General features: G+C 35.0%; 16 protein-coding genes and 3 pseudogenes across 23 annotated transcripts; 10 read left to right on the top strand and 9 right to left on the bottom strand.

The window, feature by feature from the left end:
- The first annotated feature begins 18,997 nt into the window (after positions 1 to 18,997).
- Positions 18,998 to 21,302, top strand: LOC106356617 (annotated as a pseudogene).
- LOC106352579 (ruBisCO large subunit-binding protein subunit alpha, chloroplastic-like) lies at positions 21,203 to 23,603 on the bottom strand. The gene is given in 9 exon segments (NM_001316161.1): positions 21,203 to 21,649; positions 21,714 to 22,151; positions 22,154 to 22,164; positions 22,166 to 22,525; positions 22,528 to 22,532; positions 22,534 to 22,826; positions 22,901 to 23,022; positions 23,108 to 23,288; positions 23,497 to 23,603. Coding segments are annotated over 9 exon segments (1,752 nt in total). The 5' UTR covers positions 23,551 to 23,603; the 3' UTR covers positions 21,203 to 21,361.
- Positions 23,604 to 28,115: 4,512 nt separating this feature from the next.
- On the top strand, positions 28,116 to 36,377 carry LOC106352580 (NPC intracellular cholesterol transporter 1-like). Its single transcript, XM_048736865.1, has 38 exons — positions 28,116 to 28,506; positions 28,746 to 28,862; positions 28,989 to 29,096; positions 29,540 to 29,656; positions 29,762 to 29,912; positions 30,022 to 30,269; positions 30,375 to 30,542; positions 30,621 to 30,694; positions 30,779 to 30,896; positions 30,978 to 31,061; positions 31,145 to 31,231; positions 31,331 to 31,432; positions 31,525 to 31,593; positions 31,692 to 31,787; positions 31,885 to 31,992; positions 32,069 to 32,182; positions 32,264 to 32,347; positions 32,430 to 32,558; positions 32,649 to 32,847; positions 32,927 to 33,070; positions 33,151 to 33,194; positions 33,280 to 33,363; positions 33,461 to 33,529; positions 33,611 to 33,687; positions 33,773 to 33,842; positions 34,002 to 34,151; positions 34,287 to 34,349; positions 34,472 to 34,616; positions 34,698 to 34,762; positions 34,843 to 34,908; positions 35,001 to 35,094; positions 35,213 to 35,249; positions 35,349 to 35,406; positions 35,501 to 35,611; positions 35,698 to 35,765; positions 35,888 to 35,954; positions 36,044 to 36,112; positions 36,197 to 36,377. The coding sequence occupies exons 1-38, from the start codon at positions 28,471 to 28,473 to the stop codon at positions 36,272 to 36,274; spliced, it is 3,768 nt and encodes a 1,255-aa protein (XP_048592822.1). The 5' UTR covers positions 28,116 to 28,470; the 3' UTR covers positions 36,275 to 36,377.
- A 3,992-nt stretch (positions 36,378 to 40,369) lies between these two features.
- On the top strand, positions 40,370 to 41,713 carry BNAA07G13480D (MD-2-related lipid-recognition protein 3). Its single transcript, XM_048736866.1, has 4 exons — positions 40,370 to 40,538; positions 40,717 to 40,815; positions 40,917 to 41,080; positions 41,440 to 41,713. Exons 1-4 carry the CDS (start codon positions 40,442 to 40,444, stop codon positions 41,575 to 41,577), a joined length of 498 nt encoding a protein of 165 aa, XP_048592823.1. The 5' UTR covers positions 40,370 to 40,441; the 3' UTR covers positions 41,578 to 41,713.
- Positions 41,714 to 45,455: 3,742 nt separating this feature from the next.
- LOC106352584 lies at positions 45,456 to 51,395 on the top strand. Of its 4 annotated transcripts, none has more exons than XM_022688893.2 (19): positions 45,456 to 46,574; positions 46,663 to 46,749; positions 46,819 to 47,020; positions 47,107 to 47,221; positions 47,559 to 47,609; positions 47,767 to 47,850; positions 47,981 to 48,062; positions 48,144 to 48,203; positions 48,287 to 48,339; positions 48,729 to 48,895; positions 49,004 to 49,217; positions 49,490 to 49,547; positions 49,638 to 49,694; positions 49,790 to 50,047; positions 50,143 to 50,207; positions 50,285 to 50,341; positions 50,439 to 50,532; positions 50,738 to 50,878; positions 50,959 to 51,395. In XM_022688893.2, the coding sequence occupies exons 1-19, from the start codon at positions 45,645 to 45,647 to the stop codon at positions 51,082 to 51,084; spliced, it is 2,901 nt and encodes a 966-aa protein (XP_022544614.2). In that variant the 5' UTR covers positions 45,456 to 45,644; the 3' UTR covers positions 51,085 to 51,395. The 4 variants fall into 4 exon arrangements, with proteins under 4 accessions (XP_022544614.2, XP_013647659.2, XP_048592821.1 ...); XM_013792205.3 differs by having other exon boundaries at positions 47,517 to 47,609; XM_048736864.1 differs by having other exon boundaries at positions 47,981 to 48,203.
- A 4,952-nt stretch (positions 51,396 to 56,347) lies between these two features.
- LOC106352556 lies at positions 56,348 to 60,498 on the top strand. Of its 2 annotated transcripts, none has more exons than XM_048736861.1 (8): positions 56,348 to 56,508; positions 56,872 to 57,804; positions 57,968 to 58,086; positions 58,396 to 59,232; positions 59,315 to 59,636; positions 59,710 to 59,875; positions 59,967 to 60,072; positions 60,173 to 60,498. In XM_048736861.1, the coding sequence occupies exons 2-8, from the start codon at positions 57,079 to 57,081 to the stop codon at positions 60,288 to 60,290; spliced, it is 2,394 nt and encodes a 797-aa protein (XP_048592818.1). In that variant the 5' UTR covers positions 56,348 to 56,508; positions 56,872 to 57,078; the 3' UTR covers positions 60,291 to 60,498. The 2 variants fall into 2 exon arrangements, with proteins under 2 accessions (XP_048592818.1, XP_048592819.1); XM_048736862.1 differs by having other exon boundaries at positions 56,350 to 56,518.
- A 52-nt stretch (positions 60,499 to 60,550) lies between these two features.
- Positions 60,551 to 61,537, bottom strand: LOC106352586 (annotated as a pseudogene).
- Positions 61,538 to 64,020: 2,483 nt separating this feature from the next.
- LOC106356605 (protein RGF1 INDUCIBLE TRANSCRIPTION FACTOR 1-like) lies at positions 64,021 to 67,164 on the bottom strand. Its single transcript, XM_013796338.3, has 4 exons — positions 65,440 to 67,164; positions 65,140 to 65,323; positions 64,813 to 65,055; positions 64,021 to 64,436 (listed from the first exon to the last, which is right to left on the bottom strand). Exons 2-4 carry the CDS (start codon positions 65,311 to 65,313, stop codon positions 64,284 to 64,286), a joined length of 570 nt encoding a protein of 189 aa, XP_013651792.2. The 5' UTR covers positions 65,314 to 65,323; positions 65,440 to 67,164; the 3' UTR covers positions 64,021 to 64,283.
- A 2,800-nt stretch (positions 67,165 to 69,964) lies between these two features.
- Positions 69,965 to 75,048, bottom strand: LOC106352557 (protein argonaute 5-like). Its single transcript, XM_013792173.3, has 20 exons — positions 74,537 to 75,048; positions 74,157 to 74,362; positions 73,921 to 74,070; positions 73,700 to 73,833; positions 73,494 to 73,603; positions 73,298 to 73,401; positions 73,064 to 73,199; positions 72,839 to 72,955; positions 72,633 to 72,743; positions 72,463 to 72,534; positions 72,235 to 72,357; positions 72,025 to 72,163; positions 71,803 to 71,924; positions 71,579 to 71,716; positions 71,349 to 71,491; positions 71,196 to 71,258; positions 70,926 to 71,125; positions 70,763 to 70,836; positions 70,581 to 70,675; positions 69,965 to 70,501 (listed from the first exon to the last, which is right to left on the bottom strand). Exons 1-20 carry the CDS (start codon positions 74,963 to 74,965, stop codon positions 70,294 to 70,296), a joined length of 2,874 nt encoding a protein of 957 aa, XP_013647627.2. The 5' UTR covers positions 74,966 to 75,048; the 3' UTR covers positions 69,965 to 70,293.
- Positions 75,049 to 78,638: 3,590 nt separating this feature from the next.
- On the bottom strand, positions 78,639 to 79,763 carry LOC106352559 (uncharacterized protein At4g22758). Its single transcript, XM_013792174.3, has 2 exons — positions 79,161 to 79,763; positions 78,639 to 79,083 (listed from the first exon to the last, which is right to left on the bottom strand). Exons 1-2 carry the CDS (start codon positions 79,570 to 79,572, stop codon positions 78,911 to 78,913), a joined length of 585 nt encoding a protein of 194 aa, XP_013647628.2. The 5' UTR covers positions 79,573 to 79,763; the 3' UTR covers positions 78,639 to 78,910.
- Positions 79,764 to 86,931: 7,168 nt separating this feature from the next.
- On the bottom strand, positions 86,932 to 90,464 carry LOC106352560 (nucleobase-ascorbate transporter 12). Of its 2 annotated transcripts, XM_013792175.3 has the most exons (10): positions 89,788 to 90,463; positions 89,538 to 89,635; positions 89,293 to 89,466; positions 88,903 to 89,003; positions 88,654 to 88,789; positions 88,483 to 88,533; positions 88,127 to 88,414; positions 87,821 to 88,055; positions 87,441 to 87,727; positions 86,932 to 87,363 (listed from the first exon to the last, which is right to left on the bottom strand). In XM_013792175.3, the coding sequence occupies exons 1-10, from the start codon at positions 90,299 to 90,301 to the stop codon at positions 87,142 to 87,144; spliced, it is 2,106 nt and encodes a 701-aa protein (XP_013647629.2). In that variant the 5' UTR covers positions 90,302 to 90,463; the 3' UTR covers positions 86,932 to 87,141. The 2 variants fall into 2 exon arrangements, with proteins under 2 accessions (XP_013647629.2, XP_048592817.1); XM_048736860.1 differs by lacking the exon at positions 88,483 to 88,533 and having other exon boundaries at positions 89,788 to 90,464.
- Positions 90,465 to 90,830: 366 nt separating this feature from the next.
- LOC125576545 lies at positions 90,831 to 93,727 on the top strand (annotated as a pseudogene).
- A 157-nt stretch (positions 93,728 to 93,884) lies between these two features.
- On the bottom strand, positions 93,885 to 95,353 carry LOC106352561 (pentatricopeptide repeat-containing protein At2g27800, mitochondrial). 2 transcript variants are annotated; one of them, XM_013792176.3, is made up of 2 exons: positions 95,141 to 95,353; positions 93,885 to 95,052 (listed from the first exon to the last, which is right to left on the bottom strand). In XM_013792176.3, exons 1-2 carry the CDS (start codon positions 95,281 to 95,283, stop codon positions 93,951 to 93,953), a joined length of 1,245 nt encoding a protein of 414 aa, XP_013647630.2. In that variant the 5' UTR covers positions 95,284 to 95,353; the 3' UTR covers positions 93,885 to 93,950. The 2 variants fall into 2 exon arrangements, with proteins under 2 accessions (XP_013647630.2, XP_013647631.2); XM_013792177.3 differs by having other exon boundaries at positions 93,885 to 95,049; positions 95,141 to 95,334.
- A 759-nt stretch (positions 95,354 to 96,112) lies between these two features.
- On the top strand, positions 96,113 to 97,835 carry LOC106356606 (RNA-binding protein 48). Its single transcript, XM_048736859.1, has 7 exons — positions 96,113 to 96,390; positions 96,469 to 96,552; positions 96,636 to 96,716; positions 96,863 to 97,002; positions 97,150 to 97,265; positions 97,424 to 97,486; positions 97,585 to 97,835. Exons 1-7 carry the CDS (start codon positions 96,329 to 96,331, stop codon positions 97,687 to 97,689), a joined length of 651 nt encoding a protein of 216 aa, XP_048592816.1. The 5' UTR covers positions 96,113 to 96,328; the 3' UTR covers positions 97,690 to 97,835.
- Positions 97,836 to 98,408: 573 nt separating this feature from the next.
- LOC106356607 (pentatricopeptide repeat-containing protein At2g27800, mitochondrial) lies at positions 98,409 to 99,250 on the top strand. The gene is made up of 3 exons (XM_013796340.3): positions 98,409 to 98,662; positions 98,748 to 98,848; positions 98,974 to 99,250. Exons 1-3 carry the CDS (start codon positions 98,442 to 98,444, stop codon positions 99,003 to 99,005), a joined length of 354 nt encoding a protein of 117 aa, XP_013651794.2. The 5' UTR covers positions 98,409 to 98,441; the 3' UTR covers positions 99,006 to 99,250.
- Positions 99,251 to 100,067: 817 nt separating this feature from the next.
- LOC106356608 lies at positions 100,068 to 101,150 on the bottom strand. The gene is made up of 4 exons (XM_013796341.3): positions 100,824 to 101,150; positions 100,636 to 100,746; positions 100,475 to 100,555; positions 100,068 to 100,376 (listed from the first exon to the last, which is right to left on the bottom strand). Exons 1-4 carry the CDS (start codon positions 101,061 to 101,063, stop codon positions 100,299 to 100,301), a joined length of 510 nt encoding a protein of 169 aa, XP_013651795.1. The 5' UTR covers positions 101,064 to 101,150; the 3' UTR covers positions 100,068 to 100,298.
- Positions 101,151 to 103,525: 2,375 nt separating this feature from the next.
- On the top strand, positions 103,526 to 104,943 carry LOC106352562 (uncharacterized protein At2g27730, mitochondrial). 2 transcript variants are annotated; one of them, XM_013792178.3, is made up of 4 exons: positions 103,526 to 103,675; positions 103,932 to 104,050; positions 104,446 to 104,484; positions 104,553 to 104,943. In XM_013792178.3, exons 2-4 carry the CDS (start codon positions 103,952 to 103,954, stop codon positions 104,757 to 104,759), a joined length of 345 nt encoding a protein of 114 aa, XP_013647632.1. In that variant the 5' UTR covers positions 103,526 to 103,675; positions 103,932 to 103,951; the 3' UTR covers positions 104,760 to 104,943. The 2 variants fall into 2 exon arrangements, with proteins under 2 accessions (XP_013647632.1, XP_013647633.1); XM_013792179.3 differs by having other exon boundaries at positions 103,607 to 103,733.
- A 368-nt stretch (positions 104,944 to 105,311) lies between these two features.
- LOC106352564 (60S acidic ribosomal protein P2-2-like) lies at positions 105,312 to 106,332 on the bottom strand. Its single transcript, XM_013792181.3, has 4 exons — positions 106,204 to 106,332; positions 106,028 to 106,118; positions 105,590 to 105,816; positions 105,312 to 105,493 (listed from the first exon to the last, which is right to left on the bottom strand). The coding sequence occupies exons 2-4, from the start codon at positions 106,113 to 106,115 to the stop codon at positions 105,467 to 105,469; spliced, it is 342 nt and encodes a 113-aa protein (XP_013647635.1). The 5' UTR covers positions 106,116 to 106,118; positions 106,204 to 106,332; the 3' UTR covers positions 105,312 to 105,466.
- A 4,152-nt stretch (positions 106,333 to 110,484) lies between these two features.
- On the top strand, positions 110,485 to 112,929 carry LOC106352566 (flagellar radial spoke protein 5). The gene is made up of 9 exons (XM_013792182.3): positions 110,485 to 110,942; positions 111,023 to 111,107; positions 111,198 to 111,314; positions 111,659 to 111,723; positions 111,800 to 111,888; positions 111,970 to 112,049; positions 112,134 to 112,245; positions 112,361 to 112,480; positions 112,576 to 112,929. Exons 1-9 carry the CDS (start codon positions 110,648 to 110,650, stop codon positions 112,759 to 112,761), a joined length of 1,149 nt encoding a protein of 382 aa, XP_013647636.2. The 5' UTR covers positions 110,485 to 110,647; the 3' UTR covers positions 112,762 to 112,929.
- The last annotated feature ends 4,898 nt before the right edge of the window (positions 112,930 to 117,827 follow it).

The raw sequence follows: 117,827 nt of genomic DNA, 5'->3' as shown, positions 1-117,827 counted from the left end.
AACTCTAGAGATTTGATTGAACCTAATACCATCAATACTATTAAAATAGAGACACAACTTTAGATATAGTCTTTAGTCATGTGTACTATTTTTTTACTTAATCCACCCAAATTAAATATCGGGATTTTTGCAAAATTGACCTACAACTTAAAGTCAAACACAAAACTAACCTCCCTTTTTTTTGAAAATTGGTTTTGCCCTATTCACCCCACAAGTTCATATAATTTACGAAAATGCCATCAATTGTTTTTTTCTTTTTTTTTTCGAAAATGACATTTTTACTCTCTCACCCTCATCATCTTCAAGTAATTACAAGATTGCCATTGTCATCAATACCACAACCACCATGAACAACCAATTTGAAGCTCTTAATGCTCCCAAAATCGATTTACCCTTCTTCTTTTTCCATTCTTGTGAACTAAACACAACATATCTCTCAATTTCTCTCCACAATGAGCTAAAAAAACCCAAGATTTTGATTCTAAATTTTTTATGGTTCATAGAGTCATAGAAGCTAACAATTATGGGTGGGTGACTTTCGTTTGTGATTCTGTGTGCTTGGAGAAGCCTTATGTATGCTAAGGAACTTATCTCACCAATTTAAGGTATGACATCGAGTTTTTTTCCAGATCTGTTCGTCAGACGACTTACTTGGGAAGTCGTCTGGCTGTAGACGACTTACCTTTCAGTCGTCTGGCTGTAGACGACTTACCTGGAAGTCGTCTGGTCAACGCAGAGGTTATTTTTACAATTGACTTTGAAATCTGTAACCTGAGACGACTGAAAGTTAAGTCGTCTACTATTGTTTGGATTCAAAAAAAATTCCAAAGAACCTAGACGACTTACATTTCTGTCGTCATAGGTTAGTTTTGCATTTGACTGGATAATTTCAGAAGTTTGACTTCCCCAGACGACTTACATTTCAGTTGTCTGGCGAAAATTAAAATAATAATATTTTTTTAAAAGTAGACGACTTAAAGTTAAGTCGTCATAGGTTAGTTTTGCAATTGAAAAAAAAAACTTCAAGATTTAATTATACACAGACGACTTATAATTCAGTCGTCCACCAGACGACTTAATTGTAAGTCGTCCAGGACTTTTTTCCGAGATTCTGGTCAAACCTCGTAAATCCTAGACGACTTACATTTCAGTCGTCTCGTGGACGACTGAATTATAAGTCGTCTGTATATAATTAAATCTTGAAGTTTTTTTTTTTCAATTGCAAAACTAACCTACGACGACTTAACTTTAAGTCGTCTACTTTTAAAAAATATTATTATTTTAATTTTCACTAGACGACTGAAATGTAAGTCGTCCAAAAAGTCAAACTTCTGAAATAATCCAGTCAAATGCAAAACTAACCTCTGACGACTGAAATGTAAGTCGTCTAGCTTTTTTGGAGTTTTTTTTTAACCAAACAATAGTAGACGACTTAACTTTCAGTCGTCCGAAATAACAGATTTCAAAGTCAATTGCAAAAATAACCTCTGCGTTGACCAGACGACATATAGTTTAGTCGTCTAGACAACTTAGATTGAAGTCGTCCGCGTCTTCTCCACTAGTTTTTAAGTCTTCTACGTTAGTTTTTGAATAACTTGTATTTTTAAGAATGATAAGTAACTTCAAGATATGTAAAACTCATATTTACAAAATATGTTCTCTCCCTTAGTTTTACTAAATTTGACTAAGTTTTTCAATGCAAACTTATAAAAAATATGATATGCTTTGACTAGTTACTATTGTTTGTTTCCATCTCTTACCAACATTCTTGTTTATTATGATGAGAAAAAGGCCATTGGAGTTTATTATTGCATATGAGAGATCCAAAGATAAGAAAAAGGCTACTGAAGTCTATTATTTCATTGATTTGTAAATGTGTAAACACATTGTTAGCACATTTAATACATCTTGGAAAATATTATTACTGATTTTACAAAAAATTCACAACTAAAAGAGTATACATGCAATTCACAACTTGAGTAGATGAGTAGACAAGACCAGACAACTTGAGTAGATGAGTAGACAAGACCAGACAACTTTTAAGAAGTCCAGATGACTTCTAAGAAGTCCAGACGACTTCCAGGAAGTTCAGACGACTTTTAGGAAGTCCAGACGACTTCCAGACGACTTTACAGGAAGTCCAGACGACTTTACAGGAAGTCCAGACGACTTTACAGGAAGTCCAGACGACTTCCAGACGACTTTACAGGAAGTCCAGACGACTTTACAGGAAGTCCAGACGACTTCCAGACGACTTCCAGATGACTTTACAGGAAGTCCAGACGACTTTTAGGAAGTCCAGACGACTTCCAGACGACTTCCAGACGACTAACAAGTAAGTCGTCCCAAAAGTCTTCCAGATCTGAAAAACCTGCATATTAAATCCAGATCTGAAAAACCTGCATATTCAAAAACGTTCAAATGGCTTAAAAACAGAAAAAATGAATGGAAGATTAGATAAATCTACCTTTATAGAACACACAAAAATACATATCTAAAAATAATAGATCTACCTTTAAATTAGTGGAAGATGAGTACCATCTAATTAAAAACCTGCAAAAAAAAATAGATTAGTAACAAAGACATGAGACAAAATTGAAAAATTCATATAAAGTTTGGTGTTTTCAAGTCAAAGAGATTAAAGTGGGTTTGGAGAGTTTTAGTTTGGGAAAAAAGTAAGAACTTTATACAACAAGAAGTTACCAAATGAAGAAAAATCAGACATAAGAACTTACCAAAACGCTCAGAAAAATCCAGACGACTTCCTAGAAGTCCAGACGACTTCCTGGAAGTCTAGACGACTTCCTGGAAGTCCAGACGACTTCCTGGAAGTCCAGACGACTTCCTGGAAGTCCAGACGACTTCCAAGAAGTCCAGACGACTTCCAGACGACTTCCAGACGACTTCCAGACGACTAACACGTAAGTCGTCCCAGAAGTCTTCCAGATCTGAAAAACCTGCACATCAAATCCAGATCTCAAAAACCTGCATATCCAAAAACGTTCAAATGACTTAAAAATAGAAAAAATGAGTGGAAGATTAGATAAATCTACATTTATAGAACACACAAAAATACATATCTAAAATTAATAGATCTACCTCTAAATTAGTGGAAGATGAGTACCACTTGATTAAAAACCTGTAAAAGAGATAGATTAGTAAGAAATACATGAGACAAAACTGAAAAATTCATATAAAGTTTGGTGTTTTCAAGTCAAAGAGATTAGAGAGAGGTTGGAGAGTTTTAGAATGATGAACATTACATTTTTGTTGCAGCCATTTGAGAGGAGGAGAGAGAATGTGTAAATTTTTCTTTATATAGGGAGGCAAAAAATCTAATTAGGTTAAATATTTTTGACTCAGACGACTTCCTGGACGACTTACATTTCAGTCGTCTGGTGAAGAAATTAAAACAGACGACTTACATGTAAGTCGTCCAGAAGAGTTTAATATTTTTAGCGGGAAATTAAATATTTTTAGTGGGAAACTAAAATAGAAGACTTTCCAGACGACTTACAAGTAAATCGTCTGGACGACTTACAAGTAAGTCGTCTGGACGACTGAAATATACGTCGTCCGGGTAAATTATTCAACAGACGACTGAAATATAAGTCGTCCACACCCTAAACATAACCCCTAAACTTAATTATCTAATTAAACACTTCATAAAACCAAATCAAACTTGAAAAGTGTTTACTATACACAGAAATAAACACATATAAGTGAAAACTAATTTCTGAAAAAAACATTTTAGTTTTCCAAAATCTAACCCTAACAATCCATACAATACTACAACATATGTTTGCCAAACTCCTAAACCAAAGTATTTCATGATTCACTACTTCCACTCATCTATCTTCAAAACAAATCAATTTTATCATATCTTAATTTATATCACTTAAAACTGTTTATAATTACTTGATTTTTATTTTTCACGCATCAAAATATTTTTTACAAGATTTATAAATTATTTTTAAAATAAGCTGGTACCAGACGACTGAAACTTCAGTCGTCTAGACGACTTCCAACAATTCAGACGACTCAGACGATTTACTGGGGCTATATTCGTAAAAATGGCTTCTGTTTTTTTGTTTGGTCACAAGGGGCTGAGCTGTAATTTCACTAGGCTTTTAGGTTAGTTTTGCATTTGATTCAAGTTTGGGTATAGGTTTGGGATTAAAATCAAGTTGTGGGTTAGTTTTGGCAAAAACCCCTTAAATATCTACCATATTTTTGTTCATGTGTTGTATTTTAAAGAAATCCACAATCTGATTCGCTTTGTCGTTAACAACACTTTTATTATTTGATTCGTTTCATCACTATATCAGATATCTACTGTCCATATATTTAAAAAATATATATTTTATATTTTGATTTGATTCGTAAAAAAATTTCAAATAAAAAAATTTAAAATTTAAAATTAAATTATTGTGTAAACAATAATTTCAATATTAAAATAAAAATATTGTAAAAATTGTAGAGGTAAAATGAGTATAATATATATATATATATATATATATATATATATATATATATATATATATATATATATCAGATTAGAGCGGATACTTGTCTTTTGCAATCTTAGTATTTACAATTTTCGTTATTTTGATTGATATTAGATATTAGCACTTGTTTTGTTTGTGGAATTGCTGATATTCTAATTTTTTGTATCAATCGAATAACAGTAATCAAAAATTACGGATATGTTCCTACCCCTATTTATGAGTGTGATGTATACATTTTAACCATAAAATGCTTTTCACCTACCAGTCAAAATTTAGATACTAATAACAGTTTGCTATTATTCTAGGGGTGGGCGTTCGGGTACCCGTTCGGGTTCGGATCGGGTATTTCGGATTTTCGGGTATTTCGGTATAGAGGTCTAGAACCCGTTCGGGTATTTCTATACTTCGGGTCGGGTTCGGGTATTTTTAGTTCGGATTCGGTTATTTCGGATCGGGTTCGGATATTTAGATTTTGAAAAAAAAATTAAAATTTTCATTTCTCAAGTTTGTTGTATTTAAAAATATAACTTTCAGTTAACTAATTTTTTTATTTTTAATAGATTGAATGGTTAATAGATTTGGACATAACATTTTAAAACTAAAAATGCATTAATTTAGTTATTTTTTTTTTAATTTTGGATGTAATGTTTTGCTAATTTTTGAAATAAAAAACTTGACATACATTTTAAGTGAGTAGCAAATCATTTTTTTCCGTAATTGTATGTATATCATATGAACTTAAAGTATATGTAGTATCAATATAAATATTTTATATAAAATGAGAGATATAAACTAGAAATATAAGGTTAATTATACATATGTTCGGTTATCTTCGGATATCCATTCGGGTTCGGGTATTATCCGTTCGGGTTCGGGTATCCAATCTCTCCTTATTCAATACCCGTTCGGGTATTTTGCTACTTCGGTTCGGATTTCGGTTCGGATTTTTCGGATCGGGTTCGGGTGCCACTTCGGATATCGGTTAAAGTGCCCACCCCTATATTATTCAATTGCAGTTTTCTTTACTGTTACTTATTTACTACTCCCTCTGTTCCTAAATGATCCATGTTTTGGAAAAAACATTTGTTTCAAAAAGATGTATATTCTATGTTTTCTATGAAAAAATTGCAAACTTTAAGAAAATTAATTGGTTTTATTAGATTACTATTGGTTAAAAGTTGTTGAAAATTGAAAATTACAGAAAACGATAAATTTATTATAGCGATTTAATGCGTTTTCTTAATATGTGTGAAAACTCTAAAAAATCTATCTTTTAGGAACAGAGGGAGTATCTATGTACTCAAAACTCATAAATAGTAAAATATATTTATACTGAACTTGCAAAAACTTTTAGCTACATCTAATAATAGTTGTGCAGGAAAATAAGAAGTTGGACATGTGAAGTGGGGAACTGAGATATTCCATCACGATGTGGACTCCAAGACGGCAGCGCCGAACTCCATTGGCCCAACTCTGTTTAACCACAGCTCACCTCCTGCCAATCAACCCATACAACAATTTATTCATTATCAATGTATGCTAAGAACCATTAAACCAATCACAATATATAATTCACATTTAATTACAAATATAAAGGATACACACATACTCACATGTCACATCTCATACTTCGCACGTATATATGCACACATAAACACACAAACATGTATCCTTTGTTCTCTTTCCCCTCTCTCTCTCTTCTCTCTCTATCTCTCTGCTTTAGATCTCAGTCTCATCAGGTCTTATCTGCTTAGTAACTGGCTTCCACGATCTGGTTACATGTATATATGTCATTCCCTTTTTGCAAATCAAAATTTTGTATGGTTTAATCTTATTTTGCTGTTTTGGCTGTATATATCAGAGGGTGTTTTTTACATCCCCCTCTCTCATCTCTATCGCTTAGGGTTTCGCTTCTTCTGTGTTTTAGTTTTGTTTTGTTCCAATTAAGTAGAAGAGAGTAAAATTCCGTAATTTTTTTACTTCTCATCTAATCATACCAAGCCATTTCGAATAGTTCGTCAAGTTTCTCCTCTCATATGTATATATATATATGTATTGTATATGCATAACTATGTATTTTATACAAGTCTCTAGGCCTCTAGGGTATAAACGAGGAGGCTAAGTATTTACTAGTGTAAGTAGTTAGTCACAAAAATTGAGTTTGAGTTTTGAGTTTGTGAGACAAATCAACATTACTATAAGAAGATTGTTAAACAAAACGGAAGACCAGTCTCCGGAGCCACGGTCGTTGTTTGCTGCTGTGGCATCATCAAGATTCACATCGCCAGATGGACGGTGGTGATTCACCCTCCCCAAAGTTCTCTGATGAAAATGAGAATCTTGATGATGCTGCATCGGAAATCAACGGCTATTCTTTCCCTCTCTCCTATATATATATGTTTAATATATACTTCATTCGAACCAGATCTTCTTCAGGTAGGTTTGTTTCTGCTTTAAGTTCCTTTCTTTTTGTTTCACGTTTATGGTAACCGATTCTCCCCATTTTTAATTTCTTAATAATTACAATGATTTCACCAAGAACTCTTGTGGGTATTTTGTTTCATCTGATGTGGTAACCTTGAATTTGATTTAGGATCTAAAGTTTTTTGGCAGTCATTTTCATGTTGGTAACACGAGGGGATTCACAAGATTCTCTATCAATAGGTTGACAAGGATCACAACATCATTAATGGATCTAATTAAGGTAATTAATATATGTGATTTCTTTTGTTACCATTCTAATCTTGCATTTCCATATCAAGAAATATTCTTTCTCAAGAAAGTAAATAATTATATTGAAGTTGAGATAATAAAAAGGGTCTATATGGAACTATTGATGTCTAGCAAAGAAGAGGTTTCCAGGACACACTGTCAGTTCTTTTTTTTGTTGGTTGATGTTGGCTATTACATTCAAATTGAGAATCAATCAGGAACTTGTTGGTGGACCTTACACATTGTAGGCTAGGCTTATTCAGTCCCACCTGTTTGTGTCCCCTCTATTTACATATTTAGATGTTTTTCTGACTGCAATACTACTGATGAGAAGTACTAATCTCTTTTTGTCCTTATTTTCTAATAGGGTATTACCAATTAATTTTTAGTCTATATTTGTTGCATGATGAATCAAATCATTTGAACAAAACCAATTCATTGTAATTATGAGTTTCATGTTTTGATCATGAGCAAAAACCAGCCGTGGCCAGTAATAATCAAAGCGGTGCACCCCCTTTCTGCTTCGGTAAAAAGAGTTACTAGTCAAACCAAACATGACAGATTGTTTCCAAATAAAACTCTGAATAATTCTTTTTGTTTTTATAAGCTTACGGCATAATGTATTAATTTTGTCATGGAGATTTTTGTGTCTCCGTACATACATATATTTATTTGAAGAAATGAATTATATGCTGTATCGTAGCTATCATTATGCCTTTGAACAATGCATTGGAGGACCTAAACTTCATCCAGTGACAACGGTACATATATAGGTTGAAGCGAAATCATTCTATTTCGTTCCTGTAATGCACAATGAAAGACTATTTTTTCAGATCATGATGATCTCTAATAGGTCCGACAATCACATATTTTTTACATCTCTTTTCTAGTATTGGCAAATGAATTATGAAAAGTAATCCTAGAGTTTTTGCCTCTTTAATATCTCACTAGATTTTGACCCGCGCAGGCGCGCGGATGTACATTTTGAAAAATATGTTGATATTTATTTTTCGTGTAATTATTAAGGTTTTACAAAATGAATCCAAAGAACAGAACCGATACCGATCCGAAAATATAATACCAAACCCGAACATAAATTGATTAAATATTCGAATTATTCAAAATTTTGTTATTTAGAGAACCAAATCTGATCCGAACCAAAGTATTTGGGTACCCGAATTTATCTAAAAATAGATTTATATACTTATATATATATTAATTATTTTTAGATTTAACGTATATAAAACATTAAGAATGATACTTTTAAATTGGTTTAAATACTTGAAAATATATATATAGATAGTCAAAAGTAAATATCTGCAATAGTTAAAGTATACTCAAATCACCAAAAATACTTAAAATAATTATTGATTCCGTATCCAAAATTTTAAATCAAACCAATTGATATGTTAAGTTTAGGTATTCTGACATATGTTATTCAAATTTATAGGTAATATATTATTTTATTTATAGATTTTGAGAAATTTAAAATAGATAATGATTTAAAACTTTAAAAATAATTTAAATGGGTTATCCAAACGCGAACCAAACCCGCAAAGATCCGAATCAAACTCAAACCAAAATTTAGAAACATCCTAACAGGACTTAAATCTTTGACTCCGAAAACCCGAAACACAAACCGATCAGAACCAAACCCGTATGGGTGCCCGAAATCTCATCCCTATTCATTATTATATATCGTATACTGTCATCATATAATTAATTGTATTTTATACGTACCATCATATAAGTAATCATATAATTAATAGTATTTTATACGTACCATCATATAAATAATTACATATATTATATTTATAAAACTTAATAGGAAATATAAAAACGATAATTTGAGTTGGTATTTCAAATTGGGCTTTGTATTGTATTTTTATTATATATATTGACAACATTTTTGTATAATGGTTATTAAAAAATAGTTTAGTAAAAATCTATTTTTGAATATATGTATTAGTGTTTAATCAACTTTAAATTATTATTTTGATTTGAAATATGTGTATAAAGTTTAAATTTTGTTTTATGGTTAGTTTAGAAAAGAAAAAGTTTTAGGCGATTAGATTGACCCGTTTTCGTATATTTTAAATCTCGCCCAGATAGATAGTTTTTTATAATATGATGGACTTTTAATTTTTCTTAAAAACATAAGCCCATTACTTTTTTTTTCTTAATACTACTATCCTTGTTTCCAAACAAAATTAATTTTTTTTTAAAAGACTACAATTTATGTTTCCAAACACTCCAAATGTTTTTAATAGTCATATTCAAGTCTCCAAACACTCCAATTTTGTACTTGAGTTTTAATAAGATAGATGTCTGTGCTCGAACTTGTACCTAAATGAAGGTCTATAAGCTATAGAGACATGGATGAGTTTAAAATGTTTTTAATTGGAGAGTTTCGTGCGTGGGTGAATAGTATATATATGGGTTCTGATTGTCTTCGCATTGATATAATTGCTGTTATGCATTCATCTTCTTTAAAACAAATTATGCACTAGTCCTATATACATATAAATGCAAAGAATACAAACGTATTAAATCTCTAAAGATTTACATATCTAGATCCGACAAAAATGAGAAGGTAAATAATGGCTTTAGGGGATGAATGTGTGTGTGGTCCATTCACATTGAAACTAAACGCAACGCTCGGTTTGTGAGGACCATTTCTCTATAGTTGTACATATTATTCGCAAATTTCTAAAACTTTAGGCACTTAATGTGTTTGTATCACCCGACTGGCCTTTTGTTTACTATTTATAACTTTTGATTAAATTTTCTTTCAAGTATTTTGAACGGCTAGTAATTTTCGGAAGTCATGTCTACGATTTATCAAATTCAAACAGTTTGTTCAACAAATAGCCATTCCCCTATCAATCAATAAATTTGATTTGGCAGTTTAGAAAAATATATTTATCTGACTACACAAGATTTGACAGTGTCATAGAGATATCTACTTATGCTGTCAAAGTCATCCAAATTTTCTAAATATAATTTGTGTGATTGTTTATCTTTCTATTTCTAGCTCTCACGATTTTTAAGTGCATATATATATTTGGACTAAGATTCGCATGGAGGAAACGATTAGAGGTACATAATACCAAATAATAAATGTTGGAACAATTTTCTTAGTAGACGTCAATTCGAGTCATAGGAAAAACATATTGTTGTTGGGAAAGATAGCGGATAATATTTTCTTCGAGAGGTTAAGATGGAATGTAGACGGTTTTTGTTTGAGATAACTTTCGTATTTTAGGAAAGGGATTTTTAGTAAGGCTTGTGTTTGGAGATTTCTTAAAGATTTTTTAGAACTCTTGCTGAGATGTTTTCTTTCTATTACTTTGCTTGATTCTTGGATGATTACAAATGGTGCTAAGCACCCCTATTTATACAAGTGAAGGAGTACACTCTAACATGTTCTAGATTTCTCTAAATTATTATTTTATCTAACTCCATAACTTTCTCTCTTCTCCTCCATAATTCTAGATAGTTCTTCTTCTTGGGCTCTTGGATCATAACTTGATTAGTTATTATTCTTGGGCTAATGAGGGAAAACCCAACAAATCTCCCCCTTCCCGATTTAGCCCGAAACCGTTGCCATCCCCGTGCCTTTGCAGCAATTTTCAAACTTCTTAAGCGGTAATACCTTGGTCATAAAATCTGACCAGTTTTCATCTGTGTGTACCTTGTTGAGATGTATGAGCTTCTCTTCAAGAACTTCTCGGATCCAATGATGCCGAATGTCGATGTGCTTCGAGCGGGAGTGAAACGTTGGGTTCTTTGCTAGGTGAATAGCACTTTGGTTGTCACATAACAAGTTGTACTTGTCTTGCTTCACTCCTAATTCATGTAAGAAGTTCTTCATCCATAGCATCTCTTTGCACGCTTCCGTTGCTGCGATATACTCTGCTTCCGTGGTAGATAAGGCAACACACTTTTGTAGCTTCGACTGCCATGAAACAGCTCCCCCTGCAAAGGTAGTTACAAATCCTGATGTCGATTTTCTTGAATCTTTATCACCAGCCCAATCTGCATCGGTGTAACCGTTCAACTCTAATTTTCCATTGCCAAAACATAAACACTTCTTCGTTGTGCCTCGTAGATAGCGTAGGATCCACTTAACTGCTTTCCAATGCTCCTTTCCTGGATTCGCTAGAAAGCGACTCACAACTCCTACAGCATAGGCAATGTCGGGTCTGGTGCACACCATAGCATACATGAGACTGCCCACGGCTGATGCATATGGGGTAGTCTTCATTTCCTCTTTCTCCTTCTCACTTGTTGGACTTTGTTTTGAACTTAGCTTGAAATGTCCACCAAGTGGAGTGCTCACCGGCTTTGCTTTGTGCATGTTAAATCTCTCCAACACCCTTTCAACATATCGTTCTTGGGACAGCCATAAAAGCTTCTTTGATCTATCCCGAGTGATCTTCATTCCAAGAATCTGTCTCGCTTGCCCCAGATCTTTCATCGCAAAACACCTTCCCAAATCTTTCTTCAATGCGGCTATCTTGTTGCGATCTTGGCCAACAATTAACATATCGTCAACATAAAGCAATAATATGAGAAAGTCGCCGCTTTCATACTTCTTTATGAAAACGCAATGATCATTCTTGATTTTCTTGAAGTTGTGGTCCACCATGAAGGAGTCAAACTTCTTGTACCATTGTCTTGGGGCTTGCTTGAGGCCGTAAAGACTCTTCTTTAATCGGCACACCAAGTCTTCTTTTCCTGGAACCTTGAATCCTTCAGGTTGCTCCATATAGATCTCCTCCTCGAGTTCACCGTGTAGAAAGGCCGTCTTGACATCGAGTTGTTCAATCTCCAAGTCTAGAACTGCTGCTAGACCAAGAACCACTCGGATAGAGGACATCTTCACTACTGGAGAGAATATTTCTTCAAAATCTATGCCTTTCTTCTGGTTGAATCCTTTCACAACCAATCGGGCCTTGTATCTTGGATTTGAGCTTCTCTCCTCATACTTCAACCTGTACACCCACTTGTTCTTCAAGGCTCTCTTTCCTTTTGGTAGCTTCACCAGCTCGTAAGTGTGATTATCATGCAAGGATTGCATTTCATCTTGCATGGCTTCAACCCACTCATCTTTATGAGTGTCTCCTATGGCCTCTTCATAGCGTTGAGGCTCCCCCTCATCTGTAAGATTGACGTACTCATCTCGATAGTATTTTACAGATGGTCTTGTCTCTCTTCCAGACCTTCTTGGCTCATGTTCTTCCTCTGGCTCCACTTGATCTTCTTCTTCACCTTCATCACCATTCGGATCCATGATGGGATCCCCTTCGCCGTCATCTCCAATCACTTGTTCATGATCTTGGGGCTTATAAGAATCTTCATTCCTTACAACCCTTAGCTTTGGTTTCTTTAATTTGTTGATGTCTTCGATTGTTTGATCTTCGAAGAAAACAACATCTCTGCTCCGGATAACTTTTCTGTTAACCGGATCCCAAAGCCGATAGCCGAAATCATCTCTAGGTGACCCAAGATAGATGCACTCTTTAGTCTTGGAGTCTAGCTTGGCTCGTTCATCCTTAGGTATATGGACGAACGCTCTGCAACCGAACACCTTTAAATGGTTGTAAGAAACCTTCTTACCCGACCAAACTTCCTCCGGGACATCGCCTTCCAAAGGAACTGATGGTGTGAGATTTATGACGTCCACTGCAGTCTTTATGGCTTCTCCCCAAAATTGCTTGGGTAGTTTAGCGTGAGAGAGCATGCACCGAACTCTTTCTGTGATCGTTCGATTCATTCTTTCAGCTAGCCCATTCAGTTGCGGCGTCTTTGGTGGTGTCTTCTCCATTCTGATTCCATGAGCTTTGCAAAACGCTTCAAAGGGACCTCGATACTCTCCACCATTGTCAGATCGAACACACTTGAGTTTTTGACCCGTACTTCGTTCTGCTTGGGCTACAAACTCCTTGAAAGCATCGAGAACTTGATCTTTTGTTTTCAAAAGATGTATCCACACCTTTCTTGAATGGTCATCAATAAAGGTGACGAAATATGATGCACCTCCATTGGATTTCTCGGACATGGAACATACGTCAGTATGCACAAGATCAAGAATATGCTTTCTTCTCATAGGCGTAGACGATCTTCGGAAAGCGACTCTATGTTGTTTTCCGGCTAAGCAATCATGACATGGTGAGAGAGAGAGACCTTTCATATCGGGAAGAAGTTTCTTGCGAGAAAGTATGTTTAAACCTTTCTCACTTATATGCCCGAGTCTTCGGTGCCATATATCCATGTCATCACTTGCGACATTTACTTCTTCCTTGCAAAGCTTGGCTTGAGTCACATATAATGAGCCTTCTTTACTTCCTCGAGCCATGATCAAACTTCCTTTGGTTAGCTTCCATTTGCCACTACCAAAGTGGCTATCGAAACCGGCATCATCGAGCTTCCCGGTTGATATGAGATTGAGCCGAATGTCGGGGACATGCCTCACATCTTTGAGAACTATCTTACATCCCGTGTTTGATGTAAGATTAACATCCCCCTTTCCAACGATCTTGCTTCTTCCTTGATTTCCCATTTGAACATTACCAAAGTCACCACTTTGGTAGGTTGTGAAGAAGCTTCCATGAGGGGTGACGTGAAAAGAAGCACCAGAATCAACGATCCATGAACTATCATCAGAGCTAAGATTACATTCTCCAATGAGATATAATTCTTCGCTCTGGTCTTCCACAATGGTGGTAGTCTTGTCTTCATGCTTCTTTGTAGGATTGAACCGGTCTGGTTTGATGTTACCGGTTTGTTTGTCTTTCTTGAAAAACCGACATTCCGACTTCATGTGACCCGGCTTGCCGCAATAATAGCAGGTAACTCTTGGACGTGACTTGGATCTTCCTCGAGATTGGTCTCGTCCTCTGCTTCTGTTGTGACCACGAGTCTCTTCTCTACCCCGTCTATCAACAATGTTAGCTTCTGAATAAGAGCTCGAACCTCGCTCCTTCCTGCGAACTTCTTCATTTAGAAGGCTATCAGTGACGGTGTCCATGGTAAGCTTTCCCTCCGGTGCTGAATTGCTTAGAGTGACGACTAGTGTGTCCCAACTCTCCGGCAGTGAACTAAGGAGTAAAAGGGCTTGCATTTCGTCTTCAACCTTCATATCAACTTTGTTAAGTTGATTTACGATCCCCTTGAAATTGTTCAAGTGCTCCATCATGCTCTGGCCATCCTTGTACTCCAACTTTACCAACCGTCGAACAAGAAGAGCTTTGTTTCGAGGTGTTTTCTTTTGAATCATGGATTCAAGTTTTGTCCATAATTCAAAAGCATTTGTGTAGGTAGAGACATGTTCAAAGAGAGATCGGTCGACATACTTGCGTATTACGGCAACCGCTTTTCTATTAAGAATCTCCCATGCTTTATCATCCTTTCCTTCCGGCTTATCCTTCATGATGATGGGCTCATGCAAATCTTTGCAATAAAGATGATCTTCCATCATCGGTTTCCAATAAGAGAAGTTGTCCGTCGTGAGCTTGAACATATCACCTTCAAAGGTAACGGTGGCCTCCATCTTCACTTCTTCAAAGATAACCGGTAACTCGGCTCTGATACCAGTTGTTGGGAAAGATAGCGGATAATATTTTCTTCGAGAGGTTAAGATGGAATGTAGACGGTTTTTGTTTGAGATAACCTTCGTATTTTAGGAAAGGGATTTTTAGTAAGGCTTGTGTTTGGAGATTTCTTAAAGATTTTTTAGAACTCTTGCTGAGATGTTTTCTTTCTATTACTTTGCTTGATTCTTGGATGATTACAAATGGTGCTAAGCACCCCTATTTATACAAGTGAAGGAGTACACTCTAACATGTTCTAGATTTCTCTAAATTATTATTTTATCTAACTCCATAACTTTCTCTCTTCTCCTCCATAATTCTAGATAGTTCTTCTTCTTGGGCTCTTGGATCATAACTTGATTAGTTATTATTCTTGGGCTAATGAGGGAAAACCCAACACATATATGGGGGAGCTAGAAACCAAATTCAGAAGTAGAATTACAACAGTTTGATGTCCAATGTATTACATTTTTACTTTATGTTTTATTAAGCATATCTCTATAATATATTTGAAAACTCAAAATATTTTCATATGTATTATTTTATATTAATTTATTAAAATCCTTAATAAACTAAAAATATTATACAAGTGCTATGACTAAAATGTAATATTTTGATTTCTTTCTGCTTGATAAATTTCGAATCAGTTTCTTTTCATTTTAATTTATTTTTAATTTTTACAATTTTTAGCAAACAACATAATATATATTAAAAATATTTTTACTATAAATCTGTTTTGATCAAGTGATTAGAAACGGAAATAAAAAAAAAAGTAAATATCATAAGGTAATCATATGATTTATGATTTTTTGAAAATGTTTTTCTATGTTACGACATGAAGCCAAATAATTAAATCAAACAATATGTGCAAAATTAAAGTATGACTATCACATGATCCAACACTACAACAGAACATACGATTTAAGGAGGAACATTACAATAGAAATTTATCATTGCGTATTAGCTATAGTTTTTAAGGAATTGTGACCTTCTGAGCAGCACTCACAATTTTTTTAACAAATTTGCGAAGCTAAATTTTCCTCAAGAAATTATGAGGCAATTTGAAAGGGAATTCCGATTCTTCCTACTCGTCGTACTTTCCTCGCAAGTACTGAAAGTTGAAATACATTTTCATTGTGAGTACCTAAATTTTTGTGAGGAAAGCATAAGAAAATTCCTCGAAAACTAACTATCTGTCATAATTCCTTCGCAAAGATCTCTAAAAAAAATTAGTTAAAAAAAAGATCTTTAAAAATTCTATAAATAGGTGAACGCGATTAAAGATCATTTCTCAGCAAATGAGAACTGCAAAAAGAAAAAGAAAAAGAAAAAGAAAAGAGACAAGAAATTAGGAGTAGGAGAAATGTCTTGAAAACATGAAATATATTCATTACGGGTGGGATGTAAAATCACAGAGATTTAGAAACTGGGAAAGTGACGTAAGAGTACCGTGCCAGATTACGAATTGTTACACCATGTAACTAACCAGCCATTCACGAGCAGTGGGAGACCTATGGAACAATTTAACGGGGGACAAACCAGTAATAAAAAGAAAAAAAAATATATATATATATGCAGGTCAATATGAGAACTGAACACTTCTTTTCGGGGGCCAAGAGACATTTTGAACCAATAATGGTGTTGAATCTTTAAAGATTTTTCTTACACTTAAAGTTTTTAGACCCAAGTTTTTATCATATTTAAGGGCTTCATTTGCCTTAGTGCGTCCGTCTTTGTGCTCAAGGAAACATAGTAAATGTTCTATCTATATAAAAAATGTTAAAACAAGTTATATATTGTGAAGAGCATATATATAATAGATGATTTAGACCAAACTACTATATATGGTTCTCGCATGGGGGAAGATGCATTATCAGTACGGATTTGAGCATAATACTAGTTATGATGAGATCATGGACAATATATATTTGAAAATGCGAGTGATGGGTATGAGTAGGAAAAATAGGTTTCATGATATGATTACAAGTTCATTTCATGAAGATGCAAATGCAATTCTTGATAATAAAGAAGAACTAATGTTATTGCGAAACAATTTTATGATATGCTAAAAACTATCTACGATAGACGTAGATAATACTTTCTAGATTATCACTAGCATCTATGATGATGAAAACTAAAAGTGTTTATATATCTAAATAAAAATTAAACGTGATCATAATCTATAATAGACAATACACTTTTATGAAATATTTTAGTCTAAGACACCAATATAGCATAAATGACGTTTTAGGGTGCAGATGAAGACACCAATTAATGGTAACGTCTTCGATCGCCAAAACGCCTCCTTTGTGGTTAGCAAGTAAGGACGAACGCTTTTGGGATACAAGCAGACAAACAACCTTTGCATGTTAAAAGCTGGAAGTGGCTCCTGCTTTTATTTATTTATTTAACGCTAGGTGTATTATATCAAAATAAAGAGATCATATCAGAGTTTGCAGGTTATCCTCCAGAGACAGAGGAAACTTGCGATGGAGCATAAGTAAAAAATGGGATAAAACCCAAAAGGAAACAGAGTATGCAGGGCAAATTAATCTCAACAGAGACCATGTGCACCAAAACATACGACAGGATTCAGGAAACACCCCATAGGTTAGAGACCAGCAGCTTCCTCTTCCAAGATACGTCTAAACCACCCAGGATCACACGAGCAATGTGCGATTGATATCTTCTATCACGTGTAACACTCATCACAAGTGCAGAGGCTACCCTGTTTCGTTCCACACCTATGTGTTCTAATCTCCAGAGAACAAATGAAGGCAAGAGATGGAGAATATTACCCAATCAGCTCGTGGAACAATAGGAACTGACGAGGATATATTAAAGCTTCCCGTCCTAGAACTAAAAAATAGTAAAGAATAAAAATAAAATAAACTTAAAATTATTAGGTTATGTCATTTTAGTTATTTCATTTAGTTACAATCAATTTTTTTATTATTTAACTATCAAAATTATATAAATAATAATATGAATTAAAATTTGTAGGGTTTTAAATTTTATTAAACAAAACCATTATAGTGAAAAAAATTATATGGGTGTTGAATTAATAGGTAAAATAAACGAATTACTTTGAGCGGCTATAGAGAGAGGGAGAACAAGAGAGAAAAGTTAGAGAGAGAAAGCAGATCGGGTTGTGGTTTCCGACGTCCGGCCGGCGCGTGAGCGCGCGTGCCGGTGCGGGAGCCCTTTGATCTTTCACCAAGTGCTTTTCTTCGGCTTCTCATACTTGTCCTCCCCCTATCGCCTTGTCGGAGCTCTGGTCCGGGCCTTGTCCGTTGTCGTCACCTCCGGGGGCGACCCGGTGGAGGCGCTGTGTCTGGAGCAACGACGCGAGTGGGTGGAGGATGGGGGTGGTGAAGCCGGTAGTTTCGAGTAGTATTAGTTTTCCGGGAGGTGGAGGCTTATAGAGCTCCATCGACGCCGACTTTGTCACCGGGAGGCGGAGGCTTCCTTTGCTCCGCTGTCGCCGGCTCTTGTCTCCGGGGCGTGAAGGTTGCTCTGTGCCTTGCGCCGCCGGCTAAGTGGTCTTTTTATCTCCGTTTTTTAGGTTTATCTTTTAGTCTCTAGCGATGTCGGGTTGGTTTGGCCGGTGGAGCTCTCGTCGGAGGATGATAGACGCTCCCCGGTGGTAACTGGGTGATGGTTTGCGCTACGCTTTCTAGTCGGTGGTGGTGTTTTAATTGTGACGGATTAGCTCTCCTCTGCGATTGATGCTATCCGAGTTTAGAATCGCTGTCTTGAGGGTGTTAGCGGTGAAGATGGTGGAGCTATTGAGCTTGTGGGTGTACCGGTGGTTAGATCATGGGAGATGGCACCGGGGTCTCGATTGTTGCGGTTTCCGGCGTGGTTCGAAGCGGTTGAGCGTGAGTGATGCGCCTCCGTTTTGGGAGTTAGGGTTTCCGTTTTCTTTTGGGCTTTTGGGCCTTTGTTTGTGTGGAGTTGGGTTGCCCCTTGTGGTTTGGGCTTTGTAATGGTTGGGCTTGGCCCTTATTTTAAATAAAATTTCTGATGGAAAAAAAAAAAAAAAAAAGAGATGATGATGTGGATTGTAAAAATGTGTAAAGTTGGGTATTGAATTCATATACCAGTGTACATAAGAAAGTAATAAGGTATAAAAAAAATATATATATATTTTTTCAAGACATGAAGGTTATCACAAACCGTGCCGTTCTTATATTAGAAAATCGAACATCGTGCTACTTTTGAACGTGCCGGGCCAAAACTCCAACTCCGACGAACGGAGAAGAAAGAGAGATCCAAAAAAGCCGACGAAGCGACGATGACTCTACAAAGCTTCCTTAAAACCCTAAAGACAACCAAACGAACATACCCAAGCTCCATCCACAACCTCCTCATCTGCTCACCGGAAAAACCAATCTCCGATCTCACCCTCTCCGCCGCATCGTATCCGACCCAGACATCAAATCCTCGAAACGCGTCTCCTTCTTCCGATTCATCCTCGAAAACCCATCTCTTTTCTCTTTCCGACCCGATCTCAGAACACACCTGTCCCTCTCTCTCCGCGTCCTGTCGGAGAGGAAGTTCTCCGTCGCGCGGGAACTGCTGAACCCCGACGTTCTCAGGTACCCTTTTCGCGATATCGCCTCTGGAGCCCTCGACGACTGCGGCGGGTTCGAGAAGAAAGTCGTCGCGAGGCTCTTTAATTCGATGATCACGGTTTATTCAGACAGCGGGAGGTACGATGAAGTTGTCGAGGTTTTCGAGTGTATGAGGTCGAGATCGATGAAAAGGCTTTGACTTTGCATTTGCTGAACCTCAGAAGAAGCGATGAGGTTGAGTTAGCCAACGACTTCTTTCGTCTGATGGTTGCTTCGGAGTTGGGTGTTGTGTCTGTTTACTCTTTAACGGTTGTCGTCTCTGCTTTGTGTTGCAACGGAGAGATCAAGAGGGGAAGAGAGTTGGTGGAGGAGGTTGAGACTATTAAGCCTAATATCGTTACGTTTAAGTCTTTGATAGACTGTTGTGTTAAGAGATGGAACTTCGAAGAGTTGGGTTTGGTTCTTGAGTTGATGGAGGAGAAAAGCGTGAGTCTTGATCTCGATGCTTACAAGATTTTGATCGACGGGTTCGCTAGTTACGGTAAGGTTGAAGAAGCAGAGAGGTTGGTTTCGACGATGCATGATAAGCAGCTTAAGGTGGAGACTTATCTGTATAATTTGATCATTAACGGGTACGCTAGAGTCGGATTAGTGGAGAAAGCGTTTGAGATACATAGCGTGATGAGTACTCGAGGTGTTGTTTCGAACAAGGATACGTATTGGGGGTTGATGAATGGGCTCTGCAAAGCGGGGAAAGTGTGCGAAGGGTTGAGATTGTTGGAGGAGCTGCGAGTGAACGAGTTTGAGGTTGATGAAGCGATGTATACGACGTTGATTGAAGGGTGTTATAGAGCAGGAAGGGTAGATAATGCTTTGGAGGTGGTGGCTGAGATGGTTAGGGAAGGATACGTTAATGATGGTAAAGTATTTGAAAGATTAGCTGATGCGTTGTCTGAAGTAAACCGGGAAGAAGAGGCAGCGATGATGATTACATTCGTTGTTAAGAGCGGCGTCAAACCAAGTTCTTTGTGGCCTGAGATGAAGATGTTGTAAAGGGAGAGGAGAACTTATTAACAGACTGAGATTACAGGTCTTTGGATATGGTAACCTTGCTCAAGTAATTGGATATGGTAACCTTGCTCAAGTAATTGGATATGGATTTAGGTATTAGACAGCAGAGAGTCCTTAGATTTGATTATATCTGAAAGATGTACATTCTTGAGAAGGTTAATGGCTTGGAGTATAGGGAAAACCATAATGAAAGTAGTGTGTATTATTTGGGACTCATATCCAATAGTTTACTCTATTATTTTTTTTGAATAGAGCAATTCTATAATAAAATTCAATTATATTTCAATGATATTATATTTTAAAGAACAAAATAGAGTGATAAAAAAATAAAGAAGTTAATCTATTTATAAAGTAAATTTATTTTTCACTCTATTATAAATGAAAAAGAGAGTATATTGGAGTATTTTTACTAAACTATAGTAGTACTATTGAAGATGCTCTTAGACTTGTAACATTAGTTAGTCTACGACGATGACAATGACCCTTTGTTCATATGGTGTATTAGAGTTGGATCTTGAAAATTCATCCAGAAGTTGATTCTGTGTTTCAGGGGAATAATGATGAAAATGGTGGGAGTGATTATAAACAGAAAAACATGCTGAAGAAAATTTAGTAGCAGTTGATAAAGATGATGAACATCAGTTTGATTAGGCCCTTACCGTTTGATTGTTTCCATCTATATTTGCTTACTTTTCACTTTTCTTCTTAACTTCACTTGCCAAATAACATTGGACACACATTTTGAATACAAAAACATTTTATTTTGCAATCAGAACAATCCTTACTCGGAATATAAAAATATTATTTCTCGTTAAACAAAGCTACTCATTTCCCCATAGGAAAAAAAAACATTGCAAGATAGTTGGGGACAACAAATATGATAGATGTGCAAACTTCATTACACCATGAGGCCCTCAGGTGCAGCAGCAGCAGGAGCCTTGGGTTTAGGTTTGTCAACAACAATGGCCTGAGTGGTCAGCACCATCCCTGCAACCGAAGCAGCGTTCTGCAGCGCACATCTCGTCACTTTAGCTGGATCAATCACTCCCGCTTCCAACAGATTCTCATAGGTATCAGTCATGGCGTTGTACCCTAGCTCCCATTCACTGAACATAATCTTCTCCACCACAACTTCCCCTTCGATTCCAGCGTTCTGCGCAATAAGCGCAGCTGGTGCCACCAATGCCTGTTTGTATTCAAACACATAAGATCGATTTTTTTACTGATTATTTATAGCTTTTAAAACTTACCTTCTGTACTATATCAGCTCCCAAACGTTCATCAGCGTCCTCAAACGTCTCCTTAATGGCGGGAATCACAGTGGAGAGATGCACCAACGTGGCGCCACCACCGGGAACTATTCCTTCCTCGATAGCAGCGAACGTTGCGTTCTTTGCATCCTCAATACGAAGCTTACGGTCCTCGAGCTCGGTCTCAGTCGCTGCTCCGACTTTAATGACGGCAACACCACCAGAGAGCTTAGCAATCCTCTCAGCGAGCTTCTCCGAGTCATACACAGAGTCAGTCTCGAAGAGCTCCTTCTTCAGCTGGGAGATACGAGCTTGAAGCTCGTCCTTGGAAGCTGCGTCGGCTATAAGCGTGGTCGAGTCTTTGCTGATAGTCACTTTTCTAGCAATCCCCAACTGATCTATGGTCGTGTTTTCCACCAGCAGGCCCATGTCAAGGGCCTGGTACTCGGCTCCCGTCAAGATTGCTATATCCTGAAGCATAGCTTTTCTCCTTTCTCCGAACCCTGGAGCTTTAACAGCAACAACGTTGAGAACACCGCGGAGTTTGTTCACAACCAGAGTTGCTAAGGCCTCCCCTGTGACATCCTCAGCGATGATCAGCAACGGAGCTCGAAGCTGAGTGGTTTTCTCCAAGATGGGGATGATGTCCTTGATGGCGGTGATCTTCTGATCAGTGATCAACACCCTCGCGTTCTCGAACTCGACGAGCAGCTTCTCGGGGTTGGTAACGAACTGAGGGGAGATGTAGCCTCTGTCAATCTCCATCCCTTCTTCGACTTCGACGGTGGTCTCAAAGGAGGATGAGGACTCAATGGAGAGAACACCATCAGGTCCCACTTTGTCAATGGCGTCAGCGATCATCGCTCCAATAAGCTCATCGTTTCCAGCTGAGATTGTAGCCACGGCTTTGATGTCGCTACCGCCTTTGACAGGTCTAGATCTCTTCTCAAGCTCTTCTATCAAAGCTTGAACGGTCTTGTCGATTCCTCTCTTGAGGGAGACAGGATTGGCGCCGGAAGTGACGCTCAACAGACCGTGTTTGATGATTTCCCGAGCCAGGACGGAAGCAGTTGTTGTCCCGTCGCCAGCTGAGTCATTAGTCTTACTCGCAACCTTTTTATCACACAACAAACAAATCAATTACCATTTTCAGAAGTAACAATGAAAGATAAAGCTGTCACACTAACCTCGCGGATGAGTGCTGCACCAGCGTTCTCCATGGCGTCAGGTAACTCAATGGCCCTAGCGATGGTGACTCCATCGTTCACAACCTTGGGGCTACCAAACTCATCCAACACAACATTCCTCCCTTTGAAAAACATCACAAGATAATAAGAGATATAGTTTTGTGGTACAACAAACACAGTGAACAGAAGACACTAATAATAGTATACCTCTAGGGCCAAGAGTGAGACCAACAGCATCAGCAAGCTTGTCGATACCAGCTTGAAGAGCAGCTCTTGAGCTCTGGTCGAAAGCAATCTCCTTTACATTTGCTCTAACGCTGAAGCGTCTGTTTGCTTTCCTGTAGCTTACTCTTTGACCTTTCTGCTGACTTCCACCACTCAGCTTTCCCTGCAAACCCACAAGATATGATTATTCGTTAATCTCAATCGATTTATTATAGTTCCACATACAAAGTGACAATTTTTACACCAACCCAGAAACCAAAAAAGCATTTCAAGAAGCTGAACTGAGAAAAGTAACCAACTTTCACCAACCCAGAAGCCAAACTAATTGAAACAGAATGAAGTGATGGTTAAATCTCAGACAAGTACTTTACCTGTCGTGAAGAGCAGAGGACAGAGGGAGAGGAGAGAGCATTTGCAGTCGCCATTTTTCAGACCGGGAGCAAACGAGAGGGTTCTGGGCTTTGTGGATAAGGAGATGGTTTACTCTGGAATGAAAGTGAGGGAGTGGGTTAGGGTTTAGATAGATAGATAGAGCTGGTGAGAGAAGAGAGAGAGAGAGAGAGAGAGAGAGGATCCAGAAGATTCTTTGCATTTCGTAACGAGAACCGTTGATTTCACAAAAAGGCTTTTTGACTTAAAAGGCCTGTTTATGGCCCAAAACGCATTGCAGTCCATTCGAATTGCTGCATACATCCTCGTCTTTTCTTTAACATGTCGAGTGAGAAGTTTGATTGGTTTAGCCACATTCTGTCGGCAAAGACATGTCGAGCTATAGTACATCACATAAGACACTGGTTTACGATAGAAGTGTGTTTGTAATGGAGAATGCAAAATGAGAGCTTTCTAATAAGCTTGTCTAGAGTTTGTTGATGTTGTGATAGGGGAGGATGTAATAGCAGTGTGTCCAAGACTCCAATTAACTAATTTTCTTGAAAGAGGTACCATGGCTTATTTTATGAAGTATATGCTTCTTGAAAGTGTTTTTCCTTTTTGCATCTCAAATATATGTTTTTAATTATTATTTTAAATTAAATAATTTAAAACAATAATTTTAAATTACATAATTTTCTATGGACCAAGGTGGTCGGGAATTTCCGACGGGTTTTTTCCATTGTCATTACCATTGGTATATGTCATCGGGAAAACGTTGACAACTTGCTCTTGGCGGATAATTCTTCAGGAATTAATCACAAATATTCATTATTGGCAAATTTTTGATGATTTTGCCGTGAATATTTATTCCTGACATATTTCGGACGATTTTTTGTTTCGGGGTTTCTCACTTTTTTTTGTAGTGCCATCTCTAATTTGTTATGATTATCCGACTTCTATGCAAATTCTAACAATTTCTGGCCAAATCAAGGGAGAAATTAGAAGTACTACCACAAATCTTTTGTTACTTCTGCCTTTAAATTAGACTAGATTTGGACCCGCACAACCGTGCGGGTACTAATTTTCATGTTTATATATATATTGTACATAACTAGAATATATTTATAAAGTTACTTATATATATAAATGTTTATATATAATAATTTTAATATATAACAATGTGATAGTTTTCATGCTGTAAGTTAATTGATTATTTTAAATCATCACATATATTTGGTATTTTTTATTATATATTTTTAAAAATTATTTTTATTCAATTATTATGATCCTGATCCGTAATTCAAAGCGCTAGATTTCCTTTATCAATATTTTTTTTTTATGTTTATTCATTTAAGATAATAACTATATATATAAAAGTTTAAGATAAGTTAATTTTATAAATGAATTATTTAATTTACTAATGTTAACCCGTTCTACCAACATATTATATTTCTAGCATAAATTTTTAATGTTTGTGAAAATAAAATATACTAATTTATCAGTTTAAAATATTTATCATATCATATTTAGTTAAATACAATGTTTTATTTTAAAATGATAGATATAACTATATAATAGTAAAATTTGATATAATGTTTTTCATTTTATAAAATATAACTGAGTATATATATATATATATATATTAATGTATAATAACATTAATTTCATTACTAATTATAAAATTAGTGAAAATATTTATATACAATACAATTTTTGATAATTAAGATATTGTTATAATGTTTTTCCAACACATTTGTTAAGAAAATTAAATATATATATTATTTAAATTAATAGATATCAAATTATATTATGATTTAAGTAGTTAAAAGATTATATATTAGCATTATAGAGATACATTTAATACAAATTTTAAATGATGATCCATATAAAAATATCACACATGAATCAAGGTGAGATTGTTAACCCATCCGGATTTTGAGGAGTGGATGTTATATTAGGAATGATTCATTATTAATCCATATTATTAATAATTAATGAATGATAACTAATTTCTAGTGAGAATCTATTTTTAAAAAAATTACACATGAATCAAAGTTGTGACTTCTGTTTTAATATATAAGATACTAAAGAAATATAAATATGTATATATATAGTTAAATGGATAAAGAAATTATCCCTAGATATCGGGGATTTCATATACTTTTATGTAATTGGAAATGAAGTCACATATATTGTAAACTTATCAGATCGGCTACTTAATATTGTCTTATGGTGGTTGTATTATATAATTTGTGGATATTATAAGATAGTCAAATCGTGGATGATGTATGATAGCGACGATGGAAGATAGCACAGAGGTTCACATGACACATATGCAAACCCACTCAGGCACTCACACTATCTTATTTCCCACAATCGATGGGTTGGTGTCTTAGGCGGGTTTCGATTTCCAAAAGTTAAGTTATACAATGCATACTCTCTATAATTTTTGTTTGATACCTAAACCAAACTTTTTAATTTTAATTTTATTTTTCTCGTATACCTGAAGCTCACTAAATACTAACTATAAAATTACATTTTTTCTTTGAGCAAACTATAAAAGTATACAAAGAAATAATAAAAGCTAGGTAGGTATGGCCGTAGTCACACACTCGCAGGTGGCATTCTTGCACATAGACTATGTGACATAGAGATAGATAATAAAAGGATTAGCGCTTCTTTTTTTTTGTCATCAAATTTTTCTTTAATATTCCGCTTTCTGGAGAACTATAATGTCGGTGATATATCAAATTCTTGAATTTCAAGGTTTTTATAATTTTTACTTAAATTAAGCATTGATTTAAATATTGGATATCATTTGAACTGATGATCAAATTAATTTTGGAAATGCACCGATCAATTCAGAACCCATAACCAAATATTAACCAGAACCAAAACCAAAAATTTCAGTATTTTTGAATAAGTAGTTTGGACACAAAATTATAGATTTTTGAATAAATATATAGTACAAATTTTCTAATTAATATTATTTAAGCTATATTATTTTATGAATTTATAGAGTTATTAGTTTATAAAATATTTTTAAGATTCCAGTTTTATTTTCTAAATAATAAAAATATTTTTATTATATAGTATTAAAAATTTATAATTTTGTTTTTGTCTTTGTGTATTATCAATCAAAATGATTTTTTGATTATTTAGTGATTCTATATATTAGAAAATACATATTTAAAGTGGGAATGATACTTTTCGATGTACCTGGATAACATAAAATATTTTTCAAGTTATAAAATGAAATTTACTTTGAAGAAAAATAAATAAATCAATGATTAAGTTATGTTTATATAAAGCTTATATAACATAAATATAAATTTATAATTATTTTTATAATAATATATTATTAATACACAAATTTAAAATATATAATTATTTTTAAAGTTTATTTTATTTTATTTGGCTTAATTATGATTAGTTTATCATGTTATTAATCTACTAAATATTAAAATTAAAACTTTGAGGGTGATTGTTTGAACTGTAGGAAGTGACTTTAGCTTTAATTTTCTTCTATAACTTTAAATATTACCATTCATTTTTTATCTTGGTTTTTAAAATTACAACCAAAAAAATAAAGTTACAGCAAAAACACACAAAAAATAGTTGTAAAAAAACTTATTTTCTAAAGCCACATATTTTTAGCTGTAGGAAATTTTAAAGTTAGATATTTTAATCTAAATAAAAAAAAATCCTACATATTAAATTCTAAAGTAAATTTTCTACAGTTATATTCCAACCAATCACCGTTTTAATATTTTTTTAGAATTTAAGATTTTTTAAAACAAAAATATGTTTTTAGTTTTTTAAAAATAAATTGCTTGGAAAGTATGACCGATTTTTAACACCTACAATTGTAATAGAATTTGGAATGTGCTTTTACCAAGCAACGCGTATAAAAAATGTTCTGGAAGGAACCGCTTAGTCCTCATCCTGCCAACTCCCAAGTCCCAAGTATAGCGCTAAAATCTGTTTTGGAAGAAATCGATACTTTCTTATGTAATTTTTTTTTTGTTAAGTGTGTGAAATGGAACAAGCTCGAAAAGCAACTGGGAATTTGGCCCACACAGAGGAATTTTGTTTTTTATAACGCATTCCTTTTCGGTTTCCATGTGATCACACACTCTCATCATTATCCCCACTCTCACCCCCAAAAAAAACAGTTGTAATTAGTGGGTCAGTGATACATACCAACAACAAGTGTTTGCTTGCAATGCTTCAATTCACATTTCAAATTTAAACACATAAGGTTGATAATCATTGTCACATCTAATTATGACTAATTTATTTTCTAATCATGTTAATTAACACAGAGAAACTCTTGGAATTTTTGAGAGTTTTAAGATTATCAGCATATTTTGTGAAAACTTAATTTATTAAATATATGCTTACTTAAATATAAATATTAAAATAATTAGTCTATGTAATTTTCATCTGCTATTGGATATTTTTTTTTGTTTTAGTCCTTTTTATCAAAATGGGATCAGATTAATTCCTTATTATAATATAGAATTATGATAATTCCTTATTATCAATTATCAAATATGGTGAAATTAAATTTAAATATTTTTAAAATGTGTCTGTATTATTGATCAGCAATCAGATCTTTTTTTTCTAATTTTCTTTTTCTGAACAGAATTCTTTTGCAATCTTTTTATATAGAAAATAGGGACTGGAAACAGAAGCAACACAGAGTGTATATCTCTCTATATATAAACACGCTAACACACATGTCTCAAAAACATAACAACACAACTATAAAACCTCTTCCTCGTTTGACTCTCTCTCTCCCTTGAAATCTGGAACAGATCATTCACACCTCTCGTCTCTCTCTCTCTCTCAGTTATATTTCTTCCACGCTGGTTTCATTCCTTCTCATGATATTCTGAGAATCCTCACCAAACTCCTTTGCTTTGATTTCTCTGTGAAAGAAAAATCAAAATCGGAGAAAGAAAGAAACCATGAAGATTGTTCCATCTCTTATCCTTCTCCTCCTGGTAAGTCCTCGCTCTCTGTCTTTCGATTCATGTGCTTCTCTACTCTAGTGGTTGATTTGTTTCTGTTACGGGATTGTAATTCAATGCATTAGCTACATTTGAATATCATTTTTTTTTTTTCATTTTCTCTGATATTTTTCTGAATTGTTTTTCTTTAATTTCGAAATACACAAAATGTTTTTTAACTTATATTGAAATTATCTGAATTGTTTTTTTTTCTGTTGAATTTCCCGATGCAGATTCTGTATGGAGTAGAAGCAAGAAAATCAGCAGGATATTGTGCGATGTATGATATCTGTGGAGCACGAACCGATGGAAAAGTACTGAACTGCCCTTATAACATTCCTGCTGTGAAGGTGCGTGTGACCTTTCATTTATTGCTGCTTGCTGATTTAATTTTTGACTGGAGCAAAATGCAAATGATTTTTTTGTTTGTACAGCAATAAATGATTTTGTTTGGGTTTTATAAAAATGTTTCACAGCCCGATGATTTGTTCTCTTCAAAGATACAAAGCTTGTGCCCAACCATCACAGGCAACGTTTGCTGCACTGAGACTCAGTTCGATACGTTACGTTCACAAGTCCAACAGGTAAACAACTACAACAACAAACAACAACCCTTTTTTTTTTCTTGATGTTAATTTTTTAACTTTCACCCAAAAGCTTTCAATGCCTGACTCAAATGTTCCAGCGGCTTTTGTCTGAAGAAACATCAATGTGATAGACTGATAGCTATAGTTCAATAAGTATTAATTTCTAAACCCCTCGTTGATGGGGACTACAACACATATTACTAGGAATCTTCATTTAAAAAAAAATGTTTTACTGTTCAAGTGGTTGTGACTATTAGTGGGTAGTGGGTTATTAATGTGGTTATGACTATGGTTTAATAATTTCAATAATTTTTTTTTTACAAAATTGGAAGCAATGTCTGTAATTTTCTTCAAAAAAAACTGGAGTGCTTTTATCTTACTGATAGTGATTATAAATTTATTTATGTTAAAAAGATTGTCTTATTTTTTGTGCGTGTCAGGCTATTCCCTTTGTTGTAGGCTGTCCAGCATGCTTGAGGAACTTTCTGAATCTTTTTTGTGAACTTACTTGCTCTCCTGATCAAAGTCTATTTATAAACGTCACTTCCACCGCAAAGGTATATAAACACACATATTCTTGAACCGTCTGAATGATTTAAACATTAAGCATTAAGTAGCTTATGTCCAAAGTGCCGCTGTGTTTTTGTTTGTTTTGTTGGCAGATAAAGAATAACTCGACCGTGGATGGGATTCAGTACTACATAACCGATGCTTTCGGAGAAGGGATGTATGAATCCTGCAAGAATGTGAAGTTCGGTAGCTCGAACAGTCTAGCTGTAGATTTTCTTGGGGGCGGTGCAAAGAACTTTAAGGGTAAAGGCTTTTAATTCGTTTTTCTTAACTCATATTGTTGTCAAGAATAACTTTAAGGGTAAAGGCTTTTAATTCGTTTTTCTTAACATGTTCCTGTTCTGTCATGCAGAGTGGTTTACGTTTATCGGCCAGAAAGCTGGTGTGAATATGCCAGGCTCCCCCTATGGGATCAAATTTTTGCCGATGCCACCAGCGTCATCTGGAATGAAGCCTATGAATGTGTCTTCTTATTCATGCAGTGATGACACTCTTGGATGCTCTTGTGGTGATTGCCCTTCTGCAGCTGCTTGTTCCAGTACATCAGCACCTCCTGCTCAGAAACAACGTTCTTGCTCAATCAAGATTGGTTCACTTGAGGTGAATATGGATTTTGTATATGTTACTAATAATAGTTATGTTTACATGTTTTTTAAATATTTTTTATGAATAACATGTTTCCTGGTTGGTTTTTTAATAATGCAGGCCAAATGTGTTGATTTCGTGCTAGCCATTTTGTATATTGTCTTGGTTTCGTTGTTTCTTGGAGGAGGTTTGATTCACCGAATAAAGGGTAAGAAAAAGAGCTCACCATCATCGTCAGAGCCCAGAGGAGAACAAAGTTCTGTTAAACCAGACACTATTCATGCGCAGGTACTTTCCTGGTGCTTAGCCTTTCTTGCATCTCTGTAAGAGTTGAAGTTTCTCATTGCTTTATTTATGCTCTCTTAGATGCTACAAAACACTCCACAGAGGAACTGGGCTCAGCTGTCAACAGTACAAGGATACTTGGCCAGATTTTACAGGTTCTTACACTGTGCTGCTTAGCTTCAAAATTAGGAGTTATTGACATTTGTCTTGTTTTCTGTTTTTTTTTTTATATTTTCCAGCAAGTATGGGATCTGGGTAGCAAGACACCCAGCTCTTGTTTTGATTGTGTCAGTCTTTTTAGTTCTTCTACTTTGTGTGGGTCTGATCCGATTCAAAGTTGAGACACGGCCTGATAAGGTATTGGTTATTGTATATGCTACCTGTTTAACTTTTCCAGAAATGTTCATATAATTTTTTTTATCTTAATGTATATTGCAGCTATGGGTAGGTGCAGGGAGCAGAGCTGCTGATGAGAAACGATTCTTTGACACCCATCTTGCTCCTTTCTACAGAATTGAACAGGTTTCACATTTTCTATCAACTTTTCTCTCTGTTACAAGTTAACAAGCATTAGTTTTTGACATTGTTATGAAAATTTTCTGCAGCTAATAATAGCAACAGCTCCAAAATCTTCTCAGCCGGAAATTTTGACAGATGACAATATTAAGTTACTTTTTGACATACAGAAGAAGGTATCTTCTTACTCATTTTCACTGTTTTTTTTTAAGATTCCATCTGATCACCAACATAATGTTTCATGTAAAAAAATTTTGTTTTTCAAATATGGTAAGGTTGATGGACTCCGGGCAAATCACTCAGGTTCAATGGTTTCTCTGACAGACATTTGCATGAAACCACTTGGAGAAGACTGTGCCACACAGAGTCTTCTGCAGGTTTACACTCCTTCCTTTTTTTTATAGTAGTTCAGATAAGATTTACTAACTCTTTTAACGTATCTGGTGGATTTATTTTCTTGTTGTGGCAGTATTTCCAGATGATACCAAAAAATTATGATGAATTTGGAGGTGTAGAGCATGTTAAATATTGCTTTGAGGTACCTCACTGAATTTATGTAGTATTCCATTTTAATAACTCTATTTTTCTTCTATATTTTTAACCATTTTGTTATATTATCACCAAACTTTTCTTCAGCATTTCACCTCGTCAGAATCATGTTTGAGTGCGTTTAAGGGTCCCCTTGATCCAACAACTGCACTAGGAGGGTTCTCTGGGAACAGTTACAGTGAGGTAATCTTCTTCAGTTTGTTAACAGTAACTATATAGAGTTATGTCTATTTACATAAATTATCTAATACCTTTTTTTTAACTGACATGCTTAAGACAGGCTTCTGCTTTTATTGTGACTTATCCTGTGGACAATGCTGTTGACAACAAAGGTAACAGAACAGTGAGAGCAGTGGCTTGGGAGAAAGCCTTTATCCAGCTCGCCAAGGTTGGGAGAGTCTTCGTTACACAAAACAAATTGATATCTTAAAATGCTAATTTGTATATCATTGTTCTGTTGACAGGATGAGTTGTTGCCAATGGTTAAATCAAAAGGCTTAACTCTTTCTTTCTCTTCCGAAAGTTCTATTGAAGAAGAACTTAAAAGAGAAAGCACAGCAGATGTCATCACTATAGCCGTGAGTTCCCTTGCTTCGAATCTTGTCTTCTGTGTTTGGTTTCTAATATGTCTTTGTACTTTTTCTGTTTCTTTGCTTCAGATAAGTTATCTTGTCATGTTTGCATATATATCACTGACACTTGGGGATACACCTCGTTTGAATTCCTTTTACATTACATCCAAGGTATGATAATAATTCTGATACTCTTAAAGAAATTACTTTTAAACTTCAAAAGTATATTTCCTTATGCCTTATTTTATTACAGGTTTTGCTTGGTCTATCTGGTGTTCTTCTTGTCATGCTGTCTGTCCTCGGCTCCGTAGGATTTTTCAGTGCCATTGGAATGAAATCTACTCTAATCATAATGGAAGTTATACCATTTCTTGTTTTGGCTGTAAGTGGTGTCTGGTTCTTACTCAAATATGTAGCCTGATGTTGTGCTCGACATTCTTGAACTTGTTCTTAATATATTTAAACCTTACAGGTCGGTGTTGATAATATGTGCATACTGGTTCATGCCGTTAAGAGGCAAGAGCAAGAGCTGCCTCTGGAGAGACGAGTAAGCAATGCCCTTATGGAAGTTGGACCATCGATTACGCTTGCAAGTCTAGCCGAGATTTTAGCTTTTGCTGTTGGTGCTTATATTAAAATGCCAGCTGTTCGAGTCTTCTCCATGTTTGCTGGTCAGTAAAAAAATTTTCCAGCATTCAAGTTCTTCCTTGTGTTTTTTTATAACGATTCTCTATGCTTTCATGTTTGCAGCATTGGCCGTCCTTTTGGACTTCATTCTCCAGATTACTGCTTTTGTTGCCTTGATAGTATTTGACTTCAAACGTGCTGAGGATAAGCGAGTTGATTGCTTCCCATGTATTAAGAGAGCACAATCATCAGATGGTGATGATAAAGGTACTAATATCATTTTTGGGATTCATTGTAGACTTTTGTGAAATTAAATTCTCATTTGGAGTTGTCTTGTATCACTCCAGGGGTTGGTCAGAAAAAGCCTGGACTTTTGACTCGATATATGAAGGTATTTTCATAAGTCAGCTTATACCTTAATTAGGAGATGGTTTATGTTCTACATAAATAGTGATAACTTGATTCTAAACTTTCAGGAAGTCCATGCACCTATTCTCAGCCATTGGGCAGTCAAAATAGTGGTTATTGCCTTCTTCTTTGGCTTAGCAATGGCTGGAATTGTGAGTTGATACATTTTTTTGTGACCTATAATAGATTTTTTTTTCATTAGCAGTTGAAATTTTCATCTCTAATATAATGTGTTTATTAACCATGTAGGCATTGGCCACTCGGATAGAGCCTGGTTTGGAGCAACAGATTGTTCTTCCTCAGGACTCATATCTTCAGGTTTGCATTGATGCTACCAATCATGAAAGTGTACCTAATCTAGGATTATCTCTAACAAGTTCCTCTTTTTTTTACATTTAGGATTACTTCAACAATATTGCTACATATCTTCGAATTGGTCCACCTCTTTACTTTGTTCTGAAGAATTATAACTACAGGTAGTATATCACTTTCTGGTTTTAGATGTAAGAGTTTGGTCCCAACATCTGTTATTAAAAAACTCAATTTGCCTTATGTCCTCAGCTCGGAATCAAGACATACAAATCAACTTTGTTCCATTAACAAGTGTGATTCTAATTCTCTTATGAATGAGGTATATTAGCTCGTCTGCATTTCTTTTTTTTATTCATCCTCTTTGTTTATATATATTTTATTATGTTTTCTTTCACATTGGAAATAGTCTGACTATCTGCATTTTTCAAGATGTTTACAATATCATTTTATGGTTCTAAAGTTGATTTGTTGTCCATAGATTGCAAAGGCTTCTTTGACCCCAGAACTAAGCTACATAGCTAAGCCAGCTGCTTCATGGGTAGATGACTTTCTTGTGTGGTTATCTCCCGAGGCATTTGGCTGTTGCCGAAAGTTTACAAATGGTACCTTTTGTCCCCCTGATGACCAGGTATATGCTTCACTGCTGAGCTTTATAGTTCAATAGTAGCGGTGTTACAAAACATCATTATGATCAAAATGTGTAGAGAAATTTATGACTTACTGATGGCTAGTTCCCTTGTACTAATTGTGTTGCATTTTGAAGCCTCCTTGTTGCCCTGCTGATCAAGCTTGTGGCCTAAGTGAAGTTTGCAAAGACTGCACCACGGTAACTTTACTCATCATGATGATTTAATCTATATAACTAATTACCATTTGTCCTTGTTATGTGTTTGTTTACTCTATTCTGCAGCTTTCTGTAAATTTTTGTTTGTTTGTGTGGTTGTGCAGTGCTTTCGTCATGCTGATTTAACTAGTGACCGCCCATCTACAATTCAATTCAAAGAGAAACTTCCTTGGTTCCTCAGCGCACTTCCTTCTGCTGATTGTGCTAAAGGTGGCTATGGTGCTTATTCTACTAGTGTTGATTTGAAAGGTTGGTTTTCACACTGTCCCCTTTTTCTTTCTTCCATGATATTGTACTGATACCGAAGTGTGTGATATGTATTCTTATCAGGATATAAAAGTGGTATCATACAAGCTTCATCGTTCCGCACTTATCACACACCTCTTAACAAGCAGGTATATATTCTTATCCCTATAATATGTAGCCCACGTTTGATATCGTGTAAGTTTATACTATAAGTTATTTGTTTTTTCAGGCTGACTTTGTTAATTCAATGAGAGCTGCTCAAGAGTTTAGTTCCAAAATTTCTCGTTCTTTGCAGGTAAAAAATTAATATACTAGTACTGGACTATATTTCTAATTGTTTCTTATTAGTGAAGATAAGTGGCTAACTTGTGAATGATTATCTTTCAGATGGAGATATATCCATACTCAGTGTTTTATATGTTCTTTGAGCAATATCTTGACATATGGAAAACTGCATTAATCAACCTCTCCATAGCCATCGGTTCGTAGCTCTCTTCTAATCCCACATCTTTAGTTCTATTTTGCTAGTTGGTAGGTCTTGATTTTAAATTTTGAGTTCACCATATAAAATAACTTTGGATGTTCCATTCATTTTACAGCTGCCGTCTTTGCCGTGTGTTTAATCATCACATGCAGGTACCACTGCTGTTACAGTGAAATTTAGTACAAGTCTTGATATGTTTAAACTTAACCCTCCAAATCTTTTTTTAAACTCTTGTCTGCTTCCTAACTCAGTTTTTGGAGCTCTGCAATTATTTTGCTGGTGATTGCAATGATCATCATTGATCTCCTTGTAAGTCACTCTTGAATAAAATCCATAAAAACTGATTTTTATACCCTCACTGATGTTTATACTATTATGAACCCTTGATTTGGGGACATGCCAGGGAGTAATGGCAGTCTTTCACATCCAGCTAAACGCATTATCGGTTGTGAATTTAATCATGTCCGTGGGCATAGCTGTTGAGTTTTGTGTACACATAACACATGCTTTCTCGGTCAGCAATTCCCCCTCTGTCTGTTTATCGGTATCCACAACATGCTATATATATTCTATTCTGACATGACTTCTCTAAATGTTCAGATAAGCTCTGGGGACAGAAACCAACGGATGAAAGAGGCGCTTGGTGGCATGGGAGCTTCAGTTTTCAGGTATTAATTGCTCTCTCTTCTTCAACTCAAAAGTATGCCATAAGGAACCAAAGTCCTAAGTAGCATATGTTCTGGATATTGAAATGTTCTAATAAAAATAATATTTGTATTACTGTTTGCAGTGGAATTACATTGACGAAGCTAGTTGGTGTGATTGTGCTTGGCTTCTCAAAATCGGAAGTATTTGTGGTATGTGCTTTTGTGATCTCTTGAAGCCCTTTTGTTTCCTCGTTTAACCGTTTTCATATTTGGCCTCTGAATTTTTCTTTTGCTGACAGGTCTACTACTTCAAGATGTATTTGGCACTAGTCCTCCTCGGTTTCTTGCACGGCCTTGTATTCTTACCGGTAAGTCATGATCATTCAAACACTCTTTCGATGTTAGTTTTGTTGTTATTGTTCTGATATGAGGGATGGTATTGGACTGTGAAGGTGTTCTTGAGCATGTTTGGTCCAGCTCCAAAAGGGGATAAGCAAGATCATCGACCTTCGGCTTCATCGCAACCGTAGCTCAATTAGGTTTTATTCTTTATTTTTAAAGGTTTTGTTTTGGATACATCTGTTTGTAAATGGTTAACGATTGTTTCACCCAATAGCCACATAGAAAAGCTAATTTCAGTGCGTAGCAGAAAATTAAAAAAGATAGAATCACGTCAAATGTGTGGGAGGATCTGCAGGAAGATAAATGGTATAAAAGAAAACTGATGAACTGAAAAATGTATGTTTACCGTTTCAAAAAAAAAACAATGTATGTTTAGCTAGAACCGTTAAGGAAGCAAAACAAAACTTAAACCCCAAATGAATTAGGGGAGAAGATGACGAAGAAACACTAATCTCATCTTTGTGGAACTAATCTGCCAAAAAACTTCAAAATTCCAAGGGTAAGGCGTCAATGCGTTTATGTTTAATACTCCTTCTGTTTATGATAGACTTTAGATATATGTAATCCAAAGACTATGAATACTTCTTCTATTATCAATGTAAAAAACGGTTACACTTTGTAGTATGAATCAAATTCACTCTCATGTCGAGATCGCCTTCATCATCAGTCAGTTTCATAGCGACTGGAAACAGAGGACTCATAGCATCACTCAAATTACACATACAAAGCATAAAGTTCACAAATGAAAATACAATACGTATTTATACTATCTTCACTTCACTCCCAGCTCATAACTGCAAAGACTATCAGAATCAGAGACTTTCAACTCCCTCCTTATTCAAATTAAGCTTCAACGTTTTTTATTCCTTCATCTTCCACTTCTTTTCCTCCTTTCTTCCGATAATACACTCTTTTAAACCTATCAGTTTAACAAAAATTTTAAATTTAAATTTCATGTTTCAAAAAATGTTTTTTAACCCAACGTAATTTTATACAGTAAATCTATATTTATCTTTTAAACTACTAATAGAATTTTAGTTAAATCATTTTAATTTAATTAGTTATAGATTAAATTAAAAGTATATTAGTATATTTTACAATTTTTAATTTATTTGAAACGTATTAACGTTACATTTTCTTACTAAACTAAAAAAATGAATATCTTAGGTTAGTTTTCTACTTTATTATTACACTACGGATCCATTTTGCTACTACGATAGTTTTCTCTAATGAAACCCACTTTCTACCTATACACTAACTAAATAATTTTTTTTTGACAGCATTTTCATTCATTCAAAGAGTTTACAATGGCTTAAAGCCAGGATATTACATAATTTTGATTGCTATGCCTGGCTTGCTAATTGATCAACATAATGAACTAGATGCCTACATGGTGGAAACTAAAACTATTTTGGGTAGCTAGAGCCAAGATGTCCTTCATTATAGTAGTTGCTTCAGTGATTGTTGCTTCTCGTCCACCTCTAACTGTTGTCTCCAAGTTCCTTATCAGTTCCTTACAGTCACCTAGGAACACAACATTTGTGTATCTGAGTCCATTCATTTGTTGAACGGCCAGCAACATTGCCATCCTTCTGCTACCAAGGGTGAGGTGGTAGCTTCTACTGCAACACTTCCAACCTTGTCAGTTGGTGACTTGCATTATGATGCAAAATATCTCAGGCACGGCCCTGATGATGCATCTGCAATACGGTACAACTCCGCTTCCGGGAGGAGACCGTGAGAAGTGTGACTCTGACAAGTAGTGTGTGCAACGTGTACATCCAGTGGTTCATACTCCATTGCTTCATCCTAGAGCCTCTTGTCAAGCCAAGCTGCTTTGATAGTTTGAACTATATGATCTCTTTTGTTTTCAAAAATGAGCTTGTTTCTCCTTTTCCAGATTCTCCAATCGAGAAAGAAAGGGAATGTACCCTTGGAATCCCTTGAACCTCGATCAACTTAATTCTTGAAAAAGATTCAGGATCTAAACAAGGGCATCTATCCAACAACTTTAACCACAGCTTTTTGTTCAATTTTTTTCTTCTTTTTCCACTGTGCCTTTTTTTTTCTATCCCCGCCGTTGAAAAAGACCAACGAAAATCCTGTCTCAAAAACCGCAGTTCAAATAAATATATTTCGGATTTTTATCCTCTATTTTCAGAGTAATGTTATTTTGATCTTCCCAAATGAAAAAAAAAAAACAAATTGCTAATTTTTATCCCAAAATAAATGACTTCACCAATAATTCTGACTTTCCCAAAATTAGAAAATCTGTATATAAAAGTAGGTTAGTTTGCAAACTAAAAATACAAACGAAAAAATAATAATTTTTTTTTTGTCACAGAAAAAAATTATAATTCATGGTCATGAATCATGCCGAATCATGCAACAGTATCTTTTAGACAGAATTAGTGAATCCAAGCCACGTGTTTGTATATCAGAGAAGTTACTCAGGGAATCCAGCCACGTTCGTGTACGTAGAGAAGATGGCAGGGATTGACAATATCAATGCCATTTCACTTACTCCGATCCAATTTCACATGATAGAAGAAGGTACTCAAAGAAGGTGGAGTATATTTTAAGATATTCGTGTATAACGTGGGAAATTATTGGTCTTGTAGTCGAGATCTACTTTCTCTCTCTTCTCTCCCTTCCATCTCTAAGGCCAAGCTCATCTTTGCTGTGTGTTTGCTCCGGCGTTCGGAGGTCGGACCCGAATCCGGCGCGCGTTAGCTCCGACGCCGGAGGCTCCTCTCTCTCTTCCTTTCGTTTTCCATTTGCTCTTCCGCCGTTTCGTCCTCCCTTCTGCCTTGCTTATGGTTCTGTGACTGAGGCTTTCCCGGAGTCGACTTCGCTGCAGAGGAGAACCGTTCTGGTGCAAGTACCTTAGTCATGGAGCTATGGCGCGGGAGATGATGGCGGCGTGGTTGGAAGAGTCGGCTTTTAGGGTTATGGAGGTGGTCCCTTAAACCACTTTCGGATTTGGTCGCGTGTGGAGGCGTAAGACGTGTCTTTTTCTCAGATCTGATCTTCGGTCTTACATTCGAGATCTTCTGGTCTGTGATTTTGCGACGGTGATGGCGGTTTCTTGCTCTTCTCAAGGCGTCTTGGTTAGGGCGGGACTGGCTCGTCTTCGTCATAGGTGTATTGGAGCTTTCTCTAGCTCGATTGCGGGTTTTAACCAACGGTGGTGGTGTGTGCCTTTGCTTGAGGTGGTGGCTCGTGGAGGAAACATTAGCGCGGTGTTGGTGTTGGTCGTCTATGGCCGTACCGATGCGTTGTTGTGACCTTCTTCCTATCTTGGCTTCTTCTTCTGGCTTGTGTCCCAGACCGTCCATGGAAGCTTTGTCGACTGGTTTCTGTGGCTATATGCTCGTGGTTGTTTTGTTCTGATTGCTCCGTGCCACCGGTAGTAATCCTTGGCGTCGAAAGCTTATCGTCCTTAGGTTCTCTAAGGCGTCGTTTGGCGATGGTTCCGAAGACTTTGCTTGGTCTGTGGGTCTTCTTGGTTTCATCGGTGGCTCCATCCGGTGCTGCACACATCCCAGTGCCATGGCCTCCTCTTGGCTGTCATGGTAGTGTTGCGGCTCTTAGCTTTCTTACAGGTCATCGAGCAGTCTCTGGTTCATGCGCTGCGGCCATTTCATTCCCGACTTCTTGCTTCCGTTCTTGGTATGGAGATCAGTGTGTCTCTTGACCATCGACCGGTTCAGCGCTGTCGAAGTTTGTACAGCGGGATTTGGATCGATTTTCAAAGGTTTGTACTCTAAATCCCTTATTCGGTAGCGTTTTGTGCGTCATGGAGGCAAAAGTTATAATTTTTGAGGAGATCATCGAGACCTAGCTACTCCGAAAGCGACACGGGAACTCCCGGCATCCGAGGCAACAAGGAGAACCTCACTTTCTCGTGATCATCGTTGACGGTTGAGAACAGGAATCGATTTCTTATGTTTACTAAAAACAGACTAGCGGAATGTACCGGGTTTAGTGGGTGGGCGAAGCTAGTGTTGTAATATGTAGACTAGGAAGCTTTTAATTGAATCAAACTTGTAACCGAAACCTATTCCCGTGTACGGGTTGATTTATAATATATTTCTTAAAAAAAAATAAAAAAAAAAAAAAAATCGTGGGAAATTATTATACATCATTTTGAAGTTTTAAACGGATCCAATAATTTAGCAAAATACTATAATCTATACGCTATAAATAGTAGGCATGCACGAATGGAAGCATACATGTAATACAAACTTGTTTCTTAAAGAAAACATAGTAATTAAAGACCAACGAGCTGATCCATGGAGATACTTAACGCCCGGCCTGTTCTTCTTCTTCTTCTCGCATCACTCTTCTTCTTACCTGCTTTGGGAGCTATCGATTTTGAATACTGCAACAGTAAGTATCGATTGTAGTCTTGATTTTTCCTTCTGTATGTCTGCATTTTTTTCTGTGGGATAATTACTATATGTAGTATATTGAACACCTATATATTGTTATTAGTTCATATTAATGTGGTTTGCTCCTATTTCTGTTTTTATCAACTTTCAACAATCAATCTATGTGACTGCTGTAGAAAGTGGATACGATTTCTTTAACGTCTCTCGTGTGGAAGTCTCTCCAAATCCCGTTGAGTTAGAAGAATACCCAACCATAAGGGTATTCGGTTATGCAAGTACGTAACTTTTCTAATGATCTTCCCAAGTTTTAACTTTTTTTCTCTATATAGCCTAGTTTGTAATTTCTTCTTGATAAAAAATATTTGTATGTATACAGACAAAAGCATGGATGATGGAACTGTAGAGGTGAAGGTTACAGCTGGGGGAACTACACAAACAATGGCAAGCTACTCCCTCTGTGTGGTGGGTTTTGAATGCGCTATTGCAGCAGGCACCAACTTTGAGTTAGTTCTGGCGGAAGTTCCTCTAGAATATATCGAGGTAACTATTATTTTCCTCTTTGCATACATATATAAAAACAAACCCCAAGAACATGTCTATTACAATTTACAAGTATTTCAACATAAATGTATAAAAATAAAAGAAAAATATTATATTATAATTAGTGGCTAAAATTTACTCAACAGTATTTCATAGTATCAGTTATCAGATGATATACTTTTGAGTGGATTTCTTAGCCTTTTGAAATATCTACTCATTATAATGCTATTATTTTTGTTTTGTTTTTGTACTTTTAGACACTTAAACATAAGGTTGTTCTAAGACATGTATGTTTTTAAAGATTACGCATTAACTTGGTTTACCTCTCTAATAGTCTTTCTTTTCTTAAACATGTGAAGGGTGTGTCCAAGTATGTATATTCCGTACATTTGACTGATGATGATGTGGGGGAATCTGAAGAGCCAATACTAAGAATGTGTGTCGCGTTCGAGATACCTACTGTAGATCTCGCATTGGCCTCTGCTCAGTCGAGTTGATGGTCGAAATATAGTATATATATGTGTTTTAAGTCTTGATATGAGTCTTTGCGTGTCTCTGTCTCTCTACTTGCATCTTTCCCTTTTATGTGTGGAACGAATAAAACATTTTCCTCAACGATATTGCTTTCTTCTCTTTCGTAATTTGGGTTTGGTTTCTTGAACCTATAAGGTTTTGACCCAAGATGATTTATTATGATAATTAACTACTTTTAGTGTTATATACATGGCTTGTCTAATTCAGTTGTAATAACAACGTTTTCAATGCTATCATGTTTCTGTTTCCAAACTCTGTTTTTCAGGTAAAACCATGTCTAATAATATTTTACACTAAGGTTAAACTGTGGAATCGCCATATATATATATATATATATATATATATATATATATATATATTCTTACATTTTCCCTTTTTGATAGATTAAAATCAACAAATCCAAAAGAAACAAAAAAGGTAAAAAAAAAGTTTTTGGCTCTCCAACAGACCCTCAAATCCTTAAATTTTGAGGTTTAGGTTCTCTAACCGGTCTTTAGTTTGGTCTTTCTAATTTTGTAATTTACATACAATTATAATAATATTAATTTTTTTATTTTAATATTTATAAATATATTTCGACCAAATATTGAAATACTTTTCCATACAGGTTATTATTGATACATAAAATACATAAATATGTTAAAATTTAAATTAAATTATCTAAAATAAAAATATTATATATATGTAGTTTATCCATTTCGTAACTTTTTTCTCTGATGCACTTTCTTACAAAAAATATTTAAATTTTTTAGTAAAACACAAAGTATATATATAAAAATTATAAAAATTATGTTTCGTGTTTTTATTGTGTATTTATTATATATATTATGTTTCATGTTTTTATTGTGTATTTATTATATATTTATAAAAATTTAATGCTTATACTTAATTATTATAAAAACTGAAGAGCAAAATGTAATATATAAAAATATTTAAAGATTTATTTGAGGTTTATTGTTGCAATCCATTCTCAAACTCTTATTTTTTGGATAACTCACTTTCAAAATAAAATTCATTGTTGGAGATGCTCTAAGGGTTCAATTCTAGACGAGAAAATCCTATCTTATACAATAAAACAGGGGGAAAGAGGAAAAAGCCACGTACTTCTAAGCTTTATAGCTAGCGAGTGGCCAAGTCTACAGGATTTTATCTTCTTTAACGCTTGGAATAAGTTTAGGGTTTCATTGTTTCCTTGAATCTTTTCGTTGCTGGTTTTTTTTTACATTGTGTTTTGGTGGCTTGCTCACTATGTTTCCTGTTGGATCAATTCATTTGAAAGTAAACTCAGAGTTAGATAGTTGTCTGCATGTATTTTTAAGTTGTTATATATGAACTCGACCTCACTTGCAACCCAGGTTGACAACAGGTGGATACAGTTAACCATCTAGAGGCCAACAATATTTTTAATCTCCACAAAAAGACACGTCGCACATTCACACAAGTCAAATACTTAGGTAGAACACATAGCACTTATATTTGATCTAAGAAACCAAATAAACTTTATAATTAATTTAGATTAATTGATTAACTAAGTTCCCCTTTTAGACCTATAATGAAATAATTGCTATTATATAGTACGGAGATGTAGGACTTAAATAAGAAACTGGTATCTATTCATTATATGACTAAACCAAAAAACAAGCTCGAAAAAGTTAAAAATTACTATCCCTTGAATCCGAATACAACAACATAAAGCAATGTCAAGTACATGGCCGGCTGCAACATTTAATAGACCTTGGGGCAAAAAGAATTAAAAGGCCCTCGAACATATAAAAACATGAAACTTACAAAATTATTACTACAATTAAATACTAAATAGGAATGTTTACCACAAGTAAACACATATAATATTTTGCAACTTCTGTGTATTAATGTAACCAACAGTTTTTATTTATTTTTATTTATATAGCAGGTTCATGATTTTCATTTTCTTCGATCACAAATTTTTCATAGAACTTTTATGTGATTTTTATAAACAATTCTGCTTATTTTTCTTCTTGATGTTTTGATAAGTAATCCCCAGTCATAATCTAAGCTAATTATCAAATAAAAATAAAAATGGCACCTTACAATATGAACTCCCAAAGAGATGCTGAATCTGAAATTGTAATGAACCAAAAAAAGAAATAGTTAAACTATTCAACATACACTATTAAAAATCATATATAATACTTGTATCAAATCATCTCTGAAACAAATTAAGAACAATTGATGTGGATAAACACATAATGAGACAAAAGAAAATTGTAAATGTTTAGATGTACAATAATACCATAGTGTATTTTGGATACATATTAAGAATTGAAATCATGTTTGGACTGTTTAGTATAAGTTTTTTTGGAATTTTAAATATTTCGGGTTCTATCAGATATCTATTTAAGTTCGAGTTCAGTTCGGATAAAACCCATAACCCGAAATATCATAAAAGAATATCCATTAGTATTTATGTCGGGTTCATATTAGTTCGGATTCATTTTTATCGGATCGGATTTGGTTCAGATTTTCGGGTTCAGTTTATTTTTTCAGCCCTACATTTTTTTCTTTTTGAACATCAACTTTACTTTATGTTTAAAGTTCAAGTATATTAACTTTATTGCGACTATCAATTATTTATTCTATTTTTATTGAATCGATCAGTGAAAACTACTCATGATATTTTTCTTTGACCTAACCAATTTCAAAACAAAATGATATAATAGGATCGGTAACAACTATCAAATGGATCAGAAAAATTATCATTCTCTTTCAACATATTTGCATCTTCAAATATTTTAAAATTCATTAAAAATAAAACATATTAACCCGGCGCGTAGCGCCGGAATACCACTAGTAAGTATATAAATAAAAGAAAAAACAATAAAAAAATTATTATAAATTATAATATAAATTTGAAAATAGCTAAGTTGTAAGTAATATTCGGCTTTACGATTTGTTTTTAGGTTATTGTTTAAAAATTATATCATCATTAAAAAGATTTCTATGAATTTGTTTTTCAGTTTTTCAATATTTGTTCTAGCCCTATTTATAACGATATAAAATAAAGTTGTCTCTCTTTGCATCTCAAGTTGTCACGAAGCGTTCTTAAAAGCTTTGACCTCTTCCGTTGAGGCAACAAATTTCAGACAAGCAAGTACTTGATGTCATTTAGAAATGACTCGACGAATGATTAGTATTCGACTCTTGAGATTAATAGAAGATGTGACAATATTACTACATTGTCTCCTGAGAAGAAGGCAAATAGAAAGGTCATTGTGTTCATATATTATGTCACAATATATGTAAAGTCTTCTTCAAGATCGTTGGGACACAACATTGCACATTATATAGGTTGTATCTTAAATAGTGTCCGGGCCAAGGGCATATATGTAGATTCTGATAATTGTGTCATAGCTTATTATGATTCCGATTGGAACGCTTGTACTTTAACTCGTCGATAACATAATGCTTACATTGTTCTACTTGTTAATTCTCTCGTATATTGGAACTTGGAAGACGAAAAACATGTTACTGTGTTGGGTTCAGTGTCCTTTAAACTTAAGTGGATCAAGCAAATCTTTTCGTTCAATGTTTACTCAGGATCAACCGATTCGTATAGTGTGACAACAAATAAACAACTCTACATTAAATATCCATGAAAAGCCTAAGTATACTGAACTTGATGGCCATTTTGTTTGTGATGATGTCCAAAAGACAAACTGATCTTCACCGAACACATCAACACTAAAAAAAAACAACACTTCCGAACAAAGTGATCGTATTTAGCACACTACCTTCTAGAATTATAATATTTTCCTCGATCTCCCTTGTTAATAAACACTCAGTAAATGAATAAGCTGGGGGATTTTGATAAACTAGAGAAACATAAAATAGAAACAAAGAAGAGTTTTTGTCAGAAAGATAAACCCAATACACTTACCAAAATCTCCTCTCTCTCTTTTTTCCTTTCTTCACTAACTGAAACCCTAAATCGATCTAATGAATCCATCACTAAATCGAATCCGTTGTTAGGTTGTAAATCTCAAAAAACCGGATGGCGAAAGGCACATCCCCAGGCGAGACCATGATCCGCACAGGCTGCAAAAGGGAACTCCAATTCATGCTTAAATCTCAGTCCGAGATCTGCGGCGGCCTCTCTCTTGGCCGCACCCGTGGAAGCAAAACCTCCACGACAAGCACCGACGCCAAGAGGCTCACCACTCGCCTTCTTCTTCGCTCTGGGATTAAGAAGATGCGCGAGGATGCTGCAATGTCCGATTCTCCTGTTGAAGAAGAAGAAGAAGAAAAGAGCGACGTTGTTGACGGTGTTGATGCAGTTAGAGAGGCTGTAAAGGAATGTTCGATTGTGGTTGAGAGAGAGATCGTTCTGGCGTGTCCTGCTAGTTTTAGTGAGCTGGCGAAACTTACTTCAAGATCTTGCCTTGTTAAGTTGAAGAGTGGTCTTGGTTATGAGATGCCTGCTAGGAGGTTGACCCGATCCATGTTCAAGCCTGAGGCTGATGAAGATCATATGAATCTGGGAAGGGAAGCTAAAGGTAGTTGTGTTGCTGAAGGTAGCGAATTTGAGGCTACTTTAGTGGCATGTGGGAGGGAGGAGGAAGAGCCTCATGAGCAAAATAGTGTGGTTTCGATTGGATTATCGCTGACGAGTGGTCTTAGACGATGTGGTGTTAAGAAGGCAGTGAATGATACAGTAGATAAGCCTTTGAGGAGGTTAACTAGGTCATTAGTCAAACAAGACAGTCCTGATTTGGAAAGTAACACCGGATCTTCAGACTTGGGCAAGGTAGATGTGAATGCCAATGATGTCGGCATGGATGGTTTTCAAAATCCGTTGGTTACAACTCCAAACAAACGTGGAAGGCCCAGAAAATTTATAAGGAGTTTCCCAGCAAAGCTGAAAGAGCTTTTCGATTCTGGAATGCTTGAGGGGCTAACTGTGTACTATCTTCGATGTGCAAAGGTATATTTTATGGCTTTCTTTTTTTGTTTCTGTTCTTGTAAATGAGTAATCAAAGGATCTGTTGTTTTTGTGCTGATGTGGATATCAGATGAGAGAGGCAGGGGCTAGAGGGCTTAAAGGAGTAATTAAAGGATCTGGCGTTTTGTGCTTTTGTGGTGCCTGCAAAGGAGCTCAAGTTAGTGATCACTTACTGCTCTTAAAGATCTTGTAATTGGTCCTTGTTGTAACTTTTCAATTTTCACAGGTGGTTAGCCCGGCAGTGTACGAGCATCATGCTTCTAGCACAAATAAGCGGTCACCTGAATATATCTTACTGGAGTCTGGATTCACACTTCGTGATGTCATGAACGCTTGCAAGGAAACTCCCTTTGATACGCTAGAAGAAAAACTTCGTGCGGTAGTTGGACCAGATTTAAAGAAATCTAGCCTGTGTTTCAGTTGCCAAGGTTGCTGATTGGTATAAAGACTGTTTTCACTTTCTCTCTCTCTTGAATTCAAAGAATTCAGACTGGTTACATCTGATTGTTTGCAGGTCCATTGGTTGAGCCTTGTGAAACAAAGTCATTATTTTTTTGCAAAGCGTGTTTGGAGAGAAAGGAACCCGACCTCTCTATCAGTCCTTCTAAAGCAACTGGCGTTCGTAGGGGGTATGTATCATCTTTCATTATTTTCTTGCTACGACCTTTTCTTTACAGCTCAATCATATGAAAGTAATATGAACATACAGTTATCGTGTGCTGAAGGTAAAACGAAATATTAGCAGATTTTATTTCGGGAAAGGATTACGAGCTGTATGCATGTATATGCCTCTAATACATGGTTGCTTATGTGGAATTCTGTTTTACTAAACTGCATAATTTTGTTTTGGGTAAAATGAAAAAGTAGCAGATGCTAACCTTTATCTATTTGATTGATTCCTAATCTGAGTTCAATTTCCTACAGATCGTCTAAGCCAACTTTGGTTCCGAAAACTATCATTGATAGGTCAACACCCAGTCCTCGCCAAAGTAACAGGCGTGAAAACCCAACCCAAAAGTGAGTACTGTTGTTATATGTATAGCGCCAACTATGTGATGGTTCTGCTTTCTTGTAGTATTTATTGCATTTCGTTTTTTGACTAAGATATTATATCGATTACATCATATTTTCGAACCTTACTATATTGGCTTAAATTTATCCTGGGTTTCTACAGGTCACCTGAGCCTTCAGGGACTATTCCGAATGAGTCTAAATCCAGCTCCATCAAAAGCAGCAGCCAAAGGAAACTAACCAGAAAGTGAGTAGTGTGGTTACAAGTGTGACAGCACTTATCCGATCTATCTGTGGTCGAGTTCTAGATTGTCTTCTTCCCTAGCTGTCTGTCATACTTGTTTTAGTTCTCAGTCCATCTTTTGTCATTTTGAAAGGGATTTGCGGCTGCACAAACTTGTTTTCGAGGATGATATACTGCCAGATGGGACCGAAGTGGGTTATTTTGTTGCTGGAAAGGTTAGATCTGCATGGCAAATGGCCTTTCTCCAGCTCGTTACTGTAACTTTATCTACTCCAACCATTTCGTTCATTATGCAGAAAATGCTTGTCGGCTACAAGAAGGGATTTGGGATACATTGTTCTTGTTGCAACAAAGTGGTAAGCTCTCTTTAATGTTGTCAAATGTTCTTTCCTGGCATGAAGTGTTCTGAATCAGCCTTTATATTTTTTTATGAGACCAGGTCAGTCCTTCAGCGTTTGAGGCCCATGCTGGCTGTGCAAGTCGTCGGAAGCCGTAAGTTCCTTGTAGCTATTTCCATATCTATACTCTAGTAGTAATGTGTTTGTGCCAGTTGCACTCCTTGTTTTTTTTTCCATTTTCCTGTTATAATTACACTATAGTAACTTTATATAATAATTTGCTAGAAATACAAGAGACTGAGGATTGTTAGAGTGAAACTACTTCGGAAACCTGAAAACAAGAACCATTCTTTCTTCTCTATGGTTGCATTCTGTATAGACAAAGAACATACACACCTATACACGTACGTTATAAAATTATACATTAAACCTTGGTACATTGAACTATGTAGTAGTACAAGCCTGGATCCCTGAGATAATTGATTCTGTAATTTTACAGAAAAATGTGTTGAAATAGCTAGTTGTTCTTTCATTGATGTTCAGGTTTCAGCACATTTATACAACCAATGGCGTATCTCTTCATGAACTATCAGTAGCGCTATCAATGGACCAGAAGTTTTCCATCCGTGAAAATGATGACATTTGCCGTATCTGCCAGGACGGGGGTGAACTCTTGTGTTGTGATACCTGTCCAAGATCATATCATATAGGTTCCTTTTTTGTTGCAATTTTCGATTTCTTTGTTGGAGTTCTTCTATTGCTATCTTTTTGGAGCGTTAACTTGATGGAGCCTACTTTTCTGTTTTGGTTTTATCTAGTATGTGCTGGTTTATCAAGCCTTCCGAGTGAGAGGTGGTCCTGCAAATATTGTGTGAATATGATTGAGAGGGAGAAGTTCGTGGACAGCAATCTTAACGCCGTTGCAGCTGGTAGAGTTCGTGGAGTTGATGCAATTGCTCAGATAGCCACAAGATGCATTCGAATTGTCAGCTCTCTTGTGAGTGAGCTCCCAAGTGTATGCGTGTTATGCAGGTGAATATCGAGATCTTCTATTATGTCATGTATACTACAGTTGCCTTTCTTGTGTCCCCTTCATGAGTTACATGATTTCCTGACGACCTTAATTGATATTGTAATGCGGTAGTTTAATGAGGTCGTATTTGGATAGCGTTTTATATCATGTTTCTTAATTTAAAGTTACTTGAATATGTGTGGTTCAGAGATGCGTATACAATGGTTGCTTTCTCCTAGTTGAAACCGTTTCCTTCTGATCTTGACCTTTCTTAATTTCTTTGCTCTTGCAGAGGCCATAGTTTTTGCAGGTTGGGCTTCAATTCTCGCACTGTGATACTCTGTGATCAGGTGTTTAGTTGGTCTTGTTATATTGCGATCTCTCCCTCTTAATTCTGCATTTGGTATTCACCATATTCCGTCTCTATGTTTTCTCGTCAGTGTGAAAAGGAGTTCCATGTTGGCTGTTTGAAAGACCATAACATTGCTGATCTCAAGGTGCTCAACTTCTTTGGCTCTTTTTCTCTCTTATAATTTCCTCTTGGATGATACCTCATTACTAATCTCTTACATCCTTGTTTATGCTTTAACAGGAGCTACCTAAAGATAAATGGTTTTGTTCCCTTGGGTGCAAAAAGATCAACACTTCATTAGGCGATCTGATAGTTCAAGGAGAAGAGAAGCTTAGTAACAATTTCCTGAATTTTATACGGAAGAAGCAAAACACTAATGAAGAAAGCTGTCCAGATGACAATACCACTCCAAACATAAGATGTAGGATCATTAGTGGAAAGTTGGCCTCTTCGGATGATACAAAAGAGTTTCTTAAGAAGGCACTTTTGATTCTTCATGTAACTCTCCGGCTACAATTCAAACTCCTCTGTACTTTGTTCCCTTCTATTTTTGTATGAAAGCTTTAACTCTTTTTGTCCGTGGTCTGCTTCAGGAGCGGTTTGATCCCATCTGTGAATCTGGGACCAGGGGAGATCTCATTCCAGCCATGGTGTATGGGTAAGTGCAAATGGTTGTAACGTAATATCTCTTTAGTGCATTAGCTGATGAAACCACTGTGGGTGTGTGTGAAACAGAAAGAAAGCAAAAGGCCATGATTTCAGTGGCATGTACTGCACCATGTTGACTGTGGAGTTAAGATTCTTCTTCTTTCCAGTCTATATTATTCTGTGAAGCCTACCTATTTCATCTTGTTAATTTGTGTGTTTGTTTTGTCTCTCGCTTGTGCAGTGAAGTGATTGTTTCCGTGGGAATCTTTAGGGTTTTAGGGTCTGAACTTGCGGAACTCCCTCTGGTTGCTACCACTAGAGATTATCAAGGGCAGGTAATTAGCTTTGATGTTTGATTAACCTTCATTTTGTTTTCTTTTAGAGATTTGCCTATTCCCTATAGAATTGCTAAGGACCGATCCGCTTTTAGTGTCACATTTAAATCATACACGCCTAAGTAAAACTCTGATGCATCCATGCCACATATTTTTTTCCCCCTTTTTTTGTTTGAGTAGTTTATGTTCTGTTTCTTGGCTGTAGGGTTACTTTCAGTGCCTGTTTGATTGCATCGAGAGGCTGCTTGGATCCCTAAACGTGAAACAACTGGTGCTGCCAGCAGCAGATGAAGCCAAATCCATATGGACTAACAAATTTGGTTTCACCAAGATGACGGAAGAGGAGGTATATATGAGTAAAACAAAAGTCTATACACATATATAACCCTCCCCAATATCACTTATACACAACTGTGTGTGTTCTAGGTGAAAGAATGCAGAAAAGACTACTCGGTGATGGTCTTTCATGGAACATCAATGTTGAGAAAGATGGTACCTGGAACGAGTGTTGCTGACGGGAGTAAACCTGAGAAGGACAGTATGGAGGAGTAAAGCTCAAGGTTATCTCTTTTTTGGTTTGTTGGAAGTGGGTGAATCGATATAGGTTTGATGCATGCTTGTATTTTTTGGGTAGTAGCCACATCCGTGTACAGGTTTTTTCCCACCTAAATGTGTTGTCTTTTGTCTGGTAACTGAAAAAGATGCACAAAGGGTTGGTCATGGCTAGAATAGTTAGAGAGACAAGAAGTGTGGGAAGTAAATGAGTCTTGAAGCTATTTTACTAACTCGTCTTGTTACGGTTGTATGAGAAGCCGACTTTTTTTGTAATGCCAACAAGAAAATGAAAAACAATATTCCTTATCGTTTCCAAGGAACTCAAATCTCTCCATCGTCCAGTATAAAATCTCCACTCATTTGTTGTAGGAGGAACGAAAAAAAACATCAACCAAAATAACCAAAAACTGAACCAGACCAAATTAATTAAAATATTTTATTAATCGTGCATTTTCCTTGTTACAATCTCTCTAAAAAACATCAACCATATACATGATCTTTAACCATTTGGGATGAACTTGTAATCTTTACTCCATGGTTGGTTTTGCAGAGGTTAAAGTCATTTTGTTAACAAACTTCTAAAATTAGTTATTTAGTTCATATTCTAATCAAAAAGCAACAAAAAGAAAGACGAAACCAATCTATTCTAAATTTTCTTTTAGGTTTTATTAAGTTCTTAGTTTTCTAAAGTTGAAATCCCATAAAAGAAAATTCCCAACTGAAATCTAGATTGAGCCTCAAACCAATTCAATCGGAGGAGAGTAACAAAAAAAATAATATCACATCGACTGAGGATACTGATAAGATGCTTTATTGTGCCCTACAAAAAAGTAAGATAAGAGTGTTCAAACACATGGAGAATAAGAAAAAGTGCATGTACCGAAAGAAGACAAATCAAAGTTATATGAACAAACCTCTACTTGATGTTCTTATTCATTTGACGCTTATTTTTGCTCTTTGATGTGATAAGACTCAAAAAGACCACACCAAACATAGACAGCTCAGTGTCTCCTCAAGGCCTTACACCTAACACATGCATCTTTCTTCCTTGTTTTGAGGTAAACATTTGCCTTTCTATTCATTTGTTTTATATACTTTTGTAATACTAGTATTATGGTGCCTATCTTTTCTCTCCATGTTTTTGATATTTCCCATTTTTAATCTAAAGGTACATATATTTCTGAAACTAATTCTCTACGAGTTTTTTAATCAGGACTTAGGACCATAAATAATGCTTTTGGTTTTGGAATGTAAACTCACAATTAAAAAAGCTTTTAAAGGAGAATAAATAAGAGGGAGATCATAAAAAAAATTAGAGACACGCATTACTGTAATATGATATTCCATACAGATTTACCAAGGAGCCAATCTAGAAGTTTATTTGACACGAAGATGTATGGCCCTTTGGTCCAAATAGTCCTTTTAGGTCCAGACCAGCTGGCGCTAATACTGATGACATGGTGTAAAACATCAAATATTAAACTATGGGCGCACTGAAACCTACTCCAAATATTAAACCATTAGTCCAACAGTGTAAAATTTTCAATCTAGAAGTTTCATTTAAGTGATTAGTAATAAGACATAAAATAAAAGCATGAAAAATAATTGAGCTTCAGAGGATGCATGAAATGATATCCATTTTATCTATTAGATTTTTAAAATAATTTTCAACATAAAATTTTAAAATGCAGTAATTATTATTAGGAAAATTTACCAAAATGAAACAAAAATTCAGTTTTCTTGTCTCTTTGATATAAAACATGTTTTGTCCATTTTTTCTATTTTTTATTTTTTCCATTTTTAAAACTTAATGAAATAAATAGTTTATGCTTTCATGTGCCCCATAAAAAAAATTAATAACTTGCTTTCGCCTATAAATATGGAAATTAGTTTTTTGATCCTTTTTTCTTCTTTTTGAACTTTGATTTTCGATCACTTTTAGAAAATATTTCTTATGTATCTAAAGTCACATCTCCAAGTTCACCTAAATATTCTCTTATACCAAAGAAAACTGATGGAATATATTAAGCTGTGATAAAAAAAATCATGATTTAGCCGAAATTAAGATAAATTTGTTTTGTGAGGTTGAGAACGTACGATACAGACTACAATATAATCGTTATAAAACCGTACAAACCGTTACCATGCAAACACTGATAGAGGCAAAATAAGTCAATCCCTTCGTATATTAAAAGCGAATTATGCTTCCTCCGAATTAGTTGGAACTGTGAACTGATATTAGTTCTAAATTTTAATATTATATATGCACACAGTCCATAAATATTAAGTTATTAACTATTAATTAGTATACTTCCTCCATTAGGGCCCTCCGATATGTATATGGGTGGTGCTACCATGATTAACACGCTCATCCTAAATGTGACTTTAAAAAGGCTTCATAGAAAACATAAGGTCCTCATCATTATCATCAATCTACCATTAACATAAATACCAAAAATTATGAACATGGACGGCGATAAGGTGAGAGAAATTATACTATTCAGTTAAATTTCTAAATTTAATTCAAAACATCGCCATGAAAATTTTCCTTTTAGTTATATGACTTCAGACTTTGAATATCGATATTTGAGTATAAATAATATTCAGAGAATTTAAAACTATAAATCTAATGTAAAATGTTTTGTTTCATAATTTAGATAATAATATAGCAATAATAATAAATACTATTCTTTCCATGATGTCCGTTGAGGATTTCTATAAATATTTTAAAAACAACTTCTTTTTTTTTTTGCTTTCTGTTTTCCGCAAGTAAATTAAACGATATGTATTAATTCACACCAATTTTTTTAGAACATTCTATCAACTACTAATAAAGTTTAATCGATTCTTTTGAAAAAGGTGGATAATAGTATTATCTTTTAGTGAACATAAAATAAAATTTGAATGCATGGCCCCATATGATTTAGCCGATGTGCCTAATGATATCTAAGGTTCTATTAACATTGGCCATATTAGCGAATGGTCGGGCTGTGAAGCAACATTATACTTTATCTAACGAATAATATGATTGAGTTTCTATTCAACCACTATGGAATGGTTTATGAAAATATATGTAACCCCCTTAACTTGACGATACTAGACTATGACCACAAATATAGAAGAATATATAATACCATGATTAAGGCCACTAACAAATTCCGGCGGCAGATCAAAAAGCCATTCAAATTAATTACAACTTCGAATATAGTTTATAAAACTTTCCGGGAATTTGAGACGAAGCTTTAGTCATGTTTGGTTTTAAATATTGCGCACCCATTAAAAAGCATGCTATTAATTTACTTATGTATCTTTAGTGGTATTCCCTTTTCTATTGTAATCATTGTTTTGAATCTTTCATTCTATGTGGTCACGCTATATCTCATCTTCTCAGTTTGTCGTTCATCTTCTTCTTTTCTTTATTAGATGAATATCAACTCATTTTGAATATGAACTTTTGATTAGTGTTTAGAGCGAGATGCATGCACTGCTTATACTTTCTCCTAACCCTCCACCATGTAAGATGCATGTTTTTAGTTGCTTTTACGAACTCAATGTCTAAACAAAATGAAAAATTTAAAAGACTAAAATTAATTGTTAAATTATATTAAGAAAGAAAACCTGAACCATAATGATGGATACAACACATTTGCATAAAATTCTAAATGCATCACTTTCGATATGAAATTGAAGAGAAGAAAAGTCTGAAAAAGGCAACTCGATTAAAATAATATGTTTTTATGAAATGGTTTAAATAAAAATTGAACCAGTTTAATGATTAAAATTTAGATTTATATTACTACTTTTTACTGCAATCATGATATTCTTTTATTTTAAATTATGAAAACAAAATCTATTCCTAAAAATCCCCAACAACAACTTAGATGTTGATGGTCTTTTTCTTTATATCCAAGATAATTAATCAATAAGGTTTAAAAAAGAGTTACGTTAGATACTTACCAACATGGTGACTTTAATGAAATGGATAACTTATGAGCAATCATGGAGTGTAATTTTGGTTTATAAGTCCCTAAACATTATTTGAGAAGTAATTGTTTATTTGTTTTCACCACAATCATTCTAAAAATAGTGATATAATCTATTAAAATGTTAGTATGGATCTATCTAATTTAGAGTAACTAAATAATTATGCTTAACAAATCATCAATACCAAAAAAATACATTTGTTTATATTTATTTATTGTTCTAATTTTCTTCCGGAGTTCGTTTGAAGGTGGAAATTGTTGTCCAAAATCATTATATTTTTTCTTCTACCCCTAAATGAATGCCATCCTTAAATTATTTATATTCACAAATTTTAAATTTTTATAGTTTCTGTTTCTAATATGACATCAACATTAACCATGTAATACAACAGAGATTTAGAAGTAGTTTAACTTAGATGATTTAGAGTGTAATGAAAATAGTATAATGATTTTAGGTTTTTAGAACATCACTGTTCGAGATTTCCAAGTTAGATATCTCAAAGATAAATATAATTATATTAATATCAACTTTAAAATATTTTAAAAGTGTGAGAGATCTATATAATCAATTCAAAACACTTAAGAGTGTATTCAATGGAAAGTTTGGGGTGATTTGTATAAAATGACTATTCAAAGATGAATTTGAAAAATCCATTTAAAATCCAAAAGTATTAAACTAGACATTTCATAAAATACTCTGCAATCTACTATTTTGAAAATATTTCAAGTTATGAATTTAAGAAGTTTTTAAGTAATTTTAGAGCGTGTGTGAATGAAATTTTGTAATTAAAAAAAAATATAAATTTCATGGTCTTAGGTAATATTCTATGTTTTAAAAAAATCAAATTTTAAATATTCTAAAAATTTAAATTATTTGATACAAAGCCTAATTGTAACATTACATCTACGTAAAATAAATGGATAATGATAAAGTTATGTTTTTTTTTTTGAAACTTGGTAAAGCTACTAAAAATCGATAGTCTCAAAATATATATACTAAAAACAAATTCAGCAATTCTCAAATTTATATTAACACATTTTCACAATTTATGCGTTACTAAATATTTGCATCACACACTACAAGAGTTTTGGAGCAGATAAAATTCGAAGATATATCATATAAATTCAGAGCCAAAATCGAATTTAGTTTTGCTATTTAAAAAAATAAATTAATAATGGGAGTTGCTTGCTTGAATCCAAAAAGAAAAAACCAACTTTGGGAAGCAGGGAAGTGCGCTACGTGTCAGGCAGATATTAGGCGCTTGTCAATTTTGTCCAGACGTCCGTGTTACGGTAAGATTTTCTTCACAACAAGCTGGTCCACATCCTCCCTTCCTCTCTCTCGCCTCTCCTTCTCCTTCTCCTTCTCCTCTTGTGCTTAAATTCTCTCTCTACGACCTGACCGTTTCTTCACTCATCAAATCCAAGAGATTCTCTGGTAAATAAAGGTTTACGATGCCTTCTCTCTCTCATTCTTGCGTTGAAGTTTCGATAATGGCGGATTTGATTTAGGTCTTTTTGATTACGGATTCTCCTTCTTATTATCTCCGTGCAAATCTAATTCACGGTTTTTCGATCTCGATCGGATTATTTTCTGGATCTTCGGATCCGATTCGAGCTTCTCAATTGATCGATTTGATTTCTACAGATATGATCGGTGATTTTCGTTGCTTCTCAATTTGCTAAGAATCTGATGTTTGATTTAGGCTTCTTTATTTGGGCGTTGAATCGTATTTTTTTTTATGTCAATGAAGACTTTTGTAGATGGATTCAATCATCGTGAATTGTTTTGGTGTTTCAGGTGCGTGCTTGGACCTGAGGTTACTTGAGAGTATCTTCATTTAGTGAAAAGATGTTGATTCCATTGCAACATGGGTCTAAGGACCGTGGTCAGAGGTATGGGAACTGATGATTGGGAGATTGATTTAATCTATCTCGAGAAAGAAGAAGTTTGTGTATATTTTGTAGATAAAAAAAAAAGAAGGGGATTTGATTGATTAATCATATAATGGCTATTGCTGGCCTGCAAAACATTTTGGCTATTAATTCATCATTCCCTCGGGACACTAGACAAATGGAAACCGAAGGGAGACCGGGCGTCCGTGCATCCTCGCTCCTACAGATGTGGAGGGAACTTGAGGATGACCACGTGACGGGTCATCCCCGTGAGAGAAGGAGTGGCCCTTCTTCCCCTTCGAGGGGAGATGACAGTAACATTAGCGCGCATGGTGTGGTTTTAGACAATGTAAATTTGGGTGAGAGTGAGCTTGGTGGATGCTCCCCTACCGGTAGCGAGCACTCTTCAGATCTGGGGATGGTTGAAAGAGAAAGAGTTAGGCAAATCTTTCGTGAGTGGATGAGCTCCGGGACGGGGGAGCAATCATCTGCTCCTTCCCCTTCTAGAGCGGAATGGCTTGGCGAAACGGAACAGGAAAGGGTGAGGATCATTAGGGAGATGGTTCAGATGAATAGCCAGCAGAGGCCTGTTCTTGGTGATTCCAGGGAAGACCAGCCTGCTGAAGTTGCTAACCAGATTGAAAGAGTGCTTGATGGAATGGTTGTTAATGGGAACTGCGTTCAGAACGAGCATGCTAGAAGAGGCATACGCAAGTTGTGTGGTCGGCAAGTGTGGGTGGATATGTTGAAAATGGCTGAGAGGGAAAGGCAAAGAGAGCTTCAGGGGTTGATGCAGCATCATGCTGTATCAAACTTTGCTCATCGCAACCGCATTCAGGTTGGTTCATAATATATATTTTTTAAATACTATTTCTTGGCTTTTTGTGTACCATTTCAAGTCATATAAGGTTGTTTGATGTTGGAGGAGTTGAGAGTTGTATCTGTCTCAACTCTATTGTTTGGGCCGTAGCCTGAGTCATGATCTTTAATTGCCATTGCAGGCATTGCTAAGGGGGAGGTTCTTGCGAAATGGTGTCAAGGATGATAAAGAGAAACCAACATCATCTGCAGCTACTGAGTTGGGCTTTCTAAGAGAGAGGCAAACTGTATCTGAGCTGAGGTAACTAATTCTTCTCTATTAAACAACTCATGCATATCTCTCTGTGGTTTTATTTTGTGCCCTTCCATAGGTGGCTTAATATCTTATGCTGATATATGCTTTCAGACCTTTATGATCTTTATATATTAAGCGATTTGGTAAATTTTGTAGCTGTTCGTCTTTTTGTCTTGAAGCTTAAATCCCAATCCCATTTTGTAATTAGATTCTCCGTTTCATCACATATGTGCAACTCAACCCAGAAAGTGACACTTGTGTTGCCTTAGAGATATTAAGAACGTGAATGCTTACTATGTATTTTTTCCATGACAGGGAGGAATTTATATCCAGACTAGACCGGTCTGTCTCTGGTCAAGCGAGCACTAGTCACTCGGAAACCTCATCGGACACTGAAACTGATGATAGTAGAGGTGAACAAAACAATCAAGATAACATCAATGATGCAGACGGTGGTTCAGATCATAATCGCAGAGAGGCTGACAGCCATAATTCGCTGGATGAAGTAACTGATTCCAGACGCTCTAATAATCGGAGTATAAGTCTGGAAGAAAGGACCGCACGTGTAGAAGGGTGGCAGGGGCAACTTCCTGAGAATATCCAAAGCGAATGGCAACGGTCGGAAGGTGATGAGTTTTCTCAAAGGAGAAATGATGCTGAAGCAGACCTGAATAGCCATCAAAGGGAGGATGCTGCTAGCTGTTCATCTTCTGAACAGTCTCTGCAAAGACCCGAAGAAATTGCCACTAGTGGACCGACAATAGATCTCCAGGAGCATCTCCCTGAGAACATCAATCTAACTTTCACCCTAGAGGAGCAGTCCGAGGAGGAGATTCTGGGAAACGAAGAATCCGATTGGCAACTTATCAACGGCGAATGGAGAGATGATGCTGAAGAGGAGGCAAATACAAACGTTTCCGAGAGTTTTCCAAACCAGTTTTCCCAGATATCATCCGTGGATGAGGACGGAGACGACCATGGTCCACTACAACCCACAGAGATGCAGGCTGATGATTCTGATCTTCAAAGCACAGTACAAGACTGGTCTGAGGAACATTCTGATGAGGACACGGTCTCAATTGGAAGGGCTGCCACATTTTTTCCTCCGGACGATGATAATGGGAACATGGAACTCAGAGAACTCTCCAGCAGGTAAAGGATTTTGTAATATTGTAATGGCCTCATATCTCAACCGAAGTTTCTGTATCTGATGACTTCGCTGTTTCCACTACAGGAGACGTGTTTCAAATCTTCTTCAAAGCGGGTTTAGGGAAAATCTGGACCAGTTGATACAATCTTACGTGGACAGGCGAAGCCGAGATCCTGTCGACTGGGAAGAACACGAGACGTTTCCGGACCCTTTATTAGCAGATGAACACACAGAACAGCATGCTGATGATGCTCAGAGTGGTGGTGGTGGTGGTCAAGAAGTTGACGCTGTTGAATCTCCTCCTTTATCTCTACCCTCTCCAGTGATTCCTGTTCAGGCGTTCTGGGACCATGATCGATCCAATTCAAGCTGGCCAGCACATGATATGCATCAGCGCATTGGAATGGTAAAGACTATCTCCTAAGTGGATCATCCTTGTTGATCCAGTTAAAACTTGATCAAACAATTTATCTCTGCAGGATTGGGACTCGATCAACGATCTGAGGATCGACATGGGAAGGATACATCAAAGGATGGATAACCTGCAGAGGATGCTGGAGGCTTGCATGGAAATGCAACTCGAGCTACAACGCTCTATAAGGCAAGAGGTATCTGCAGCGATGCACCGCTCTGCCGATTCATCAGGTTTTCTATCCGTTTTATGATTTTACATATATATATTTACAGTACACACACAACATATTGTTCATGACGCCCCATAATCTCGGATTAACAGGTCCATCATCCAGTGACGCTGAGAGCTATGAGTCAAAATGGGAATACGTAAGGAAAGGGATCTGCTGCATATGCTGCGAGAGTAACATTGATTCCTTATTGTACAGGTACGTGTATGGACCATGAGAACACCACCAGCATCCTTTTTTTTTATATGCATCTTCCCTATTTGAAATTTTTTTCTTGTTGTTCAATTAAAAAAAACAGATGCGGACATATGAACACTTGCGAGAAGTGTGCAAAGAAGCTAGTGGAAGCTGGAGGAAAATGTCCCATGTGTCAAGCCCCTGTGGTTGAGGCAGTTCGTGCTTACTGTATACTCTGACCTCACTCTTACTCTTTCTCTCGGTCATATAACATTTGGCTCCAAACTCTGCTTCAGATTGCTTATCAGACTCTGGGTTTTACTGATACCAAATGTCTTTTTATCTTTCCTGTGATTTATAGCTTTAGATATAACTCTGATTCACTCGGCTCCATACACTTCTTAACTATTTTTATACACAAGATTCAATAGAAATTGTTACAGCGTATATGTCATATACTATTCGTTTCATTCTCAACACATCTGCTTACAAAATCGAAAAGAACATAGTGCCTTTCATTTACAGCAACATTATCTCAAAGCAAAGGCAAACGTTAGGTAGGAAATAGTTTATGAAGAAAATATGTTACGCAGACATATAAAGTTACAGCCATGAGTTAAACATAACCGTCGTGCTGATGTAAATACAACTTACACTTACCAATAAAAATGAAAGGACCAACCGACAATAAATATCAATACGCGTGGAAACACACACATGTCAAGAGACTCAACGACCGTTCCAGTCCGGTCCTCTGCCCCAAACTCGAACAACTACTACTACACCTCCTTACAGCTGCTCTCTGCCGATCCCTGATCCGGCAACACCTGGCTGCTGCGGCAGAGAGGACAAGTGACGTGCGAGTTAAGCCACTTGTCCACGCAGTCAACGTGGAAAAGGTGACCACAGTGTGGTATCACTTTAACGGTTTCACCTTCTTCGAAGTTACTCAAGCAGATGATGCAATCCTCGATCCAGTGCTTCGCTGATTTCGTGTAACGGTACACCGGCAGTGATCGTACGGCCTCAGAATCAAGTCCCCTCGGAAGATTAAAATGCCGACGTGGTGGCGAGTATGATCTTCTTGTAGTTGGTCTGGAAAAAGAAATATCAGCCGTTGATTCATCTTCGGCAAAATGACGGATGAAGACGGAGAAGAAAGCCATGAAGAAGAGAGCAACCAAAAAGACGAAGATAGTGAGAGCCATGGAGGAGTCAACTGACCAAGCCGGCCGTGACGCAGACGGTGACGGTGGCGTAGATGATGATGATGATGATAGAGATGACGTGGCGTTTTGGACGGTTATGAGCTGAAGGAGCTTGCGGAGGTGCTTCTTAGTTCTTGCTCTCCATTACTCTATGAAGCGAAACAAAAAAACGAGACTGTTTTCATTTCAACTTTACAACTTCACTTTTTTTTTTTGAACAACCAACTTTACAACTTCACTATGTAATAGACTTGTTACATTTTCGTATACGTACACATGTTAGTTATTTACTTTATTATATGAATAAATGTAGATGTGTGCTAGGTTTTGGTGATAACGACGCACATATGGAATAATTAATACTCTCTATTTATGGAAAACAAATTAGGTAAAAACACAAAATTTAACATCTATTGGTTAAATTTAGTTTTTTATATAGTTGCTCAAAAGAAAAGTTTTTTTAAAAATAAACTTTATAACATAGATAAATTCATGTGTTTGTTAAAATCACCTCGCATTCAATTAATATGTTGCATATAGCTCTAAAAACAAACTGTAAAATTTATAACTGTAAAAATACCAATAGCATCTCGTTCTTCTATATTATAAAATAAGATAAATATTAGCTAATTTTATTATATTACTTTTACCAAATAAACATATTTATTTAATTTCATTGTCTAATTAAAAAATGTTTTATAACTAATAATTAAATAATCATTAATTTAATAGTTATTGTTATAATATATTTTTATAAATCATAGTATATCATAAACTTTTTTTGTTATCTGGGTGTATACATAATAATTATTTATATAATTTTAAAAATTAATTAATAAATTAGATTATTTAGCTTAATAATGCTAAATTATATATATATATTAAACTTTTATATTATATAATATAAATCAAATTAATATTAATATTAATGTATAACAATTATTTAATAATGATTAAATTTTATTTAGATATAAAATTATAATAAAAATTGTATATTTCTATTTTTGAGGTATAGTTTAATTTTAGTGCTTCTTACACAAATGACCTAAAATTTGTGGTTAAACACAACATATTGACTTCTTTTTAATTCTTTTTTTATTTTTTCTATTCACCCTATAAATTTAAATCAGTTCAAAAATGAAATTATTTTTTCGAAAATAATTATTTGATTCAGTCATCCACATTTTTTATTTACAATATTGATATTGTCATCAATACACCAACTAGCATGTACAACCAATTCTAAGCACACTTGAAATCGACACTTAGGGTATGAATGGTGACCAAAGAACGATGAGGAATAATACATTCCCTAATATTCCTAAAAACAATCACAATTCATAAGGAATATTTTTTTTTCTTTTCATTACCTACCATTCATTTTTTGTAGAGAAATAAATAATAAAATTATTCCTTGTTAAATATGGGATGAAACAACCTTTGTTTTTCATTCCGACAATTTTATTCCTCTACGTTTCTTTCCTATTCGTTCCTCTTGTTTTCAGAATGGTCACAAGTCGGACCCTACGTTTTTTTCCTATTCGTTCCTCTTGTTTTCAGAATGGTCACCAGACGGACCCTTACTGTTTATAACTCATTTTTTACCACAAATTATTTATCTTTCCTTTCTCTCATATTTCATCCAGAAAACCTCACTTTTCAATTTAAAATTTTGTAAACCTATTGGAATCACTGAATTAATGATTGTTGGTTATTAATGAGTGAATATCTTTCATAGAAATTATATGTACTTGGAAGAAATCTCACTAGATTTAGGTATGATTAGGAGTGGGCGCTCAGGTATCCATTCGGGTTCGGTTCGGGTTTATTCGGGTTTCGGGTTCAAAGATTTCAGCCACCGAGAAATTAACATTTCAGCATTGCCAGAGACACGAAACCGATATGTGACAACACGTGACTAGTCTGGACTATTTCTATGTAACTACACCGAATTGAAACTCTTGGACACCCATCCCAAATTTCTGTCAATAAAAAAATATTTAAATTAAGTGTGTGTTTAATTTATTTATAAGTAACTGTACCTTTCGAAAAACTAACGCATACAACAAATTATTTTAATTATATAGCAACTTAGAACATTAATGTTCAGAAACAAGCAGAGAGACATTTCATGTGTATACAAGACATATACACATTCATGTCTCTCTTAACAGCTTTTTAAATAAACAATTATTGAGCCCCAACCCCACAAATACCGACTCTTCTATAAAACATACAAGTTAACAAAATTTAGCCTAAAGTAAAATTAGTAGCTACCCAAACAGTGACAATTAAGTCCAAACTACCGCATTCATTAGTATTCCCTCCGTTTTTTAATATAAGTCGTTTTACAGCTATGCACGTAGATTAAGAAAACCATTAATTTTTTATATTTTCTAAACAAAAACATCATTAATTATTTATCTAACCACAATTCAACCAATAAAAAAATATAAGATATATTACCATTGATCACGCAACATTAATTATTAATAAATTTTACATAGAAAACCGAAAACGACATATAATTTGGAACAAAAAAATTTCTCTAAAACGATTTATATTAAAAAACGGAGGGAGTAATATATTATCATTAATCCGATACAAATAATACAAATATCTCCAGTTCTCCACCGACATTCTCCTATCGAATAAGTTGTTTTGCCTGATTTTCATGTTATTCCTTCCTTTAGCAAAGAGTTATTGGGTTTAACTCTCCACTTTTATAATCTTCTTTAAAGTAAAGACTAAGGATAGATTATAAACTAATATCAAATTTACTCATCCGAAATATGATAAATAAAAATGTTGACAAAAAGGTGAATTTACAATTTTATTTTATACAAATTGTTGTTCCCATGTGAGATGATTGTGAGAAGTGAGCTGGACTTTGTACAAATTGGGGAATATATAAACACCCACCCAATACGCATATACTATGTTTATTTGGGTAGACCATTAAATTGTAGTAGATAAATCAAAAGAAAGTTTGTTTTTTTTATTTCTTGAAAAAGGTTGATTAAATTAGGAGGCAAAAGGAGCTCTATGAGGAGTGCCTTTACGTCGCCTAGAATTAGAAGTATGAGTTGGAGGATGCGTGCCTTTGTGCGTTTCTTGTTGTCTTTCTTTACGCAATCTCTCTTCTTCATCTTCCTTATTCTTCCTCATTTCTTCAACCTGACATTTTTATGATCACATTATATATTTACCTTGTTCAAAATGTAACGTATACATATATCTTAAGATAAGTTATCTAATATGCTTGAAATTCTAACATAAACTATCAATTTACCACACCAGTTATTAAACGTTATATCATATCTCATTCCCGACAACAAATAAATTTTAAAACATTGGTAGTTGTGTTCTAGTTGGTAGAGTGTCAGTTACATTTGTTGACTCTGTATTGGCTTCTAAAAACGCAAAAAATGATAACTATGCATCCCATTTGGCATTTTCTATAGATATGACAATTTGATAAGTTTTCGGGTTCATGATTTACCCGGTTATAAAATAAGATTTGTGAATATACAGCAAATTGTTGGTAAAATACCTTGCAACCCAAGGAACAGAAGCGAGCTGGATCAAGAAGCGTTCTGCAACAAGTCTCGCAGAAGTAAGAAATGGTTTTGGTGGTGGATGACGTGGGGCCATGAGATGAATTCTTAGGCTGAGGTCTCTCGTTCAAGAAGAGAACCCTCGCGCTATTGATGACATAATTTTGTACTCCTCTTATGTCCAATACCTTCTCTATCTCCGATACTCTAACCACATTATGATACGACGATCTTCTTATCTGTAGAACCATTGTTAGCTCAATGATTAAAAAACAATGGTGAAGGGTGAATGTATAGTGATATATGTATGCAATGTAGTGAACCTGAAGGACGGGATGATCAATGTGGAGGGAGGTTCGGCAGTAGATGCAAAACGCAGCGTTTTGACAAGAGAGACAGAACATGTTGCATTCATTTCGCGGTGTCTCACAGTGTCGAGGACAAATGTTGAAGTAGTTTGTTCTTAAGAGAGTTTCCAGCCATTTCGGCTCCTCCATTTTTTCTCTCCTGTTTACGTTATTCAAATAAAAAATGGGTTAAAAATTAAAAGGGAAGATCCAGAAAACGTTCTATGAACAATGTAATAACGAAGAACATATATATACTCGTGCCATTTGAATTACCTTAAGGAAGATGATCAGGAGAGAATAAAAGAGGGAGAGAGAGAGAAAGAGAGATGGTAGATTAATTGTTTTAGAGACAAGAGCAGGAAAATCAGATTTTAAGACTAAAAGAGAGAAAAAAGATATAATTTTATAATATTATTGGTAAATGAAGATTTTTTTTATTTCTTCTTATTTAGGAGTGGCAGATATTCTGCATCTTTTGCTTATTTATTTATATATATTTTAAAACTATTAGTTTTTGGGGAGAGGAGAGAAAGGATAGAGACTATTTTAGGTTAAAGTTGATTTTAAACAGTTGGATTGAAATAATATACATGTAACATTTTTAGTTAAATAAGATAGTTTTATAAAATTTTGTCCCAGATTGAACTTTTGCAATTACTAGTTTTTATATATAATTAAATTTTACTACAAAATATTATAATGATATTACTGAAAGCTTAATATATATAAATAAGAGTAGATAACTAGTAGCAATAAACTAAAAACTAAAATATATAGATAATAAAACTATGATTATTATATGCCAAATTTAAGAACTTTTGATAGTAAGTTATAAAATTTCATATAAATTTTTAAAAATATTTAAATGATGCAGTGATAAGGGTTTATTACAAATAAACAACTATATAAATTATATATGCAAAAGATGAGCATGTCTCTCTAATTATTCAAAGTATACTTCAAAGTTTATAAATGAAGGTTTCCACCATCAAGTTTCAAAATTCCGATGTAAAAATATTGGACTTTGATGAGTTTAATTCCAACCAATGTTTGTGCTTGGCGTTCTTTTGAACTGGGGATCTATCTATTCACTTTCTTATAGATTCTTGGGTATGTTCAACATCATTTAGTATCAAAGTTCTTTTTGCCTATTGTCGATTGATATTTCTATTGGATTTTATACAAGGACTACCTGGATTATTTTTTGGATACATTTAATCTTGGTTCTAAAAATATCAGAGAAAGATAGAGTTCGGCTTTTGGAGATTACATGTATATATCCGAAGACCAAACTTTTCTTTTAGATACATGTAATATCCATTAGAAAACTATCTAACTTATACAATCAATTTTTTTTTGTTAGTGATTATTGTTTCGTTCTTTGTAAATTTATTGATCTTTTGGAATTTTTTTTTTTAAAGAACTTTAAATTTTATTAACTTCAAAAAACCTTTATACATACTATGCTATCTTTTGCAGACTAAGTAAATTGAAAAGCTATATTTATTTTAGAGAAGAATTTGAAAGAATCATCTACTCCTAAACCACATCTCATGGCCATTTCATATTTGTTTCATGACTTCCTTCTCAAAGAGGATATTCTGTTTCGGATTTGCTTATCCAAACATATGATGAGTTGACTAGCCGTTGTAGGGGGCTCTCCCACACGACGAGTGTTTCTTTCATACCATATGGCATAAGCTACAGCTTGGAAACAATACAGAAACATAAATGTTGCGGTTCTGTCTTGTAACCCCCTGACCAGAGTTTGCAACAGTGACGACCATTGAGTGGAGAGACCAACGCCCGCTAAACCTTTGACCGTTTCCCTCCATACTTCACCGGAAAAAGAGCATTCAAAGAATAAATGGTCTTGCGACTCGGTAACCGAATTACAGAGCCAGAAAGTAGACACAGCTTGGGGGTTCCACCTAAGGATCCTATAATAATTGGTAACCGAATTGCAGAGCCAGGAAGTAGACACAGCTTGGAGCTATAAGTTTATGTTGAAAAACTTAGTCAAATTTAGTAAAACTAAGGGAGAAAACATATTTTGAAAATATGAGTTTTACATATCTTGAGGTTACTTATTACTCTTAAAAATACAAGTTATTCAAAAACTAGCGTAAAAGACTTAAAAACTAGCGTAGAAGACTTCTACGGAAGTCTTCTCGGATCAGTTAGAAACTTTAATTAACGTGAATGTTGGTAACCTCATAAATATCACCAATTAAGTTATAAATTTCATTCAGCAGCCCACATATTTATTAATAAATATGAATTAACAAGAAAATGTTAAAAAGTTTTTATAGTTATAGAGAAAATGCAAATTTATTAAACATTAACGCAGCGTCATCCACGGAGGTCGTCTAGTAGACTTCCAGAGAAGTCGTCCATTTAGGTCGACGCGGACGACTTCAATCTAAGTCTTCCAGCCGACTAAAATATAAGTCGTCTGGTCAACGCAGAGGTTATTTTTGCAATTGACTTTGAAATCTGTTATCTGAGACGATTGAAAAATAAGTCATCTACTTTTGTTTGGTTAAAAAAAACTCCAAAAAAGCTAGACGACTTACATTTCAGTCGTCATAGGTTAGTTTTGCATTTGACTGGATTATTTCATAAGTTTGACTTTCCTGGACGACCTACATTACAGACGTCTGGTGAAAAATTGAAATATATGTTAGTTTTGCAATTGAAAATAAAACTTCAATATTTAATTATGTATAGACAACTTACAATTCAGTCGTCCGCCCGACGACTTACATGTAAGTCGTCCAGGATTTACGAGGTTTGACCAGAATCTCGGAATAAAATCCTGGACGACTTACATGTAAGTCGTCGGACGGATGACTGAATTGTAAGTTGTCTTGTTATAATTAAATATTGAAGTTTTATTTTCAATTGCAAAAGTAACCTACGACGACTTACATGTAAGTCGTCGGATTTTAATAAAATATTGATATTTCAATTTTCCACCAGACGGCTGAAATGTAAGTCGTCCAAGAAAGTCAAACTTGTGAAATAATCCAGTCAAATGCAAAACTAACCTATGACGACTTACATGTAAATCGTCAAGGTTCTTTGAAAATTTTTTTGTAACAAACAAAAACAGACGACTTATATTTCAGTCGTCTCAGAAAACAGATTTCAAAGTCAATTGCAAAAATAACATATGTATTGACCAGACGACTTTCAGGTAAGTCGTGTACAGCCAGACGACTTACCTGTAAGTCGTCTGGACGAACAGATCTGGAAAAAACTCGACATACTTTAAATTGGTGAGATAGCTTCTTTAGCACACATAAGGCTTCTCCAAGAACACAAAATCTCAAACGAAAGTGACCCACCCAGAATCGTTAGCTTCTATGACTTTATGAACCATAAAAAATATATAATCAAAATTTTGAGTTTTTTAGCTTAATGTGAAGAGATAGTGAGAGAGATGTTGTGTTTAGTTCATAAGAATAGAGAAAGAAGAAGGGTAAATCGATTTTGGGAGCATTAAGAGCTTCAAATTGGTTGTTCATGGTGGTTAGGGTATTGATGACAATGGTAGTCTTGTAATTATTTGAAGATGATGAAGGTGAGAGAGTAAAAATGTCATTTTCGAAAAGAAAAAGAAATTAATGGCATTTTCGTGAATTATATGAACTTGTGGGGTGAATATGACAAAACTAATTTCTAAAAAAATGAAAATTAGTTTTGTGTTTAACTTTGAGTTGCAGGTCAATTTTGCGAAAAGCCAAAAAAAAAAATTAATACACATGGAAGCTTGATCGACTACAGTTTAGGAGAAATAGGTAGGTGTATAGAATAATTAATGGAGATTTTCTTGTAATTAAACAGATTTAGTTTTTAAAGTGGGATCCATAAAGCTGCACAGGTGGACACTTTCGAGAGTGAAGAAACTATCCCATTATAATATAGATTTGTTAATCATAATGTCTGATATTTGTTATAAAATCTAAGTGTTTATTAGTAAAATTTAACTTAAACGGTGGTTGTAAGTAACATAATAAAATTGAACTTGAACGTTTGGTGTTACAAAAACTATTAATAAAATTTAACTTCAACGTTTGGTGCACAGAGTTTATCTTTAATGTTCCAGTATTGAGTGATTATCAGTGTAAAGACTTATAAATGTCTTAATCATGTTGTTACATAGTCCATTGGTTGTCGCAATTTTCTTTCGCCAAGAAAAAGAAGAAGCTAGCGGTGGATAAGAATAGCATATAAATTGAAGGAAAGAAAAGTTGATCATCTTCCAGTGTAACTTAAGAAGATAAACTTTTGAGGTCATTTATATGAATATAAATTCCAGGATTATTTAATAGAATAAGGCATGTTGCGACTCATTTTGGAAAGTTTACACGTGTTGAGATCATACTTACACTCTCTACGTTCTTACATAAACAGAATAATCAAAGACAAGAGGAGCCATCATAAAAGTCCACGATTGTTTGTATAATTTAAATCACATAATATGATAAAACCACCAACTCCACAAGCTTACCATATTACTATATTATGATGTAACAGGTCAATCAATTGTTTGCAGAACTCTTGAGGTAAATTCCGGTAAATCGGAGCAGCAAAATTTGAACAAGTCCAAGATTCATAATCATATCCGAGTAGTTAAATGTTTCCAATTTTATAAAAAAAAAAGTCAAGTTCATCATAGTTGCTGACCAAACCAATTAACCGATCCTGAATCAAATCACTAAAATCTGGTAAACAGACCTTGATTTTACTCAGAATCAGACAAGAACAAAGTAAAGAGCTTTAGAGGACAGCGGGGACAAAAAAAAATGCATAAGATGATTCACCGATTAAGTTATTAACACAGAAAGATACATGTTCAACTTCTGAGTCAGAACAGTCTAAAAGAAAACCCATAGTTAAACCCTTTTCTTTTTTCAACAACGACAAACTTGAAGTCAGGTCATCAACGAAAACCGACCAAAACGCATAAGAATCCCAAGAGAAAATATTAGCCGCATCATTCAAAATATTCACAGCTAAACCCCAAAAGATAAGTTATGAAAAAACCAAAACCGAAAGGAAGCGAGAGCGTTCATTATTTATCATTCCTTTCGGTTGGCTAGTAGCCAAGGAAGTGTCTGATCAGCAGTAGAACATAACGTCCTTGACGTTATCCTTGGTTGCTGGAAGAAGCGAGACAACAGCACTCGTGCTTGCGGTTGTGTTCCTGCTCCTGCTTGAACCTCCATCAGAGTTCTCACTTTCCATGTAGTAACGAGCCCTGAATGCAGCCAAGTGTGCATAGTAAGCCGGTGGCACAATTGAAACAGATCTCGTACACCTCGCAAACCTACGGTTTAAGACCAATTTTCAGAAAAATTCTCTACTACAAACATGTCAAAAGGGAAATGTAAGTTTTTGTTCCTTACGTGTAACAAAGGTTGTTGGTGAGCATTTGTAAGGCATCAGCTGTGAACCCGTTCTCGTCCACAAGCACATGGTAATGTGCAGGCCTGCTTGTTCCCTATAACCAAACAAAAGCAGCTTATAGTTCCTAATGATGAAACTGGCTAAAGATGTTTAACTATACTTGGGGAAGTTCTTGATTTACCTGAATGCCAGCGTGACTGTTCAAATAGAAGTCGAACTCCGTGGGATGACAGATTTTGGTATCGACGACGGTACCTATAAGAAGAAGATGCAAAAAAATATTTCAAATTTGTATATGTTGACAATGATCCAAACGAATTAAAGAGCAGATTGTGGCGAGATACCTGGCTGAATGTTCCCACTCTTATCAGTTGTCTCACGGTTCCCGTGTTGAGCAGGAAACAAACGTGTGTGGTGTCTTTTCTGGACGACCACAAACGTTACAGGCGGAAGATAACGCTCTTCGAGAGAGGCACACGCCTTGCGTATAGCAGTCATCTCATGCAACAGCACTTGGCTAAACTGTCCTTCACTCACACCATCGCTGCATAGAAAGGTAAAACGATTAGCAAAACAGATTATTATTTTCAGGCCCTATATCAATATTGACTTACCGATAGAATATGATCCTCAGAGGTTTTTGACCTGTAGCCCTCCTGAATGCGATCAGATGTTCCCTGCATTCAGATACATAATGTTCTTGTTTTTGTGAATCTGCGAAATCAAAGCAAACAAGAAGAAAAAGGAGAAAGAGCTTCTGTTCTTACCTTATCATACCAGTGTGGACTGGCCCTCGCTGAGGATCCTGTACCAGCTTATACAGGTCCTCGATGATTTCTTCCCTATGAGTTTGAGCAGACACCAGCCCACGATACTTGGTTATCTCAGGCCAATCCATCGAGGCCACAACCTTTAGTAAAAAATATATAAATAGAAACTTATAAGCTGAATTAGAAAAGATAGTGAGAGAAAAGTAAAAGCAGTGAAGATACAATACCGCAGCAATAGAAGGACTCGAGTCCTCTCCAGGTTGAGGGTGAGTCACGTCAGCACCAAAGATTATGGTTGGGCGATCACTAATCAGAGGAATCCTTCTTCTAATGGCATCATCAAGGACTGTGTTCCGTCCCCCAGTCTGATACAAATTAACCCTTAAATTTACAGTATCATAAATATAAACATGTGGAACTATGAAAGAAAATGAAAAATAGATCACAAGACCTTGACATTAATCTTCAATGCGACATTTTCCATGTACTGCTTGTTGAGTTTACGAACTTGATTTGGTTGACAACACTGGGATACTATCCCTAGCTCTGTTTCACATATCCTTTTGATCTTCCCTGCATATATAAATAACGTGGAAGCAACCAAATTGTTGGCATCTTTTACATCACAAAAATACCAACTAAGCAATATTACAATAAGGATTTAGTGGTTTACCGTATGACCCAGTGACATCCGGTAATATTACAATCAACATTTGAAGACCAGGTGCCCTTTTGTGGATATCACAAAGTGCTTCCTCAATTCTTTGAGGCTGGCAAGAGATGAACGGAATAGCAGGCTGTGGATTGAATTGCTGGAAGTATATATAAAAAACAGTCAGCGATCTTTCTAGAATAAAAGGAGAGAGTCACAACTAAGTCATACCATTCCTTTGCTGACGCACATGTCAATCAATTGCTTGCAAAACTCTTGTGGTAAATTCCGGTCAATCCTAGTAGAGAAGCACACGCTAGTCCAAGATGCAACTCTTGCTCCATTAATCATTTTCTAAAACACAAGATATACAACAATCAAAACGATGTAAAAGGCTGAAAATTTTGATATTACATGTAAAACCAATAGAAGCAGTAGGCACAAATATCCATCACTTACCTTGTCAATCATGTTCCACTGTCCTAGCCTTGGATTCACCATTTTTTCTCTGCCACTTTCATGGTATTTCAACTGTAGACAGAAATAGAACCTCGCAGTGACCAACATTGAAAAGAGAATTTGTATAGCAATAAGAAAAAACAATAGAAAAATGGAGTCGAGAAAATCACCAGGGGTGGAGGTAGGACCCGAGCCTCAACTGTGGCTAGCTGATCAGTAACTGACATTCCAAACTCCTTCCTCACAAGATCAATCTCGTGATACTTATTATTCTTGACCATCTAACAATATAAACAACAAACGTTATGTCTATTAAAAGAGGAATGCAAAAATAAAGACATCTGTGTAAATGTGATTCAAGGAGGACTAAGTATACCCCTTTGATCGAATTATCTCTAATGTCAGGCCTTTGGCAGGTAGCTCTTAGCAACGCAGTCACCTGCCTCTCATTCAGCTTTTTGGTGTATCTCTGGCCTTCAGCTATCCGGCATAACTGCAAAAAAAAAAAACAAAGTGAGCAGATCTTTAATGGTAGAAACCTGAATTCAGAAAAATGATGAAGGTAAAGAAAAAAATGAAATTGTTTGGAACTGAATCATACTTCCATTGGGAAGTAAGCAGGCCTTGAGTCACTCCCTGATTGGATAGCAGGTAGAGCCGGGTATTTCACTCTGTAATTATACTTCTCAGCAAAGTATTGCACAACAGTTTTTTGGGTGTTGTCCTCTAACGTGAACCTGAAATGAAAAACCAAGTACTATCAGCAAGTAGGAAATCAAAGATCAGAAACAAAGTCCGCATTTTATTTAGGTTTTCTTGAAACAAGCAACCATACCTTAGCTCGCTGATGGGACAGCTGGAAATCCCACTGACCTTGACACTTCTTGCGAAGTCAAACTGTGCCAATTCAACTTTTAAGCTCTTCAATGCTTTCTTCACCTAGCCACCACAAGCTAAAAACCGTATGAACAACTGCAATATCTTCTATAAGATAACTACTGAACTGGTTGAATAAACATCAGATAAGATACCTTGACACGATCCGAGTCCCTCAGTGGCCTGCTAAAATCCCTCAGATTTAGGTACTTGCCGATGAAATCAGTGACAAAGATAGGTTCATAGAAAGATCTAGCAGACACATCTGCATCATAAGAAATGAACACATGAACAATTCAAATCTCAGTCAACAAAACCAACCGCAACTAACCCAGGAAAAAAATTTCTAATAAGTTCTTACCAATGTTGAGAGACAGTCCCATCTGAGTGAGTCTTAGACTTTGGAAATACCCGCTCCAGTACTCAACACCATCACCAAGCTCACCCCTCCTTCCCAAACTGGGGTCGAAGAAAGACCTCCCAACGGAAACAAACCTGAAGAGAAAGCAATACAGTCAATGCTAAGTCCATATTCAGTCAATATTTAGTCCAATAGAGTAAATGTTTAAACTCTTAACGTACTTTTGGGATGGCAGATCCCTGAGTACAACATCCAAAACTTGGATGGTCTCGTATGGAGCATCTCTCTGTTTCCTACGGAGAAACTCCTGCAACTGATGAAGATCAGGCCTTGACGCCAGCTTTATAGCAACTCTGAACTTCCTGTCCCTCCTGCCAAAAAGTGCCAAAACACTGTCAACCAACGTGCTTTTCGCTGCCACTATAAACCAATCAACAAACAGATCAATATGCATTACTTGGATGACGCAGCAGGTTTTTTATCATTCAGATCCACAACAAACTCTTTAGACTCAAAAGGGAGAGGCCCAGCAGTGTAGAGACTCTTCCTGCCGTCATACGCAGGAATCTTCTTCGCCATGTGTGATTCTCCATAGGTCTTCACCAACGTTGTCATCACGTCCCTGTTCACCTTCTTCGAAATAACCTCGGGACTTATTGACACCTGTGCGCAGACAAATAATCAACACACATAAAGTCCCATCCACGAACGCAACAAACAACCCTAACCGTAACGCAAATACAGTAAGCTGAAGAAATGTAACAAACTTTTTTTTTGGTTTCAAATGTAACAAACTTTTTACAATAAAAGTAGAAAACTCAGAAGGAGACTAATTACATCGTAGTGATAGAGATCTCTATCCGCAACTTGAACGAGGAAGTGATTCGCGCGAATCGTCACTTTCTTCCCCGCCTGACCAAACCCTGGCCTGACCGGAAACGTCACCGCCTTCGACGACGACGGAGGAGCCGTCGTGATCTGGACTTTCTCCGCTAACTCCTGACCGAGAGACAAATCGGAATCCGAAGACGCCGAGGCCTTGGGTTTCTCACGTACGGACGACGACGAAGCGACGTCAACCGCTCCGATGGCGCCGGAAACAGCATCCGACGGAGGAGACGAAGAGCTCGAAGCGACGGGAGCGGCGTTACCGCGACCTCTCCCGCCGCGAGCGCCGGAGCTTTGCAGTGCAGGCCACGCAACGGGACCGGGGGACTGGTCAGATCGACGTCCTCCACCGCCGCCGCGACCACCACGAGACGACATTTTTCGAAGGGAAGCTTACGAAGGAAGAAAACAAAATTCGAAAACGGAAAGAGAGACAAAGGAGAGAGTAGTGTAGAGAGAGGGGAGTGAGGAGACTTTATTTTAAAGGAGCGAAGAGACGGTTGACGAATTTTTACTATTTTGTAAAAATAACTAATTAACCTTCGGGAAATGACGATTATGCCCTTGTTGCTTTGGCTCCAAGTTCGTGGTTTTTTCCTCTACTTTATTTGTGGGTCCTACTCTGTAACAATACCACGATTACTGCTTTTTAATAACTATTCTGTAATTTGTATTTGATCCCTACCTGGCTCTACTCTTTCCAAATTTGATTCTGTTTGCTACCCAAAGAAAGAGATATCTTTGGTACGTTTTTTGCTCTTTTTGTGATTAGGAATAAATGTAGACCAGCTCAGCTAATTCAATTTATGCAATATTCTTTGTCACAAATTTATCAGGATAGGTTTAGTTGCACGTAGGTGAAACGTCTGACAATTGATTACTATTTTCGTTTAGTTAAAATTCTAAAAAACATTAATAGTAAAAATTATCTCAGCTAATGTGATAGTTATTGATATGATATCTGACAGTATCCATAATTACCGTTTTAAATGCAGACCATCATGACAAGCTTGCGCCATCTTTGCATCGGTAAACGATGATTTCAATAATGATGAAGATTTAGGAATATTGTTTTTTCTTAGTTCTTATCTTCTTTTTTGTACGATCGCTCGCCTTTTTTTACTTTTGGATTTGTATCGCGATAAAGATATTTGTGAATTTTAATTTATTTGCATATTGAGCAGCATTTTTCGTATTGAGCTACTTTAATATGAGAAAAAGTTAAAAACGGGACAACAAATACGAAGACTAACTTTCTTTATTCACGCGGTTATCAGTTTAATGGACCAATTCAATTATATTAGAAAGTTGAGGACCAAACCAAAATTGATTATACAAATATAGTGGGTTACAAAAGTGCAAATATAATGTAAGAACCCGAGCATGACTGACTCTCAACATTCGTAACAATAACTAAAATTTATACTATAATTTTTTTTTTTTCAACAAGATTCTATTCATTCATTAATAAAGAGTTTGGGTTAATATCAGTGAGACTAATCATAGTATAAGTCATGTCTTTTTCTGAAGGGTAAAGATTAGAAAGTTAGAAATGCATGACTATTTATATGGCTGAGTTACACGAAGGTTATATTGTGTTAAATGTTAATTCCGAATATTAATAAATTTAGGTTAAAATATATAATAATCCATTAAATATATTGGCATAAACGAAAACTTGGTTATTAAAACAATTGTTAAATAACCAAGCGGATCAGCCGATAGAATATATATAAAAAATATGATAAACTTACAATAATAAGAATCCATTTAAGACTATAGATTTCATTAATTTGTAATTGCTATTTGTAATCTTAACAAAATATTTGAAGATTCCTGTTTAAAATATATTAACTTCTCCGAATAGATTTGGTTAATATATGGAAACATTGAGGAGGTTAAGATATTCTAGATATTTTTTATCCATTTCGTAATATTTAGAATGTAAGATTATGGAGGTTTATTTTTTTTAAGATCATGACTTTCAAAAAGGTTAATATAAACGGAAATATTGTTATTAAGGTTGTTATGGATATTTTGATAGATATTGGTTAATTATGGATATATATTCTCTAAGTTGTTTGGTTTTTTTAAATTTAATAATTTTCTTGTTTAAATAATATCTTTGTCAAAGAATAATTATTGTTTTATAATATGAAAAAAACTCCGCTCCTCTTCCATATTAATTGATTTGGTAATATATAGGGATGAATTTATGATATAAGTAAATATATAGTATTACAAATTATAATGGAAAAAAATTAAACGAATACACTAAATCTCAACATTTTAAAAAAATCTAACTCTAAATCTCAACTTCCATTAGCTTATAATAACCTAGTTGTGGTACATCTTCAAGCCTCCTATTCCAAATATGCTTTCTGAACTTCAAAGTTAACCCAGATATAATGCATGCATGCATACAGGGTCTCCTAGCAAAAACATTAGTGAAACAAGACTTTTAAACAAGTTTCTAAACTCTTCTCTTTCAGATTTGAGGTTTGGGACTTATCCTCTCACATTATGGTACATGAGCAAAAGCTTATTTGTGGAGATTCTCCCTCTTCAATTCTTCCCTGTAATGGACGAAAAGATAACAAAAAAAAACACACTGATAGTAGGAGTTTTTTTTTTGAACTGATTTATTCAAAAGACCCGGACTAGACTGATAGTAGGAGTTTTGTGTTGTTTATCTTTCAATAACACGTAAGCATTCATTCTACTACAAACAAGATGTACAGAGATGAGAAATCAAAGAGAATAAGCACATGGTCTAGCTTTTGTTGGAGACGGTTGCACGACAAGGTGCATTGTGATGACGGATTTCGGGAGATCATCAAATGGAGCTTTACACCGATCGAGCAACAGTTTTACCATTCTCCAAAATCTTACCAGCATTTATCAACTTGATGTCACTAGATGTTTTTTGGAATAATCTTCTTGTCCATAAAACAACACATTCATAGCCCCCAAATTAGATTATTAGTCAACATGTATAAATAGGAACAAAAAGTTTAAGATATGAAACTGGGTTCGTCCTAGAGTCTCTTTTTTTTTTTTTTTTTTTTTTTGTAAAACTTGAGACTTTCATTAAACTTAAACATTGTTTAGAGCCCATAGGGCTTGTTTAGCAACATTATCGGCCCAAAAAGTGCCTATTACAAGCCTACACTTTTGTAATGATCTCCCATTCATATCCTTGATACCATTCAACCACGAAATCTCGATCAGAATCGCCTTTAATCATATAATCGTCAAAATATTTGAGTTTTGTAAATCATAACATCAATTCGCTATACTTTAGTTCACTAAATCTGTTATCTATGACAAAATGGGCCGAAAGATCCAACTTCTTCGTGAACATATAAAATGTATTAAACCTTTGAACATGGCGCACAAGTTGCAATCAGTTTTGAGATATCCAGCCGCAATGGATTTAATTAAATAACAAGTGAAAGGTTTTGAAAACGTGTCTAATCAGCAATGCCTTAGAGGAAGAGACTTGTAATCAATCTGTTATGGATAATGCTTTTGTCCAAAAACTTCTACACCTAAAAGAAGGTTCAGCGATCCATATTGAAGGTATATGATTTGTGTACTAGATTTATTTGCAACAATTTTCTTTTGGCAACGAAAATATTTCATATAGACCATACCCGGTGAAAATGGTTACATACTCTTGTGGACCAATAAAATTCCTTTTTATAAATTATACTTTTTAAGTATGGAATGGGTGTTGTATATGATATTCAAATGTTGAGTTGATCATGTCATGTAGCATAGTTGTTTTTATTTGTTCAAATTTGTAAACATATGTATTGTCAACTAAACAAATTGCTCGAATGTTGTCATCTATACTACTGTTTAGATAAATTAATCATAAAGAGAATCTCAATGATCGGAGCATAAAACTGGGTGAATCAGAGCAACACGGAACTTAATTGGTTTGTCGTTGTCACCAAACTTTCTTGACTTTGGGGGATAAGGTTGGCTTCAGTCGTTATTACATAAACCGAAAGTCCGAACCACATTTCTTACAAACAAACAGATATTAAAAAAAAAATCAGGTACAATTATTGGCATATAATTTGATAAAAATACATTATATCCCACTTAGTTAATGACTTTATTTCTTCTATATAGATTACTAATATACACAGATTTAAAACGTTTGACTCATAATAGAATGCAAACAATCCCCTATCTTTTGGCCCTTTCTAGGAAGGCAACACGAAGTTTCCTAAAATCAATATTTATTTCCTAAAATAAGAGAAAAAAAATAAAAATAGAAGTTTAAATTAAATTTAGAAATGGTAAAAACTTCTAGAAACCCATGAATTTGAGCCAGTGAAAACCAGTTTTCGCCGCCACTTTCTCTGCTTCCTTCGAACAAGATTCCGACGTTCCACTTCCGACCAATCCTCCGTTCTCTTTCCGACCGCACAAGAAGAAGTTCCTAGACCCAAGCGAGATCAGCTTCTGTTCCCTTCCTATACCTGAAAACGAGCTCCAGAAACTCAGTATTCGTCGCAACGATTTGCAAAAGAAGAAAACAGAGAGAGAGAGTTTATACTTTCGAGGCTGAACTGCGAGTAATGGAGATCAAACCGGGCCGGTTCAGATTCCGGTAAGAAAGGTCGGCGAGCTTCCTTCACGTAAAGACGAATCGCGGCGTCGATCAAATCGTCCACGGTGGATTCCGGCGAAATTATAATCTGCAGAGCTCCCAAACTCCCTTGAACCGTCACGTTGAGAAGCAGTTTCGTCAGACGCGGCGGTTTAGAAGACACCGGTTCGACGACGGTTCGACCGCTGGAGAATAATTCCGGCAACGTCTTCGGTCTTCGAAGCTCTCCTGGGTTCGAATGAGGCACCGTTCCTCTGCCGTGAAACGACATCGCTTTCTCCTGTAGCTTTCCTCGACGATTTTTCTCCGTTTCTCCGGTGGTTCCTTTCCGGTTAGCGGTCTTCGAGTTTACCGGCATGTTCAACAAATCAGCGGCTTTTCAATCTGACGACGCCAGGAGTGGCGGGAGGTTCTTGTATTGGCGCCGGTCACAGGAAGCTATCATAACCGGAGTGGCACAACTGTAAATAGCGAAGGAGGACGAGGGCAAAATGGTTAAAGTTGGATGTGAGGAAATTTGAGAGATGTAGGCGGAAGTATTTATAGTGGATTGTAGATGATGAAACTGTGAGAAATGGCTTTGGATGTTTCTGAGAGGAGTGAGGGAACCGGGGAACCGGCTACTATAGGTGAACTGCATCTCCAATTATTCGTGTTGGTTTCGGTATTGTGCCCAGGTTCAACCGGTGGCTCTTAATTATCTACCGATCACAGGAACCAAGTTGGACTAGGACTTGGTTGGAGTTAGACCCTTGCTATTTCACCACTTAATATGCTCATTTACTGTGTTTTAATAAGATAGATTATTAAGAGTAATATAATTTCGTTTTTTTAACACATTGTAATGTTTGGTAATCAATTCGTTTATGTGATATTTACATACGAGGGCAATTCCTTCCCTTTGGCTAAGGTTTAATTATTGTATTCATGCACATGGTTATTTTTAGTTAATCGAGAGTCGAAATTATTTTGGTTTATCTTCTTCTTTTTTTTTTAATGAAGACACGCTTTTCCTTTGTTAAATTTTTTGTTTACATGAGGTCAAAGCATGTTGAAAACAGATTTTCAATATTTATAAAAGAAAGCATGTTCGAAAGGTAACATATTAGTGGAAGTCGTCCGTTTGGTCATGTAAGTTGACTAAATGTTCATTGATTCTTCTGCTCTAAGGTATGAGTTTCGATTTTAAGAAAGGATAAAATTATATGAATTAATGAAAAAAAACTTATAAAAAATTTGTAGTATAACGCAATAAGTACCGCCAAACGTGAATTTTCATTAGGCAACTAAAATTATCGGATATATAATCATTTGTAATATTTTTTATAATTTGTAATAGCATAATTATCTAGCGTTAAAACAAATAACATATTATTATATAACAAAGAGATGTGTTTATTTGTGTTTTTACTGTATTTTAGTTCTTCCCTTGTGTAAAGAAAATAAGTCTTTTAAAAAAGCAATTAAGTTCAGTAAAATATACGTATAAAAATATGTTGAACACAATTTATAAATTGGTCGAGACTCTCGAGAGCTCCTATTGTTAACCAGCGGTAAGTTGGGTCAGGGTATTTTTCGTCTTATGCAAAAATGCCAAGAAAATAGAAAAGGTGTGGTTCTTCATGGGGTTAGTTCTTTTTGTGTTTGAGTTTAATTCTCCTTAGATGACGGGTATTTAAAAATTTAATGGTTGATTTTGACATTAAAATATGAATCAAAAACCCATATACAAACATGACAATTTAAAATACTAAAAATAATGCAATCAAAATATTAAAGATACTAGGTTAAGACCCGCCCCTTGGGCGGGATGAATATTATATATAAATTATTTTGAAGTATTATATTTTTTTTACATATTATGAAATAATAAATATATATTGAATAATAAAAAATTTAGTAACTATTACGTATGTAATTAAATAGGTACAAATACTTAAATAAATTTTATTAATCGAGACAAATACTTTTTTCTATTTTATATGTTATAAAATTAAGTTTACATGATATTAACATAGATATAAAGTACATTTTTAATATTGATATCTGCTAAAAAATATTTTATACTCATATTATTTTGATCGTTTGTATTTCTCTATAACAAATTTTTTAAATAAATGATAACAATAAAAAAATTATGGGATGTTTAATAGTTTTAGTAATTTATAATTTTAAATATATTCAATGCAAAGTTTAAAATCTAAATATTAAGTTGTCAATAATTGTTCAAAATGTTTATCAAAAAAATTCAAAGCAAATTCGAAATTAAAATACTTATGTATTTTATATTTTATATGGTATATAATTTATTTTTAAGAATGTTAATATACATATATATAATATTTATTAAATGAGACTTCCTACTTCTGTAATTTCATAATCATTTGTATCTTGTTATAACATAAAGTTTAGACCATGGATCACAAAAGTTTCAATGTGAGATTTTTAACAACTTTAGTCATTTATATTCGTTTTTAAAAATTCAAAATATAGCATATACGAAAAAATCTAAATTTTTATTATATAGTTAACATGATTGTTTAATTTATTTTAATTAGTTAAATTTTTTAAAATGATAGAGAATATAGTAATTTTTATCAAATCTTTTATTATTCAAAATCATTAATTGTCATATATACTTTAGCCACATTAGGTAATTCCGTGATTTTTATTTAAGGAAACAATGAAGAACATTTATGATTAGTTTATGGTTAGTTTAATAAAAAGTTTATTATACATTTATATGGACCAACATATTTTTCTAAGGATTCTAAGAATGATTGTGGTGATGACATGTGGCTACAAAAATATATTAAAATCATTCTTTTAATATATAGGGGATACCACATTTTGAAATATTATCAATAGTTGTGGTCGTTTTTATACTACTAATTCATTAAGGTTGGGCCTGGTAATTATGAGAATAAAGTGGAGTAAATTGAAAAGTAAAAATGAGAGAAAAATATAAAATGTGGAAAAAGACAAAAGCAACAGTGATTAGCGTTAATATATTCTATCTCTCAAACTAAGTGTAAAGTTTAGAGTATTTTTTCCACTTTCTCAACAGTGCTTAGAGTAAAAATAAAAGAATGATTTTTTATCTGATTGGTAAACTTTCAGCTGAATTCAGAGTAAAATACGTTTACTCCAAAACATTTACTCTAACATGTTTATACAGTCACACTCTAAATAGGAGAAAAGTTCAAACGACTAGTTCATATTTAACGAGAGAATCAACTTCCAAATTTTCATATCTTGAAATTTTAGGAAAAGAAATAGAGACAAAAACATAGGAGAGGTGATTGGTATCAAAGATGATTCCAAAGACTTTCTTAAGCTATTGTTTGTTGTTGATATCTCTAATGAGCGTTGAAGAGTCAAAGACAATCTTGATGTCGCCGAACCCGAGAGAAGCCACCTAAACTAGAACCGATCAGATTGTTAGGGCTTTCACCATAAGAGGGGAACATAAGAAATCATGGACATGTGAACCGCATTGGGATGTAGTGATCATGCTTTCCTTGAAGATCTTGGTTAAGCCAGCTTGCTTCGTGCTCTTGTCCCACAATGCATTAGTTTTGCATGTGACGGAAAGGGAGAGGGTCTATCTTGTCAAGGATGATTGATGAATCGAGGTTAGGGATTAGTTACTGGTGAAGATAAGTCATGGGTTCGTGGTTTTTCAGAGTTCCCAACTCATGTGTAATTTTATAGATCATTGTCTCATGCCAATTGTGGAGTGGGAACCTTTTGATTCTGATCCAGAAGGGGATTTGAAAAGGGAAAGTAATTGATATGACTGGTTCCCCAACTCTGGATGATTACCATTTAATAACTAAAATGATAAGGTTTATTTTCTAAAATTTTCTGTAGATTATTTTATCTTTTGAATTTAAATGAAAAAAAAATATGACCCAAATATGAACCATATGCTCTTCCTTGAACATTCCACATGCGAGGTATAGAAGGGATGAGAATCCAAATTCTTTGTTCTTGAGGTTTTGGTGAATCTTACTATAAAGGTAAGTGCATTTTCCTTGCCAGAGCTGATATATCTACATTTGGAGCATTGGTTCTTTTGATCTGTGAGGTTCTGCTTGTTCAAAAAGAAGTCCATTTCCTTTTTATGCATCTTTGAAATGGCGATACATAGTTTTCCGAGACATTCGCTTCACTGAAGAGTTAGGTCAGGTTGACAAAACAATCTCGTGATGGGATTTCTGTTGGAAGTAGGGAAACAAAGAGAGTGGGGTGGGAAATTGAGCAAGTAGACTTACAGAGAGATTGAAGGTAGATGTATTGTGTGAAGAGAGTCACTAAGATGTTGTGTGAACTTGGAATGCGGTTGAAAAGAGTGAAGAAAGTAACGAAAGATCTAGAATGAGCTTGTTCTTGCAATATATGATCTTTTTCTTGAAAAGTTTCTAAGTTTCAAAAGCTTTTGGAGGATGTTATTTCAGAAAAAATGATTAGGGTATTCCTTCTTGAAACATGCAAAAACCCTTAAAAACTTAGTATAACCGAAAAATTGAATAATTGTCCATATTATTGAATCATGTGCCTTGGACTTCCAATATCAACTCTAAAAAAGTGTTTGGGAGAGTTTCTTTCTTAGTAAGACTCTTTCTTATGTTGAGATAGTTATGAAATGATGAAAAAAAAGTGTATCAATTCAATATCAGGGATAAACATTTTCCATTTGTATCTGTTTGAAGCTAGGACAGACATTCAATTCATCTTATAAATATTTATGTGAAAACTGAAGCTTTAGACACTATATCTGCCTCATATGATTTTTTTTTTCTAGCCGAGCGGTTAAGGTCGTAGATAAGATTATTATCAAAGGTTAGACGAACAGAACTTTTGGATACCAGACAAGTCCCACTTAACCAAGTTGAAGATGTAATTGCAAAAAGATAACATACGCAAAGTGAAATTGGGTGAAACTAAATAAATAGACACGTGGTAGGAACAGAAAGTTAAGATGGGCCCAAGCGGGCGACATAACTGAAAGATGCTTGAGACGTGACCAATATCGTCTTGTGAACTGTGGAGCTGTCCATAATCCACCATCTGCCTCCCCAAGTTGCATTGCGATTAGTCCTTCAATAATTGCATACTAGCGACATCGTTTGGACGAGTCTGTTTTATTCAAAGAACGAAAAATACATAAATGCAAGTAAACTAAACTTAACTTAATGGCGACAATTACAATTATTTGCAGTTTTTTGACAAAGTACAATTATTTATATTAATATTTATTTTAAGTACAATTATCTGAGTTACGTGGGCAAAATGTTTTTGTGTAAACCTCATGGCAAAACTTAATGTGACCAACTTATGTGAGGTTTAACGAAATTAACTAATTTAAACAAATAAAAGTATGAGTGGACCTAATATTAATGTGTTTTCTGGTAGGTTTACGAGCTCCTTCAATCTGATGATTCACGTGGCCTAATTATCCATTAATTTATTTGATTACTTATTTAACCAATACAGAGAACTGCAAATGAGAGACAGGCCATTGTTTTCTATTTTAGTTTCAATAGATATTTACAATTCCACATTTATAAAGTTGATAGTTTTCCGCCTCAATTTGCCATTGGGTTCTGACGCTCTGCTACAACAACGTTTTTCTTTTATTATCTTTTTCAGAAAGAAACCTCTTTTGATTTTGATGATTTTTTGGCTGTTCATTTGAGATGTTGCCTCCCCCAGATGATATAGCCAAAAAAATATATATATAATGGGCATCATATTTTATGGCTTGATTTCCAGTTTCTTTGTTATAGAAGTTTTCAATTAAATATTTTTTGCGGTGGTGCCAAATAAATAAATATAAATCGATAGATGCGACGCAACATAATTTCCCCAATAACTTTTCAAAGACGGCAGCGAAGGTACTTTTAATATAATTGTTTCGGATGATATCCCAACAAAAAAGCAATATATATCTCTTTTATTAAAATAGAATTATTCTCTTAGACATAACTATTTTTAAAGAATTTTACATTAAATATAATTTTTCTTATATGTTTATATCCACACGAATTTATTATTTATTATTATAAAATTTAAAAACATTTAACTGGAATAAAAAATACTTAAGTCCATGGTTAATTTAATACCAAGATTACAAATGATCTTATATCATTATAACTTTGTAACATTTCTAATCTGTTTATACATATTAGTTATAAGTTTATGTAACAATTTTGTAAGACCTATTTAATTAATGTGGATAGATAGATTGAAACTGAAAGATTCGCATTTTTAGGTTATGTTTATAAATTTATGTATCATATACAAATCAGTTCGTATTTGTTAGTATAAGCTTCTGTTCATAATATATTCAGGTTAGTTCAACGTTTATATAACAAATATAACCATGCTTTGTAATTTGTATTGTTATTTATTCTGAAATTCAGATATAATATTGTAATATTGTTTTTATTACTTCTATATCTATCTCTGGGTATCTTCACTCCAACCTAACTATCTCTATAATAGAAATTACTATTTATAAAAAAATCTTTTATTTTTTATTTTATAATTACAAATTGATATTTAAAAATATATATATTGAATTAAACTTCATCTTTGTTTTTTCAAAGGTTAAGATCTATTTTCCCACGAAAAATTTCATATAGCACTAATTCCATGCAAAATTTAACCCTCATCTTATATCTACATGATTTAAAAGAGAACAATCTGTTTCTCCATCTTATAAAAGTTCTAAACTTGTTTATCCGTAAAATAAATGTAAATAACAATAAATATACATTGGAGTTGATCTTAGAAATTACCAACATAAATATGGGCCTTAGAATATATATATCCATATTCGACCCAATTAAATTAAAAAGGTAAAAACTTAACCGATCAATTATGGGTTTGGATAAATCCATGGGTAAATTAGCCACTTCAACATCCGTAATTCTACTGCTTAGTTCTATCAAAAGCTTGATAAAATAAATAGTCAAAAGAACCAAACCGGATGAATTAACAAAGTAAATTCACATATGATTTGCCGTATTTATTAACGATACCATTTTCGTATATAACAAACAAAATATTTAACCAAACAGTTTTCATACAAATAAAAGACTTGAAATCATTTTTTTTGTATAACTTAACCAGTTTAAGTTTATATGAAATGGTCTTTGTAAAACCAATTTAGAATATTTTTTTTACGAAATTATCTTTGCAAAACAAAACTGAATAAAGTTCTACAAAAATGAGTTTCATATTAATAAATGAAATCATATAAAACGATTTTTTGACTAAAAAGGTCATTTTAACGCCGACCAACCGCATAACTAGATGCGAGCACTCCCTCTGGGTCTTCCACGCTCTCTTCTCTGCATCTCCTTGTAGTTAGCTGTGAGTCTGTGACGAGGCTTCTTTCCACTGCTCCTCCTTGCAGTTAACTGTGCCTTCTCCTCACAACTAACTACAACCATGTCTTCTCCTGGCAATTATCCACAAGCAGGTTGCTCTATTCGATTCTCCTAACAAGAAAAATCGCACTTGCCTTATTGTTTCTCCAGCGAACTTGTCAAAGATGTTGGGAAGAACTCGTTTTGAAAAAAAATGTTTGTAGTATCAATGAATCAACTGAAATAGCTGAAACTTCTCTCCGTTTAGCAAAAATCGAGCCATGGCCTCAACTCAAACCGGTGAACACAAGATATTGTTATCCAAAAGAACAATAAGCTATTACAAAAGGATTGATCATAATAATCTATATAACTTACAACATCAACTCCCTGTTTTAAACCACAAAACTCTCCCATAGACAAACTTGGGACCCAAGAAAACTTCACCATGTTACATAAACTGAGAGACTAAAAATAACAAACAAAAGAAAAGAGAATCCTTCATCTGACCTCTATATACACACTTTTGAGCCACTGTGTTAATTCTTTCAAATGCCAACCCATTTGACCCATCTGAAAAACCTCCCAACCCTAAACGGCAGCTCATAGTCTTTAGCAAGAGCTGGTTCTCTCGTTACAGTCTCACTATCAGACCAAACATAAACCCCACGTTCTTGCTTGCTCCCCGGAACAGTATTATCCAAAACCACAGCCATGATAAACGCAATCACCATGTTCATCGACAAGAGCGTGTTCATCACATAGTTCACCTGCCAAAAAAAAAACATCCCACAAGCTTAGGACCACCTTTTTTTTTTCTAAAGTTCGTGAGCAAAGCGTAACATACCCCTTTATATTGACTTTTGAAGGGTCCATGAGAAGCAACAATGTAAGGTTGATAATAACTTGGAACAGATAGGTTCGAGTTTGGAGAAACGCCATACTGCTGGAAGTAAGCTGGTACAGAGAGAGAAAAGAACAACGACAACCCGACGATTATGATATTCCTCGAGCTTCCAGCTTCACTATAACGCAAGTTCGAAAGACCTAAAGCTGTAAACATCGCCCACATAAAGCAGAGAAGAGAACCAACCATCACTTGAGGTATCGATGCGATAAACCCTCCAACTTTACCTGAGAATATATATTAAAAAAAAAAACTTACTTCAGATATCTCTTTAATGATCAATCATATAGTTAAATAAGCAGCCGCCACTACTTACTCACCGACAAGGGATAATACAACTAAAACACAAGCGCCTAACTCAACGACTCTGCGGCTTCCCATTTTCGCCACAGCGATGGTGTGAACGTTTTCGGTTAAGGTTGTTGAGCCAGCACCTGTACCCCATAAACCGGCTAAGACGCTTGCGAAACCTTCAAGGCCTATCGCCCGACTCACAACACCAGGAGTCGGAGGCATCGACGCTGCCAACAGAGAAGAAGCATGGTATGAACCAACCTGATACATAAACTGATTAGCAAAAGTGATACTTCAAAAATGGTTGATAAATTAAAAAGAAAAACACTAACCGAATCTACTGAAGCAATTATAGAGACCACACACATGACAACAGACATTTTCCAGGTGAATATCGGCACACCCCATTGCAATGGGTAAGGAAACCTAAACCAAGGTGCGGATCTCAGCGCCTGGGAGGTATCAACCCGGCAGTACTTCATCCTGGTCATGTATTTTCTGCAGTAACTCGATACAACGTTTGAGACGGGAACGTTTGGGTCACAACCTTTGTAGGTGTAAGCTCCTGCTTCGGTTAAAAGGAATGCCGCACCCCAAGTGATTGCAAGACTCAATGGAACCTATCAGTAAGAAGTTAAGGTAAGTTATAATTAGAAATTAGAATGGGAAAATGACAAAATGACCTTGCAGCATAGATAAGGAAAACCCTATGGCTTAAAACTGAGATTTTCCGGAGGTACTGCAGTAAACAAAAGTGTAACAGCAGTGTTAACAAGAACCTGATGTGATATGATACGTTTTAACTTGAAACTGGCATCCAAAAAAGGTTTATTTGCAGCAGTAATTTTAATGAACTTACAAGAGCAAAGATGACCACGAGTAGTATCTGCACAACACCGATCTCAAGACATTTACCAACAAGCGGGAAACCATAGCTGTAAAACGAAAGTCCAACCGCAGCTATCGTTGGAGCAACAACCACTGGATTGATCAACCTATATAGAAGAAGGGCCAGAAGATATTGTGTAAACAAAACACCATATAAGCTAATGCTTGATTTAATATTAATGGAAGGTGTCAGCTTGGGAGAAAGGCAAGAGATTTATACCTCAAAATCAGCGACATTAAGCCACTGTATCCAAGGAATGCTTGAAAAGCCGAACCAATTATGATTGCACCTTGCAGCTCTCTCATGATATGCTTGAAGTTCTACAGCATCAACCAAAACACAATACTTGATGTCAAATTTATTTCACAAATATAACATATTCACAAACTACAAAACAAAGTTAGCCTAAATCTCTTTTTTTTTTAATAAGCTAAAGACGTTTCTTTTTTATTCAGTTCACTCACATTCAAATTGCTACATACACATAAGAGATGAGTTAATGATGTCTAAACAAAGCCACAAAATACATGTCTAGACAAAATACGAAATGATAACTGATGCTTGATTTACAAAAGAAAAACAAAAGAGGATTTGTGTGTTCTTACTTGCATTATTTCCATTAAGACCTTGAAACTCTGGGGAGTTAATGATGGACAAAACCGGAGCAAGAAAAACAAAAGAAGGGCCTTGAATCAAAGGAAGCCTCGATCCAAACGAAGTATGCAACAAAGTAGTGATTCCACACACAAAAAGTACGGTCGAGACCACATTTGCAATGTCCTCCTACAAATCCACACAAAAAAAATGAAATGCAGACAAAACAAGATTGATCAAAGTAGAGAAATCACACTTACGTGGGAACCTCCCATAGCAGGAACAGTAACAAGCGGAACAAGAATCAGTGAACCTAACATGGAGAGGTACTGCTGCACACCGTAGAACCCAATTGGAACTGAAACACACAGAAAACGTACTATTAATCTCTCTTTTAACACAATTTAAAATAAACAATTAAAGTAAATAACATGTTCCGACAAGGAATCTATATAATTATCAACAACAAAATGATGATAATAATAATAAATAATGTGTCAAGTAACAGACCAAGTCCAGGCGTATCTCTGAGTCCATACTTGATATGCGAATTTCTAGCGACCAAATCATCATCCATTCTCTGTGGCAAAACCTCCACCGTCTCTTCGACCCGGTTCGTTCTTCTAACCGGGTCACCCGACCCGGGTCCGTTTGATCTCCCATCAGAATCTCTCCTTCTCTTCACCGGAGCAGCAGCTGAAGGAGGTTGTTGTCGCTGTGGTGGTGGTGGCGGCGGAGGCGGTGGTTTGTCATTCTTATCCTTATCCGTCGCACCGTTGGCTGCGGCGGAGACAGGAGGGGGACGGAGGAGGCGAGGCTGGCCAGCTTCGAGATCCGGCTGGGATTCTGATTGTGTGGCTGCAGGCAATGAGAGTTGGCCGGAATCGGAGGCGGTAGTCTCGCCGGAGAATTTGGGACGGAATCCGGTTCGTTTGGCCCAAGTAGAGGGTGGCAATGCGGGGGATTCTGGGGCTGGAGGCGGTGGTCCGGGTTTAGGTCCGGGTTTCGGGTCGGAGCTTGTCATTTTTTTTTAATTAAAATTTAACTCTACTAGCCGGAGAAGAAAGGAGACTGACCAAGAACGAGAATTAGGGTTTCTTCGAACACCAGAAGGAGAAGGAGAAGAGAGTTGTTGTGTGTGTGAGTGAGAGAGAGTGAGAAGTTGTCGGAAGTAACAGTTAATGTCAAATTTTAGAAGGTTTTAGTGAGGGAAACTAATTTTAATTTTAGATTCAGATATTAACATGTTTAGCTTTTTTTTTTTTTGTGTGTGTGTGTATGTTTTTGTTTATAGGATCTAATAAAAATCGACAATCCCATGTTGCTGTAAACACAAATTAACCCAAAGATTATTTTTCGTAATTTAAAAAAAAAAAATTAAACCAGAAAAAAATGTAAAAAATTCAAAATACTAGTCGTTTAGATATTATCTGATCCGTAATTTCTAAATTTTTAATCGAGATATTTGTGTGTTTCCTAAAAAGCATGTCACTATCGTAAACAGTAATGATCATAAACGACATTTAAAGTGCAACGGGGATCTGCCTGTTGAACGACGACATTGTTGTGTGGAAGATTTCTCTCGTGTCGTCGGAAATGGTTTATATCGGATTTTTTGGTAGATCTGTGTTTAGATTATTTGGGTTAATTTGTGTTAGTTGGGTGTTTGGAAACTGCAGGAACCGTAGCTTCTAGGTTTGAGAGTGCCTATCTTTTGGTAGCTCGTGGTAACCGGACTTTTTTCTTTTTCTTCGACTATTCCGACATGCTTGGTCTCGGCTTGCTCTGCTGCTTAGCTGGTTCTTAGGGTAACTTCTATGCTTGGATTCTTTTCATTGTCACATTCTATTTATTATTTAGTTTTGTTTATGCATTTTGTTACTGATCTCTTTGTAATCTCTGTCAAAAATTCAAAAATTGATATAATAATTTAAAAAAAATGTAACGAGGAAACATGTACTACTAGATTTTTATAAAAGGAAAATAATTATGGATATCATGCAATTTATTTTTTGAAAATTATGTACCATGCAATTATTTTGGACTGTAAATCTAATAATTTACCCAACGATTGTGGCAAACATAAAAAAAAGTAGTCGGTAAATTATAGTAAACAACAAGGAGATATTTTTCGTAATCTCTAATCAATTATAATTATATTTTTGCCCCTCTAGGATATTTCCATTATTAGATTTATCAAATCTCTTTCTTTTTTTGGACAAAGATTTATCAAATCTATAAATCAGAATATTAAATAGAAATACATGTTTATGGAAAGAAATTTTCCTTTTGTGTATTGGTACATTCATATAAACTGTAAACTCAAGAATCTTCGGAGAGTTCTGTTGCGGTAGCAAAAAAAAAAGATGGCCAAGGGATTTCCTAGAATAGATGAACCAAAACACGCCGGAAAACCAACACCGGCAAAACCCAATGGCTTGTACAGGCTTTACTTCAAGGGTATGGTTAGTGAGGACCCATTGGCCGTGGCCGGATTAGGGATTGCAATTTGTGGGGAGAAAGATGATGTCTTGTTTCAGATGAAGACACCAATTTTTGGTTCCTACGTTACTGAATTGGAAGCTGAGCTTAGAGCATTGAAGCGCGGTCTATCCGAAGCCTTGGGCTTGGGGATAAATCATATCTCAATTTACTGCGATTATCAACCTATTTACAGATTAGTAAGTTTTACTTGGCTCGCACGTCTTTTGTTTTTTTTTCTCTCTTGTTTCTTGCAGTTTTAATACATAAAACTAGAATCAGATTTCTAAGGCTTATTATATTCCTGCTTCACCGAGGTTGGTGATAATAATAGAATGATGATCATTACTAATGTTGCATTACTAGTTTATGCACTGTAATATTAATTAGATTGTGTAGATTACGGGAAGATCCGTGCTAGAGGAAAGTTTGTCTGGCATGCTACTGAATGAAGTGCAGCACATCAGAAGAAAATTTGCATCGAGCTTTCCTATTTTTGTGGCCCCCCAAAATATCAGATATGCTTATGAACTAGCTAGAGAAACAGTAGTTTGTGAAACAAGGATACAAGTGGACACTCAGAAAACGACTTGCGCTATATGTTTAGATGAAGATATCAATGCTGATCAGATGTTTTCTGTTGATAAATGCGGTCATTGGTTTTGTTCCGAGTGTCTGAAACGACATATAGAAGTAAAGCTACTGGAGCAAGGTTTTGTGAGATGTCCTCAGCATCGCTGCAAGTCTAAGTTGCCTTTTACACGCTGTGCTTATCTTTTGACTCCTGAACTACAGGCCATATGGTTACAGAGGATTAAAGAGGATTCGATTCCTGTATCGGAGAGATTCTATTGCCCGAACCTTAGGTGTTCTGCTTTAATGTCGGAGAAGGAGCTCTGGAAATCTACTAAAGAAGCTGGAGTTAGGAGATGCTGCGGTAAATGCGGTGAACCCTTTTGCAGCAGATGTAAAGTTCCGTGGCATAATAATATGTTGTGCGACCATTAATTACAAGAGGTTGCATCCAAATCCTACAGAAAACGATGGAAAGCTAAAAGCTCTAGCAGACGAGAAGATGTGGCGTCAATGCGGGAAGTGTCAACACATGATTGAACTTTCTCAAGGCTGCATCCGCATAGAGTGCAGGTATCATCTCTATATAATCACACTTCCCTCTCGAATTTGTTTAATGTTTAAAATCTGATTAACCTTTATTGCATTCCTTAGATGTGGTCATGAATTTTGCTACCAGTGTGGAGCCGAGGCTGGACGTTGCCCTCATGGACATGGCCCTGACCCACGGGGTGTACGGCCGCTACCAATGTGGCTAAAAATCTTGTCTTGGGTTATCTTTTTGGGACTCGCTATTTTAGTTATTTGGTACGTAAAGTAGAACAGACTAAATACTTTTTTTTTTGAAAAGGAGATTAAATACTATTCTTGCTTTGTATTTTAAAATTCCTTTGCTCTCTGTCATTTGCTGATTGCAACCTACAATAGAGTTATAGAGTAGTTGCTTTAATATACATCTTGAACCACCTTCATGATCACGTGTTTCCTTTTGGTGTACGTTTCATTCTTCTTTTGATATGCCGTACTGGTTGGTACAACGTAAATTATATGATTCTCCACCAGAGGTTTTTCCTACGATTGGCAGTGTAGCCCTTTCTTCAAGATCAGAGGCCGAGAGGAGAGCTAATGCTCCCGAGGCTGAGAGGTGACGCATGCATTTTTCAATTTTTGTTTTTTTTTGTTTGTTTCTTACTACTGTCAAAAAGGAAAACAAAGTAGTGTAAACACCTAAACTTGCATAAACTGTTAAACGTAAACTCTATATAATTGTTTTTTTCATTAAAGAAACAAGCTGATTGTTAGAATGAGAAAAAAGACAAAAGTAGATAAGTTTTAACTTTTAACGAGCATAAAATATATTTCTGCTCTTGAATTTATAATTCTGTTTTGGTTTAACAGTTCTGCCCCACCCCAAATGGTCGCATCATCTAATTAACATCATTCAGCAAAAAATAAAAATAAATTAACAGATGGTCTTATAACTCAGACCGCATCGGTGAAGTCAATGGTCAGTAACAAAGAAAGGCTCGAGGATTTGGAAGCAGGTCTCAGGATGGTGCATAAAGAAATAAATAAATTTCACCAAACATTTTCGATATAACAACAAACTAGAAACACATCTACAAATCCTTTCGAAGAACATTCATAAGCTTGTCATAAGAATCTCTGTCCACAAGCTTCTTCTCTCTCAACGTACCCAGCAATCTCCTCGCTTCATCGTACTTCCCTTTCCTGCAGCTCTCAGCAACAAGTGTCCTATACGTAATCAAATCAACCACACGCCCACTCTCAACCATCTCCCACAAACAACTCACCGCATCATCAACCTCACCGCTGAGCGCAAGCGCACTAACAAGAGAGTTATAAGATTTCCCATTAGGAACAAAACCTTTCCCTTTCATCTCACCAAGCAGCTCTCTAGCGTTAACGGTCCTCCCCTGAGCACACAGCCCATGTATCAGATAATCATAAGTAAACGAGTTCGGCTGGCAGTTATAAACCACACCCATCTGATGAAATATCCTAAGAGCATCGTTGACGTGGAGCGAGAGCACGTAGCCTTTAACCAAACAGTTGAGAGCGAACACGTCCGGCTCGATCCCGCTATCCACCATCTGTCTGAACAGAGACCGTATCGTCTCCATATACATATGGCTCGTGTAAGAGTTGTTGCCTTGGCCCAACAAGGCCTTGAAGAGGATATGATACGCTCTGATGGTGGGCCTACACTCCAGGTTCTTGCTATTCGCCATGTGTCTGAATATATTCACCGCGCGTATCAGCTTCCCCGCTTTGGTGAAATAGTACAAGATCGAGTTGTAGAGGTTTTCGCTGCCCACGTGGCGAACGGAGAGCACCTGGTTGACGACGTCGTCCATTTCTTTGTACATTTTGGCGGCTCCGAGCTTCCTGATGGCGGTGTGGTAAGTGCAGCTCTCGTGTTTGAATCTGGGCTGCTGAGAGGCCCAGTTGAAGAGGTGGAAACACACTAACGGGTCTTCTTGGAGGGTAATCGCATCGGCGAGCTCTTCGGGAGTGAATCTTGGTGGGAGTTTCGAAACCGTTTCTTGAAACTTGGATTGGTCAAGAACGGGTTTTGGATTGTTTCTTTTGCTGATTCTTCTTCTGAGTGAACGCGTGGGGACTGTCGTTGAGAAATGAGCATCGGTTTGAGACAGAGAAACAGAGATGCGTGTGGAAGCAATGAGACTATGGAAGCTTCTGGGTGGGTTCGTATCAAAGATGCGTCAAAATTATGATAAACCCAGTAGCATAGATTCAATTCAGGCGAAAAAGAATCAAAAATTACCTCGGAGTGGAAACTTCGATTGCAGTCTGGAGAAGAGATGAAAAAGTGTTTGTGGAGGAGACTCTAGCTTTGGGTGAGATCAAGCTTCGAGCGGTTGCGATTCTGAAGATGGAAGACATAAACGCAGACCTAGCTGCAGCCATTTTCTTTAGCTTCTGCAAAAACCCCAAAACCACTGTAATAGAAGACTGGTTCGGTTCAATTCAGTGAAATTTTAAATACTAGACCCGGTTCAACTATTTAACCGGTAATTGATTGGATTATTCGTCTTTTTTTTTCTTTTTCTTTTCAGTCCTGAGAAAACTACGTCCTTTGACTAAACCTGAGATTAGGCAGTAGGAGTGGGTGTTCGGATTCATATCAGGTATTTCGGATTTTTGGGTATTTTAGTATAGAAATGTAGAACTTGTTCGAGTATGTTTGAACTTCGAGTCTGATTCGTGTATTTTTAGTTCCAATTCGGTTATTTCGGATCGAGTTCGGATATTTAGATTTTGAAAAAAATATATTAAATTTTTCATTTCTCAATTTTTTTTTGTATTTAAAAATATAACTTTCACTTAACTAATTTTTTTTATTTTTAATAGATTGAATGATTAATAGATTTATACATAATATTTTGAAACTAAAAAAGCATTAATTTGGTTATTGTTTTAAATTTTTTTGACGTAACTTTTTGTTAATTTTTGAAATAAAAAGTTTCACATACATTTTAAGTGAGTAGTAAATTATTTTCTCCGTAAATTGTATATATATCATATGAACTTAAAGTATGTGTAGTATCAATATAAATATTTTATATAAAATAAGAAATGTGAACCAGAAATATAAGATTAATTATACATATGTTCGGTTATCTTCAGATATCCATTCGAGTTCGGATATTACTTGTTCGGATTCAGATATCCAATCTTTTCTAATTTAATATCAGTTCTGATATTTTGCTACTTCGGTTCAAATTTTAGTCGGGATTTTTTGAATCGGGTTGGAGTGCAGCTTAGGATATTGGCGAAAGTGCCCACCCCTATTAGGCAGCGTTCATCTTTCTCGATTTTGACTGCTTCGTATTCTCGCCGGTGAAACTCTCATTGTTTGCTTTGTTCGAGATATACGGAATAGACTTGTTTTTTTGGGCGTCTGTTGTTCGGGTTCTGATCAAAAATTCTCTTCGGAATAGCAGAAGAAAAGATGGGTCGAACCAAAGAGATTCCACCGGCTGTTAGGGTTTATACAGTCTGCGATGAGTCAAGGTATATACCCAAACTTACACTAATCGAATTTTGTTTCTTCAAAGTTTGAATCTTTTTATTTTGGTTGGTTGGTTTCAGATACTTGGTAGTACGAAAGGTACCGGCTTTAGGCTGTGGTGACGATCTGATGAGATTGTTCGCTACTTACGGAGAGGTTGAAGAGTGAGTAACTCTGCTCTTTCCCTCTCTCTCTCTTTTTTTTTATTGTTACTTTCAGTTTCTGATATTTTTGGTTTTTGAGTTAGATGTAAACCAATGGATGCAGAAGACTGTGAGGAGTTTACTGATGTCTATTGGATCAAGTTCCGTCTCATCTCTAATGCTAGGTTTTGCTTCCTTTTTCTCTTTTGATCTTGTTCTGAGGCTAAAGCTGTCTGAAATTTTATGTTTCTTTACTATTATTGTGTCTCTACTTTTGGTTCCAAGAGGATTAATTGGTTTGGTGGTTAAAGGTATGTTTAATGTTTGATAGATTTGCAAAGAGGAAGTTGGATGACTCAGTTTTCTTGGGGAATCGGCTCCAGATTTCGTATGCTCCTGAGTTCGAGACCCTCAGTGACACCAAGGATAAGTTGGAAACTAGGAGGAAAGAAGTGCTTTCAAGGACAAACCGTAAGTTTTTATTTATTTATTTTCCCTCTTCAATTAGTCTTCTTATGATTAGTTAGGAATTGTATTAGTAAAGTGTGTGTTTGTGTTATAATAAACTGTTTAGACGATTGACAAGTCTATTATTATATGTTTCATGTTGTTGAACAGCCCAGAAAGGCAAGGGCAGCGTCTCACAAGTCACAAAACCGGCTTTGACTCAAAGCGAGACGGATTACCAATTCCATAGAAGAAACGCTCCTATTACTCGAGTTTCATCTGACCAGGTTTGTGTTTTATTGTGTGGTTTGAATTGTGCTCATTTGAAACAATATCGACTTTCGTGTCATTGAACTTTGAAGATATAATATATCTAAGGCCCTTGTTGGTTTCATTTTTTTAACAAAGAGAAGTGATTAAAAGAGTTTAAACTGTGATTTTGTAGGAGTATTTTGGGTCATCTTCAATGAATCAAACTGTTAAAACTGTGAGGGAGAAACTCAACAAGGTAAACGAATCTTCCCAAGTTTTGTACTTATAAGTGAACTCTTAAGACTCTCCTTGACTAAAACATTTCGTCGTTTGGCTTGTGACATTTTGTAAAAGATTGAAGAAAGTGGTAAGCAGAAGAGGCCAGAAGCAAGCAGTCAGAATCTTCAAACAGAACCTGACTTGAAGAGAACCAGAGTCGATAACCGAAGAAGAATCTAAAACTGATCTTGGGAATGCTATTTTAGCTAATCCTGTTTACCTTTATCTTAAGGGCAAATCTCCAAAATAGCACTTTTCTAAGTTTATGTCACAAAAATAGCCTTCAAAAATTAAAATGACCAAAATAGCATTTTTTATTTTGAAAATTTTAAGTTTTTTAATTTTTTTAAATTGAAAATCATTTTTCCAAAACTCCACTCCTCAACCCTAAACAAAAAGGTCTAGGATTAGTTAACCCAAGGGATAAAAATAAATAATTTATAAAACATTTGGTCATTTTTATTATATTTGTGATAAAAACCTTTTTAGTGTTATCCTAATCATTTTCTCTTATCTTAATTGTCTTCTTGTAGTTGTGAATAATTCATTTATTTTTTTTTCTATTCAATTTCAGTTACTGCAATAATAATTTCTTGTGTTGTCTGCATCCATCACAAACCATAATTATAAAAACTAATTAATTTGGAAAAGAAAAATTAATGAAGAATTCGAATTTTACTTCAGATTTGATATTATTTCAAAATTATTTTAATAAATACTTTGATTTTATTATAAAAATAGTAAAATTAACTTTCATAAATTATTTAAAAACTCAACTTCGTCCTTCTAAATATTAAATTTTAAATAATAATTATTCAATCTTAAACCTAAATGTTAGTGTAAACTGTAAAGCAAAGATAAACCATATATAATCTCTCTCCGCAAACCGAATTACAGTAGTCCGGTTTAGCGAACCGGCAACCCAACCACTGATGAGGAGGGTTTTACCGATACTTGCAGAAGCAGAAGAAGAAGAGAAAATGGCTGCGACGAGCATCGCTTCTAGGTCGTCTACCTCACTACACTCCATCTTACGAACCGCTTCAAGAAGAAGCTTGATCTCACCTAGACCGAGAATCTCCGTCCCTAACCCGAACTCCTCCCCTTCGTCGCCTCTTCGTCAGACTCGAATCGAAGCTTCTTCTCTTCCCAGGTAAAATAACAATTTGCCTTACCAATTGATCTAAATACATTGATAAAGTTTTGGACTTTTCGGTAATTGAATCTGCAAAAAAAAGGTTTCTGCGGCGAGAACTGAGCACCCATCAACCGTTTCACAGCGTTGTCGCTGCCGCTTGCCTCGTTTCTAAACTCCCTTCTGACCTCACTTCTTATGAAGGTAAGTAATACTTACTACCAAAACCTGCTTCCGACTGGTTGTGTTTGGATTTAGATAACACAACAGATGTGTCTGAGCTTCTTTAGATTTCCCGAAATTAACAAGTTCGCATCTTCAACTGACAGGTAGATTTGCTAACTATGTCAGTCCCATCTAAGAGGCAGCACCTGAAGTAGTAGATGGATGGGCCTTTTCCGCTTTGTTTGATTTTTTCAAGAACCATATGTTTGATGGAACCCTCTTACAAGTTTTGGCAGATGTTATTACTTCCTATTTAGTTGGGTTCTTATCTTATCAATGCAAATGGTGATTTCGAACATTGTTATTGTAAGGAATGTATGATATAACCTCTCCCGGATACTACTTACTCTTTTCAATTTTAGAAAAATAAGACTGTCTGCACGGGAGAGACTTTTTTTTTCATTTTTTTTTTCAATTTCTACCAATTTATGTGCCTTGGCCTTGTTTTTGACTCAAGTGAAGGATGTGTTAACCGTCTGTATGCTTATTCCCTTTCTTGTTATAAAGTATCTGCATAGAGACAGACTCTTCCTAGTAAGATTCATATATCATGAGATATGTGTTCTTGGCTTCATATGCCCTGTTGTGAGAATAACTCCACTTTGGTACTAATTTTCGCTTCTTGTAGTTTCCAACGAATCTAGGATAAAAACTGTGTGTATTGTCTCACTTCTTTAAAGACACAGTGAAGTTGTGTATACTTGTTTGTCTCACTTCTTTATCTTGTCTGTCCATGAGAGCTCGCTCCATACATTCTTGGCATAATCTCTCTTCAAGTAGAATTCTGCAGATATTTAGTTGAGAGAGAGAGAGACTTATATATATATAAATATCTTTTTTTTAATTATATTTTTAGATTTTGGATAATTCATATTCTATTTTTAATTATAAAATTAAGAATTGTATTTGATTAATATTTAGTTATATAGTTTATGTTTTTAACTTTTTACTAAAAGACTTTTTCAGATAATAATACAATATATACATAAATTATTTTTTTTTAAAATTATATTTTCAGATTTTAGATAATTCTTACTATTATTAATATTAATCAATTATCTAATCAAATCAATTAAAATTTCGTTTTTATTTTTTAATTTATTTATATGTTTTTATTCATTAAGGTATAAACCACTTTAACTTTTAACGTGAGAGCTCGATTCTAAAAATTTAATTCGCAAATAATAGTATAGATAGATAGCCTGAGAGGTAGTTTGCTTTTATAGACCGGTTACAAACTTGAAAGGCCAGAGGAATAAAAGAGCCTAATTTTTTTGGAACATCGTCACAACACATGAAAACATAAGAATGTGAATTCATACTGAAGAACTAAATCAGGAAATCAGATTTGATCACAAAGAAAAGCAAATATCAAACAATTAAAAAAAAAGTGCAAAAGAAATATGCAAAGCTGGCTGATCATCTTGTGTTAGCGTAAGGAAACGTCAATGCTTTTGCTGAGTTCATCAAGCTTTGTCATTCGCAGTTTCTCGCTTTCAGTAACAAGCTGAACACATTTCACACCCAAAAAAAAAAGAATCAGAAAAACAACAATCGTAATAATAAACAGAAAATACAAAAAAAAATTGAGACAGAGTGTTTCACCTCAACTAGCTTGCTAACAAACATAGCTTTCTCTTTGTTCTTTTCATTGTATGCTTCAAGTGCTTCTTTGAATTCCCTCTCCTGTCAAAGAAAAAATATCATTCAGACAGGAATCTTCAAGAAAGATAAGATTAATGGACATTCACCCATTCATTCATTACCTTTCTTTGACAACTCTGTCCTAATGGCTTGAGTTCTCGGTTAATAGCATCGACTCTTTTCCTTATCGCGGAAACCTCCTTACGCATTGGATCGGTAAGAGCTTCCAGCTCCTGAAAATTTGTACAACCACAACTCTCTAAATATGATTTTTCAAAGTTCTTGAAAATGTTTAAACCAAAAAACTTACTTCCCGAATCTCGGCTAATCTCCTAGTAGCTTCCTCAGCTAGTCCAAGCTTTTTCTGGACCCTATCCCTGACCTCCATCTTCCTCCTTTCAATCTCATCTTCTTTTTCCTTATACAAAGCTAAAGCAGAGCGTGAAAGCTCCTCCTCTCTGTCATCTACCATGGGACTTCCATTGATGCTTATGGTACGTTGAATAAATGGTGATTGTGGCTGCTCCAACATCTGTCTTGTTGTTGTCATTGTTCCTCCAGATCTTTCTTCTCTCCTTCTGTAAAGAAGATGCCTTGTTATATAACCCAAGACTTGGCCTTAAGAGCCTATCACAATTCATTAATATGTTGCTTCTGTTTCTTTAGCTTGTTAATGGTGTTTCGAATGTCAAATGACCAAATGGCCCACGTGGCCAACATCCCATTAACGATTAAACATCTAACTTAGACTACTTAAGAGGTCAAAGAAATTAATTTTAATATGAATTTAACTTTAACTTGGTTCAAAGAAAAGAAAGGAATACCATGTGGGGCTAAAGCTCTAGTAGGTTAAGATGTTTCTTTTCAATTGGTAATTAACAATTTTCTTGAGTTTGGTATATTTGATATAGGTAGCTAAAATGTTATTCTCACTGTTTGGTTCCCAATCCATAGATAAGACAAAGATATGTATAGATAAAGCTGGCACATGTATGGATTGGGTCGAGATTAGAAAATAAATGTTAGGTGTGTAGTTGAAGGCAAAACAGAAGAAGGATATTGTAATTTGCACTTGGGTTTCATGAAGATCAAACTGAAAATAACAGGTAATAATAATTTTTCTTTTTTCTTTAGAAAAGGAAAAGACAGAATAAAGATGTTTCATGTGGAAAGATGAGTGCTTGCAACGGAAGGCTTCTTGTAATGTGGAGGAGACAGTAAAATATGGGAGTACTGTCAACCGTGGCTGAAACTTCTGGGAAAAGCAATTGTTGATTATATATATACATACATATTTATCAGCACAAGTCAATTGATATGGATATTGATATGACTTGACATAATACATAATACATAACATGTGTTGTGGTCTAGTCGTTGAAACATGCCATAACTCGCCTTGGGTTTGCATTTCTTTGCATAAATATAAGTGTCTGGTTCACTAGTAAAAATGTCTTCTATGGCTCCGATAAAATTGTGGGGCTACAAAGCCGAAAATCATGGTTATATGGAAAGTAGCTACGGTTTCAAACAAAAAAAATTGTAGTTATAGCTTTGTGGCTATCAAAAACTGTGTAAACATTTATATTGTAACTACATTTAGCTATGCAGTAACAACATCTAGTCAGTGGTCACGTAGCAGCCAAATTTACGTGGCACAATTTATCACTCTTATATTATGGCTACAGTAGCCACTGTTCTTCATTGTTTAATTGTAGTTACTATTGCCACAATTTGTCTATAAATAATAATGATTATATCTAGTCACTGACCTGTTTTATCACAGATTTGTCGTGGTTATGATTAACCACGGTTTTACTTATAGTGATTTTTTATATACTCATTGTATTTACCACATTTATTTGTTTTAGTTATCCAATTATAAACCAAATTTAATTATAATGTTAATCTTGAAAACTATATAAACCAATATATAAATGAAACAAAATATCAAATCATAGGCCTGTTTTCAAAAAAAAAACAAAAATATGAAATCATATATATTTAGTTTTACAAAAGCATTAAAAAGGATATATATTATAAGAGGAAGAGTTTTACAGTCTAAAAGTTGAACCAAAAGATTTACTGGATTAGTTAAATTTTTCACCTATGTTTTAGTAAATAATTCAAAAATTGTTTTTGAGGTTGAATCATCTTCAAGCAAGTGCATATGGGTAATAACTAATTTGGGAAACAATCAAAACTGCTTTCTGGTGAAGCACGAGAGATTCAGATTCATTATTTTTCCCTTCGCTTAAATGAGAGATTCATTCCAGAAATGACAGATATTATAATAATACAAATTTCTTTACATCTAGGAGTTTCTGGAATCAAATTGTTACTTAATGGATAAAATTACGTACAATAGTATATCCATATAAATTTCTACGTTCGGTTTAGTTTGTTTTACTAATTTTTTTTTTTAATTTTAGTTTCAATCGGTATAAAATTATATAGCCAAAAACATAATTCAGATACATGTTTTTGTCAATAAAATAATAACTTAAATAAATAAAAATAAAAATGCATTGCATTTATTGTCAATTAATTTTTCAATCCATATAATTATATTACTAAATAAAAAACTATATATATTTAATTTAATTTATCCAAACACATAGAAAAAGCTCTTTTTATTAATTTATAAAACTAGTTAGGCATAAACATTGACTATACATTTAGGTACATGTTATTCTTTTTGGGTATCTTTTTTTTTGAAATTAGAACCTATTTTAATATTATAAATTTATGTGTGAATTTTGAGTTGATTCATTCTTGATCTGGTTGAATTCGGTTATGATGTATATGAATCTAAAAATATATAAATAACAAATGTATCTGAACGGATTCAGATATTTATACCTATTTAGTTTAGGTCTTTTGAATATAATTAGTTATATTATGATTCATCTAAAATATATAACATGAAAAACAAATATCAATATATAAAATATCAATTTCTACTAGGTTTTGTGACAGATGTTTCCGTATATTTAAGGCCCATACTAACAATATATTCGGGCCAACTAATTATAATTTTTAGCCCACTCAACTTGTTGTAGATCTCTCTCTCCTTGAGCTTCCTCACCTCTTCTTCATTTGTGTAAGCGGTTTTCATCAGCAGCCAGACGCACTTTAACGATCTACCTGACCATCAACCAGGTTCTCTTCCCTTCCGATCATCTTCTCCTGTTAGATTCCTCCATTTCTCGTTTCCGAGGTCGTATATGGATGGCTGTAGAGTTTTTGTTTTCGTCTCTCTGGATTTGCTTCTCTGATTCCATTTTGCTATTATCATCGTTTAGGTCTTTGATTCTCAGATTTTCCGCATTGAGTATACTACGATTCTTGTTTGTTTCGTTTGTAACGGTTTTTGAGCTCATTGTGCTTAATCTATATAATGTTTTATCATACACAGGAAGAGACTTGCTCATTACCATGGCAAGCAGAAGCGCTTTCAGATTTGTGTCTCGCAGGTTCTCTAACGGAAAAGTTCTCAGCGAAGAGGAGAAAGCTGCTGAGAATGTTTTCATCAAGGTATACTTTTCTCTCTGACTTTGATTCGTCAAAAGCTATAAAAGGTATCTACTTTCCTTTTGTTGATGATGATGAAAACGTCCCTTTGTTGATGATGATGATGAAAACGTCCCTTGATTCTATCTTTCTCATTATCGTAAACTAGTAAAATTGGAATCTGTGAAGCGAAATTTGCATCTACTTTCCTTTTTATCGATACCTTCTCTGCTAATTAATATTTAGTTTTTGTTTTAAGGAAAGTAAAAGTGTAATTTGTTATAAGAGTTAGATCCATTTGTTGTTTTTTCCTTTGATACTTCTCCTTTATGTTTAAGAGTCGTATGCTGTTCCGCTTTAGCTTGGTTATATATGTGTTTTCTCCATAATCTCCTGAACGAGCTACATTGGTGTTGCAGAAAATGGAGCAAGAGAAGCTTGAGAAGATAGCAAGACAGGTAATGAATGATTCGTTTAATTTAAAGAGATAAAAATTTACAGTCTTAACATTCTGATGAACTACTAGGGTCCGGGAGAACAAGCAGCAAGTGGAGCCAAGGCTAGTGGTGGTGGTGGTGGAACATCATCAGCATCGGCTGAATCAGGGCCAAAAGTGTCAGAAGACAAGGACAGAAACTATGCAGTGGTGGCGGGTGTGGTGGCTGTCGTTGGTGCCATTGGTTGGTACATGAAATCAGGTGGAAAGAAGCAGCAGCCAGAGGTTCAAGAGTGAAAGATTGATGGGAGTAGCGAGTGAATAAAACAGAAGAGACTGGCTTTTACTCCTTCCTCTCTTGTGAGAAACTCTGGAATTGCTACTTGTCTCTCTTTTCTTTTGGTTTTGGTTTCAAAATCTTGAATACAGTTTGTTGACATTTATTTTGGAATCTTTAACTACATACAAGACTCTTCTGCTCTGCTCTTATCAGAATAAGTGAAAATTCTGAGACTTGAATAACCCAATATAGATGCCGAGTTGAGTTGAAATTTGTGCGATGTGCAATTGACAGAATGAAATCAGATCAAAGATGGCAAAATATTGAATCCAAACCTTCAAAAAAAATAAAAAGTTCTCAACATTCATTGATAACTGTTTTTTTTTGTGTTAAATCATATTTAGCTAGCTAAGGTGTAAACGAATTGACCTGAATCGTCAACATCAAATTTGTTTATCATCCACAGTAACTGTGGTTTTGGAAAACCATATTTTGGCAATGATTGTTAATACGTAAATGTTGAACTGAAGAAGGTAATAAGAAGCAAGAATTTGAGGAAAAGACGAGGATTATGATTTTAACTAAAAATCTCTTGAGAAATGCAGAAATGTCAAAAAGATAACCCATCGAGTACAAACTAAGAAACAACAACATAAAGGTTTCAAAGGGTTAACACAAAATGGAAAAGGATGACAAAAACATAAGCCAACAGGCATTACTGCCTTTACTCGAACAGACTGAAACCCATGTCCTGCAAATCAACACACAAACAAAAAAACACTAAGTGAGCCATCATCATTTCACTTTAAAAAAAAAGGTTTTGCTAGAGACAAAAGTTAAAACTTACATCATCGGATTCTTCCTTCTCTTCTTTCTTCTCTTCCTTCTTGGCCTCAGCCGCAGGAGCACCACCACCTCCACCGGCAGATGGAGCAGCGGCCATTGCAACACCACCACCACCGCTTGGAACGGAAGCCAACTTCTCCCTTCCAGCAGCAATCAGGTCACACAAGTCTTTACCACTGACTTCCTTCAACAAAAGCTCAATCTGAGAGTCTTCAGATTCACAACCAACTGCAAAACAAATTTTAAAACAAAGTCACATTCCATTACTTATTCTTTCTCACAACACTCCCATTTCAGCACAATAAATGCTACTTATTTGATCACAATAAGTAACTCGTTACTAACACATCCACTACGCTAAGTATACATCGAACTAACACTAGCATACAAATCAAATACATTTGCAGGATTTGACTAAGTAAAAAAGGCAAGAACGAACCAGATCCGAGGATTTGTTTGATATCGGCACTGGTTGGGGAAGCTTTTCCGCTCAAAGCGGCGAGCAAGTAGGCGGCGACAACCTTCATTTTCTGATCAAAACAAAGGTGTTATGTAAGAAAAACTTCCAACATATTCGAAAATGAGAATATTAGGGAGAAGTTGAAATGAGCTTACAGTTGATGGAGATCTCGAAGGAGGCGGAAAGCTAATAGTTTTTTTTCTGAAGACGGCGACGAACAAGTGAAGGGAAGGTATTTGATTTATATAGAGTTAGGGTTTTACTGTGTTTCTTCTCTCTCTATCAGTGTCTCCGATTCACTTAATTAGGCCCATTTTTTTCAAGCCCAAATTTGTATGGGCTCAAATTCAGCCCAGCGAACTAATTAATAGGTGGTTTAGTTTGATTTGATTATTTGTTCACTACAGTTTAATAAATTCAAACAATAGCTCAACAAAATTTCTCCAAGTATTTATAAAGAAAATATCAATAATTGTTGTTTTAGCTGTGATAAAGATTCGTAGAGGTGGACGCTCGGATACCTGTTCGGGTTCGAATTAGGTATTTTGGATTTTCGGACATAGAGGTATAGAACTCGTTCGAGTATTTCTATATTTCGGGTTGGGTTCGGATATTTTAAATTCGGGTTCATGTATTTTAAGTTCGGATTTGGATATTTAGATTTTGAAAGAAAAAATAAATTATTCATTGTTTAAGTTTTTTATTTAAAATATATACTTTTAATTTTATTGGTTTTCTATTTTTAATAGATTAAACTATTAAAAAGATTTCAGAAAAAAAAACAAATAATTTTATCCATAATTATATATATTATCTGATTTTGAGGTATTTATAGAATCAATATAAATATTTTGTATAAAATTAGAGAAATAAATTAGAAATATAAGGTCAAGTATTCATCTATTTGGTTATCTTCGTATGTCCATTCGGATTCAGATATCAAATATCTCTTAATTCAATTTCTATTTAGATATTTTATTGCTTCTGTTTAGATTTTGGTTCGAAGTTTTCGGATCGGGTTCGGGTTTGAATACATGATATCTCGTAAAATGTCCACCTCTAAGGGCATCTGCATCGGGCGTGCCTTGGGCCGTCCCTTCCTCTTTATTGGGTCGAAAATAAATCAAAATGAAATTAAAATGGGTGGGACGGGCCGTAATTAAGGGCATCCACAATGGTGGGATTGTGTTTCAAGTCCCTTAGCATTTTTAATTAAACTTTTATTTTAAGGGACCTAAGCTAAGGGACTAAGTGGATTATTAGTGGGACTTTGATTGTCCCTTAGTTTATTATTTAATTAATTTTTTTATTTGAATAAGTGATAATATATGTAAAGAAGTTTTAATTAAAACTTATAAGATAGAAGTTTAACATTAAAATTGAAATATTAAGAAATTACAAAAAAAAAAAAAAACAAAATCATAATTTAAAAAAACAAACAAACATTTATTCCAATACAAATAGAAACTTAGAAACTATATGTTATTTGGAAGATGTCCAAATTTATTCCATATATTTTCAATCAAATCATTTTTTAAACGTTGATGGGTTTCTCGATTCCGAAGGTTCGTCCGACGTTCAAGTGGAGTGCCGAGAGGTGACGGATTATTGACGGTAAAGGTATCCGCCTCTTCTCTTTCTTGAAATTCAGCAATGTTGTACTGAGTTCTTGACGATCGTTCATCCTCGACAATCATAATATGAAGTATGACACAAGCTCTCATAATATTACCTATTTATCGTTTATCCCATATGTTAGATGGATTTCTAACAATGGCAAACCGAGCTTGTAGGACTTCGAATGCACGCTCGACATCTTTTCGCACACCTTCTTGGGTTTGAGCAAATACAGAATGCTTCTGAGTTTGTGGTAGTCGGATAGATTGAATAAATGTAGCCCATTTTGGATAAATACCATCCGTGAGATAATAAACCAAATTGTACGGATGATTGTTAACATAGAAGTTAACTTGTGGTGCTATTCCGGTAATTACGTCATCAAAAACGGGTGATCGATCGAGAATATTAAGATCGTTCATAGTACCTGGAGCTCCAAAAAAGGAGTGTCATATCCAGAGGTCATATGATGCCACCGCCTCTAAGACAATCGTTGGTTTTCCGGTTCCTCGTGAATACATTCCTTTCCAAGCAGTGGGGCAATTCTTCCACTCCCAATGCATACAGTCGATGCTTCCAATCATCCCTGGGAACCCACGTTGCTCCCCAAAGTATAGTAGTCTTTGCAGATCTTCCGGTGTGGGACGTCTTAGGTATTCATTGCCAAACAAGCGGATTATTCCGGCGGCAAAATTGTGCAAACATCCTCGAGCAGTTGTTTCACCCATTCGGACATATTCGTCCACTGCATCAGCTCCAACACCATAAGCCAATTGACGAATTGCTGCGGTACATTTTTGGAGTGCAGTAAGACTAGACCGCCCGGTTGCATCAACTCTTTCTTGAAAATACCGTACTTCTGTGGAGAGACGCTGCACAATACGCATGAATAATGTCCGGTTCATTCGAAACCGTCGCCGGAAGACATTGTGCGGGTAGGTTGGAGTATCGCTAAAATAATCATTCCATAGCATATCTTGACCTTCCTCCCGATGTCTGTCGATAAAATTACGTGGTACACGCTCATTTTCTTCTAGTAAATCGTCAATGTCTTCAAATAAGTCTACGAATATATCTTCATTATCAGGTTGGTGATCGTCTTGGTGGTAATGAAAATGAGAGGAGGAAGCCATTGATAAATTTTCGCAAGAGAGTAAATGCTATGTAAATTAAAGAGAAGAGAATGCTTTGCATTTTTTCTAATTAAAATAAGTCTGTTATTTATAGACTTTGGTAGTTAGGATCCTCACATGTGATTTTTAGGTATGGTTTTTAGGTAGAGAGTAAAGATACATGTGATTTTTAGGTAGATAGAAAAGATACATGTGATTTTTAGGTAGATAGTAAACATACATGTGATTTTTAGGTACATAAAAAACATACATTGCAGAAATATTAGAAAATAGAAAACATACATGTAGATATAAAACATACATCCGAGTACAAGTACAATGATCATGTTTGACGGTCCAAACTTGATACACAAGTTTTCAATGTCTGAAAATGATTACATCCGAGGGCTTAAGAAAAAACAACGAAAACGCATTGCCTAAACCGACGCTACGACCATCCCTGCCTAAACCATTACACATACATAATCCCCAACCCTATTAAAATTAGTACAACGACTATAGCACACACAACATACTCAAACCCATCACTATATACAGATTTCTCCTTAGCATTATCACACAAGGAAGATAACTTATCATAGTCACTCAAAAGGGACAGGTTATCTACCTTTTCCTCCAGCTGGAGGACATGTCTATCTCTGGCTCTCATCTCCTCCATCACTGCCACGTCCCACCATTTCCATACATGGCACTCTCCGTCGTCTTTATTCGCGCAAGTGTATATTAAGCGACCTGTATCACACACGGATCATCAATTATCATTTTGGACATAACTGATGATTAGCTACATTGTGAAATGTGTGTTGTCTTACCTTCACCATTAATACTAAATGTGTGAAATGTGTGGTTCTCCGCCACAGCTTGTAGCGTCTAGAAGTATTAATGGTGAAGGTAATATTATGAGAGCTTGTGTCATATTATGAGAGCTTGTGTCATACTTCATAATATGATTGTCGAGGATGAACGATCGTCAAGAACTCAGTACAACATTGCTGAATTTCGAGAAAGAGAAGAGGCGGATACCTTTACCGTCAATAATCCGTCACCTCTCGGCACTCCACTTGAACGTCGGACGAACCTTCGGAATCGAGAAACCCATCAACGTTTAAAAAATGATTTGATTGAAAATATATGAAATAAATTTGGACATCTTCCAAATAACATATAGTTTCTAAGTTTCTATTTGTATTGGAATAAATGTTTGTTTGTTTTTTTAAATTATGATTTTGTTTTTTTTTTTTTTTTGTAATTTTCTTAATATTTCAATTTTAATGTTAAACTTCTATCTTATAAGTTTTAATTAAAACTTCTTTACATATATTATCACTTATTCAAATAAAAAATTAATTAAATAATAAACTAAGGGACAATCAAAGTCCCACTAATAATCCACTTAGTCCCTTAGTTTAGGTCCCTTAAAATAAAAGTTTAATTAAAAATGTTAAGGGACTTGAAACACAATCCCACCATTGTGGATGCCCTAAGAGCATCTGTATTGGTGGGATGAGGAGAGAGGGAGAGAAAGTCCCTTGTTCTGTTTTTTTTTTTTTTTTTTTTTTGGTCATAGAAGAGTAAGGGACAGCCCTTAATTAAGGGCTTTTCCCTTCTCTTTCTTCCTCGGTTCCCACCCCCTTCCCCTAAGGGATGCCTTAAGGGCCTTCCAATACAGATGCTCTAACACCCCTAGAAGATTGGAATGTACAAGGTGAAAGTGATAAAACTGTAAAGCTTCGGAACAAATTAGGGCCTGAAGTGCAGTTACAGGCCCATAAGCCTTTAAGATGTTATCCAGTTTTTCTAGTTCACACGCTCAGACAGAGAGAAGATAGAGAGAGAAGATAGAGAGACCATGCCTGTCTCCGTACACTCCGTTATCGCCACGAACCTAGCGACTACAGGTTTTTACCGCAATGTTTCGCGCCGTCGAATTGGCTCCAGCTCCGTGAACTGCTCGGTGGAGACAAAGGAGGCCGACCGGTGGGCGAAGCTGAAAAACGGGAACGACTCGCTCGAGATTTGCAGAGTTCTTAACGGAATGTGGCAGACGAGCGGAGGATGGGGAAAGATCGATCGAAACGACGCCGTTGAAGCGATGCTCCGATACGCCGATGCTGGTCTCTCTACTTTCGACATGGCCGATCACTGTAAGTTAGCTAGAGAGAATTTTTCTTAAATGCTATGGTTGAACTGATTGTGGAGATTAATATTTAACTTTGATGTGAAGATGGTCCTGCGGAAGATCTTTACGGCATTTTTATCAATAGGGTTCGTCGAGAACGTCCACCAGAGTATTTGGAAAAGATTAAAGGGTTAAGTCTAATGTTTTGTCACTAATGTTAGAGAGATACAAAAGCTTAGTTCCAAGTGTATAATGATTAGGCTTATTTGTTATGATGCAGTTTGACAAAATGGGTTCCTCCTCCAGTGAAGATGACAAGCAGCTATGTTCGTCAAAACATTGACATATCTCGGAAGAGAATGGATGTGGCTTCTCTTGATATGCTTCAGTTTCACTGGTCTTTCTCTCTCTTCTCACGCTTAGTTGCTACTACTTAGCCTGTGTGGAATATTAGGAAAATATTTTAAATATCTTGATTATGTGATTTATTATTTATAGGACAATTATCTTTATCTGGTTTATGATTTTCTTATATATATTTATAGTTGTTTAGGCTTCAATTTGTATTCAATTTATGATTGATTAATAAGAAAGTGATTTCTAAATGAACATTATAATACGGGGGAAGAGTATTCTCAAACCCAGTTTGGATCCAGTTTTATCCCTAGAAGCTTCCGCTAGTGACCATTATTATGACTCAGTCCCCTGTTATTATTTGCTAATCTGAGGTTTTTGGAATAGGTGGGATTATGCGAATGACGGTTATCTTGATGCACTGAAACATCTCACTGACTTAAAAGAAGAAGGTAAAGCTATAAAAGATTGTTATGTTTCTCCTCTCCCTTCTTGTGGTTATCATTTTATACTTGTGGCGGTTTGCAGGTAAAATCAAGACTGTTGCTTTGACAAATTTTGATACAAAGAGACTTGAGATTATCTTAGAGAATGGAATCCCTGTTGTTAGCAATCAGGTGATTTTCGAATATCTTCTACCTTTCTTTTCTTGCAAGTTCCTTTGTTGTTTTGTTCATTTGCAAAAAGATTCTTTCCAGGTGCAACACTCCATTGTAGACATGCGTCCTCAACAGAGAATGGCTCAGCTTTGTGAGCTTACAGGTGTCAAACTTATAACGTAATCTCTTCTTAACTCTCTCGAAAATCTCGTTTGGTTTCCTTCCTCTTTAACAACTGACAATCATTGGTCTTTCGAGTGTAGATATGGGACAGTAATGGGTGGTCTACTGTCAGAGAAGTTCCTTGATGCCAATCTAACTATCCCTTTTGCTGGCCCTAGTTTGAACACTCCTTCTCTCCAAAAGTACAAAAGGGTAAGAGTTCAAACCACTCACAGTTCAACCTTGTCAGTGGCACTTCTCATCATATGAGTTTTATAGAATCATCCTACTGTTTACTTTATAAAGATTCTTAAGAGTTACATTACAGATGGTTGATGCATGGGGAGGGTGGAGTCTATTCCAAGGTTTGCTTCGCACGATGAAGAGCATAGCCACAAAACATGGAGTTTCTATTCCGACCGTGGCCGTGAGATACGTACTAGATCAGGTATCTCACTCTTCCTTACATCGCATGGATTTGTTCTCGACTTTTAAGGCCAATCTGGTTTATTATTTGTTCTGAAAATTTGAATCTCATCGCAGCAAGGAGTTGGGGGATCAATGATTGGGGTGAGGCTAGGGTTAGCGGAACACATACAAGATGCAAACGCTATATTCTCATTGGTATTGGATGATGAAGATGTGAATAGCATACAAGAGGCTACCAAGAAAGGTAAAAATCTTCTTCAAGTGATTGGTGACTGTGGAGACGAATACCGACGTGTCTGATCTTGTAGCATACGGTATACATGTATTATTCAGTACACAAAGATCTGTGTTAGGATTCGTATATATGAGTTCAATACTTGAGATGGTTTAAATGGATGTATTACTTTCACTACATTATTGTTTTCCACTTGACTTTGTACTCTTATGTTGTTGTTTTTTTTTTGGTAATCCTCCTGTGTATTCTCTTAAAAGGTCATCTCATTTTTCTTGTCTTTAGACGATCTCGCCTTTAATTTTTTTATTTATAAATTCTGGTATTTGTAATTTTGTTATACAATCTTCATAAAATGAGACACATGTAATTTAATAAAGAGGCAGATACCTTTGAATATGTCGATTGGTCAGAAGAAAAAAAAAGGTGTTAGTTTACAAGTGGAAATGGGAATCAAAGATAATGTTTTCTGACGCAGTAATTAAAGATTACGTTTTCAAATGATTCCTATTTACATATTCTAACCGTTGTATTTATTAAAATCTTTATGAAAATAAGACACATGTATTAAAAAAAAATTTTGTTTAAAATATACTCCCTCTGTTTTTTTAATATAAGTCGTTTTAAAATTGTACACATAGATTAAGAAAATCATTAATTTTTTATATTTTAAAATTAAAAACATCATTAATTATTTACTTAACCACAAATCAACCAATAGTAAAACATAAAATATATTATCATTGGTCATATAACATTAAGTGTTAATAAATTTTATATAAAATATCGAAAACGTCATATAATTTAAAACACAAAAAATTTTCTAAAACGACTTATATAAAAAAACGGAGAAAGTATTAAATTTTGAAAAAGACGGGATATAATATGTCGATTGGTCAGAAGAGAATCAAGCTGTACATATCAGTGTTTAGGCTTTGCAAGTGGAAATGGGGAACCAAAGATTTTGTTTCCCGACGGCAACTTGAAACCTGCCAGCTCAGTGCATGAAAGACGCGATGTCGACATGCAAATTCTTTAGGGATTACAAAACACAAAGACCCAAAGGTCCCAGTTGCGCCATAAACTTTGCCCCACTTGCTAACTTCACACACGGTTCACGTTCATAAATAACCACGTGTTTCATTTTTTTTTCATGAGACAATCAACAATATTCGAAAAATAATTGAGAAATTTTCATGTTTACCATATTGTTAGTACCATTATTCATTTTTACCACTATTAAAATAACATTTTCAAAAATACATTCTTCATTAAGAGTTAAAAAAAACTCTTATACACTTACTCTCTATATATAATAGACAATTATTTGAATAAATAAAAATAAAACAATTTTTTTTATGTTTTCGAATTATATTTTTTCAAATTCGAATTTTTTTATAAAAAAAAAAGTTTTCAAATTTTCTTTTTCAAATTTTTTTTTTGAAATTCAAAAATTATTTTTGAAACTATTTTTTAAATAAAATAAAAATATGTATTTATATATTTATTAGAATCTTAAATTCTACAGTACAAAAATCTTACCCATCCTTCAACTCTAAACATAAGTCTTGATTAGTTAACCTTAGAGTTATAAATGTATTTTCTCTCATCAAAAATAAAGATAAAAATAGTTAAAATAAACATGAAAAGTGATATTATGAATGTGGTAATTTTTGCAATACTAAACTTAAGTCCATACCAGAGGCATCTGATAAAATGACTTACAAAAGATAAATTGTAATCACCGAGAAAAAATTAGATCCATAACTTATTTTCTTTGAATAGTGTGAAATTAATTCTTTTTATCAAAAAATTAATTAATTAGTTCAAAACCAAAAAAAAAAAATCGCTTTCTGTAGAACTAGTAGATTTGAAAAAAAAATTCGAACCATAATTTCTCAAGACACTGACAAAAAAATATTTCTCAAGACACTTTACTTATTAGTTGAATGTTTTCTTCGTTATGGTTGGTCTATATAAAAGTAAACAATATATTACGTTCGGTATGTTTACGTTTGGTCTTAACATATCTGATTTTTCTTGCTCCAAATATTAAAAACATATCTGAAATATAAAGCAAACACACAACTATATGACCAAATTTATTTTAATTACTGTAATCTTTTCTTCGCGATAAGTTACACATCCTTCTATACTTTCACTATTCCAGTTCAATCATGGTTAACTTTGGAATTCTTTATGGATATTTGACCAAAGTGATAAATACTCTTAGGTGACGCAAGTAACTAAATCAATTCTATTAAGCATATCCATATACCACCAATATATATCATAAATTAGAATACTACAATCACCCTCACTCACATAATGCAACATCCTTGTTGTATTCCATGAATATTACATATGTTAATGTGAGCGTACGCAAGACTTCATATTCTTATAGGTTCGGTTTTGATACCACTTATGACGCCATGATCGCTTAGTCAGTGAGCCTCTTCGCCCGCGCATTCGGCTTGTGAGGCCTACTATCCGGTTGACTGTCGAGGCATTAAATTTTAAAATGTTTGAAATATTTGCTTACTAACCCTATAATCACCATATGATCTTTTCACGTGGTTTGGCATCATTTACATGATATTACGAATCATTTTCTAATATGTCACCTATCTTTTCAATACTCTAGATCAAACATGATTAAGTTAGGAGTTTTTTTTTCTGAATGTATGATCATATAAATACATATATTTTAGTAACATAGGTAACCAAATAATTTTATTAAGTATATCCACATCAGTGGCGGAGCTACAGTTACGGTATGGAGTCATATGACCCCTATGAATTCTAATGAATTTTTTTTACTCAAACAAATTTAGTGCAACACTACAGAGTTAGCTTATGTGACCCTATGATATATCGATGAAATCAAAATGGCCCCAGTGAAAAATGTGGCTGGCTCCGCCACTGACCCACATACACGACTATATACCAGAAATTAGGAGTTACATAATATATGGTCCTTGAAAATCACTTGTTTATGAAAAAAATATATTTCAAATATATTCACTATAAAATGAATTCTCAGTTTCATTTTCCCCCGAGAAATGCCAACTATTTATTTTGAAAATGAGTTAGCAGAATGCACGTTTAAGTTTGCCCACACATTGTTAACACGCATATACACACACAAGGCAGGTACACTCACGGTGTTCAAAAAAGAGAGGCAGGTACACTCACAACTGTCTATTGTATCAGCCAAGAAATTCATCAAATGTTACTATTATAAACGTCCAAAAATAAAATCTTTCTCTCGGTCTGATAATCTTTATTCAGTTCACACTTCTAATGTGTCCTTGCAGACTCTTCAAACGTTGTTTCTTAATTAGCAAGTTTTGTATCTATACCAAAGCTAAATCCGTGTTCGATTGTTGTCAAATAGATTTTATTTAGTTCTTCATATATAACTCTATATCTATTGTTCACCGAAAAAAACTCTATATCTATTCTTATAGCAATTAAATATTATGTTCTAACAATTCACTTACAATAACTTGTATTGTTTTAAAAGTATATACAACGGTGCTTTAAGTTTTATATTGTTGTATAATTTATTAAATATATATGAACGAAAATGAGATTCAATCCCACACATTATATGCAAACTCAAAAAGACACACAAGAGAAAATGGATATGGTTTATTAAATATTTTTTTATAATTTGTATAATTTTTGTGTGTTTTTTTCCTTCATTTTTCGATTGTTAAATGATTGTTGATTTTATAAGATCTTCGAAATCGGTCAAGGAGACGATGCAAAATGGTTTCGAAATCAATTACGTGAGAAAGCAGACAAGGCGGGTACCATTATATATAGCTGTTGCTGGCTCACATACTTGTTCCAATCAAAATCATGTTCACGCTACTTATGGTTAGGTTCTTCAAATTATAAACGATAGCATATGACATGTCATGTCTCTTTATATAACACATTTAGTTCCTTTTTAATAAGGGAACAATACTTTTATCTTAGAACGACCGTACGCGCCCACATGATTTTCTATATACTGATGTAATTATTGAGTAATATTTCTTCAATAATTCTTTTGAGAAAGAATATTTCTTTAGTAAAAATACTCATTCTACGGAGTTGTTTATGTAAAGTGAACCAAATGACCAGAAAATGTTAACCAAATGCATTCGAATAAAGAGAGCAATAATAATCGCAGTTTTTCTAATGGATCTGTGTTGTGATTCATTTCTCAAAGCACTTACCATCGGAAATTGCAAGATTCCAAGCGGCTATCAACATTATGTTAATAGTGTTAGCAACACAACATATATTAATTTATGAACATTGCCATGTAATTTATATATTTTAGTATAATTTGCAATATATTACTTTTGGTCTATTATATGGTCATGTAGTAACATCTGTTGTGTGTAGATAACAATTTTTTTTTAATTTGATATTTATCTCAAAGGCAACCACAGTTCTAACAAAATAACGGTTAATTACTAGTGTAACACCAGATAACCACCACAATTGTTTATTATTCAAAAACGATAACGAATTCTAATGTGCAAAATGCCAAAATCACAATATTACTAAACACGTTAACGGTTTCTAATTTTTCTTAATTTTTGATGAGAATTTTTGTTAGTCACCTTTTGGCCTTTTGTATAGTGTATTCTCCCTTTTCCTCTTTTCATATTAAAATTATATAAAATTAAAATAAATTCTCTACTGATATAAAGAAAAATCCAATTGCTTTCTAACAAGTAAAATATTCACCACAAACTGAAAAAAATAAATAATAAAAATTTATTTTATTTCAGTAGAATTAATAATAAAATAAATCTATACATGTTGAGTCCATTTTCAAGATCAATTATAAGGATACAAATTTAAGAAAATTATTAGTAGTTTTAAAAATTAACTGAAATACGTTAAAATTATCATTTTTCTTCCTTTTTTAACACCAAAATTATTACTTAGACAATTTCCAGATATGTGCATACCAGTGGTACGTTTGAAGATACAGTCCAGCTGAGAATTAAGACACTTTGGAATAGACACAGAACTGCAGAAAGAAAAAAGTAGTTTTTTGAATCCCGGATTATTCCGTATAAATCCTTATGAGGAAGTCTCGCATTGATTGGTGCAATGACACTTAGCA

The sequence above is a fragment of the Brassica napus genome, chromosome A7, assembly GCF_020379485.1.
Source record: "Brassica napus cultivar Da-Ae chromosome A7, Da-Ae, whole genome shotgun sequence".
In the NCBI taxonomy this organism is placed as follows: Eukaryota; Viridiplantae; Streptophyta; class Magnoliopsida; order Brassicales; family Brassicaceae; genus Brassica; species Brassica napus.
This window is presented reverse-complemented; position numbering and strand designations above follow the sequence as displayed.

Coding starts and splice junctions, on each gene's coding strand:
- LOC106352580 (XM_048736865.1), top strand. CDS start 28,471: ATGAAGATTGTTCCATCTCTTATCCTTCTCCTCCTG. Junction 30,897..30,977: donor TTGAGACACGGCCTGATAAG/GTATTGGTTATT, acceptor TGTATATTGCAG/CTATGGGTAGGTGCAGGGAG. Junction 35,095..35,212: donor CAACCTCTCCATAGCCATCG/GTTCGTAGCTCT, acceptor TTCATTTTACAG/CTGCCGTCTTTGCCGTGTGT.
- BNAA07G13480D (XM_048736866.1), top strand. CDS start 40,442: ATGGAGATACTTAACGCCCGGCCTGTTCTTCTTCTTCTTCTCGCATCA. Junction 40,816..40,916: donor AAGGGTATTCGGTTATGCAA/GTACGTAACTTT, acceptor GTATGTATACAG/ACAAAAGCATGGATGATGGA. Junction 41,081..41,439: donor TTCCTCTAGAATATATCGAG/GTAACTATTATT, acceptor AAACATGTGAAG/GGTGTGTCCAAGTATGTATA.
- LOC106352584 (XM_048736863.1), top strand. CDS start 45,645: ATGGCGAAAGGCACATCCCCAGGCGAGACCATGATCCGCACAGGCTGC. Junction 46,575..46,662: donor ACTATCTTCGATGTGCAAAG/GTATATTTTATG, acceptor TGTGGATATCAG/ATGAGAGAGGCAGGGGCTAG. Junction 47,851..47,980: donor CAAAGGAAACTAACCAGAAA/GTGAGTAGTGTG, acceptor TCATTTTGAAAG/GGATTTGCGGCTGCACAAAC.
- LOC106352556 (XM_048736861.1), top strand. CDS start 57,079: ATGGCTATTGCTGGCCTGCAAAACATTTTGGCTATTAATTCATCATTC. Junction 59,637..59,709: donor TGCATCAGCGCATTGGAATG/GTAAAGACTATC, acceptor TTATCTCTGCAG/GATTGGGACTCGATCAACGA. Junction 59,876..59,966: donor CCGCTCTGCCGATTCATCAG/GTTTTCTATCCG, acceptor TCGGATTAACAG/GTCCATCATCCAGTGACGCT.
- LOC106356605 (XM_013796338.3), bottom strand. CDS start 65,313: ATGGAGGAGCCGAAATGGCTGGAAACTCTCTTAAGAACAAACTACTTC. Junction 65,056..65,139: donor TTGATCATCCCGTCCTTCAG/GTTCACTACATT, acceptor ATGGTTCTACAG/ATAAGAAGATCGTCGTATCA. Junction 64,437..64,812: donor TCTGTTCCTTGGGTTGCAAG/GTATTTTACCAA, acceptor TAAAAATGTCAG/GTTGAAGAAATGAGGAAGAA.
- LOC106352557 (XM_013792173.3), bottom strand. CDS start 74,965: ATGTCGTCTCGTGGTGGTCGCGGCGGCGGTGGAGGACGTCGATCTGAC. Junction 74,363..74,536: donor GAGATCTCTATCACTACGAT/GTAATTAGTCTC, acceptor GTCTGCGCACAG/GTGTCAATAAGTCCCGAGGT. Junction 72,164..72,234: donor TGTGCGTCAGCAAAGGAATG/GTATGACTTAGT, acceptor ATATACTTCCAG/CAATTCAATCCACAGCCTGC.
- LOC106352559 (XM_013792174.3), bottom strand. CDS start 79,572: ATGCCGGTAAACTCGAAGACCGCTAACCGGAAAGGAACCACCGGAGAA. Junction 79,084..79,160: donor CTCGCAGTTCAGCCTCGAAA/GTATAAACTCTC, acceptor GCTCGTTTTCAG/GTATAGGAAGGGAACAGAAG.
- LOC106352560 (XM_013792175.3), bottom strand. CDS start 90,301: ATGACAAGCTCCGACCCGAAACCCGGACCTAAACCCGGACCACCGCCT. Junction 89,004..89,292: donor AAGGTCTTAATGGAAATAAT/GCAAGTAAGAAC, acceptor TTGATGCTGTAG/AACTTCAAGCATATCATGAG. Junction 88,534..88,653: donor TCGTGGTCATCTTTGCTCTT/GTAAGTTCATTA, acceptor TGTTTACTGCAG/TACCTCCGGAAAATCTCAGT.
- LOC106352561 (XM_013792176.3), bottom strand. CDS start 95,283: ATGGCTGCAGCTAGGTCTGCGTTTATGTCTTCCATCTTCAGAATCGCA. Junction 95,053..95,140: donor ATCGAAGTTTCCACTCCGAG/GTAATTTTTGAT, acceptor GAACCCACCCAG/AAGCTTCCATAGTCTCATTG.
- LOC106356606 (XM_048736859.1), top strand. CDS start 96,329: ATGGGTCGAACCAAAGAGATTCCACCGGCTGTTAGGGTTTATACAGTC. Junction 97,003..97,149: donor AGTGCTTTCAAGGACAAACC/GTAAGTTTTTAT, acceptor GTTGTTGAACAG/CCCAGAAAGGCAAGGGCAGC. Junction 97,487..97,584: donor TGAGGGAGAAACTCAACAAG/GTAAACGAATCT, acceptor ATTTTGTAAAAG/ATTGAAGAAAGTGGTAAGCA.
- LOC106356607 (XM_013796340.3), top strand. CDS start 98,442: ATGAGGAGGGTTTTACCGATACTTGCAGAAGCAGAAGAAGAAGAGAAA. Junction 98,663..98,747: donor GAAGCTTCTTCTCTTCCCAG/GTAAAATAACAA, acceptor TGCAAAAAAAAG/GTTTCTGCGGCGAGAACTGA. Junction 98,849..98,973: donor TGACCTCACTTCTTATGAAG/GTAAGTAATACT, acceptor TTCAACTGACAG/GTAGATTTGCTAACTATGTC.
- LOC106356608 (XM_013796341.3), bottom strand. CDS start 101,063: ATGACAACAACAAGACAGATGTTGGAGCAGCCACAATCACCATTTATT. Junction 100,556..100,635: donor GACAGAGTTGTCAAAGAAAG/GTAATGAATGAA, acceptor TTTCTTTGACAG/GAGAGGGAATTCAAAGAAGC. Junction 100,377..100,474: donor TTGTTAGCAAGCTAGTTGAG/GTGAAACACTCT, acceptor AAATGTGTTCAG/CTTGTTACTGAAAGCGAGAA.
- LOC106352562 (XM_013792178.3), top strand. CDS start 103,952: ATGGCAAGCAGAAGCGCTTTCAGATTTGTGTCTCGCAGGTTCTCTAAC. Junction 104,051..104,445: donor CTGAGAATGTTTTCATCAAG/GTATACTTTTCT, acceptor TTGGTGTTGCAG/AAAATGGAGCAAGAGAAGCT. Junction 104,485..104,552: donor TTGAGAAGATAGCAAGACAG/GTAATGAATGAT, acceptor ATGAACTACTAG/GGTCCGGGAGAACAAGCAGC.
- LOC106352564 (XM_013792181.3), bottom strand. CDS start 106,115: ATGAAGGTTGTCGCCGCCTACTTGCTCGCCGCTTTGAGCGGAAAAGCT. Junction 105,817..106,027: donor CAAACAAATCCTCGGATCTG/GTTCGTTCTTGC, acceptor TTTGTTTTGCAG/TTGGTTGTGAATCTGAAGAC. Junction 105,494..105,589: donor AGAAGGAAGAATCCGATGAT/GTAAGTTTTAAC, acceptor GTTGATTTGCAG/GACATGGGTTTCAGTCTGTT.
- LOC106352566 (XM_013792182.3), top strand. CDS start 110,648: ATGCCTGTCTCCGTACACTCCGTTATCGCCACGAACCTAGCGACTACA. Junction 111,315..111,658: donor GATATGCTTCAGTTTCACTG/GTCTTTCTCTCT, acceptor TTTTTGGAATAG/GTGGGATTATGCGAATGACG. Junction 112,481..112,575: donor TGAGATACGTACTAGATCAG/GTATCTCACTCT, acceptor ATCTCATCGCAG/CAAGGAGTTGGGGGATCAAT.